Source organism: Macrosteles quadrilineatus, unplaced genomic scaffold (genome assembly GCF_028750875.1).
Source record: "Macrosteles quadrilineatus isolate MER2022 unplaced genomic scaffold, UCM_ALF_1.0 Scaffold_6__1_contigs__length_79288215, whole genome shotgun sequence".
Lineage (NCBI taxonomy): Eukaryota > Metazoa > Arthropoda > Insecta > Hemiptera > Cicadellidae > Macrosteles > Macrosteles quadrilineatus.
The window spans coordinates 71,373,619-71,505,266 of NW_026542599.1; the positions used below are offsets into that span (position 1 = coordinate 71,373,619).

The 131,648-nt window shown below is 35.5% G+C and overlaps 7 protein-coding genes across 7 annotated transcripts; 4 read left to right on the forward strand and 3 right to left on the reverse strand.

Annotated features, from left to right (window-relative positions):
- Positions 1-1,882: 1,882 nt before the first annotated feature.
- On the reverse strand, positions 1,883-23,957 carry LOC128996501 (zinc finger protein 474-like). The gene is made up of 8 exons (XM_054421877.1): positions 23,869-23,957; positions 21,575-21,742; positions 20,222-21,127; positions 14,129-14,245; positions 12,115-12,261; positions 4,776-4,918; positions 3,891-4,144; positions 1,883-2,107 (listed from the first exon to the last, which is right to left on the reverse strand). The coding sequence occupies exons 2-8, from the start codon at positions 21,713-21,715 to the stop codon at positions 1,959-1,961; spliced, it is 1,857 nt and encodes a 618-aa protein (XP_054277852.1). The 5' UTR covers positions 21,716-21,742; positions 23,869-23,957; the 3' UTR covers positions 1,883-1,958.
- A 12,808-nt stretch (positions 23,958-36,765) lies between these two features.
- On the forward strand, positions 36,766-69,406 carry LOC128997629 (cartilage oligomeric matrix protein). Its single transcript, XM_054423267.1, has 26 exons — positions 36,766-37,090; positions 37,132-37,260; positions 37,302-37,430; positions 37,472-37,642; positions 45,720-45,943; positions 46,967-47,111; positions 48,313-48,342; positions 48,688-48,761; positions 51,356-51,413; positions 53,814-53,984; positions 54,588-54,707; positions 55,425-55,525; positions 55,903-56,124; positions 56,630-56,779; positions 57,364-57,468; positions 58,642-58,749; positions 59,529-59,697; positions 60,488-60,665; positions 61,057-61,232; positions 61,505-61,610; positions 62,475-62,596; positions 63,204-63,291; positions 64,848-65,031; positions 66,138-66,252; positions 67,291-67,413; positions 68,043-69,406. Exons 1-26 carry the CDS (start codon positions 36,766-36,768, stop codon positions 68,141-68,143), a joined length of 3,624 nt encoding a protein of 1,207 aa, XP_054279242.1. The 3' UTR covers positions 68,144-69,406.
- A 570-nt stretch (positions 69,407-69,976) lies between these two features.
- On the reverse strand, positions 69,977-74,879 carry LOC128996646 (cyclin-dependent kinases regulatory subunit). Its single transcript, XM_054422066.1, has 3 exons — positions 74,727-74,879; positions 72,928-73,055; positions 69,977-70,572 (listed from the first exon to the last, which is right to left on the reverse strand). Exons 1-3 carry the CDS (start codon positions 74,789-74,791, stop codon positions 70,529-70,531), a joined length of 237 nt encoding a protein of 78 aa, XP_054278041.1. The 5' UTR covers positions 74,792-74,879; the 3' UTR covers positions 69,977-70,528.
- Positions 74,880-76,956: 2,077 nt separating this feature from the next.
- Positions 76,957-83,458, forward strand: LOC128997216 (tRNA modification GTPase GTPBP3, mitochondrial). The gene is made up of 9 exons (XM_054422822.1): positions 76,957-77,168; positions 77,922-78,098; positions 78,348-78,467; positions 79,152-79,321; positions 80,179-80,289; positions 80,477-80,582; positions 81,186-81,319; positions 82,061-82,452; positions 83,205-83,458. Exons 1-9 carry the CDS (start codon positions 77,057-77,059, stop codon positions 83,440-83,442), a joined length of 1,560 nt encoding a protein of 519 aa, XP_054278797.1. The 5' UTR covers positions 76,957-77,056; the 3' UTR covers positions 83,443-83,458.
- A 58-nt stretch (positions 83,459-83,516) lies between these two features.
- Positions 83,517-87,105, reverse strand: LOC128997217 (polyamine-modulated factor 1-like). Its single transcript, XM_054422823.1, has 3 exons — positions 86,612-87,105; positions 84,908-85,123; positions 83,517-83,899 (listed from the first exon to the last, which is right to left on the reverse strand). Exons 1-3 carry the CDS (start codon positions 86,755-86,757, stop codon positions 83,644-83,646), a joined length of 618 nt encoding a protein of 205 aa, XP_054278798.1. The 5' UTR covers positions 86,758-87,105; the 3' UTR covers positions 83,517-83,643.
- A 1,633-nt stretch (positions 87,106-88,738) lies between these two features.
- On the forward strand, positions 88,739-96,535 carry LOC128996845 (peptidylprolyl isomerase domain and WD repeat-containing protein 1-like). The gene is made up of 9 exons (XM_054422350.1): positions 88,739-88,851; positions 90,376-90,499; positions 90,904-91,006; positions 92,286-92,482; positions 92,762-92,849; positions 93,797-93,902; positions 94,769-94,987; positions 95,394-95,512; positions 96,228-96,535. Exons 2-9 carry the CDS (start codon positions 90,391-90,393, stop codon positions 96,478-96,480), a joined length of 1,194 nt encoding a protein of 397 aa, XP_054278325.1. The 5' UTR covers positions 88,739-88,851; positions 90,376-90,390; the 3' UTR covers positions 96,481-96,535.
- An 18,375-nt stretch (positions 96,536-114,910) lies between these two features.
- On the forward strand, positions 114,911-126,681 carry LOC128996361 (peptidylprolyl isomerase domain and WD repeat-containing protein 1). Its single transcript, XM_054421643.1, has 14 exons — positions 114,911-115,023; positions 116,548-116,671; positions 117,076-117,178; positions 118,457-118,653; positions 118,933-119,020; positions 119,968-120,073; positions 120,940-121,158; positions 121,565-121,683; positions 122,399-122,591; positions 122,863-122,999; positions 123,265-123,362; positions 123,748-123,933; positions 125,158-125,309; positions 126,246-126,681. Exons 2-14 carry the CDS (start codon positions 116,563-116,565, stop codon positions 126,387-126,389), a joined length of 1,851 nt encoding a protein of 616 aa, XP_054277618.1. The 5' UTR covers positions 114,911-115,023; positions 116,548-116,562; the 3' UTR covers positions 126,390-126,681.
- Positions 126,682-131,648: the final 4,967 nt, after the last annotated feature.

Genomic DNA, 131,648 nt, shown 5'->3' on the forward strand with positions numbered 1-131,648 from the left:
AAGATATTATCCGAACTATACGTCCATGTAATAAAAATTATTACAGAAAATTATAAGCTAAGCGACATTTGCATGTTCTAGTTATATGATCAATCATGGCAAAATAGCGTCGATTAAATATACTTCCTCGCAGACTTGTCATTCTAAGGCTCAGACGTTTTAAGCGGTCCTATATACATTATTGGTCTACATTAATTGTACTGTCTATATTTAATTAACCTTAAAAATTACGAGCCTTAGGATCAAACCAACCACCTTTTCTATTGATAGGAGTGTGTTATTTACACTAAGTTACCAAGCTTCAATGAAGACGCACGCTTTCGCAATTTTTTGGAGTTATAAATTAGTATTTTATCTTGTGTTTTTGGCTTGGTATCTGAATAATGTGCTTAGTTGTGTCTTCAACTGAATTGTATCTTTCTGTTCTTCTAATGGTAAGAGCTTAATGCTAGCCATTATAACGAAAATTTATGGCATTATAAATAATTAGTAGGTATTTAATATCTTGCCTTATTCTTGGCTTAGTAGCTGAATAATGTGCTCCCCTCTGTCTGAACAGCAGTGTCAGCGAACAGAACAGCGCGATACAATATTTTTTAAAGCCAACCTGGTATGTTACCAAGTATATCGATTCCACCCACACTGTCATTTCAGCTCAGGCTTTCATTAAGTAGAGTCCTGCGAACTTGGCGTAATGTGGACTGGAATGGTGCCGAGCCGAGTTTGTGAAATGCCGGGTTATCGGGAACTAGGGTTAAAAATAAGAACAATACAATTGTTAAGCTTTTTAACCACCTTCTTTATTTATATTTATATTACAAGTCAGTATTAAGTCATCAGATATAGTAACAAATCCTTAGTACCAGTTGCGAATAATTTGACTTAAGCTGGCTTGAGTCCACGATTAACTCGGACTAAAAAATCACTAATTTTCTGAGCCAGGTGATGGCGGAGTTATGGAGTGCCGAGTTTGCGGGACTCTACTACCAAGAAAACACAAGTTCTATGATGGCTTTCGGGTACCTCTTGGTGATAATCAAGGCATTAGCTATAACCTTTGTTTCATCGATTTTTTCAGTAGTCCATGTTTAAGTTTTAAGAAAGTTTGACAGATGAGGTTTTACACTAACCAAGACATACACTAACAAATTTAATAACTTGCTTTAGTCCAGTTAAAATGCTATTGCATATGCACCAACAGTGTGAATAAACAGTTCAACAGAGCAATGAGAACAGTAGTATGCTAATACCATAGATAAAACATACTCTCCAAGGGAGTATGTTGAGTATGTGCATCCCCCTTGAGGAGTATGTTTTATCTATGCTAATACCTACAGTGCTTCCCTCCCCTGGCTTCCAGTTTTCAATTAGAAATTTCCTCATAAGATCAGCCGTTAAGAGACATTTATAGTTAGAGAATACAGAAATATTTGCAACTGTCGTCCATTACTGCAAACTGGCCCACAGGTTTGTTGAATACATTTTCGCCCAAGACAACTAAGGGAAAGAAGAGGGGAATAGTGAAGGGAGATCGAGGATAAAAAGTAGGAATTTTAGCAACATTCCAGTGGTGTTATAAAATATAAAATTAGTAAAACACTGTTCGTGGAATTTGTCTCCTCTAGGATTGCGTTGGATCTTTAACAGGGGTTTACCTTAGTATGTTACTAAATACTGTGTATTTTGAGTAAGAGACTTTCTCAGCCGTTGGTGAGGCTATATAGGATTATCGGTTTATGTGTTGTGGATATAGGTATCTTGGGCTTGGGCAGTGTGTTCACTTTAGTCAGGAAAGGTAGTTAGCATCTGAGATATTAGAAAAAAAATCCTTGCTGCAGAAGTCAGAAACGAGTAGGGGGAATATATAAAAAAGACTCAACCATTCAATAAAAATAAGTCGTTTAATGAATACTCTACGATTACAAAAATATTGTCAGTTTGACTCTATATACTCTATGTCAGTGCTTGACTGGGCCCTTGCAGCATTTTTCGTGAACGGAGATTCTATCCGGGTTGAAAGTCCTGCCGCATTTTCCGCAAGGCACAAGCTGGACGAGATGGCATTGCCACTGGGCCTCCGCCGTGGCTTGGATATCTACGTGGCCGTCTGTAACAGAGGTAGAAGTGAGGTAAAGAGAAAATAAACGTAAGTTACCCTTTCTAACGTCCCAAAGAGCACCAAACCAAGATTTCAAGTTTGGAGGTTTTCATGCACAATGCTTCTAAGAGAGAAGGGGGAACCACCACAAGATGATCACAAGAGTCAAACGGAAGAGTCACTTCAATGGCATTAAAAAGGACAATCCTGTTAATACTTGGGATACTTTATACTATAAGAATAAAGTGGTTGATACAATTAAAGAGAGTAGCATTACATCATTGACCAAAGATGTTTACATTCAAATCAATACAAGAGATACTTAGAATATATTGCTTGATATGTCAGTTGAAAAACGTTGAAATTACATCAGCACATTCCTGCATGATAGGGACGTTTTAGTGAAAACCAATATCGACAATCACACAATTAGATTGTATCAGAGACAGTTTAATATTTAACAACTTGGTTTGCATGACGGTCATGAGACGTCCAGTAAATCAATATGTCACATTTGTCACTTAAATTCATATAGAGTGATCGCCACGAAATGTCTCTGAATATACAAATATGAATATGCATAAACGTGCATTATGCTTTATATGCGTGAATATGCTTTGTAAAATACATTTTTAGCATGAATTGATTTACCCACTTTCATGATATTCCTCAGGTAAACTGCTTTAATTATTTTTTCTAACCGTTGAAAATTATTGTTTTTTTTTCATAAAATCCTAAAGAATCGACTTATAAATAATTGACAACACACAGTAGTAGTTCATTTTCTTGAGTTACAACGGTCATTGACCTCTTGCGTGGTGAGTTGCCAGCTCCCAACCTCACAACACAAATGATAAATTCAGTAGTTTGCAAATGTTAATACTGAAAATAATCAAAACCTGCATTGATTATAAGTTAGTATTTTACATACTATTCAACAATAATAATCTACGCTGAAATACATTTGACTGTATGATTAAAATGGCTAGTTTGATTAATCAATGGCTAACCAATCCATAATGTATATCCTCTCTTGAATACGTCTTGACTGCTTCCGGAAACAAACGATTTATACAATTTGAGTACCTAATAAAAGAGATTAAAAGAAATTTTCTATTAACTGATAACAATCTTCACTCGAGGCGATTGATTTTGAATTCTTTCTGCTCACGTCAATCACTACGTCATGTGTACAATTCTAGACTTTATGGTTAGTTATAATCATTTGTTTAAGTTTTAAGTTGTATATGTGAATCAAGCTACCGTAAAGTAGCCTTTATTATAGACTAGCTGAAGATGGAATTTTATTGAAAAAATTACATCGCATTTACACACTTTGCTGCTGTATAAATCCAATCAATATTCGTTGGTAAATGTGAAGCTACTGTTTCAAATGGGTGTTTATAGTTGAACATGATTACAAATTGAGCGTCTAAAAACGTTTCTCTGTGAAGAAAGAAAACAGTACGTACTTTTTTTGGCAAACGAGTACTAAAACCGTTCATTGCTATTAAATTGATCAACAATGGCTGACGTTTCGGATGCCATGCAGTAATCCATCATCAAGGCAAACTTAAATTCAACTCCTTCACCTGTGCTAAATGTTGGCCTGTCCCAAAGGTGGTTTGCTGAATCCCAAACGTCAGCCACTCTTCGCCAATCCCATGACGCGGTCTTGTTACGCAGACGATTCGTCAATACATACATTTTACAGACCTTCATGTAAATGAAAATGTTTTGGTAAAACTTTTGTCTCTTTTCTTAACAACTCTTAGTTAACAAGTTACACTACCTGGGTCATAGACGACGTCAGGTTTGGCGGGCTCCGCTCTCCTCTGGGCCGCCGGTAGACGATCGTTCTCCTGTCGCCAACGCCTCAGACACTGGGGCTCGTGGATGGCGATGGAGGCGGACCCGAACTGACGTCCGCACAAGTAGCAGAGGACCAGACGACGCCGAGGAGTCGAGGGCGCGGAACTGGGGGGTGAGCTGGCAGCGGAGGCGGGGGCAGAGCTACCAGAGTCTCGGGAGTGCTCAAGCTGCCACCTGGAGGAGAAGAGTGTAAAACTATGAAGAAAGTGACGTAAAGAAGGGTTATAGCACAGAGAACTAAGGAACACATGGAAATTGCACGGGATGACCCTGCACGGAAGAATCACTGTGTGGAAATTCCTCCAACGGAAGCGGTGTAGGGTTTTGTCTTTTGTCCTAGACACCAGCAACTAGTGCTAGACACCACCTAAATGTACCATTGAATGTTATCTCTGTACCTTACTTCTCTGTAGTAAACATTTACCGTCATAGCTAATGGTGACTGGTGGGTTCGCTCAATCATTTACTTTTACTATATATCTACTCGAAGAGGAATGTGCGACAAAGAGCTCAGGAGATCCACAAAAATATACTACTCTGATGCTATTTACCAGGAGCTCAACTCAACAACAATTTTAAACTCAACTCTCCTTATAATTGTGATGAGAGGGCTCCTAAAGTAGTTTGCTTAAGCATTATGTGAAGAAAAGCTGGGATTGACTTTCAAAATACTATGCATGAGATAATTTTACGAGAACGCGACTTTTCAGAGGGTGATGAGCCCACTGGATCCCTAGATCTTCGTCCTTATAACATTTTATCTACATTCGTTTAGAGCTAAGGATATGAAGTATAGAACTTATACCTCCTGAGACACTGTTGCTCGTGCCGTTCTACGGCCGCCCGGTTGAACACTCTACCACAGATGTGGCAGTGCACAGACGTTGGTCCATCCAACAACACGCTGCGTTCACTGCCTTCCTCTCTGTCACTCTCAATGTCTTGCAACTGTCAACAGAAGTACAAGTTGTAGAACATGGGAATTCCAAGGATAAGATGCAGAAACGTCACGAAGAAGCCAGAATGGGTTCTTTTAGAATCCGGGTCGGATGCAGTTTGAAGATCAATACTTGGAAATGTACTTTAGGAAAAGGATGGAGGATTCGGATCGACAAAGTTTTAGATACGTCCATCAAGCAACATTTAACTACTTTTCTCTGTCACTCAATGTCTTGCAGCTTTCATGAAAAGTGAAGTGTCAGAACCTGGAGAGTTACAATTACAAAGAGAAGATTGGGGAACACCATATAGAAGCCAAAAGAACGTTTTTACAAAAACAAAAAATTACCCACGCTACAGCAAACATACAGGTTAAGTGAATTTCAATTCATGTAATTGGATTTTTTTAGTCAAAAGATTTTCACGAAAAAGTAATTTATATTCCCCATTAAAACATTATACTTAACGAGTAGCCTACTTAGGTTTGCTACTGGGGAAGGGAAATATGTTGATAGTATCAGATTAAATAAATAAATATGCCAAATTTGCTCAAAATATATCCCTGAACAAGTTAACTACACAACTGGCATCCCGAGTAATTTTGCATTACAACTCATCAAACATAGACCAGTCAGGAAGCTAACCAAGGTCAAAACATCGATCACGGACGAGTCGGTGTACTTAGTACTCTATGTACTTTGGTTGTCTATGGTCTGTGTACTCTGTGGTCTTTGCGGATATACGGTAGCGCCTTCAACAATCAACGCGCCAAGGTCATCACACTACCGTGCTGCGTGCTGCGGCGAGTCACGGACGGCGCTCAACAATCATCGTGTCTCGTTGGACGACAAGAAAAGATAATTTAAAGTTAATTGTTCGATAGAAAATATTATAGCAACAGTTTACCAACTTTTCAATATTATTCCTCTGTTGATTTTGTCGTAGAAAATAATCTACAATAATAACAATATTATTGTTTCGTTATGAGATTACTTTTCGTTTAACATCGTATAACATTGCATATTTATCTAGATCTCATGCATGGTAAATTTTTAAACTCTTCCCTCTATATCAATATCAGCTGATCGGTTTGTTAAAAGGGGAGATGCCCAGTTTTTCGGTCAAAAAATTAATTTTTTGTTAATTGCATTGAAAGATTCTTCATCTTTTCCTGATTCAGAAAATATATAATTTTAATATATTTACTACAGTCTAACAATCATAAAAAATAATATAAATAGTACTACACACTCGGTTTTAGTCACAATGGGCTGAATTAGCGTCAATTAAATTTATGTTAGAAATTTAATTTTGTTGAATGGTTGCACTGAATAAATGTTGTTGCTAGGTTAAATAGTCAACAAAAATTTTTTTCTGTTTGTTTTTCTTTCTTCATAACATATGTGTATATAATAATAGTGCTGTTTGTGATGAGGAATAATGTGGCATAGGGTAGGCCTAGGCTTGACTTTAAATGAGTTTTTCCGAAACTGTGTTTTTTAATGTTTAGGTACCATTTTCCAGACTACTATAAGTACCACTGACTTCAAATTTTTTTCTGTTACTTAAGACATCATGGCCCACAAAGTGTACTAAAAGTTTGCTTCTATGTTTAAAAAAACATGAACAATAAAATTAATTAATATTTGTAAAATATTGAAAAAAATTATATATTTTAAAAATTTTGATAAAATATGATTTTTTTAGTAGAACATATTTAAATTAGTACAGTTTGTCTTAAATGTCAATACAAATAAGTAGTTAAAATTTGATATGCATAGCTAAAAGGGTTCTTTCTTAAATGGTACCTAAGCAACACGATGTTTACCCATATAAAATGCATTAAATCTAAAAAGTGGGCATCTCCCCTTAATGTTTATTATAGTAGGCTTTATATTTTGTTTTGTTGTACATTGTTCGAATATACTCAATTTAAGTTTATCGAGTAACATTCGCGTCAAAGATGGCTGGATACTTCCAACTGAAAAAGAAAATAACTGCAAATGAGATTCAAATTAATAAAGCCTACAATTTTAATACCATTGAGTATATATATACATTGTATATAGACTATAGACTATAATATAGTAGTGTATAGTAATGTTAGTACAGTAACTATTATTAATTTATTCATTATTGTAATAGACCCATTTCATAATTGTACCCAGTTTCCATAATGGTGAGCTATTGACAAAACACAACACGCCTGAAGATTTTGTGGTTAAATAACCACTTCCGGTGTGCTTTGTTTGTGTTCCGGTTGAGCGAATAGGGCCTTCCTTCGCAGACTGTATCTTAAAGCACAGAATAAAGCGAGCCCTTTAAAATAATTCATTTATTGTGTGTCTATGCAATATGCAACAACTAGACCATTATGCAAAATCCTAACAACTAAAGTGACATTCAAAAGTAAATTTTGTAACAAGATGAAACTACAAATGTAGCTTCGAAACTTAAGATATTTGATTTGTATTTTCTTATTGGCATTAAAATGCTAATACACGTTCGTTACTAAATGTTAACATGAACAGCTGATGGGAATTTTGTATCTATGTACTAAAGCAACTAATGTACACGTAAATTGGCATGTAATCACATTTTGTATGTAATATGAATAATAGTTTTAGTTTTATCACAGCACCCTAAACTCTCAAAATTCGCCAACATTTGTCAACAAAATCAAATTTATACACAAAAAATTTTAATTGTATTGATTCGTAATTACAGTATAATGTGTATATTTTAAAGAGTTTCTTTCAAAGTAAAATTGTACTTCAAGAGGTTATAATAATACAAAAATTATCTATTTAAACATATGTTGAAAATTAGTTGTACCTTTGTACTGAAATTGCAAACTAGAGGAAAAACTGTTTATCTGGGGAAAAATAATTTAAGTTTTGCTAGGAATAAAATGACATAGTTCAAGTGTTACAATTCTATAATCATAATTGTGTTAAACAACGGTTACCTACGATGTGGGTGGATTAAAATTTTCATTCTTTCTTTCCAAGTATTACACTCATTAAGAAAACTATTTCGTGGATTTGTTAAAAAACATCTTTTATCTCTCCCTTCGCAAACACCAACCAGCAAAACAGCTGTTCCAATTCTCCAGCTTTCGACCTTGACCCTGTATTTTTACCTTGACAAGTCAACAATGATAACAGCGTGCCAGAACAGCTGATACTATTATCACTCAGGTACGTTCTGTTATGCTAAACTTCCGATTGTCGTGTCTATTCTCGTGCGAACGTCGACTTTTCTTTCACCAAGCGATGTTTATGTAAATTACAAGTGATTAAAGCAGCTATAAATATCATTTCTTAAGACATTTTTACAACAGATATTAGTTTTTAGTTCAGCTATTACAATGCTAAACACTTTACTGGTCTTTGGAACCTTCGTGAGGATTAATTTCAGATTGTATTTTATTAAGTTTATTTTAAGATTTGTACTCTTTTGCGATAAATAAATGTGTATTTTATCAATCCATTGAAGTTAAGCTCACTTTCTGATTTGACATATTAAATCTTTACTTGATTACAACTATGGAGTTTTGTCGAAAGAATAATGTTATGCAAGGAAACTAAAGTCGTGTTAATATAGCAACGATCAACAACCCTTTAAATTATCTTAATTAAATTATCTTGAAGCTTACTGTTTAAAACTGTTTAATCTACAAGTTTTTTGCATAATGTAAAAATTATAAAATATCGCTCGTAGATAATATTTATCAAACATAGTCCAAAAAAGGACATTACAGTACAGTACTATAAATTGCATTACAATTTACCTTCATTAAGATTTTTAGATTTCTAAAATTAACAGAATTTGACCCAGAAAACAAGATTTTTTAATTATTTTTACTTCCCAAATAATACAAGTGATTTTCTGCTATTTTTTCTTCTTTAGTTCAGAACAGACCCTGAGTAGATTTTGTAAAGATTTTGAGGCAGACTCGAGAAATGTGACGGCGCTGATGTAGGCAATTTGTTTACAGGAAGTTTATGCGAACATTGCATAGCTGCGCTCTGTTTTAAAATTTGAATCAGTTTATGTGCAGACGAACAAACTACAAAAATTCATTAATTAAATACAACTCCAATTTAAAGCATATACAGGGTGATTGGTACTCAGCGTGACAAAAATTTTTTGGTGTAAGTACAAATTAAATGAAGTGTGATGATGCATATAAAATGTTCCAAGTCTAAAAATTAGCTTCCCAAAAAAAAATCTAAACCTCAATAGTGTAGCATATGGTTGGAAAGCTTATAAAATGGCACAGTTTTTAACACATTCCGACACTTTCTTGTATACAGGGTGTAAACAAATGCAATTGACCAATGTTTTTTTTTTAATTTTTATCAATCATCTTAATTTTTATATTTGAATATATTTACAATGGAGTTTTTACAACTGATCCTCTGTCATTTTGTATTATTCTTATTCAAAATTTAATGTAGAACATGAAAATGCCATTATCTACTCAAATCCATTTACAGGTAATTGAGAAATAGCTGTATTAAGTTTAAAAACATAGTATTTTTTGAAAAACATAAAATAATTCTTTGGGAAGCTAATTTTTAGACTTAGAACATTTTATATGCATCATCATACTGCATTTACTTTGTACTTACACCAAAAAATTTTTATACCAATCACCCTGTATATTAAACAGGTTCAAATTATTCACTAAATAATGTACCAATATTCATCTAGATTTTAAATAGTAAATTAGACCGAAATAGCTGCAAATAAATCTAACAATTATGAGTTAAAAATAAAACAATTTGCCAACTTCTGAGGGCCAAATTTACTTGAGTAAGGAAGAAAATCAACCCAGATAATGTCCAAGTGCCGCCTAACTGTTTTACAAGCCATTATTGTATCGTTACATTTCTACAGATTATACGAAACACGCAAAGTAAAAGGTTTATTTCCACTTTGACCTTAACCTTAACGACTCATCTACTTCAGAGCAATTTATCTTTCGCCGGAGCTTATTTTTACATTATAATTTTAATGGATCTATCCCACGAATTTAAGTATTCTTGACCTATCCGCAATCAAGAAAGTATTTAACAATTGAAACAACTTATTGTATAAAATATTGTATACATTTTAGCGAATTTCCAAAATAATTACCTAATTAATTAAAACCTAATAATTGTAGAGAAAATTAAAAAAAACTGTAAATTTAAAATTCCTTGTAAATTCTTATGGAGAAAATGTTGTAGTTTGCTTGTTTATGAGCATATTTGAATCAAATTTGGAAAATGCATTCATTTCATACTAAACTATTAACATAAAAAACACATTTTTTAACCTCCCTGTTGCAGCAAACCTAAGTAATCGTTAAGGTAATTATATTTAAATAAGGAATGAATATGATATTTTTAAGGAGACAGTGTAAATCCAATCAGGCAAATGGAAATTCGCTTAGTCTGCAGGTTTGCTGCAGTGGGGGTATTTTGTGTTATAGTATATTTACCGGGCACAGGTTCACGTCAATTGCTGCAATTTATTTCCTAATTCGTCATGAATATTTTTATAAGGAATGCACGTGATAAATTATATTTGTAAGAAGTAAAACTGTGTAGTAGGCCTACTTCGTATTTATTTTTTATGCTGTTTAAATAACCCTTTTTTAATATTACTATTTGGACCGATTATTTTTTATTTTACAAAAATAATGTGGTTCTCATTCATCTGGGTTGACTAAAAACTTTTTATTCAGTCGAAATATCGGTTATACCTACCTTACCTTACCTTTATTTCTTTAAAGTACCTAATGAATGTTTCGTAATAAGAATTAATTTGTACTCTACATAAATACATATTCTCAGTTAAACTTAATATAATACAATGTTAAAAGGTCCACCTAAAATTATAATGTAAATAGTTAACGTATCGAGTTTTTTATATCACAAAGCTGTGGAGGATTAATTAAAATAATTTTTCTTGCACAGTCAACATCGACCTTTACGGATGTTTTAGGATTGTTTTAAGACAGTTTAAGGGATGGTTTAAGTCAGAACTTTTTATAGACTTGGCGCTCACGAAACTGTAGTTTATTGTTTGTTTTAGCTCCCATCCGTTTTATTGTTAGGAAGTACGGGTAGTTACGAGGTTTCATAGAGGGGAAACGTCCATAATGTGAGAACCTTTGTATTTATTAGTAGTTAAATTCATTAGAAAAATATTCAAATATTCGTCTTGTGAGTAAACAGTATGACTGTAAATATATTATCATAAGTGTTATTTCACATATTTTTGTACATTCAGGTAAAATATTTATGTATAAAGTGATACATTTTACTTGCAACTTCACAGTGAGTAAATTTACTTATTAGGTCTGCATTATTGCAAAACGATAAATAATTATTGACGTTAAAGAAATTATATACCTATGTGAATTTCCCACCATCATTCAATGTTGCAAATGTTTATTGCTATTTGTTTGTTCTTACAACCATTTCTTTTGGAATTCAAGTACAGTACCGTAATAATTTTCAACCACTAAGAAACTGTATTCAAAATAATTAAACAAGGTTCATAACCATTAACCTCACTTAAGGTAACAAAAGTGATAACATTTTAAACTATGGAGTCACTTAGCTTCGATTATTGTAATGCTGATGAACATTTAAATCTCAAAGATTCGATAGCAGTTTCCTATAGCTCCGAATTATTTTCGACTAATAGGACAATTTCTACATTCTTTAAGAGCTCTGAGACAATATTTAAATTGCTTTCAGATGTATGGAAATTCAAACAAATAATGGATATGAATGTAAACTATACAAAACCCAAGACGTGCGAATTGACCTCTATGTCGTATAGCTCGCAATATGTTGTACATGTACTCAAGAATCATATCATACAGAGAAAGTAGATGTTGGGATACGAGAAATTAAGCTTCTCGCAATGAAACTGTGAGTTCTGTTTCATTTAACTCGGAAGAATCTCACACAGGGAATGAGGTCATTCTCACTGCTGATGACCTACTCATATGGCAATCGTAGATTACTCACGTTCTGTTAAGTTCATAACAACATCATATGTTCACAAGTTCATATGTTCATCATAAGTTCGGGGCCATGTTGTGCCGAGTTATGTACAGTTTGAAATCACAGTTTAAAAACGTTATATCAAATTATACAACTTTGAATTATAGTTAAACATTATTTGAAGTAAAACATTACCACTCTCGCTTGTACAGGTTTCTTGTATGGATTGTTGTTGTTGTTGATGTTGTTGACGTTGTTGTTGTTGGGACAAACTCTCTGGTGAGCCTCCAGCCGATGTGGCAGAAACGTCTTGGAACATCCTTCACATGCGACCATCGCAGCCTGCAAGAAACAACAGTGGTATAGATGGTATTATAGTCTGTATGATGGGACCTGTCTCCTCACCCTCCGTCTACCCGGGACTGGCCCGGGTCTTGGTAGACGGAGGGGCAGGAGACAGGTTCCACCATACAGACTATAGGGTTGTACAACGCTGAAAAACCACAGTGCGTAGTTTAAGGTAAATATTAGTAAAGGAAGAGTATTGAATGAGATAAATGTTAGCTTTGTTTTTGACTAATATTGACCTAAGCCGTATCTTTAGCCAGAACCTTTTGTTAAAATTCCAATGATCTAGGGTAGCTGGATACAGATTCACACCGTCAAAAAGCTACTCACTTTTACTGCACAGGTTACAACCCATAGAAACCTTTTTTGGGGATTTTCGTCCTGATAGTGACCATAGACAAAAAGAATGAAATGTAGACCGTCAGCCGTGCTGCGATTAGCATAGGTTCTGGCGTCCACCGCTGGGAGCGTCACGCTACGTAACTACACGGCGCTCTCAGTGGTGGACGCTAGAACCTATGCTAATTACAGCATGGATGACGGTTCTTTTTGTCTATGTAGTGACAGAACATTTACAAAGTTCAGTTAATTTTTGTAAAGTACTAGTTCACCACTTTCCTGAACACGTTCCATGCATAGTTCTGACGCCCAGACAAAAAATGGCAAATTTTGGGACAAAATATGACACCAACCGTTTAACTGTGACAACTGCCACCAACGTAGGTCGTCAGACAGTGACGTCACCAATACGCAACGTAGGTAATTCAACGTCACTGAAGCGATAAATTCGATCAAGTTGGCCATGAGAATGCACTGCCACCAACGTAGACACGGTGACGTCATTAAGCTCCAACGCTACAACCCACAGCTGACTCCTACGTGGACTGAGTCAACAGACAACGGTGCTGGACACTGTGGGTGTGTCGTCTGCAAATATCTGCACAGCCTTCTAGATATGGCAGAGTCGAGGCTGGTGGACACTTTGTGGAACTTGGGATTTATAAGTTGATTAAATTATTTCTCGTCATTATGCAGCAAAAATAGCCGTTTCATTACATGCGTTGCGGGTCTAAAGTAGTTCTTTTACTCGTTACAAGGAGTAAATAGTATATTTCATGCATTGAATAGTATTTTTGGTTTCCATTCTAAATCTCTCAAAGTTTAGGTCACGGGGTTAGTATAGGGAGCTAGTGAGGATAAATGGACAATGTTAGTTAGATTTCCCCTTTCCAAACGGTTATCATCGATGGTCCCCGTGGTTTCTCGCTCTGTTGGGCTCGAATTCGAGCGTGAAGCCCTTCAGTCACACTAGTAGAAAGTTACCTAGGTACATTGATAGGAGCAACTGTTTTCTATTGGGTTGTATTTTTGTTTTAATTTTTGTTGAGGACTTCCAACAACGATTCTGTGTACTATATTGTGCCATAATCTATTCTATGTAGTTATCGTAATACACGTGACCAGTAAGTACCAAATATTTAGGTATATGGGTTGGAATGAAACTAAAACTCTTTCAATAGTGAGACGTCCATAACTTATTTTTATGTTGTGTTTAATATTTATATCTTAAAATATTTAAAAAATATATATTTCTAAGTGTCATAATCTATTAAAATAAAATAATTTTAAGTTTTTGGTTTAAAAAGGTCACGATTTAAAAAAATAAATAAATAACATTGCACTAAGGATTTGACTTGCAAACTGTGGGATGTTCTCTTCTATCATCATAAAACATATATTCGACTCATAATAATTTTAGTCAATATAATGTTCACCTACCCTACAAGCTATGTTTTGCCATTGTGAAGGACTCTCAGACAAGTTTGCGCTACAGTATCAGTGTCAAATTTCAGCCACGTACCTGTGCAGCTTCCCACGCGTTCTCCCAGGCTATTTCTCCATCTCTCTCTCGCTCTGGTCGTCGCGGTGTCTCCTGCTGTTGGGAGACAGGGAGAGCTTGATTCTCTCTATGCCACTTCTGGAACAAAATTGAGTTTAGCTGCTCGAAATCGATCATAATCACTATATTGTGTAGTGTATGTCCTTCTTTCACATAGGACGTTAGGATCTAACCCGGAAACGGTTTACGTTTACGGTTTACTTTAGGTTAGGTTTTAGAGGTTGCATTACAAAGAGGTTAAGAGTCTTTGGAGCATAGACGTTAACGAAATCAACATTCCTCTTATGGTGGACAAATCCAAGATGGGAGTTAGCTTCCATGCACTCCCTTGGAGAACAATTCCACAAATAAAATTTCCAATCCCACAGTTAACTAGATATTCAAATTACAATCACTTTGGTGATTGAAAACATATTTTGAGATGGTAAATAACTCTTCAGCAGTTATTTGAAATTATCCAAGATGGCCGCTAGCCTCTAAGGACTCTTAATCTATTGTGATTGGAGAGATTTGAACCTGGGACCTCTACGACCCTGTGTTCTACCACTAGACCAGTTCGCACTCCTACTCATACTGAAGTGAACGTCCCATCTGAATACGCCAATTACGTATTTAAAAGAACATTGAATGAGCCACTCATAAAGTGCAAAACAGACTAAAAACTGTTTTCTATTGACTTTGTTATAGGTGTATAGTCTGTACGATATAACCTGTCTCCTGGGACTGACCCGGGCCAGTTCCCAGGTAGACATACATGTACCATCATACAGACTATAGGTGAGCACGCCGACCAACCAAAGTGCATAAGGTGAAAATCAGCGAATTAGTGTGTAACGAATGAGATGATAGGGCCAGGAGACAGGTTCTGTCATACAGACTATAATAAAGGTGAACTGTCGTAAGGTAGTTCAAGTTCCGCGTTCGGATCGATATTGTTGGTGTCTTGACCTTTATCGTTGTCTCGTACAGACAGGGGTTATGTCAGGTTGAAGTTTACACAGCTTGAAGTTGAAGTTCATGATTTAACAATGTTCCCTCGTAAACCCTAAACTTCATTGCCATAATTGATTACAATCGTAGGATGTGGTAGGTAAGGGTAAACAAACTAAATAGACCCCTACTTTCTGTTTATTTGGAATGACTTAAGTTATGATATATTGATGTGTTTAAGCACTGTTGAATCAAAACGTGGTTCGACTGTTAAATACAGAAAGGGAGATTATCCCATGACAGAAATCTTTAGATTACGGTTTGAACCCAAGAGTTATTCAAGCCCTTGTCTTGCTCAAGTTTCCAGTATTATTGGCACTTATTGTATAAGTAGGAAAGAGTAAAACTATTGATTGAATTGTAAAGCATGTTGGATGATGTTAATAAAAAAATACTATAGATAAGCTGCCAGTAAGGAGCTATCCCATTTCCTTGTTAAACTTATAAGTCAGTTTGGAATATAAAAAACCCAATCGAGGTACCGATTGAGTATGCAGCTTTGAAATACGTTTTCTTATCCACCCATTTGTCGACCAAGTAAAAATAAACTATTTGTTTCAAAAGATATTTTAAAAACAACGTCATTATTTATTTCATCAACTGAGACAGAATTAATTACTAAGAGAGGAAATGCATTTCTCCATAAGAAAATAATTCAACTAAGCTGTGTAAACGTTGGTCTAAACAAACTGATTACATTTGAGCCAATAAATCAGAAATCTTATTTTAGTATTGTGTTAATGGCCAATATTAGTCTTTTATGAGGGAAAACTAAATCTGAGTCAGCTTTTAACACGCTGGTAGCAATTGGTTTGTAGCTAGTAATTTGAGACAACTGAAATTAGAAAATTTTGTAATTAAAGATCTGTATATATACTTTGCATTATTTTACCACATAACTTTAGGTACATTTCTAGATCACAGATCGTGGACCATAGGAAACAGGTCATTGTAACATTTGGAAATTTAGTTGAATGGTGTAACTACGACTTTGTTTATTTAAACAAATCACAAACAATATCCTCATACGCTCAGTTTCAGTTCACAATTCACACGTTAGTTGCGCCTGCGTGTGAAGCCCTCGTTCTTAACACGCAACATGTAAACATTGTGTTGTGGTGATAAAATACGTTGCCCAGACACCAGCGTATAATTGTTACAACTTCTACTCCTTACATGATAACTTCTGAAACTCATAAAACCAACAAGCAAAATGCGTATGCCATTATTTGAAAGGATTAGAAAAAAATGTGTGAAAAAAATTGCCGCTGCAAAAGTATTGAATTAATACTTGGTGTATGGTATTGTGAGATAATATTTACCATAGAATTAATTGATCAGTTATCATAGCACAATTTTAACACGCAACAATAATGTAATATACGAGCATCCACACACAATATCACTTGCGAAAAATCAGCAAGGAGGTTTTCCCATGATCAGTTGCCAAATTGTGACAAGTCTATGATGTTTCAAGCAAGTAATGTACATAGTCTCATTAATTAATAAACTGTCATTAGTTATGTGAGTTTTAAACTAGGGACAAAAGCCTATATTAATTTTAGCGATTACTTTCCATAGTTTTCTCGATTGATCAGTTGCGATATTGCGAAAAGTCGGATCTTATAGAAGAGGACCACCGCTAGCGCTAGTGCCGTACAACCATAGATAAAAGGAGTAAACACTACTCATACCTACTCCTTTTATCCATGGTACAACGGACAGTTTTAAAAGTTTAAGCTTTCGGTGCTCAACAATGGGCTGGTAATATAAAATCACATGTCTAAACCACTTCGTGGGAGACTGTAGTTATTGAACAATTTTTATAGCCCGATTAGTTGTCAGCTGTTATATACGGTGATAGAGGAACTAAAATACTCTATGACACCATAATCTCATCTCAGATCAGCTGTTTACCCAAGCCCGGCCCCTCGCGTCGCTTCACCGACCACCACACCCGCGATATACCGTCATGTCACTCCAGTCTCTCAGCTGTTCTCTCACTAGCTCCAGACAATGCTTCAAGCCTATCACTCTGCAATCACTCAGTCGCCCGTGAAATTAATTATGAAATTGCAATCGATTGATTTAGAGGAAGTTATTCGAGTGGGCGATCTCAATTAACCTTGGGTGGGAGGACTTCAAGTCTACAACAGGGGTGATGACTTGAGATAAATTCAATTTATATTTACAATAACCATTGTTCTATTTTACTTTTAACACCATAACGTAACGATGTAGTAGAAGATGCAACTTTATAGGGATTCTATCAAATGGCTAGCGTTCTCAAGTACATGACGATTATCACAGCCTCCTTTATACAAGGCGTCGGCGAGACCAAATTAGCAACGCCGCAGATCCGGCTTACCTAACCAGCTGATACGTTTACACGTCTGTTATTACTGTTATTACCATGGCAACAGGCCGGTGCGACGTTGCCACACTCCAACGCCGCGGCCTAGGAGGCTATGCAATTAAAATGAACATGGGTACGCAAATCTGCGTATTTTAAACGCAACTATGAATGAAGGATGAGTGTAGAGAAATCACACCTTAGCTTTGTTACTGAATGATCAGCTGTTTATTTAGCGAGGATAATGTATTGAAGGCACTCAAGAACAGTGTCCAGTCTAGAACCGTCAAAATGCTGACTTCTCTAAGGATTGAACCGGCGTCTTTCATTATGTAAAAGTGCAATAATTGTTTTTTTAACCTCAGTACTTTTTTAAGGGTATTCATAAGAATTAAAACGTCACATCCAGTAAACAAAGTTTCCCAAATCCCTTCCAAAAGACAAATCTTCTTGTTTTCTTCCACGATAAAGAACGGATGTGCATCAGGTGACCTTGAACTAAAGGATCTCGTTACGTGCGATAAGATCAGCTGTACGTCCTGACCTCCTGACCTACTAGTCTGTTATCATGTCAAGTTCGACATTGCAACAATAAAAGAATTGATTATTGACGACATAGATTGACTATTCAAAGGTAAATTTTTTTGCTATAGTTATTTGTATAATATTTCAGTGAAACTATGTTGATTACCTATGTTTACGCGAAGAAGTTCTCTTTGTTTATAGTCATCATATTTTTTTACAGAGAATAATTTGAGTTTTTTTATGAGCTCACAATGAGTTATTAAAATGTCCAATGAAGACAAGTACAGACTATATAAATCAGGTTTAACTGTAACATTTTTGGTAATTGCATTAAGTTGTCGATACACATCAACAATCATATAGACTTTCCGTTAGAGACTGAGAGAATACTGTTCTTAGTCATTGACATACAGTAGGTACAAAGATATTCTCTCAATCAAATCTAGCACTCATTCACAGCTTAAAATAATCACATAGGCTTGTATTTCAAAAACAATTATTGTGGGATTTTTTTAGAACTTAGCTGGAAAATATAATTTTAAGTTAATTCAAATTAGCTGTATGTATAGGGTGTCAAGTGTAACGACAATTTACTTTTTATTTTGACATCAATCCTCACAGAAACCGAATTAACTTTTCACTATATAATTTTGGTCATCTCCAGACCTTAGTATACAGGACCTAAAGCAGAAGTTCTATGTCAAAAATAGTCCAACATTCCATAACCACTAAAAAAAAACTATTTTATAGCCTCCTTACATGGCTGGGGTTTTGGGGTGTGACAACGTCGTACCGTCCTATTGTCATGGCAATAACAGTACTAACAAACGTGTAAACATAAACATTGAGCAGACGCTCCATTGTGACTTAATGAAACAGCTGTTTCAGTAGGCCGGGATTGCGGTGTTGCCACTAGTTGTCTCGCTGCAGCAATAGAGGATGCTATTACTATACATGATGTCCATTCATCCAATACTATAAGAGCAACTTAGAGAATTGGCTTTAAATTATCAAGCTAAGCCAAAAACAAAAAAAACTATCTTTTGATTTAAACTATTTTGTTTGTGTAGGTTTCCCTATCGTGGGAAGGAAGAGGGCTGGTCCTGACCTTAAATGTGAAGACAGGATCATTTAACAGTTAACTGGAAATCATTAATTGGTCAGATAATTGCTACGGCCTTCAAAACTGGAGTCAGCAGATAGTAATTACTACACGAAACACTTCACCCACAACAAATACAATTATCACGTCACTCCTACATTCTTAACTAGAACTTCAATCAATAACTTAACTGTCAATTGTATGTAATCAAACTAATTAAAGATGTCAGTTGAAATGTTTATGTAATCATCATGTTGAATTCGCGGTTAATGACGTTGCTTCTTCAATAACAAGAGTTGTTGTACATGAAACTATTATCAAAATGGCGTGACAAAATGCCTGAATAATTGTAACGTCACTGAAATGACAGCTTATTGCGTTAAATATTTTAATATCTCGGAAACCGATAGACGTTGGTTGGAAATGTACCGTATTGTTTTGTTTATTTTATATTTTTCCAATTTGTTCACCAAAATCCGATAAACTGCTATTCATGGTGCAAAACACCCCATAACCCTATATCTACGTCGTATCAAGCTGTTTCCCAAACACAGTAAATAAAAAGTCTTATTACGTACATCATATAAATTATTACAAATCTAAACATTCTAAACCAGTTAGGTATCTTGAGATCATCCAACTTTACTAAACAAAACCAATATTTTCGAGCACAACGGCCTTCCTGTCCCAAGTCTTTATTTATGGGAACATGCTATGAGGCAGTTTTATCAATAATCTCAAATTATGCGTGAGCACTAAAAATAGCCCAGGGGGTAAACTGGACACGCACTCTTATAACACATTCTTTGACCACATCCTTTAGCCTTGAAACAAACTTTGTAATACATGTGTTTATGGTTCTACCTCATTTTGAACTTCATTTTCATAAATATTGGTGTAGTAACTGGATTATACAGTTATAGTTACAACTCAATAGGTTTTGACTGCCAGTTTTAGGAGGAATGGAATCGCAATATCGACCAAAAAGTGCTTTCCATGCGTTACGATCGTTTTACAAAATAAATAATCTTACTATCTACTTTTTTGTAAAGAAATGCTTTTCGAATTTGATTGGACAACATACCTGTAAACATTGGGGTTCGTGAAGAGGGTAGGACGCCGTGCCAAACTGTTTCTGACACAAGTAGCAGGTGACAGTCCTAGGCCGACGGGGCGAGGCCGAATGTACCACAGGGTTAGACGTCACAGGGATGGGTGGAGGCGCTGGTGACACAGCCCTAGGACTCTTCTCAGGGGTCCGAGGAAGCGCTGGTCTCCTGGGAGGAGGATGCACCAGAGAACCCTTCCTACTAGGGCTAGGAGAAGGTGTTTTCTTCTTCACAAGTTTTGCATCCCTTTCAATCTTGAAGGTCTCACTCCTAATCAATGGCACTCTCTTTTGTTCCTTCGGTTTCAGCTGGTCTGCCAGAGAAGACGCTCTCTGCATTTCCATTTTCCCTTTTGTCTTCCCGCTACGGAATTTCATCGCTACTGGTTTTGTGACTGAACTCTTCTGCACGACCGTGTTCTCCTGGTCCTCCTTCAGTTTGGTCCTCTTGTTCTGCGGGACTGAAGGATGCGCGTGAAGTCTCTCAGGTCTTTCCGATCTTCCGCACGTGCTGCATGGAGAAGGAACAGTATCACTGAGTATCAAAGTCCCAAAAACGTCCTCCACTTTCTTATCCTTCTCCTTCAACTTCGGGCTGATTTTCTCCTTGGTTTGAGGAGGAGAAAATACTTCTCGAAGGCCTTTGCGTACATGCGATCTCACTCGGAAGGTAGTGTTGATCACTCTTGAGTTTTTTCTCGGAAATTCTTCATTTGAGTTCTTTTGGTCTTGCCAATCTTCCTTCTCATATTTAGACTTACTTTTTGCAAGAGGCTTTCCAGATTTTTCCTTCGCCCTTGGAGAGCCTCGTGTCTTCTTCGGCGAGCTGATGAGGTTTTCAATCGTCATGAGACGATCACGTGTCAGCCGCGTCATGTCAACCTGAAACAAGACAATATGTTTATTTCTGAATGTCCAATAACACAATATCCTCAAACTTATTATACAAAATTCTTTGTAAAATGTAAGTTGTGTCCGTGATGATTGCATTAATTTAATATGATCCGTATTCCTGTTTAATTTAACGTGGTCTAAGTCTTGAACACAATAATTCCACTCTTTTATAATGGATCTTTTATAATGTCATGGATCAGTGTTATTGATCACAAACAATTACTAATTCAAGTGAAATTTCTCTCATTTTTCATGGGTAAAAAAATGCAGATGAAGAATTATGAACACAAGCTAAACACTATACTCTGTACGATTAAACCTGTCTCTATACCCCTCATCTATTGTACCTGGGGACAGTCCAATGGTTTAAGGCCTGAGCCAGTCCCAGGTAGACAGTTCAGGGACAGGTTCTTTCATACAGACTATAACCCTTACCTTCCTAAGTAGTTGAGGATCCAGGACCAAGGGTCGGTCCAGGGTAGCCGTGTCTGGCCTAGGCTTCGCCCCAGGCTTCAGCTGCATTCTTCTCACCACGGACCACAGGTGCGGAGGAGGATGTCCCACCCGGACAGACATACTCACCCGACCATGGTCGACATGGGTCTGCGAACAAGTTAGAGGGTATAAAAACGTTGGAAGTGATTTTTACTCTAAGGCACCGGTCCTAACAAATGTACACGTCAAGGCCTCCGTAAGGCTCCAAAAGTCTCTTCCGGACAAATAATTTTTTATTGTCTCCAAAAAACGTGCACGATCAGACTGTAAAAAAATCACTAGTTCCAAAGGCATTACAAAAAAATAAAACTCCAGCCACAGCAAACCTACATACAATGCGAATTTCCATTTGTCTAATTGGATTTTTACTAAAATATGTCATTAAATTTGCCACATTTATTCTAATTTTAATATTTAACAAATACCTAGTTTTGCTGCTAAAGGAAAGGAAAAAGTGTTCTTTTCGATAAAATTGTTATAGGCCTATGTCCTAGTATACTATAACACAAATAAATTTGCCGAATTTGATAAAATGAACTCATCTAAAAAGCAAACTACGTCAGTTCACTTTTCTCCATATATGAATTACAAGAGAATTTTGATTGTTCAGTTTTTAGGGGAATTTTCTTGTAAAGTTTAATCGTAACAATAATTCATGTAGAAAATTATATTTTTTTTTAGTTCTACACGCCGGTTGTAATTAAAATTGGGTATTTTCAAGTTTTGACGATAAGTTAAAAAGAACTGGTTTTGAAAAGTTGTGTAGCCTCATAACACCCCGTTCCCGTGATCCGATCTTGCTGGTTGGTGAAATCAGCCCTACACGTTCAAGCCGAATTTAATCAAAATTTGACAAAGATTTATCGAGTTATCGTGTTTCCGGACACATATATCTTATGATATGATATAAACTCCTTGGAATATTTTTTTTTGAACTGTAGACTTTTTAATTAGAAATCTACTACAGAATTTGTAAAACCTTAATCAACCCTGTCGTGTGGCTAAAGAACACAATTAATATTTAACCATACTTAACGTCATTGGTAAATATTATTTGAAACAATTTTTCTATTTAAATTAACAATTGGAGCAGTTATGACTAACAAATCATAATATTTTTGATATGATAATCTAATTGAATGTACCCTAAAACTTTGTCAATATGTACGAATAAATTGAGATGAACTGGAAAAACATATTCATTGTAGACACGGACTGAATTGAATGTTAAGTTAACGGTTTCATTTTTGAAAATTATAGACGCATTGATTACAGAATAAATAAAAAATATAAAGGGAAAGGGAATGTTGGTTAAAAGTATTTGTTGCAAAGTCTTCACCAGTAGAAATCACCAATGATACGAATAAATTATATTTTAAAATTTATATCATTCCTAAATCTTAATTCACCATTCATTTCTTGGTCACTAAAAACTGACATCACATTCATTGTTTTTATATTACTAGGCCCACTTTAAGATATAAATGGACAAGCAAATAAATACCATCATGTTCAATATCTATATATTAATAGGCATGCACGTTTCTTTAAAACCTTTTCTTTTGAGCTCATGTGCATCGCAGGGAAAATCTACGCATACTGTTGGAAAGATATGTTCCTGTAGATGTGCAGAATCCCTTCATAAATTAAAATAGGCTCAAAAATAAGAACAATTGAAATTAAAATTAAATAAGAAATAACATGGACCTTATGGATTTCTATACTGGTGACGAAATAACAACGCAATACATATAAACAGAATAGCAAAACAAAAGGAAGAAATTCCAATCACATGTTTTAATTTTATTTACAGCGTGGAAAATAGAGAAGTTTGTACATTAGATATTTTTGGTCGAGTTTTCGACCACTGGATGACCACTAGTTTATATTAATGTGCACTTTATTTTAAATCAAGCCGTTCCATTCTTAATAAAAAAAAAATTGGAGATATATTTCGAGTCTTCATCAAAACCCATCTTCAGCCTCTGTTAACAACATATCAGGTAAATAAACTATGATTTATAATGTTTGTTTATAAATTAACATGTTTGAATTATTTTAAAATTTAGTTGGTAGGAAAAACTTTTCCTACCAAGAATAACACTGATAATGCCATTACGAAAAAACATACCGGGATGAATTAGGCATAATATGTGTAAGATATTTAATGTAGGTACACCAAACTATAAAAGCTATTGGTACGAACAAAGCCAAACAAGATCTTAAACATTTACCTGGTTTCGAACTGGCACAGCTATATTCCCGAACGTAAACGAATTACAACAATGTAATACTAACCCGCACCTACCTCGGTTGGAGGTATATTGAGTGAAGTGACTGAGGTAAAGAAAGTTATCGATAGTTCGATATATCGCAACAACACGATACGACTATTCACTCGATACTTATCGGATATGCAACTATTCTTATCGGTTTGAATTTTGTACCGATTTGATTGACTCTCGTATACATTTTCCCGAAAAAGAAATAGATAGTTTAAGCATAATTGAAATTTTTCATTGTACTCATTTGGGTATTATTTGTTTCATATTGGATTAAGTAGTACTGTATTTAAAATAGTTGATAAAAATCGGAAATGTGTGAAAATTTACTTCTAAATGTCCTGTCCTCACGTAAATATTACGTATTCAACAATAAAATAATAAGCACTTCATACAGATCCAATGTGTTAGTTATAGAAAACAAATTGAAAATACTTGAACACTCATTGTAAATGTTATTTTTTAATATAATTCCATGGACGATTATTCCTTGTATATTTTAGTAGATTTGTTAATATCAGCATATTTCATCATTAACACCAATCCATCACATTGTTTCACTGTGGGTTAGGGTTGTTAAATGTGAGTGATTTTTTATACATAGTTAATCTCATGTAAAAAAACACGAAACTTTTTGAATTGCATCCGTAAGCAAACTTTAATTTTTGGAGGGAATAAAAATCCCTAGTTTTTTCAGTAGCTGGATTGCAAACTAATTTTTTAGGCTTGAACAATTTTAACTAGAGTTAACGTGCCTAAAACTTTACATCTTCATGAACAAAAAAATTGAACGAAAGACTTTTTAGTGACTACAAAAACAAGAAAAATGCTTTAGAGGCTATACACAGGCTTACTTCTCTTTCGAAGAACTCGCTAAAAACTTCAAAGACCTACACCTCTGCGATAGCGGTTGTACACCAGCATCGCTGCTGTCGATATATCGCATCGCATGGATCAGCTGTTGCTGTGACGTCACTAATCGATACAATATGACGTCATGGGTGATATTGATGCCCCATTGTGTTCCTAGGTTTCCGCCTTTAGACCAACTAGGGCAACGGATTAACTTAACAGAGGCCCATCCTTAGGGTACCTTAAGTTGAGTTAACCTAACCTATCCAGACTATATGAGTTGCTATTTGTTTGGTTTTTTGCTTTGCTAAATTATTTTATGAAGTAATAAAATAACGGATTTTTCGTAAAAACTGATTTTGCTACAATTACAGCTTCAATTGACCTAGCAGTTTGAATTTAATAAAATAATTTTAAATTTTTGTCTGGTGGTTAGGGTTTCAGGCGTCGGTACAAGAGGAGCAAGTTCAAACACCGATAATCCACCAAATTGTTCACTGGCGTCAACGATCACATAAGACCAATTGGACCAAGAATATTCTTATTCCAAGAATTGGAATAAGACCAAGAATTCGTCTTATGTGATCGTTGACTGGCGTAGACAAGAGCAAACAGTGCTTTTCTCTGCAGTTTTCGAAATCTTATTTTGACAAAAAAATTAAACTGGATTAGGCCTACTTGTTAATTTCATGTTCATTCGTTTTTGGGGTAGGGTAAAATACACAAAATGTGTATAAAAAGTGATAGAGTTATTCTAAATACTAAGGAATATCGATAGAAGTGTGGTCAATATAAATAAAATGCCAAAAGTTAACAGGGGATAGAATATTAGGGAACAGCAGTCATGTTTTCACGATTTTCATGGAGTTTTTTCCTTAGATGGTTGTTCTGAAGCATTTTTAAAATTGGCTACCTACCATTTATTTTACTAATGCATCTTCACAAAAAATATTTAGAATTTCAAAGTTGTATAGACGTTTATATATACTACTTCTAAAGCGTATAATTTAACTAGTAAATATTCCCAAAATAGAACATTCACCCCTTCCCAATAGTCGCCCTAGTTAAGCGAAAGTAACTTTCCATTAGTGTTTAATCATTTACCAAGCCTCAATCATGTTATTGACTGTCACTTTCAAAGGTTGGTAAGTGGACACTGATGACACTCCGACATGACGTCACAACTAAGTACAACAATGAACCACGTGACCATTGTTGCCATGGTAACCTGAAGTCAACAGTGTGAGTGTGTGTGCGTGTGTCACAACTACATGCATGGATTCTATGCATACGATTGAGTTGATCATAGGAGTTCTGATTTGTTCAAAGATATAAAATATTACTCCTGTAAATGTCATGGGAAGATGAATTATGGGCAACAACTGCATGGCAAGCCTCTTAGGAGTTGAATATCTTCCGTATTAAAAAATTATGAAATATAAAAATACTATTGAGTTTACTTTTTGCCCATATATTATCCATTATGGTGCCTGTAAAAATACTATAGCAATATTATCACTAAATCTACTTACATGTCGATTGCAGCGTCTATTGAAATTGTAGCAACATTTTTAATTTGATCCGGTCAAGTACAATTTACTAATCAGTCAATTTTGAGAACCTCTTTCATGCCTTTTAAATATGCAAAAAATAATTTCTGTTAACCAAAATAAAAATTTAACATAACCCAAAATTTAAATTAAACTAAATGAAAATAATACAAATATAACGAGGTCATATGATAAAATTGCATAGTAAATATTATAATTCGTAATAAACAGATTTAAACATATGAATGAAATGATATTTTTTTCCTACACCTAAATAGATAATAACTTGCCTATCTTACGTATTTGTTGGTCAGTCTATGGTGTAAACAATTTCAAGACATGTCAAAATTGATAAACCTAAGATATTTATGAATTCAACATTATATTGGTAATGTCAAATATAATTTTGATTGAAACCAACATATGAAGACTAATCCACTTATATAAAAACTACGTATTTATTTAATTATATAAAAATAATTGATACACTTACTCAACTTAACACTTTTAAATATAGCCTATACGAATTAGTCTTTTAATTTTTTTTAATAATTTGTTTAGTTTAATTGTCAGTTTTTCTTCGGTGATTGACTTGGGTATGTTTCATCAAGTTAAATTCTCATTAGATCAATTAATAAAGTCAGGATTGAAAACATGGTATCTGTAAAAGAGTTGAGTTTACATAGTTAGAACAGATCCAATTGGCTTTAGTACTACGCCTTCGGTACTAAGGTTGGCTACTTCTTTACATCAAAGACTATACACTACGTACACCAGTATTGCAGGAGCAGTCGGGTTCACCTCCAAAGTGACGAAATATACAAATTATTATTATAAACATGTAATTTTTTTCAATTGATTTTATTAGATGAATTATTTTGTAGTAGTAATACACGGGAGTTGGAATTGAAGATGTGTGCATTTTTATTATCCTTTAATTTTTTTATTCCTAAAGTTTTTGTGGGGAATCTAAATTCCCTAGCATAGTCTATGAGGTAGATCAAAATGTCAGAGATAAGAAGAACTCTCATTTCCGAACTTTTTTGTTGTTAATTGTATAGCTTGACTAGATCAAATTAATGGCAAACATTCTAAATAGAATGGTTTACTTATGTGTGATATAAAAAAATATTGACTGCAACAACTGTTGTAAAAGGGATTTTTTATAATCTTAACAATTTATGGCAATAAAATTAATTTAACAACTTGAAATTGAATTACATAAATACACAACTACACCATTACAGATTTGTGGCCTGAGATTCGAACTTGAGATTAGTCGCATCACCTAATCTATATATATAAAATCCAATGTATGTTTGTATATTTGTATGTTTGTATATTTGTATGTTTGTCCTTTATGGACTCCGAAACCGCTCGACAGATTGTAATGAAACGTTCAGGCATTATTAAGCATTATTCAAGGATGGTTTGTGTGAAGTTTGGTGCAGATCCGTCAAAAGGGCTCCACCCCAGTGGCTCAAGAGTTTCCCATGTTAACCTTATGAGTACTCATATTTAAATGGAATTAAAGAATCTTAACAGCTGGTTCAACTAAACTATCTGATTCTGTGATGTTCAATAGCATTAAAAAGTTAATAGGTTTACTAACAGGGTGCAGCACTATATATTTTTTTTAATTTATGATAACAGCTAACTTGCAACCAAAAGGTGAGTGAGCGTAGCGAACGAACTTCAACCTGGAGGCGAGTTAGCGTAGCGAACGAGCTAACCTGAAGGCAAGTGAGCGCAGCGAACGAGCTCCAACCTAAAGGTGAGTGAGCGTAGCGAACGAGCTCCAACCCAAAGGTGAGTGAGCGTAGCGAACGAACTTCAACCTGGAGGCGAGTTAGCGTAGCGAACGAGCTAACCTGAAGGCAAGTGAGCGCAGCGAACGAGCTCCAACCTAAAGGTGAGTGAGCGTAGCGAACGAGCTCCAAACTAAAGGTGAGTGAGCGTAGCGAACGAGCTCCAACCCAAAGGTGAGTGAGCGTAGCGAACGAACTTCAACCAGGACGTGATTGAGCGATGCGAACGAGATCATCTTGAAAATTAAACGTAACGGTACTTTCTTTCCATCGGTCTGTCTTAGGGGAAACCTATAACTTAGGCGATACGAAGTTCGCCGGGTCAGCTAGTATATATATATATATATATATATATATATATATATAATATATATATATATAATATATATATATATATATATATATATATATATATATATATATATATATATATGAATCTGAACGGATGGTGTTTTTGGTCTCTAGGGACCTCAAAAAGAAAAAGTTAAATCGGTCCCGGGTTACAGCTAATTAGCAACCAAAAGGTGAGTGAGCGTAGCGAACGAACTTTAACCAGGACATGATTGAGCCATGCGAATGAACTCATCTTGAAAATGAACGAGCATTTGACATAAATCCACACTAGGACAGGACGACGTCTGTCGGGCCAGCTAGTATTCTAATACAATTGGACAGACAGGTAGGCCTAAGATATAGGTCGGAGTGTCCACAACAATCGATTATCGATCTAAGGTCGTTGTCATATCGAACAATCGCAATCGATTGTGCGTTAAGTGCTCTACAATCACAGGTGTTGATAAAATGAACGTTGAGTGCGATTCTTTCTAAGAATCATTTTCGTCATTCAAAAGCATTCCAGATCGAATTTGATCATGATCTCAGGATATGTGTATGAATAGCACAGCTGATTTGCTAACCTAGCTGAGTGGATGTACTCACCCGACCAAGAGGCCGCGGGTTCGATCCTGAGAAAAGCCAATAGCTTTTTGATGTATCAAAGCTGGGCCTAGCTTTTAATAGATCCTGTCAATAGGAAAGTTCCAAGAGAAAATATTTTTGACAGGTTCTTTTCCATAATTTTATTTATTTGAGGTTGTCAGCCTGAGCCTTGAACATTCCCGTCCACATAGGCTATGGATCTGTGCATGGAAAGTATCCAGCAAAGCAAAGAAGTGAGTTGGTACAGTACAAGGATGAAATGTACTGATAAAAATTAGTGGTATTGACCAGGGTCCGAACCCACGACATCGCTGCCTTGGACCCGAAATCCGTGGAGTTACCAACTCACTGAAAGTGCATAGGAACCATACTTTTTAAATACCTTGTTCATAAAAAAAATCATACATGTCCATCTTGGTAACAGATATAAAAAAATCGACAAAATCTAAAAGAAAAAAACAATTTAAAAATGGGTATTACATTGGACATAGTGTCCGTGCATCCATTTCTTATTGTTTTCTTTTAGCATTTTTTTATTGTTTTGAATAATATACAGTTCACTATGTCAGTTCTCTTTCGTGCGATTCCAGCTTTGGCTTGTTAGGTGTTTGTACTAATATTGTTTAGGTATTGTCTCACCTGAAGACGGGATCAATTTTAAAATCCCGAAACGTCGCATAAACCTTTTTACTTATCGTGATGGAAATGTCCACCTTAGTCACTTAAACAACGCTAAGCATTGTTGTAAATATGAGTAATACACTAGACACACCTCAGCCCGTGGTTGTTTATGTTTTATGTTTCTATCGCCGGGTTTTTAGCCATCAGTTTACGAGTTGCCCACTGCCGCTGCCCACGACCTCATTATTATTGAAAATTCTTCGCCCACTTGTCTGAAAGCTACTTCGGCCACAACTTCCTTCAGAAACATTGTGTAATCTAGATCCTGGTGGTAAAAATCTAGATTGTCACTAGAAATATATCTAGGATTTCACAGGTTTATCTGATACCTTTTTCGTTTTGGTTGGGAAGATGTTCAACGAATATGATTGAATCCTGGAATGATTTGATGAGGTGAACTGGATTCACAAACTCATACTGTATACTAGATCTAGACATCCCATCTTTATGGAGCAGCTGTAGCAATTTTTTGTTTGTTTGTTAAAAAAGAACGTAGTTGTGTGAGCCAGTCACAGAATGCGCTATTGACTAAAACTCAATGTTCTACCTTATTTTTGTTGCTAGCCAAGTTGATGGGCCATAACAATTGCTATAGCTTAAGTCATTCCATTACTGTAGATTAAATTGGTAAAAAAAGATCGTGTATTCGACAGAAATCAGTGACTACGACGATTTTGGTAAAACGAAAAAACTGGCCACAAATTTAACATGGGGATGGAATGTCTAACTAGATACTGTACAACATTTATTCAGATGTCTTTGAAAGGTATGTACAGTAAAAACACTGTCTACTGACTCTCGTAGAATCATAGACAAATCTATGAGAATACAATGCACGAATATATGAACATAAACCGGTACGTATCATAAACATAAAAATGACGTAACCTGCCCGAATCCTATACTAATAACATTAACATGTGGTCTACCAGTTTTAGCTATGCCAAATGAATGTTAAATATAAAACCTGTTTGGGATACGTAAATGATACCCTTAGACATATTAAATACTAGTAGTGCTATTTATATATTACGCCTAATTTTCTTAAACAAATATTCGGATTATATTAATTCTAATATAATGATATTTTTCCTTGGATATAAAGTCCTCTTCGTACAGTAAAAAGGTTATTGCACCATTCGTTATGCCAGAGACAAATTTGAACTCTATTAAAATTGGCAAGTTACGCACAGGTCCCCTACATGACGTATTTTATTTGGGTTTATTATTATTGATAAAATAAATTAATATTCTATTCTGATGAAGTCTTAATCTTTTTATTGATAGAAAAACATCTAACATCTCAAGTTAGACAGTGAAAAAAGACATTTCTTATTTTTTAAGTCTCCTAAAACTCAAAATCAATAAAACCATGCAAATCCAAAGATAGCTGTGGATTTCTTGGACCCCGCAGGTCCAGAACGGTTGCCCCCCGGACCCCCCGCCACTCTGCCCCCCTGGATGCTGGTCTGTACTCCCGACACCTTCTGGACCAGTCAGTCACCGACATGCGGTGTCCCATAGCCGTCCTGGGACTACTATGTCCCTTGGTCGTTTTAGTTTCCGCCGTCGCCATAGACACTGGTATGTACATGTCATATATTATTTTTATTAAATATTCTTCAATGACCGTTTTGGACTTTTGTGTTAAATCATTAACTTTTGTATCCTATCTATAGGTACCAGTTGCATCCAATAAAAAAATAACATAATTAACCACTCTCATAGTTCTATAAAAATCTGTTATCAAATAAATAGCATTATTCAAAGACTTTAGTTATAGATATGTCTATTTGCAAATTGTTCCAACAGCTTATTTGCCAGTCTAAAATTACGTCAGATTTAGTTTTCACTCATAACTGACGAACTCATTTATATGATTTACTTTGTGTATTAACTAGACACCATCTATATGGATGTACTAGTTGTAGCAAATTTTATTTAAAAAGACGATAGTTGAATGAGGCACTCACAAAGAGTTTCAAAATAGTTCTTAGGCCCTACCTACTTTTTTCTATTGAAATTGTATTTGTGTCAGTATGGACACAAAAAATTAAAAACCCTTATTCTTTTGCCTTATCATGAAGATTGAAATTGAAAAATGTTTAATTTACAATGAATATGAAGAAATAATGACCGTAATTTTAATGGAAGGTCCACAAAATAAAGGGGCGTTTTTTTAGTTTTACTCTATTATTTACTAAGCCCTGGACAACTGTATTTTTCGGGCTTGAGGGCTCCCCCAAAGGAAAGAGCCGTTCGTTCAAACGTACCGGTAAACATTTGTCCATTGGCAACAACCTCAAAATGCCCAAATTTTAATGACATTTGGATCAGATCACTACATTTGACCATGATAAGGAAGCTTTTGGGGTGGCCATGATAAGGGGGATTTTCGGGTGGCCATGATAAGGGGGATTTTCGGGTGGCCATGATAAGGGGCTTTTTGGGGTGGCCATGATAAGAGGGCTTTTTGGGGTGGCCATGATAAGAGGGCTTTTTGGGGTGGCCATGATAAGGGAGCTTTTGGGGTGGCCATGATAAGAGGGCTTTTTGGGGTGGCCATGATAAGAAGGTTTTTTGGGGTGGCCATGATAAGAGGGCTTTTTGGGGTGGCCATGATAAGAGGGCTTTTTTGGGTGGCCATGATAAGGGAGCTTTTGGGGTGGCCATGATAAGGGAGATTTTGGGGTGGCCATGATAAGAAGGTTTTTTGGGGTGGCCATGATAAGGGGGCTTTTTGGGGTGGCCATGATAAGGGGGCTTTTTGGGGTGGCCATGATAAGGGAGCTTTTGGGATGGCCATGATAAGAGGGCTTTTGGGGTGACCATGAAAAGGGAGTTTTTGGGGGAAACTAAATGCTCATTGCGAGTATTGCTTTACGAGATAAAGTGTAAACCGCAGAAGGCTTTCTTTCCTGTTATCATTAAGACTACCTAATTATTATTCACTGCAAGTTTATCAAACAATTTTAAAACATTTTAAAACATAGGCTCTTAAAATGTTACCAAATAAATTTCTGTGTTTTCTTCAGCTCTTAGATAGCCCAATTACTTGCTAATGAATGCAAATTTCGCTTTACACGAGTCTAAATTCACATAGTTTATTTTGATGAAAAGAAACTTGAAATCGCAACTAAAAATTCATATTTGGTTTTAATACATTGCGAAAGATATATTTTAAATTACACACTTGCAATGATAGCTTTAGCATTGCTTGTTAAACGGCAAATCAAACTGTAGTAGTGGGGTCAATTTGCTTGGACGGAGCGTTTATTCATGAGTCATTGAAAAATTTGGTGAATCAACAATAATTTCAAATAGTCAACTTCAACTTCGATATTTGCATATTGGAAATTGATATCAAAATAGTATTGGGTACTGTAATAAGATTGGCTGTGGCAAATATTAATATGACATCACACTCTAAAATCTTAATTATAAAATGAGTTTTTTAAAGCTATATCGGACTACAGCTATATCCAAGCTATTTTATGTTCCTACAGAGAAATAAATCAATTATCTTTGATGTTCCCTATAATTACTACTTTTGATTTGTATTTACGGCAAGCGTACGGTTTGTTATATGAGGCCCACATACTTATTTGACATTGATAGATAACTTAATAAAAAATTTAAAACCCATCATTTTGTTACAAAGACATTTACTTGATACTCCTCATTCTAGGATGTTCCAGAATACTCTTCCAAGACCAAAAATCAACTGAGAGCGAATGAGGGATTCCATTAAGACTCTCCAGGCTCTAGACCTCCTACACTACTGTACAGTGTCGTCTCATGGTACACCCTCGTCTCTGTTACAGACACAGGACTGCAGCTCCAGGAGGCGATACACAACGACCACCTGGTGATCAGTGTGAGACATGTCAAACCTCGCAAGCGACTGAGGGCCTCCATGGAGACTCTCCTGGCTCTAGACCTCCTACACTACTGTACAGTGTCGTCTCATGGTACACCCTCGTCTCTGTTACAGACACAGGACTGCAGCTCCAGGAGGCGATACACAACGACCACCTGGTGATCAGTGTGAGACATGTCAAACCTCGCAAGCGACTGAGGGCCTCCATGGAGACTCTCCTGGCTCTAGACCTCCTACACTACTGTACAGTGTCGTCTCATGGTACACCCTCGTCTCTGTTACAGACACAGGACTGCAGCTCCAGGAGGCGATACACAACGACCACCTGGTGATCAGTGTGAGACATGTCAAACCTCGCAAGCGACTGAGGGCCTCCATGGAAACTCTCCTGGCTCTAGACTTCCTACACTACTGTACAGTGTCGTCTCATGGTACACCCTCGTCTCTGTTACAGACACAGGACTGCAGCTCCAGGAGGCGATACACAACGACCACCTGGTGATCAGCGTGAGACATGTCAAACCTCGCAAGCGACTGAGGGCTTCCATGGAGACTGTCCTGGCTCTAGACTTCCTACACTACTGTACAGTGACGTCTCATGGTACACCCTCGTCTCTGTTACAGACACAGGACTGCAGCTCCAGGAGGCGATACACAACGACCACCTGGTGATCAGTGTGAGACATGTCAAACCTCGCAAGCGACTGAGGGCCTCCATGGAGACTCTCCTGGCTCTAGACCTCCTACACTACTGTACAGTGTCGTCTCATGGTACATCCTCGTCTCTGTTACAGACACAGGACTGCAGCTCCAGGAGGCAATACACAACGACCACCTGGTGATCAGTGTGAGACATGTCAAACCTCGCAAGCGACTGAGGGCCTCCATGGAGACTCTCCTGGCTCTAGACTTCCTACACTACTGTACAGTGTCGTCTCATGGTACACCCTCGTCTCTGTTACAGACACAGGACTGCAGCTCCAGGAGGCAATACACAACGACCACCTGGTGATCAGTGTGAGACATGTCAAACCTCGCAAGCGACTGAGGGCCTCCATGGAAACTCTCCTGGCTCTAGACCTCCTACACTACTGTACAGTGTCGTCTCATGGTACATCCTCGTCTCTGTTACAGACACAGGGCTGCAGCTCCAGGAGGCAATACACAACGACCACCTGGTGATCAGTGTGAGACATGTCAAACCTCGCAAGCGACTGAGGGCCTCCATGGAAACTCTCCTGGCTCTAGACCTCCTACACTACTGTACAGTGTCGTCTCATGGTACACCCTCGTCTCTGTTACAGACACAGGGCTGCAGCTCCAGGAGGCAATACACAACGACCACCTGGTGATCAGCGTGAGAAATGTCAAACCTCGAAAGCGACTGAGGGCCTCCATGCAGACTCTGCTGGCTCTAGACCTCCTACACTACTGTACAGTGTCGTCTCATGGTACACCCTCGTCTCTGTTACAGACACAGGGCTGCAGCTCCAGGAGGCGATACACAACGACCACCTGGTGATCAGTGTGAGACATGTCAAACCTCGCAAGCGACTGAGGGCCTCCATGGAAACTCTCCTTGCTCTAGACCTCCTACACTACTGTACAGTGTCGTCTCATGGTACACCCTCGTCTCTGTTACAGACACAGGAATGCAGCTCCAGGAGGCGATACACAACGACCACCTGGTGATCAGTGTGAGACATGTCAAACCTCGCAAGCGACTGAGGGCCTCCATGGAGACTCTCCTGGCTCTAGACCTCCTACACTACTGTACAGTGTCGTCTCATGGTACATCCTCGTCTCTGTTACAGACACAGGACTGCAGCTCCAGGAGGCGATACACAACGACCACCTGGTGATCAGCGTGAGACATGTCAAACCTCGAAAGCGACTGAGGGCCTCCATGCAGACTCTGCTGGCTCTAGACCTCCTACACTACTGTACAGTGTCGTCTCATGGTACACCCTCGTCTCTGTTACAGACACAGGACTGCAGCTCCAGGAGGCGATACACAACGACCACCTGGTGATCAGTGTGAGACATGTCAAACCTCGCAAGCGACTGAGGGCCTCTATGGAGACTCTCCTGGCTCTAGACCTCCTACACTACTGTACAGTGTCGTCTCATGGTACACCCTCGTCTCTGTTACAGACACAGGACTGCAGCTCCAGGAGGCGATACACAACGACCACCTGGTGATCAGTGTGAGACATGTCAAACCTCGCAAGCGACTGAGGGCTTCCATGGAGACTCTCCTGGCTCTAGACCTCCTACACTACTGTACAGTGTCGTCTCATGGTACACCCTCGTCTCTGTTACAGACACAGGACTGCAGCTCCAGGAGGCGATACACAACGACCACCTGGTGATCAGTGTGAGACATGTCAAACCTCGCAAGCGACTGAGGGCCTCTGTGGAGACTCTCCTGGCTCTAGACCTCCTACACTACTGTACAGTGTCGTCTCATGGTACACCCTCGTCTCTGTTACAGACACAGGACTGCAGCTCCAGGAGGCGATACACAACGACCACCTGGTGATCAGTGTGAGACATGTCAAACCTCGCAAGCGACTGAGGGCCTCCATGGAGACTCTCATGGCTCTAGACTTCCTACACTACTGTACAGTGTCGTCTCATGGTACACCCTCGTCTCTGTTACAGACACAGGACTGCAGCTCCAGGAGGCGATACACAACGACCACCTGGTGATCAGTGTGAGACATGTCAAGCGACTGAGGGCCTCCATGTAGACTCTCCTGGCTCTAGACCTCCTACACTACTGTACAGTGTCGTCTCATGGTACATCCTCGTCTCTGTTACAGACACAGGAATGCAGCTCCAGGAGGCGATACACAACGACCACCTGGTGATCAGTGTGAGACATGTCAAACCTCGCAAGCGACTGAGGGCCTCTATGGAGACTCTCCTGGCTCTAGACCTCCTACACTACTGTACAGTGTCGTCTCATGGTACACCCTCGTCTCTGTTACAGACACAGGAATGCAGCTCCAGGAGGCAATACACAACGACCACCTGGTGATCAGTGTGAGACATGTCAAACCTCGCAAGCGACTGAGGGCCTCCATGTAGACTCTCCTGGCTCTAGACCTCCTACACTACTGTACAGTGTCGTCTCATGGTACATCCTCGTCTCTGTTACAGACACAGGAATGCAGCTCCAGGAGGCGATACACAACGACCACCTGGTGATCAGTGTGAGACATGTCAAACCTCGCAAGCGACTGAGGGCTTCCATGGAGACTCTCCTGGCTCTAGACCTCCTACACTACTGTACAGTGTCGTCTCATGGTACACCCTCGTCTCTGTTACAGACACAGGGCTGCAGCTCCAGGAGGCGATACACAACGACCACCTGGTGATCAGTGTGAGACATGTCAAACCTCGTAAGCGACTGAGGGCCTCCATGGAGACTCTCCTGGCTCTAGACTTCCTACACTACTGTACAGTGTCGTCTCATGGTACATCCTCGTCTCTGTTACAGACACAGGACTGCAGCTCCAGGAGGCGATACACAACGACCACCTGGTGATCAGTGTGAGACATGTCAAACCTCGCAAGCGACTGAGGGCCTCTATGGAGACTCTCCTGGCTCTAGACCTCCTACACTACTGTACAGTGTCGTCTCATGGTACACCCTCGTCTCTGTTACAGACACAGGACTGCAGCTCCAGGAGGCGATACACAACGACCACCTGGTGATCAGTGTGAGACATGTCAAACCTCGCAAGCGACTGAGGGCTTCCATGGAGACTCTCCTGGCTCTAGACCTCCTACACTACTGTACAGTGTCGTCTCATGGTACACCCTCGTCTCTGTTACAGACACAGGACTGCAGCTCCAGGAGGCGATACACAACGACCACCTGGTGATCAGTGTGAGACATGTCAAACCTCGCAAGCGACTGAGGGCCTCCATGGAGACTCTCCTGGCTCTAGACTTCCCTGGCAGTCAGCAGAAACTGGTGGTAATGCTGGACAGGAGGGAAAGCAGAGGTTAGTGGATATTATTAGTTTTTGAGTCAACATAAATAATATATGCATCAGTCGATTTAAGTAACTTATTCGACCTTGGAAGGAAATGGTACTTGGAGTACTTTAATTTGTATCCAAGAGTTTCGACTGATAGCAAAATATGAAGAGACAGCACTGATTAGAGATTAAATCAAATTCACTGATTTTAGAGCTAGCCAACGCCTTGTACAATGTATTTTCCCAACACCACAAAACATACGTAGACGTAACTAGATACTAAAGTAACTCGATGTTAGTTGGTTAGTTGTAAGTACAAGTATTACCGCATGTCAAACTGACCACAGACATCTAACTGTCCACTACTACACTACTGTACTTTACACTTTCAGATGGCAATAGTTCTGACTCAAGTGTGATTTGAGTCAGAACTATTGCCAACGAGATGATTCAGGTACGAGATGATTCAGATTTCGTATCACCCAGGGTCTGTAGTTCATTCCCCAACTCTTACCTTGATGTACAAGCTCTAGCGATATAATGTTAGAAAATATGTCCAAGAACAATACACGAAATAGTTATTTGTGTAACTAGTGGCCGAAGTGGCACTTTGCAGCATACGTTTCTTGATTGCAGCAAAAGCAGTTTTCACTCGTGTTACATCATATTTTTCCGACAGTTACTATAAGTCATATAAATAATCTTTCAAACACAGTACAACACGTTTTTAGGTTAGGATAAATCCAAACATTTAACGAAATAGGAAACGCTGCACCAGCTGATCGTAGTCGTAATATCTTTGTGTTGTAAACTTATTTTCAAGCGTACACAGATTACATGCATAATAAAAGCACGCCGTTGGTTGGAATACTGATGTGCGGCTAAAGACCGTGCGTCAAAGTAAAAAGTGTGCGAAAAAAGTAAGTAAATGCAGCAATTAGCAAGTTTCTGTACTATCAGTGCAAGGAAGCCCACTTTGACGGGTGACTGTACTGTAGAAAAAACATGTAAAGAGTCATGTAACCGTTGTGACATCAAATTTGTCACTTTCGTCTTGCCACAAGTACACGTGTTAATTAAATTTGAATTTTAGTGTGCCTTGTTTTTATCACTCAATTTAGTAACCATACCATAAATGGAATACAATTTGTGGGTCGCCCTTTAAAATAAACAGTATCAGCATTCTGACACATACTTTCTCCCATAAGTTTGTCAACAACCTTTATCATGTGTAACTTAAGCGGTGAGAGTAAATATACGGAAATTGGATTTGTACAATTTTCTTCAGAATTTAAATGACTATAACATACTAAAATTTTATCAAAATCGTTCGGGCCATTTTTTGGAAAATCCGATTTTCCGTTATTTTATTGGTTTTTATGGGAAAATAACATAATTTACAATAACTTTTGAACCGTAATTTTTACAGAAATGGGATTTGTACCATTTTGTTCAGAATATAAGGACTATAACTTACTAAATTTTTATCAAAATCGTTTGGGCCATTTTTGGGAAAATCATATTTTTCCGTTATTTTATGGGGTTTTATGGCAAAATCCCCATTAAAAGTCGAATCCGGAATATCTTTAGCAGCTGATTGCAAAATTTGAAAAGACAATACATAAACTTCACCAATGTGAATCCGTTAGGGACAAAACTTAGACAGTGCTCAATGATGAAACTCTTAGTTCGCTACCGTCCTCGATGACCCTTGCGGTGACATTACTGTCTCTACTCCTTCACTTCCCACCACCTCCACTCGTCTTCCCAGAACCTCGTCCTCGTCCTGGACCATACAAGGAGTGTCGCGCTGTTCTTGTCAAGCAAGAGCCTGATTTGCCAACCGTGGACGAGCCTACGCGACGCGTCGTATTTCCAAATTTATCAATCACAGCTGACCCTACATTTCAGGCCCCGTTAGGTTTTGATTTTAAAAAATTGTGAGAGCATAAGGGAAGTATAGTTTTAGGTCAATGGTTTTGTGGAGACGAAAAATGTGAGAGAGATTTTAGGCCAATTTCGATTCTTTGACAGTTTTGAAAATGTCTCAAATCTGTTACTATATCAGTTTGTGTTGCTGCAAGTATAAGAGTAGTATATCTGGTTTGTAAGCCATCGAATCAGGACAGATTTGTATCTTTTGTGCTTCCATTGAACCGTAATAATCGTTTGCCATCATAAGAATCGATAAATATAACAAATGAATTAACATTTTGTAAAAATGTAAACTAAACCCACTGGCTACTATAAAATATTTATTCTTTTTAAAATAATACAATACAAGTGTGACCTAAAATTTCAAAACCATTACCAGTATTTATAAGTTAGCAATTAGCAGTTTACAACAGTTTTGAAGGGTAACAAACAAAATAGTTCAGTAAGTGTAAAGTATGTACATAATCAGTAAAATATTCGATTACAACTGAAATGGTTTTGCTTTTTATTATATTAGCCTTCTAAACTATGAATTCTTTATTGCATTATATATCTGTACGACGCTGACATTGGGGGTGCATATTTTAAGGCAACGATTATAGACAAGAGATATATTCTTTATAGCCAAGATAATTTAATCAAAGCTCTATCGTCAACGAGAGCAAAGTCCAGTTTCCGTTGAAAAGCTACTGACTATTCTCAAAATCCTAGTGAGAATAGTTCCCTCTAAATGCTTGTTGAGCAGTTTATATCAATAATTGTGTAAACCAACTTGTCATGTCCTATACACCAGACCCAATACGCTAGGCTGGAACTTTGCATATTATTCAGGGTAATTCTAAAGAATTGCGGCATTAATTGGTTAAATTTAATGGTAATTGTTGGGATTTGAACCCGGAACCTCGGTAACCGAGCTCTATCAAGACCTAAACTCTCCTGTGTAAACCAACAACAAAGAACATCATTTTCAAAGCGGTTTAGCTCCATCTGGTAAATCACAGCTGATTTATGAAAATAAATTGACTAACCACTAACCAAGTATATGAATCACGTGGCTAAAACAATATACCTACACAAATCACAATCAGCTGTTTTCCACCGTATGACTGGGTGACCCATTGTTGACGCCCCCGTGAAGTGGCGCTGCGGTTCTGTCTCTACATGGCGACTGCATGCAGACTGAATCACTCTAGTCTACAACCCACTCATTCTGGGGGATAATTAATTACACTTTGTTAACGAGTTGGATACATCACTCTTGTAGTGGTTAATGGTAATGAGTAGGCTGTAATGTCGAAATTGAACATTGGCGATGGTGATGAAACGATGGCCAAAAAGGCAGAGCCGTTGACTTGAATCGTGCACTTTGACTTTATTTTATTATGTGCGTTTTACAACAATTGAAATTTGTTGAGTTTTATCAGTAAGAGAGCATTCTTAAGTAAACTCTGGTCTTGCTTCTAGTAGCAAGTAGTACTAGATTGTTACAATAGTCCAAGGGTTGCTGAGACATATAGTACTTATCCTATTACTCAGCAGGTCGGAAGGTCGCTGTTTCAATCCTGTAGGAAGATCAAATCAAGTAATTTATTGAGACAAATAGTTGCATAAAACGCTTATAGTAGTAACTGGTGTCTCGCCCACTAATTACAATCCTAATCTATTTTTGTAGTAGGTACATGGAACTCCTTGATCAATGGGATTTTAATAAATTATACTGGGCTAAAGAATCATCTGGTCTTAGTTAGTACTTAATACAAGAGCTGTCATCCCATTGGGGTGTCTTAAACTCTTTATACGTATATCATATTACGATTATAGCAGTAGTAATCCAAACGTCCAAAATAATATTAACACAGACCTACCGGTGCGTAAAAAAAATATTCCTCCATTCAAATTTAATGAATTTAGTAATTGAAAATATGACGGATTTACCAAGAAAGTTGAACCACGATTCACAATCCAACGATACGAAGCAACAGCAACAGCATGATAGTGTGAAGTAGTCTACAATAATTCAAAACCATTTCGACTAAATAAAAGTATCCAACATTAGCCACCCATACATTCAACAATAAATCCGGAGGTTGGTCAACATTGTAAATCGTCAACGATTAATCACGTGTGTAAAAGGAACAATTAGGTCATTAGTAGAGCCGGCTCCTTATTAAGCAAAGGTTAGGATTATGAAACAGACAGCAAACTAGTGGGACTTTCACGTGCGACATCTGTGGTCAAGGTTGTGGTACACCTGTGAACAGCTGATTATCTCGGATCAGCTGTTTTGGTTGTTGATTGTCGCGGTCTGCTCATCTTCCGTACATAAACAAAGGGTAATGTAAACAAAGCTAGGATTATTTTTGATTTTGGATTTAATTACTGCATTACAGTGAGTATGTTATTTATTTGTAACAGATGGAATTCTTTCACAACAGTTTGAGATATTAAATACGAGGAAGAAACATCGGAATCTCGGTTAGAAAACATTGAGGTTAAATATATTTTTATACTGTATTTGTAACCTGGGAATTTTCATATCTTTGATTTCGTATTTTCGATAAATGAACAAATTTTTTTTGGTGAATTAGTGTACAATAATTTTAATTTGCATTTAAAATGTTTCCTACAGTTTTTAGCTAATCTCCTAGTCGATTGTGTGAAAAAAAACAGTGTTAAACTTACATAGCTCTTAAAGCAATAAATTATTGTAAGGATTTAAAATGGGTTAGGTAAGGGAAAAGTATCTTGACTGACACCAGTACCGTGGTAGGCTGTGTATAGTGTCATGTAGTCTATAACTTGCAAGAGAGACAGGAAACACCTACCGGGTCTGGCCCACTAGCAGATGTTCATGATAATTCAATCTTTAATGGTATCAATCTAAATATGACTCAAGTCTTGTAGTATCATTATACTGGTGTTAAGTTTTTCCTGGTAATGCAATTTTTCAGTTTAAGAGTTTTTAAAATATTGATGTGAGTTTTAAAAAATGACAGGAAAGTAACGGTTCAAATTTATATCAATATGACGGATGTAAAAAATTGTAAGTAATCGGTTCCAATGTATTTTCTAAATTAAGGTAAACATGTACCCTTTTATTTTCTCTTTTTATATAAAACTTAGTTTATCCTCAGTAGTCAGTCTTTTAACTGTCAAAATTCTATTTAGCCTACGGTAATATCATCACAAAGTATTAAAATGTTTAAATAAATTGAAGGATTTTTATTGTCATAACAGGCTAACGTTAATGGAAAAACTCGGTTTACCCCAGCATAAAAAAACATTACATTATACACGAAAATTTGATTCAGTTTTTTCCACCGTAATTGAAAGCGTTTTCAACCAAAGGTTTGATTTAGGAAGATGTTTACACATTTTTCAATCAAATTATTCATCATTTATAGTTAGTTTTTTACCCAAGATCGATTCATCTTTGGTATTTACAGCGTAATCGATATTTCTACGTCTTGTGGCTACATATCTATTCACAGACACGCAGGGTGTTCTAGAATAGATGGCGTAAAGTTAGATAATGCGGTGTGCATATGGATTTCATGCATTGTAACATCACTATAGATAACATCAAGCACTGTACAGCATAGCATATCATCTATGCTGATGTGGAGCTATATTGGGAACTTAATGTCCCTAGAGTCAAGTTCAAGGTCCATAAAATCCGACTTAATTGGACGTTTGTCTCTATTCTGTTGACAGGGTTAATGCTAAGTTTGTGTAAAGTAGTGTCTATTTTCATTTGCGCTATGGTTTATGGGGTTGTGTGGAGTTGAATGGATTTTTCCGTGTTGGGGATTTCGGTAGATTGAAGAATAACTTGCTGTTAAAAATTTAATCTATACTTATTTAATACGCAAGCAGGTTTTTTGTGACAATTACTCCTCCGAAACTACTAAACCGATTGACATGTTTTCGGTGTCATTGGAAAGAGCGTAACGTGAAGTTGTGCAGGAAACTTTCTTTTTAGGAAATTAATTAGAGAGTGAAGGCCCTGGGGCCCTTTAAAATTTCTTATTTCTCCATAAGATTAACATGGGAAACAAACATTAATATGAAACTCCAGCTGTTGTCAGAAATTAAAAGTGAGAAGTAAGAAGAAGAACACATATGTTAATTCTAAACAGTCAATGAGTTTGCTAATTTAACAGTTTTCCACAAACATTTACTGACTTGGTTTAAATGAAATCTATATAAATAAAATTTGAGTTTTGTCTGTACATTGCTCAGAATCAAGAATTTTTGGGTTATTTTTACGTTTTATACATTACAGAAGCCGAAACAAGTCTCATCTCAATTTCTGTCTGTCTTTCGTCTGTCACGGCCCAAGAGCCATTTTACGCGGCCTTCTCCTGAAAAACGAGAGTACCTATCAAGATCCGAATCATTTTAATGTATTCTCTCGTGCTGCTCGCTGGACCATACAGTCAATAGACCAATTGCCCATCTCTTGGGTTCGTAGGCCTAAACAATTATTCATAAGTTGGTAGCGCATATACTCAGTGTTCCGTACGGACAGGACAAGAGCACCTTTGATAGTGAAATTTCCAACCTGAATGTTTAATGGCGAGGTTGAGGTATAGTATTTTAACTATATATAGTTTGGTTAGTTAGGTAAGGTTAGCGTAACCTAACTAACCAAACGATATATCTAATTAAACAATCAAATAATCAATATATGAGTATTTCCATAATCTTTGTGTAGAATCTTTTAAAGTCATCAGAAATTATGACTGTTATTCATTTTAAAATAACACCAGTAATACTTAGCAATTGCTCGAATTTGAGCAACAGGTATACTAGTATAAATAAAAGTGTCACCAGCATCAGTAGTAATCTGCTTTCTATCATAGTTTGTGTTTTGTTTGGCCTATTTAAATACAATAGTAAAAACTTTCAACTTTTATAAAAATAGGTTAACTACAGTAAAAAATTAAGAGTGTACTTACTCATCCACTTGCTAATCCTTTTCTTGTTACTATTTTTGGCATAGGATACCTTTTGTATATAGTCAGTAGCTTGTTGATGGTTTGAAACTGGACCCAGCTGTTCCTGATCATTGGGCTTTAAATAAATGACATGGCTAATGAAACAGCTGATCTTAGTCAGTAACAAAGCTACACAGATTCTCTCACACCATTTATACACTTATATTTTTGGGTTAAAATACACACTTAGGTGGCGTCTCCATCTCAATGATTGATAGTAATTTAATTATTTATTATAATTGAATTGATTGGTAGCCCAATGACAAATGGTATCTGGGTTGGTAACAGATTTTACTTGGAATCGAACTAGGAGTGAGCTTCAGATATGAAGGGAAGCACTATGACCACTTTTGGCTACCCAGACAAATAATCTTCTCTTCTCTACTGTACTCTCTTCTACAATAGGTTATTTTTGCAAGTTTTATATAGGCTAGTGTTTAAACCAAAACAATTTGTAATTTTGTAAAAAACATTGTAAAATTGTAGAACCTGTCCTAGCGGAAGAGTGAACCTTCTAAGCCAGGATTATCAATTACCAATTCTACAGACATACATATACTCTCCTAATCCGGTTATCTCCGGGTCTGGGTGTTCACTAGGCCTCTCCATCTTCTTCTATGCCTCCAATTCCTCTTCCTCTACATACTGCCACTGCACTCTTGCTTCCACATCTCCTCTCACCTCCTCAATCCACCTTCTTATAGGTCTTCTTCCGTTCATGTGAAGCTGACTCATTTTTTGGGGGATTCTATCGTTTTCCATTCTTTGGCCGAACCATCATTTTAATCTCGATTTCTCTAATCGTTCTTTCAAACTTTCTTCAATTATTCCTCTTCCCAACTCTTCACACCTAATTCTATCCAAATCTTTTTTTCTCTATAATACCTCTTACAAACTTCATTTCCCCCACCTGAACCCTACTTATTTTATCTTTGTTATTCCAAACATTTGCACCATATGTAACAATCGGTATATAATAAGTTTTATACATGGTAACTTCTGCAGTCTTTGGTATATCTTTATCATGTTCCCTCTTCTAAATAGTTTGACAACAAACAGTCAGTAAACAACAAAATGTCATCTCCATAAGTCAGCTGCAACTAAACTTTAAATTGTCTTTTGCTAACCTTTAAGGATGATTAATTAATCGACCTGATATTTTCCAGTGTTGTTGGAGACCATGGAGGAAGGAAGGTTGAAGACGCAGCACTTCTCCGTAGACTCCATCACGGAGGATTCAGTCATAGACTCTTTGGTGCTCTCCATACAACAGAACAGACCTCAGCCTCACATAGCTCTGTATGTGGACTGTGTCAAACAAGGAGTCCTCAATACTCCGAGGACACTGAGAGATATGTACCTAACAATGAGGAGGCCTAGGCTACAGGTGGTAAGTATTATGTGTTTGTAACACCATTTATGTGAAAGAACAGTCCAAAACATGGTCTCGCCACTAGCTAAAATCTAGCTTTTGTTTCTATAAAACACTAACATATATAATCAAATAACATAACCCTGCCGCAGAAAACCTGCAGACTAAACGAATTTCCATTTACCTGGCTGGATTTCTACTAAAATATTCCCTTAAAATTGTCAGATTTATTTCCTTTTTAAATAACATTGATTTTTAATTACTTAGGTTTTTTTGGCTGCTAAAATGGTTTAGAACAGAAATTGTGGAATAAGTTTTTAGAGTCAAAAATGGGGAAAACTATTTTTACCCTATATTACCTATAAACCAACGTCCACATGCTGATTCACGAATTCGTTTGAATAAATGTAGGTTTACACGTTTGTACCAAATTTCATAAAATCTGACTATTTTTGCTCAAGTTATCTTGCTAACTGACACATATATATGAATTTGAACGGAGGATGTTTTTACGGAGGAAGTAAATCGGTCCCGGGTCTAGGTCTTGCCATGAGACCAATGGTAATAGCTTATTCCCTGTATGGGAAATTTGCTAAAAGTAAACGTAACCTATATGAAATTTTTATACAACTAAAAAGTTAATCTGTGTTTTATGATAAGATAATTATGGTGGTAGAAACAATCTTGTGTGAATTATGAGCACCATTGTCATTTCTGCTCTCGAAATGTATGTACTCCGCTAAAGCTTTGTGCAACCATCTGGTGTGTTCTAGAGCGGCAATAACGTACTTTGCGCTCATTTTGATCATAGGAAATAGAATTAATACCTCTTCTGAATTCTACTGTTTGCGGTGTAAGATAAAATGACTCACTCAAATTGGTTGAGAAGTCGGCAGTTAAAACACTTGACATGAGAAATAGAACTACCTTTTGATTCCCCTTCTGAACCATTCTAATCTGAGTCAGAAACTCAGTCACCATACATGTATTTTATGGAGTTTAGCCAATTTTACGTGCAATAATGATGATCTGTTGTTCCAGTACCACGAGAGGAGGTACACTATCGAGGTAGACTCCAACTCTGCTCTGGAGAAGGTGTTGAACAGGCACAATTGTCCAGACTCAGACGCAAACCAGATGCAGGCTATCGAACCTTCGTCTGACAGAACCAACGAAGTTGTCAGAGGTAATCACCATTAACTATTTTAACATTAGTTTTGTTAGTAATAGGCAATTCTCTAGAGGATTGATTGAATCAAGCTCCCCCCCCCCCCAAGGGGCCCATAAGAACCCAGCCCCTTTTCACGATCTCTGTTTGGTGCCTCAAAGCCCTTAAAACACAATTTGATTAACAAATTACAAGATTCTACATCCTCCTGAGGATGGTGTTTGTCTCTTATCATGGTTCCAAGAGTGCTTTCCATTCCCTCATCCAAAACTATGCATAGATTATCAGCTGTCTCTTTTGACTACCGGTACTGGTACACATTTCCTATATACACTATGCAGTGTCTCCATTGTGGATCCTGATGCGATGTAGGTGCAATCTCAGAAATCCATTGGTGAACATTCCTGTGATATGTCTTAGTTGTCTCCTGTCGTAGAACATTAGAGGCGACTGCCTGAGCATGGGAGTGAGATTGCTTATCCTGTGATAGCCTCGCCAATTTTCTCTTGTGCTCTCCTAAGCCCATGACATGACTCACCGACATATACATGCCCATGAGAGATACCTCAGAAAGACCGTGGTCCTGGTCCCACAAAGTCTGAGGCTGACGCCATATTCGCCTACTTTTCAGCCACCTTGTCCCTTACTGTCCCTGAGTGTCCAAAAACCCAACAGAGAGTTACCGTGTTGAACCTGACCAGAGCAGATAAGGTTTTGAGGCAGTCCTAGACCAGACCACCTTGGACTTGAATTTGGAGGAGTGAAGTGCCTGGAGTACAGCCTGGCTTTTTTTGACAGCGGAAATGTTCGTGTCTCTGAATACATTCCTCGCTTTTTAGACGATTAGTAAAGTTATGAAGATAGTCTTAGGACACGTCTGGAAGATAATAATAATTTAGTTTTTTTGAGAAAGCTAATTGGTACAAGGTATAAGCCTTCATGATTTTATTAAACCCAAAAATTACAACATACATTCACTGAACATTCTGTGTTTGAAGATTAACATTTGAACCACTCTACCTCTTAATATTTCATGATCAGATTTGTTTTCTGAAATTTTCAAATCTTACCGGGAAATTTCAAATACACGTATTTCATAGAGATTTTTAACTGAACATTTTTATGTATCTCTTTTAACTGACGACTAACTTGGCTAACTTGATAGGTTGATGATTTTATTGTATTTTTGCAGTGTTAAATGATTCACTTTCTGTTTCAGGGGACATTCCTATCATCCATGATTGTGATGGTGAGTGTTTGTGGATGTTATCATTAAATAAATTAAATTAGATAAGAGATTAGTTTTTTTTGTTTTTCGAGCTTTTAAGTTAAAACACTTTTTAATGAACGTATTTATTAATTACAACAATTATTATGGTGTAAACCATAAGAGTAGCTAATGTTGAATCACAATTCAACCTGTAGGGCTTTCTTTTTCTGGCCTCCTTCACTAATTGAACTATTTCTTTAAGCCAAAAACTATCAGTTATGGAAACTTGGCAGTTTTTTTTGTTTTTTTTATTCTTGCTTACTTTATTGCAACTTTCAATTAGCACAACTTATGCAATTCTACAATACCTAATGTTTATTGCAGATAACATGTTGGTGAAGGCCATCAACGAACTAGTCAAGGTTGTGAAGAATCTCCGAGAAGAAGTTGAATCTCAGGTATGATAGTTATTTTCTTTATTGTTTTACTAATCTTTTGTGCGTTTTTCCACGAGTAGTATTTAATTTTTCCCTTGTCTAAGTAATTATTATATAGTAAAACCTCACTAACTCGACACCAGCTGACTTAAAAGTCTGTGTACCTAACTCGACAGTCAACACTGCCTTCTTGAGAGTGGCTTCTTCCATAGAAACTAGGTTGTGCTCCTACCACATAACACAAAATACCCCCGCCGCAGCAAACCTGCCGACTAAGCGAATTTCCATTTGTCTGAATTGATTTTCAGTTAAATATATTTTAATAACATTAGGTTTAACGAGTACCTAGGTTTGCGGCTACAAGGAAACTAATAAAGTGTGTTTTGGAGTAAAATATTAATAGCTTAGTACAAAATAAATAAATTTGCCAAGTTTGATCAAAATATATCCATAAACAAGCAAACTACAACATTTGACAATATTCTCCATAAGAATAACATGGGAATTTTAAATTTACAATTTTTTTAATTTTCTCCGTTACTAATAATCGAACAAAAATACTTTTATATAGTAAATTATTTGTTTTTTTAAGCTCTTTAAAAAGGTCTAAAGAGAAATCGGGAAATTTTGTGTTTTGAGGGTCAAAAGTGAGAAAACCCTATTTTTACCCCATAAAACCCCCCGTAAAGCCCCGTTCTAATGGTCCGATCGTGCTGGTTCGCGAACTCATGCAAGTTTATCCCGCTTTACACATTTAAACCAAATTTCATCAAAATTGGACAAAAATTACTCAAGTTATCGCGTTCACGGACGTAGATATATATATATATAAGTCTATATATATATACATATATAAAAATTTGAACGAATGGTGTTTTTGGCCTCTGGGGACATCAAAATGAAAAAGTAAATCGGTCCCGGGTCTAAGTCTTACCGTGCCACCTACGGTAATAGCTACTTCCCTATAGGGAAATTCGCTAAAAAAAAAAAACAGGCCCTCATGGCCCATGGTATGGAGCCTCGCGGGCTCATGGTTGAGGCTTTCTTATATAACATATTTGTTTACCAACATTATGTAAACCATTCCATAAAAAAAGCAAACATAAACATAAAATCAACATAAAAATGCAAAACTAAAAAAATCACGGTTACGGTAACACTTTGTCAATCTGACTACTCCCCACTGATGTACGCAAACTACTGCTGGGGGTTGCAAATTCTCCACTACTAACGTGTCCAGCGAGATGGGAACTAAGCTGGCGTCGGCGGAGAAGAAAAACAAACAACCGGTTTGAGCGCCAAATTAATACCCTTTTAATTTTCAAATATTATGTGGTTTACTATAAGACAATGATTAGATTAGTAAAACTATAGTTTTCAACCAAATATATATTTTTATTTGAGATCTGAGTGATTTATACCTACTTCAACCTACAGTACTACTATTTGCTATCAAAAGAGTATTTAATAGTTATTTGTGTAACTAGTGGTGAAAGTGGCACTTTGCTGCACACGAGAGCAATGTTTACGCACGAGCCGCAGGCGAGTGCGGAATGATCTCGAGTGCAGCAAAGGCCTTTTTCACTCGTGTTACACATTATATTTTTCCTACAGTCACTATAAAACATAAATAATTAGTCTTTCAAACACTATACAACACGTTTTTAGGTTCAGCTAGCAACACAATTACACAAATGGTGCCCTGGAGAAAGTAGTACCCGTGGTCCGTATCACTCCGCTATTTTTCCTCGGCAAGAAATGTGCTCCGTCTTTTGAGAATATAGTTCCGTATGTTTTTGTAATTTGAAGTGGTTTCCGCGCCTAAAAAAAATGCTTTAAAGGTATTTTCTTGTTTATTAAGACCGTAGGAATGTTTTAAAAACGTTTAAAAGAAAAGTCCAGAAAGTTCAGAAATACCAAAACTATAAACACGAAATGACAGGTTAAATCGTAGTTATAATAGTCAATCAGCTGTTCATAGTATTATTATCTTTAAGTGTTGCCAACCTATTTCCAAGCGTACACGGATTACGTGCATAATAAAACCACGCTGTTTTGTGTTGTTTGGTTGGAATCCTGATGTGCGGCAAAGTATAAACCGTGCGGCAAAGTATAAACCGTGCGGCAAAGTATAAATATGCAGCAATTAGCAGCTTTCTGTACTATAAACAGTACAGGGAAGCCAACTTTGTCGGGTGACTGTAGGAAAAATCAATTTTCATCAACTGTTTTGTCTCTTGTTTACATTCTGACTGTGGTTAATCCTTAAGAACAATCAGCTGTTAAATTACAATTCACATTAAAGCCTAAGGACAGTTGATCAGCTGCACTGGGTTTTTTAAAGCACTCTCAAGAAATGAAAGGCTAGGGTCGCAAAGCCCTGAAGGAAATTACGTTTTTAATACCAATCGCAGGTGCGCTAGATCATAAACTTTAAAAAACACCTCAATCATCAAAAACGGTTAAGTAAGACAGATGGAAAACAAGATACGGAGAAAACCCTTACTGTATTAGGTATATAGATTTTGCAGCCTGACAGTGTTCCAAATAGTTTATTGTCCTATCTACTTACCTATGGTTTACATTTACATCAGACAACCATGTTTTGTTGACAGAAAGTGGAGACGCACAAACTTCGCCAGATCCTAGAGGAGTGCGACCTTTGCCAACCAGGTGAGGGTTGAACTACTACCGCAACCACAACCACAACCATCTTACCAAGGCTGGATACCCCCACCCGTACTTACCTCGTCCTAACCTGTACGTTTACGATTTGTAACTTTTTATCAAATACACGTTGATTACTCACTCGAAATGTGTGAATTTATTCAAACCCGGGTTTTCCACTCATCCAGCCTTGGTAATTTGGTTTGTGTTTGCTTATGAAATATTTAGGATATTTCAAACTGTCGGTTTTTGTTTTTGTTAAAGTGGTTTTAAATCAAGGCTGGAAGGGGAAAACAAGGGGTACCTATAACTCCTAATTTCTTAGTTATATTAGAATAAGAAGAAATATTTTTAGTACTTTTTTCTAATGGGTTTGAATATGTTATGGATTGTAATAAAAAAAAATTATAGTTGGGTTATTTTGAGTTTTGTCAATCCTAAATTCTTTTTTAAGCTTAATATAATCATTTTATAGCAAAAAAAACCATAAAGTTGTACAGTTTTACATATTTTATATAAACTGGAACTTGTTTGTTCTCTTCATTTTATGTTCTTTGTTTAGTGAAGGTATAAGAACTTTCTACTCGTAGAGTAAAAAAGCTAGATGGGAAAACATGATACTACTCATCAAAGATATGAAAGATGATTTTTTAAAATTTAAATTGTAACAACATTTGATGCAGAGTATTATCAATGGTTTTTATAAATGATAGTGATTAAGTTTGTGTGAAATTTAAGTAAAACAATTGGCAAGTTTGACCATTAATGACTATAGTCAGTGGATTTACTTAGGATTCTTCTCTAGACCTACAGGAGTTTTACAGGTATACACTTTTTTCCACAGAGTAATATTTCATGATGTACACTATATGGACAGTAAAATGTAATAGGTTATCTTATTGTTATAAAGAAAAGAAATATCATTCGTGGAATATGCTAAATATAGAGTATAGTGGCAAATGTTCAGGAGAAAAAGGTCACTTTTGCATTAAACAGATTTAAACAAAGTATTCTTGTAAGCTACCAACACTTTTATACACGTTTCTTAGTATATCTATCAACTGCCAATGAATTTCCGAGCTGAAGGTATGATTTTTAAAACCAAAATAATTTAATCACAGACCACAGTACATACTTGGTTAGAGCGTAGACATTCACTGCCTTCATTGCCGGCTACTACGATACTGAGCTTCGTAAAGGATTGGGGACTGGCTATAGTAGTATTGAGGGAAGAACCTGTAGCTAGTGATTTGTACTACCTTACTCTGACACAACAGATCGTTAAGACCTTTACTTACAAAAAAAACCTTCGTAATTTAAAAAAAAACCGCAGGTTCTTGAAATAAATTTAAAATTGAATCAATTTCCTCAAGGAAGGGAATACAGATACCTAAATCCTCGATCCTCTGGCACAATAACTCCATCAACATAAACATAATTTATTAAATAACTTCTTGATCAGCATTCTACGTGTTATTAAATTTACGGAAAGTAAATAAAAGAAACGTCTTATAACACTTAAAACATATATTTACGCTTATACTGTTACTCACAAGACGGTAAATATACAAAAAAGATGGTAAGTGGTGATCGATTTCGATTGGACACTCCAATCATCATCAGACCCAATAGGCGAATCTTTCGCGAGAGATTCGCCTATTGGGTCTGATGATGATTGGAGTGTCCAATCGAAATCGATCACCACTTACCATCTTTTTTGTATATTTACCGTCTTGTGAGTACAGTAGAACTCCGATTATCCGAATCAATAGGGACCAGACCCCATTCGGATAATCAAATATTCGGATAATCGGAGTTTTACCGGAATTCCGGGAATTTTAAAGATAAATCCTAATTTTCAGTACTAAGTGAACTTTTAATTAATAATAAATGAAATCAGAACATTTTTACAGTTTACAATGCCCTTAGTACAAGTGTTCTATACATGTTATTAAGTTAATAGTTTAGCCAGTGTGTAATTTTGGTGTTCCATCCAAGTCCAAAATTACACACTGGCTAAATGTGTTTAATAACAATTCTTTGATATTTTGCAAAACTTATTACTGTAGCTTTACGATTTAAAATTGTTGAAGTAAGCGATTCGGATAATCGGAGATTCGGTTAATTGGAGTTCGGATAATTGGAGTTCTACTGTAACGGTATAAGCGTAAATATATGTTTTAAGTGTTATGAGACGTTTCTTTTATTTACTTTCCATAATTTATTCACAACCTCATATTTTCTAACCCCATTGGTGAATCAAATACCTTGAGTGAATGTTCCTGAAGTAAAATTAAAAGTCAATATATTAATTTTGGCAAGATTTTATTTTATATCCTACATCCTTATCACAACAAACACCCCCGCCACTTCCACTGTCCTATCATTACAACTACCCATGTTCAGGCAGACCACCCCGTATCACATGTCGCAGCAACCCCCCGCCATGCTTCCCCGGTGTGGAGTGTAGAGACGCCCCCGACGGGCCCCGCTGTGGAAGATGTCCTCAAGGCTACGTAGGCGACGGCAAACGCTGCAAACCTGGCAGAACTTGTAACGAGCGACCCTGTGCCCCTGGTAAGTCTGAATGTACTTTAATCTGTTGAAAAATACACCAATGTGCAATGGAGAGAACTCAGCTTGCCCCATCCAGATTTGCTGAGACACTTAAGTTTGTGTAAATATAATTTCATCATTTCGCAAGTGTCTCAATTATATTGTTACCACTTTGTACTGGATCTTAAGAAAGGGTTGGTAATCAGCAAAAGAGGATTTGTAAATCCTTTTTGTTGGATGAAGAGATTAATTTGTTTGTTGGTTCAACTCTTTGAGGCACAACACACTTTGAGGTAGTATTTTGTGTGGATCATCCTCCAGGGATACTTTTCAAGACATTTTTAAAGTTGAGATTAGAATCTTGAGCCAAGGAATGGATGGATTTGATTTTTAATTTTTGGGAAAGAGATGAAGGAATGGTGGTATATGTCAAATTGGTTTACATTCCTAGATGATATGATCAATTGAATTTTTCACGAAATAAGTTTAAAATGAGTTTGGTCTTGAAAACAATATATTCAGTTATTTTTGTCAGTTGAGACAATTTCCACAAAGTTTTGTTATGAATTGAAATTAGAAGAGAATCACTTGACTGCTGTTTGTAAAACAATTTTTTTGTCACAGGAGTAAGATGCTACGACACAGTTGAAGGTTTCCAATGTGGCCCGTGCCCGGCTGGGATGGTGGGAGACGGTCAACGATGCAAGCCCAGGGGAGGATGTGACTTGAAACCTTGCTCCGAAGGTGAATAATCAAGAATATCAAACTTATAATCTTTTCAGTTGAGTTCTTCAGAAATAGAAGTGTCATACTCTGTGTATTAGTAGAGTTGATTACAATCCGAATCCGGTAAACCTCCTTTTCTGGAAGGTAAAGTTGAAAACCAGCCATTTAGAAATGGACGAGAGGTCGTCCAGTGGTCGAAACTCGACCAAAAATATGTAATGTACTCACTTCTCTATTTTCACCCCACACTGTAAATAAAACATGTGATTGGAGTTTCTTCCATTTGTTTTGATTTTCTGTTTATATTTCGTTGTTATTTCGTCACCAGCATGGCAACGCATAAGATCCATGTTAATTTTTCAAATTTTTAAACTCATTTTTTGTGCTTATCTTTGAGCCTATTTAAATTTATAAAGGGATTCTGCACACCTACAGGAAAATTGCTTTCTAACGGTATGCGCAGATTTACCCCACGATGCACACAAGCTGAGAAAAAAGGTTTTAAAGAAACATGCTTGCCTATTAATATATAGATAGATGTTTGGTATTTTTTAAATTTGTTACCCTATTGGGTTACCCTAAACCTCTTTTACTAGCTTGTACTATAGCTTTTACGTATAGCTCTATACAATATTAGACATTAGGCACTCATCAAAATATACTTTTGATTTTACAACAGGTTCATTTAAGTCTATTCTTCCAATCAATGCTAATATTCTTTTTCTTCGTTTCCAGGTGTTCAGTGCCAGAATCTGCCTGACCCTCCATACTACAGATGCGGTGCATGTCCTGCCGGCCTCACTGGGAACGGTACCAACTGCCACGACTTGGACGAGGTAAACTTTATCTATTGCGTTAGTCTCAATTATTTGTCTATCAGTTATCCGATCTTCCCTATGGACAATCGAGTACCACAGAGAAGTAGGTACAGAGGAAACTTGATTATGGGATGAACGAGCGCTTTCAGCTCTGGTATGTTGTGCCGAAAATATACTTGTGACACACAAGGAAGAGAACATGTTTACGATGGCTTTGATTATTTTCTTCTGTTATATGAAATTTTTGCTTGTACAACCACATCCTGGTCAGATTAGTTAGGATTAGGACCCTTAATTATTTGAATTTTTATTAAATTATGATTTTTAACAGTCAACTTTCTCAATATCCACCAAAGTTCCATTCTCTAACACGAAACACGATCTTTCACTTGCAGTGCGACCTGGCCGAACCTTGTTTCCCTGGAGCTCGTTGCACCAACTTGCGCCCCGGCTACCGCTGTGGCCCGTGTCCTGCGGGATTCACAGGATCCTCCGGAGTGGAGGGGGCAGGAATGGATGCAGCCTACCGCAACAAACAACGGTGCTACGACATTGACGAGTGCGGGGACGGAAGGAATGGAGGCTGCGCACCTAACAGCGTCTGTATCAACACTGAGGTAAGATTCTTCTGGCTATTGTTTAGCAGAGAACAAGTTGGGTATGTTGATTTAAAACTGATTTGAAATTATTAAATAAAAAAGAACAAGAATAATTTTCATCATAGTAAACTGCATGTTCAGGGCTCCCCTTCAAATTTGAAGGTTCCTGATTCTATGAAAATCGATCATTGAGCTGTCAATCATCCGTTTCCTAACAAAAACTTAATAAGTTCCTATGGCGGCAAAACGCTCATATACAGGAAAGAGAAACATTAGTTTCCAATCTAGGTCATACTACAAGATTGAAGTATTAACGATAGTGACTTCCCTGGAGTTTGTAAGTATCTTGCTGGTCTAGTGACTACTGTATAAAAAATGTACACAAGAAGAATGGATGCAATTTTTTCTTTACAATCTGTCTTTGAGAGGCTTAAATTGACTTCCAATAAAAGTGTTTTTGTTCACAAGCAATAAAATGTGTCTTGTGGAAAAAGTTTGTTAATAAACAACCAACTTTTTTCAGGGTTCCTTCCGATGCGGTGGTTGTGTTTCCGGTTTTGTTGGCAACCAAACAGTTGGATGTCACAACCGTCCCGGGCTGTGTCCGGATGGGACTCAATGTGACACCAACGCTCAGTGTTACCGCACAACCATGAACACTTACGGTTGCCGGGTATGTATATACATTTGGGATTAATGTCCAAGTAAATTATTGCGCGTATGTGTATTGTATATTGTTTTACATGATATCCTCTATTCATTCAGATGATTGTGAAGTTATTGTACTTTAAACAACTGTTCCAATATAGTTTTGCATAATACATTTACCTTAATTTTCAACCCATTTTTCCTTGGTCAATACAAATAAATGTTCATCCAACTACGGGATTTTGTTTTATATATTTTAATTTGATTTATGGTGTAGAATAAGTCAGTAGCTTTATCCAAAACAGGAACACCATGTCAAACGGCTCAAGTTGAATTAAATTACAGAAATTCAAATTAAAGCGAACTTTTGATTTTTTACTGTATCTGCTCATACTTTTGCATGACACTTTTCATGTTCAGTTTGGGAGGTCTGAGTGGACAAACAAATGTAAGGCTAAAGCCAAAGACACTGCTAACCTTAAGAAAATGTAACTTTTAACAGAGGTAAGAGTCAACAGTGTTTTTAAACACGATAGGGTTTTGATTCACTTCTTAGGAGAAATGTACAGCTGTAGATAATATTTTTGTGACATTAACTTTTCTGTCTAGTGCAAAACCGGCTGGGCTGGTGACGGACGGATGTGTGGCCCTGACAGAGACTTGGACGGGTTTCCAGACTACGACCTCGGCTGTACCCACAGCAGGTGCAGAAAGGTAACTTGCGACCTTCCTGTAACCACGCTATATCGTACCATACACATACATTACTTGTATGAGTCATTGAATTTAGCAGTTCAGTGGTTCACTAGATCAGTAGTATCAGTCATCTTGGGCAATCAAAACATTGACGTCAGCAGAGCATCTCCGAACACATTAGAGATGAGTGTTATTTAACGTTATTGGATAAAATAACACTGTGGCTGAAGCCTGGTAATAGATTACTGAGAATACCCTATTATTTTAGCAAAGTCATCTGAACTGTCTGAACAAACTAATGAAAATAACTATTCCCCTGATCAAGTCTGCATCAAAATAATAGCTACAGTAGAGTCCCGTTAGTCGGAAATGGTTGGGACCGGGCCCATTTCGGATTAAAAGTTTTTTTTTTTTTAATTTTTTTTTTTTTTTTTTTTTTTTTTTTTTGTCTTAGGACGCAGGCACGAGCCCGGGATTGTTTTTCACATTACTTAAGGCTAGACCTAGTGGCTGCAGCATTATCACTTAATAAAGTCTATTTGTGATTAGGCGGGATTGGAACTCCCCGCCAACAATCCAATCAATAATTTTAATAATTAATTAATTTAAATAATTTTAATAATAATTTTGTTGTTGTGTTTGAAAATGAAAAATGTTAATAACAAAAATGGTGAAATATTTAATAAAATACTCTTCAAAAAAAGTCTATCTCGCCCAGCCGCTACAGAATACTTTGACGAGGTACAGCTAACTGTGTTAAAAGTTTGATAAAAAAATTTCAAAAAATCTTCAAAAATTTTTGAAATTTTATTTTTTTTATAAAAAAAATGTTTTTTGGTTTCAGATTAAGCGGACTTTCGGATGACCGAAGTTCAGATTATCGGGACTCTACTGTAGTATCATAATCTAATCATTCAGTTCAAAAAGGGGAGGAAAACTCAACTAGCACTGCATCAAAGTTAGACAATAACATTTTAGTTAAACGCCATGACACACTTGATGTCCTTTCTTTTACTTTGTACTAATTTCACCAAAAGATCATGCGGAACATTGTAAGTCAACGAAGATAAGATTGTAAAACTGGTTGTTACCAGTACTAGTTTTATTATGTTACCTACTTAAAGAACTAAATGTTTTTGTGTTTTCTTATATAGTTGCCAAAGGATGTCTCTAAAATGTTTATAATTTTAGGACAACTGTGTGGATGTCCCGAACTCTGGACAGGAGGACGCGGACGGAGACAAGATAGGAGACACTTGTGACCCTGACGCTGACAATGACGGAATACCTAACAGATCTGTGAGTCACAGGGATATTACAATGTTTTAGTAGAAAATTGTGAAGTAGGTCTATGCGCTTGACGTTTAAAAAACTATAATTTTGATGTCAATTTAGTTCTTATAAAAGATGACTGTTTAACGAACAATAAGGTCATGACAACTTTCAACTATCAACAGGGCCGTATTTAGAATCTATGAAGTCCCCGGCGACTCACACCTGAGAATCTTTCTATTGTTTTGTTTTGATTCTTCAGTGGCTATAGCCTTACTTCTCTGGCTGGAGCTTAGGGGGTTTGGAATACACGTGTTGTTGATTGTCGGACTCATTTGCACCTAACGTATGCCAATCAATCGTGACTGCTAAACAAGCAAAAATGGCATAAGAGTGTACAAAAATTTGTTTAGACCTCAAAAAATTCCAAATTATTTAAAGTGCAAGACCAATGGATGCCATGGTTAGTGGACTTTTATATTTGACTATTGTAGAGCCAGATTCCATCCTTATGTTAAAGTTGTCGACAGTTTATTCAAAATATACGCAGTTAAATTGACCCACTGATAGATTGGGCTGACGTAGATTATTGATTTCTCTTGCATATATTTTTTAACCAAGTGAAACTTATAGCATGACTTATTGTAAGCTCTAGAGCATCTTTTTCGACACTAAAGCGCAATCTGTGACTGGCTTACTCAACTACTTTCGTATTGATAAATTAGCGACAGCTGGTCCCGATGGGATGTCTCCTTCAGTAAACAATAGTCAATGGTCTTGTCTATGCTAATGTACCAAATGTCCAGGACAACTGTCTCCTGGTACACAACCCAGATCAGTCGGACACCGACACTGGTACTCCAGACAAGCAGGGTGATGCTTGTGACAACTGTCCTACCATCGCCAATCCGAACCAGGAGAATGTGGACAAGGATCAGTTCGGAGACGCTTGCGACCCTGATATCGACAATGACGGTGAGTTCTCCCATTATACCCAAGAATTTTTTTCAGCCTCGCCAACAAACTATATAATTTCCAATGACAATCATGTTGGATTCTCTTTTGTGGCTATACCCATCTCCGAAACCCATGAAGTAATCTTACCTCACCAGGCTTGCCACCTTTAGTTGGGGAAAGACTAGGACCCCCCCCCCCTCCACCACGATAAACACAGACAAACAAGGACAAAAGGGTCCGAACTCAGTCGGGACTGTCCCAAAAGAACCAGGATGGGTGGCAACGCTGCAACTAACCAATAATCTGTATCCTTTTATACTGATCTTGTACATCTTCTCCCTTGAAACATACATACATACCTCATACATCCTTGGCTCCTTCATCATTTCACCTTTCCACCTCTTCTTTAGGCCTCCAAGAAATTTTCTTCCATCAAATTTTTCCTCCGTGGTAGTTCATTGCAGATTCACCTTTCTTCATTTGATCATGTAGTTTGTTGTTCTTGTCACTCTTGTTAGCAACAACTAATGTTATCATTGACCTTGAAATCTGTGTGATAATTTTGTAAAACTAAGGTCTCCAAGATAAATTGATTTAGCTGACATTTTGGCTTTTGATTTAAATGCCTAAGTTATTTGTGCAATGGCCAGTGTAACTTTATTAGAGACCAAATCAGCTGTTTTTAACCAGGACCAATTAAAAGTAATATTATTAAGAACAACTGGGCCCACTTGCAATATAATTAATTGCCTAGTGTTTTGCAGATAAAACACACCGTTGGATATCTCATCTGACATCAATGTTTCAGGGATACCCAACCATCTGGACAATTGTCCGCGTCGTGCAAACTCTGACCAGCGAGACCAGGACGGAGACGGACTGGGCGACCCTTGCGACAACTGTCCGAACATTCCCAACAGAGATCAGACCGACACTGACGACGATCACGTCGGGGACGAGTGTGACAATGACATCGACAGAGACAGGTGCGATAACACAAAAACTAACTAGTTCATGAACAAAATAAACTTTTTGTCAAGGATTATGTCGTTGGAGTGAATTGTGGTACTCACATTTGAATGCTAGATTTTTATAACTGAATTTATTTGATCAGATAATGATGTGGTGCTAACATTATAACTTGCAGTACATAAAAATAAATTATTCAGATCACAACCATTTATTTAACTTAAACGTCTAACTTAAACTTAAACTCCTAAATAGTCATACTTATTTTGTTTTTTACTGATCATGATGAAAAATATCTGTAAACCCCTAAATTACTGTATGTATTCACTAGAAACCTCCTTCATGAGTCGAAAATTGTACATTTTTAGAAATATATTTATAAAACATCTCTGGATGTTATGTTGACAGGGATGGTATCCAGGACAGTGCAGACAACTGCCCCGCCATTCCTAACAGTGATCAGCTGGATACAGATGGGGACGGGCGGGGGGATGCCTGCGACCCTGACAGAGACGGTGACGGAATACCCAACGAACAAGACAACTGTCCCCTTGCGTACAACCCAAGTCAGGAGGATCTGGATGGTTAGATCAACTTTTGACTATTGATATGTAGTTTAACTTTCCATATCCATTGTTGTTGCTCGTTTTACCATAAAAATGGACATAGTTGATTTGAGCCACTGACAAAAGCACTGACATTTACGGAAACATTTTAACCAAGTCAAACTGATAATTTATTGTAAGATAAAGCTCCGTAAACAACTCATTAAAAAAAGCTAAGGGAGGAACTAGAATTTTAGATTATAGCACTCTGTGATGATCAAGTTAACACTTAACTTTCGATTCAATTTTAGGGGACGGTGTCGGCGACATCTGCGATGGGGACTGGGATTTGGACAAAGTTCCCAACTATTTGGACAATTGCCCCAACAACTCAAAGATTTTCTCCACTGACTTTAGGTGAGATTAATTTATTGGTAATCCAAGGCATCAGAGTAAATAACATTCATGTTTTTTCATACAATAAATTTAAAAAATGTATCACTTAAGCTCAAATTAATTATTGTTCTTGAATCAATCCAACGCTGATATTCAGAATTTCTGTCAGTGCAAGATAAAAATATGAACGAACAAAGAATATATATTTGCCTGCCAGAAGTTACTTGAGTTGGATTTAACCGCTTTTGAAAACCCTTCCAGTTAAGTTTGATAAGTTGTTTGAGCACACTACATAGAAAGTCCATGCTAATTTTTTTAGTTTTTAGTTTTTTAATTTTGAGTTTTTGGTCCAAAAATTATGAAGGTCCCTTTTCCAAAGGGCTAACAGGGAAAATATTTTTAGTACTGTATTGATATTTTTATGGATATATTTCACATTGAATTACTTTTTCCCAACTTATATAATAACAATTCATTTTGCTATATTTAAAATGTAAGTTAACAGTGTGAATAAAAACGTAACATTAACTTAAACTACTCTTAACTTCAAAAAGTAAAAAAATTCCTAATTATATCATTTTTAAACAGAACTTTTAAAGAAAATATGAACGAAAATAATGAAAATGAAGAAAATATATGAGAACTAGCTAGAAAGGGAAGATTTTGGTACATTTTTTAAATTATATAACTTGGTCCAGCTTATTCTTATTTTGAACAAATTAGAAAAAAAAACAAAAGCCATTGCAATTATTAGTTCATAACATGTTTGACAGCATCAACTCTAAACTCATGCAAGATGTCGAGCATACAATTTTTGCTTATACAACATTGAACATTGATAATGGGTTCAAAGTTTACAATTATCAATAAATATTTGATCTGCAGGACGTACCAGACGGTGGTTTTAGACCCTGAAGGCGAGTCCCAAGTAGACCCGGAATGGGTCATCTACAACAAAGGTGCAGAAATCGTACAAACTGTAAACAGTGATCCGGGATTGGCTATTGGTAAGCTCCTGATTAAATCTGTGGAGATTATACTGGTCGCCCAGAAAACTAGCTCGTTAAAACTCTTACTTCGTCACAATACTTCATAAGAATACCCCTAGTATATTTCCCATTGAACTGATTGAAGTAAATAGTAGAGCTTCTAGTAGAAATAACATTTTGGAAACTCCATACCGTCAATAGAAATTTCAATGCTCTTATTTATTTTATTTTTAACTGATTTATAAGTCTTAGGAATGGAGATTTTAGTCTTAAAATCCCTAGTCTCTTATTTCAGACTCTTCAAATGCACAGCCCTATATGAATGTAGTAGGCCTATTTTCTGTATCATAGTTAAATTCTAAGTTCCTTGATAAAACACAATCTGGTGGGACAGTGTGTAATAATAACAAATTCTTGTAAAAATATTAGTACAGTAGTATTATAGTTGACTGTTTTTTAACACTTGCACTTTAAATGTCAAGTATTCTCATCTTTAAATTGAACTATTCAAACCTATTATTTTTTACTTAGTTAATACTTAATAGTATACATTATCAATTAAGCATTTGGCAAGGTGGTTTCTAGGTTAATAGTTTCTATCTGAAATAGTGATGGTTTATCATAGGTTACGATGCTTTTGGAGGTGTCGACTTTGAAGGGACATTTTTTGTCGATACTGAGATTGACGATGACTACATCGGATTTGTTTTCAGGTGAGCTCTTAAGTTACCACTATTTTTCAAAATTGGTTAAGTTTATTTTTATACAGTAGAACCCCTCATATCCGGCCTTGGTTTTACCGGTCCTCTGTTTATCCGGTCCCTTCCAGGAAGCCAATATCAAAATTTTTTGTCTCACAGCTTACATACGTTTAGATGCAGCCACTAGTCTTTGTGACTGCTCAAGTCATAAAATAAATTGTTCTCATTATTTATCTGTTTGTTTATACATTTATTTGCTGAGTCACTATACTCAGTTGAGCTAGTAGGTCTAACCTCTGAACAGTTGGTTGATTATTTCCAAAGTGGGGTTAGTACAGTACAGTACGAGTACATTAATTTTTGTATTTCATATGGTTAAGAATGTTGAGTAGAAATGCATGTACCATTTAAGTCCTAATGATCTTTAAGTACAATTTATTGTCATTTTTACCTCCATTTAATAGGTTTTGTTACCTGGAATCATAATATTTGTACATTCATTACTTAATGACTTTAACATACAAATTTTTTTTCTTTTTACAAACATGTTTAATTTTCTAAAAATGATCCCAGAACAGAATTAAATTATACTTTTGATTGCATATATTGATTACCTATTATTATTAGGTATGAATTATCATTTTCATAGTAGGTTGGTTTATCCGGCCAAATCGTTATCCATTCAGGGGCTTGGTCCCGTGGTGGCCGGATATGAGGGGTTCTACTGTACCACTTTTAATATCATCCACAATTTGTATCAGAGTCCAGAAGTTTTAGGCATTGATATTACCATAGATAAATAATATTTCCTTAGTAGATTTCTCATCCTTATGGAACAGCTGAAGGCAATTTTATTGTTAGTTCTGTCCGGTGCACTGTAGATGTCGTATTTTGTTTACAATTTGTTTATTGTTATTTTAGTCATCTAAAACCTTGTTTAGTCAAATAAATCAATATAATCATAAACAATAACTCGTTCCTAAGTTATGTAACCAAACAGTAAAGCTCAAAACAAAGAAATCTGTATAAATAAAATTAGAATTTTGTCTGTACATTGTTCAGCCGAAACAAGTCTTATCTCAATAAATTGTCTGTCTGTCTGTCATGGCCCAGAAGGCATTTTACACTGCCTTTTCCTGAAAAACGAGAGCATCAATCAGGATTCAGAAAGTCTTTTTGTATTCACTGGATTGGCGAGAGTGTCTTTAGTATTTAAAATATGACCTCACAACTTTTGAAATAAAATAATGGACGTTCAAAAACCCAGTTTTGTGAGTTTTTCAAGTCTTCTCTTGTTTACCATATAATATATTACATCATTTATGAAATACTCATATATTTATGAATACGACATCTGTGAAGATGAAGTAACAAACAGCGGTTTGGATAAAGATGATTTTTTCTAGCTGTCACTGGATATGTTTACATTAAATGTTGTTTACAAATACTGCAACCATTTCCAATCACATTTTGTAAGAAAATCCAAAACCAAGTGAAATTAAAAACAAAAACGTGTTGCCTTACGATGTTTTCATGATATTTCCACTATTCTTCATCTCTTTTCACAGCTATCAAGACAATCACAAGTTTTACACTGTGATGTGGAAGAAGAACGAACAAACGTACTGGTCGACAACACCTTTCCGAGCAGTAGCGGAGACGGGAATACAGATCAAGGTGGTCCAGTCGTCCACAGGTCCCGGGGAAATGTTGCGGAACTCTCTGTGGCACACTGGCGACACGGAGAATCAGGTAGAAACTTAGAAACATTATGTAGTAATAGTAATTGAATAGTTATCGAAGACTAAATTGTGTTCGATATGTGGTTGTTTAAGGCTTAATACAAGTGCAGGATGAATCTAGAGCCAACTGAGTTTTTTTTAAGCTTTCGCAAAAAAATACTAAAGACAATTATATGCATCGTGCAGTTTTTTCTTCAACTAAAAATTTGCACCCTTATGTGCACTTGGTGTATGGCGTGTGTGTGAACCAGTGCAGGCATTGTCCTGTACCTGAGAAATTTATCCTTGAAACTCTTGCCCACGTTCTTGGAAAGTGTCATTTAGTAGTCTCACCCGCCACCATTTGATCACAAAAATCATTGCTGATCAATTCCCAAAGAAAGTTACGAGTTATGAAGAGGTCACAGCTATAGAAGAAGAGGGCTCTGTGGGGCGGAGTGACATTACTGCTATAGACAAGGGGAGAGATTACGGTCTTGTTATTTACCCAACAGTTCGTCTCGAGACAAACGAAAGTCAGCCAAAGGAAGCTCATGAAGAAAAAGTGAAGACTGTATAAGAAAACTATCTCCTATTATTTGAAAAAATAAAGAGTATCCAAATTTGAAGTTTATGGATTATTGGTTGAAGAGGAACGATTCCTAAAGAAGTCCAGCAGTTTTGGAAGAAATTCAATTTGAAAAATAAAGTGTTACATCTAATATCTTTGACAGCCATAAAATTTTCTATTAACATTATAAGAAACAACCTTTAATAAATTTGAATTTATATAATTAGCCTATATACATTTTACATATTGATTTATTTGTCAAAATGACTTTGAAGACATTTACAAAATTAATGAAATGTAAAAGATGAATTAGATGGAGATGAATGGTGCAACTTCTAGTGTACTTGACTGTGCTATCGCGGCTTTTGTTCATGACTACAGATGGTCTGAGAAACCCCATTGGCTTACAATCTCATACTATTAGGTTACGTTGACACAAAATATAATTTACTTTTGAAAAATTCTAAACTAAGTGGGATATAAGATTGTAGAAACATTTATTGTTCACTATTTTTATACGACATATTTCCAAATGATTGTGGTTAACTTACCATGTTTTCTTTCAGGTTCGACTGCTGTGGAAGGACCCCAAGAATGTCGGATGGAGAGAGAAAGTCGCTTATCGGTGGCTGTTGCTGCATAGACCTCACATCGGCCTTATACGATTGAGGATGTTCCAGGGTGAGTTAGAAATATGGCCACCCTCATTGTTTCCATCACCCCCATTAAAGCTGGGTTTTCTTAAGTTAAGAAGATAAGAGGGGAGTCCACTCACCTCTAGCTGGTTTTAGGTAATTTAATGGTAATGTTTTCCTAGAAGCCGAGGGGACTGACACTGGAGGAGCGGAAAATCACTTCTCCCCACTCTTCTCTCCCTGTTTCACTTCTGCGCCTAGGAAAACCCAAATTAACTCAACATTTGGAAACTAATAATACAGGGTGAATCATACCACCCGTGCACTACGGTTTGGCCCAACAAGCGTTAAAAAAATCTTTTTTATTGAAAATCCGCCACCATATATTTTTTTAATGGGTTACAATTTTGAATTGCCACTTTAGGCAGTTTTCTTTCAATGTTGGGATCATTAAAAGTAGAAATTGATGTCCGAAAAGTAATTAAAAACAGGTTGAAAATCCATGGCATTTTACGAATTTTAGAAGTAGGGTGTTTTTTTAAGGTTAAGGAGTGAGATTTTCAAAAAACCTTAAGGGGGTCTTGTCAAAAATTTAATTCTTGACCATGAAAATTCTTTAAAATATTTGCTAGCTCTTACCGTTTGAGCTACGTGTTTTTTTTTTTTTTTTCAAAAAAAGGGAGGTTTAAGGGAATTTTTTTTGGGTGTTGTAATTTGAAAAGGTTACTTTTTGGGATTTCCTGAGTGGTTTGGGACCGAGATGGACCTCCACAACAAATTTCAGACCCTTAGATATTCTAGAAGTGGCATTTGTATCAAATGGTCATTGAGTTACACAAGCGGCTGTATATTCCGTTAAAGTATGTGCACGGGTGGTCTGATTCACCCTGTATATAATCACATTTAATTTATTACAACTACCTGGTGCTGGGATCTGTTCATCTAACAGTAAACGTAAAGAGATGTAACATTAAACCCTTATGTTTTTAAGATTTTTGTCTGAATAGACTTACCTTTGCAAAAGATCTTACAAACCAAAGTTTCCTTAGTCTATAGGATTGATAGATAAATAAACCATGCTCAGGTACCACGATGGTGGTCGACTCTGGGAACGTGTTTGACTCCACGCTGAAGGGCGGACGTCTTGGTGTGTTCTGCTTCTCACAAGAAATGATTATCTGGTCAGACCTCGTCTATAGGTGTAATGGTGAGTCTCAACTTGTATCAGCTGTTATGGTAGAAACAATAGGACGTTAACAGTGTCTGTCATGGAAATTTTAGTTTAGACTGAAAAATATCCAGTTTACTTTTAGACGCTTGGACAATCGATGAGAAACGTGTTTTGTAGCAGTTAGAAGAAAAACTGAAATTCGGCTTGGAATTTTATTTTGAAGGCTAATTCAGTTTAGAGAGAGCGTCCTTTCTTTCTTCTAGGTTTAGGTTCACGGTATGAGTTACGTATAATTGTCTGCTCAACAACACAACCTAACCACACCCCAACAGACAATTACTGTTACCTAGCCTAGTGCTTTCAATTGTTGTATTCTAAAAGCATCTATTCAAAAGTTTCTTTCTTAATTACTTAACTTACCTGAATAATGTTGTACGAAGTTTGAATTTCGCTCTTTTTGTCAGATTTGAAAGGTCAATGACAATGAGTTTAGTTTCCAAAACTGTGTCACAATCCGAAGAAATTAAATGATTATTGACTACAAATTAAAATCCTATGCCAAAGCAAAACAAAAGCTCTGTCACATTCTAAAACAAAATGTCTTCGCATACTAATGTAAAACAAAATGGTATTTATTGTTTAAATATATTCAATTTGATTTTCAGACAACGTCCCAGAAACTGTTTACCGAGAATTGCCACCCAACTTGCAGAAAGACGTTCAGGTCGATCACAGTCTTCCTCCGCAACAAAGACTCGAGGGATGAACAGCGGAAATGCTTCACGACAAACTAAACATTTCTTGAATGGTATCTGTCTTGGGTAGTAGCATGGCGAATTAATAGTGCTACAATGGTTCTAACTACAACTTTAGATCCTCTTGAATTTACATATATGCTAAAGTAAGAATAGTAGCATTTATCAAACATACTTAGCGTTAAACCCAGTTAAAAAAGGCCGTGAGTAAAATTAAACGTATTTTCAGGTTTTAATAGGGTGACATAACATGGTTTGGATTCTTTGTTTAAAGTTCATTTCTGGTGATGGTGAGTTTGTTGTGTTTGATGAATTATTGCGGACATTTTCCATTACGATTAGTAAGTAATAAACAAGTTTTCAAAACGTTTTAGGATCTGGAATCTTATCTCACCTGAAGTCGGTAACAGATTCGAGATCCCAAAATGTTGGGCAACTTTTTTATGTTATGGAAAATGTCCGCAATAATTCCTCAAATTGGGATGGAATTAAAGCTAAGACCAATCAAGGTTTTTAGTTTGGTCATCACATGAAAAACACTGGTTTGGACACAACTTATAAACTTTAGAACCACCTATGTGGAAAATAAGATATAATATCTCTTAAACACTAAACTTCATGGAAAACCATAAGAAATTGTCCAAATTTCAACTGTTTTAAAATTTTATACCCATGGTGAGACTTCACTTAGTAAACCGAAAAAAATAGTGTGTTATAATGTAAAAAAAAGTATTTTCACTGAGACCAACTGCTATTAGTATGTAACGGTAGTTAATTAAAATATACCCTATTATTTACACATTGATTAAGTATTAAGTGCCATGTTATTGCCCATATAAGGCTACCTCAATTCTGTGTACTTATATGTTCATTAAAAATATTTATGGTCTATGTGTAAGATAATACAAGTATTTAAAATATACTGTAAATATTCATTTATATGGATAAGAATATGTTTAATATATGAGTCTTGTAAATAACATTAGTGATGTAGCCTATAAGAAAATAAATCTGTGTTGTAGAAAAAATATTTTTTTATACCTGAAGATAAAATAAACCAAGGAAACTAATTTACTAAGATAGACATTTTTGTAATAATAAAGCAAAATGTTAATACTAATATTCATCGTCTTAATTGGTACAGATTTTGCAACCTTTGTTTTTTTTTGGAAGAACAGATTAAAATGAACTGTTTTAACTCGTTTTACTAGGCTAACACAAAGAACCAACTTTGTAACAAATTTATACAAATAAAGTTATTTAATACTTTTGTATTTGTTAATTTTTACTTTTGAAATTTTCCTTTTAAAAGACTAAAGAAGCAATATGGTCTGAGGTATCTTCATCATCGAGCTTAGTTGTCTGCGAGATTTGATCTTGGACATACTAACATGGATATGTTGGATTTGCCCTGCCTCCACCAAAAAACCGTAAACACCAATTATTGTTCAAAGTCATCACCATTTATGCCACTCAAATATTTAACTTACTTATAATGTATAACAGAAAACCTGTTTTACTGAAATTAAGGGGGCTTGGATAACCTGCCCTTTGTTAAATCAGTGGTTGAAATTAATGAAAATTAAAGGCAATTTAGGTTCCAGATCTACAAAAGGTTATGTTTTACATTATTTTAGTACAGTACAACTGTATAGGTACACAAATATATTTCAGATTTGTCGACAAATATTTTCTGAACTTTTATCTTTTCTTTATCTAAGGTATGCGTTCGGTATCCAATTGGTTATTTTCCAATTTGGTTTGAATTTATTCATCATGGTTTTTTTATTATTTCCTTAAATTACAAGACAAAAGCTCAAGGTAACTTAAATCAAAATCCAAAATAATCAAAACTGTTTATTTACAAAAACGCATTATTAGCTACAGTTTACACGATACAGCAAAAGAAGTACAAAAGAAGACACAAAGATGATTATGTACAATTTAAACTGAGTTTCAAACAGTTTATCCTACAAACTGGAAATCAGCTGATTCCGTTGACAGAACTAATTTACCAAATTTAACATTGAGTGATCAAATTTTACTACAATTTAAATGTTTATCGGTCTAAGTACATTAGGCTATCTAAAATTTATTTTCAAAGTCGTATGTTTCAAAAATCGTTAAAAAATATGAACGCTTACAAAAATTATATAAAAATTTGTGATGCAAAAAAATTAGATCACATTACTAAGGACTTTGTGATGGAGAGATTTTAAAAATCACAATTTTCCACAAAAGGCACACTTATCACATTTAAAACCTTACAAATTACGTAGGAAAGGAAATTACAACTTGATTTAAAATAGCAGAACTTCGCAACGCCAACCGTGAGGCCACTGGTGTAGAGTTATGTACAAGGGGAGTGAGAAGTAGATCTGAAGTTGGACTCAGTTCTAGTCCTTAGGAAGCGGTCTCTTGAACAGAAGAATGTGGGGCTCTGGACAGAACACAAGGTTTGAATTAATAACATGTTTAGATTGTTACGGTTATAACTTAATTATGAAATACAGGGAGAGGCAATGAGAGCATTTCAATTTTATATCACTGGAACATGATAAGTATTACAACAAGGAATGAACAGCTGTGCTTATAACCTCAATTAAACTATGCCATTTAGTAAACATGGTTCTATGGAGTCAATACAATGATTTTGCAAGGAATAATTTTGCAGCTTCAACCCGAAAATAAACACTCGAAGCGGCAAAACTCTGTGTCCACCACCAACCACAGAAAGAGAAAAAAAAAAAAAGAAAGAAAAAAAGAAAAAGAGAAAGAGTGTGAGTCACAGTTGAGTAAATCGATGTCAAAACAGGTTTGTCAGGAAGCCTTCGCTGTTCTTTGGGGGTTCTCCCTATAAGCTTAGGGTGACCAAATCATAAACTTGAAAAACATGACACATCCAAGGTGGGTTTCGGGGCAACAGGCCTACCTTCCATCTAAATGGGGCTCTGAGGGACCTCCATCGATAAGTAGTCATTGAAACATGCTCTTTTTTGCTGATTTAAGACCTATCAATCTTTTTCAAGTTATCTATAAATTAGTAATTTGATTTAAATTGTGAGGCGTATAATTGTTAGTCAAAGTTATGTTAAAAATCTTTGGGATTTGAATTTTAGCGAATTTCCCATATAGGGAATAAGCTTTTGCCGTAAATTTCATGGTAAGACCTAGACCCGGGACTGATTTTCTTTTTCGTTTTGAGGTCCCCAGAGACCAAAAACACCATTCGTTCAAATTCATATATATATGCGTTAACACAATAACTTGACCAAAAGTGATCCGATTTTGATTAAATTTGGTACAAACGTGTAAACCTACGTTTATTCGAATGAGTTCGCGAACCAGCATGATCGTACTATGGGAACAGGGGTTTATAGGGGTTTTTATGGGGTAAAAATTAGTTTTTCCCAACTTTTACCCTAAAAATACAAAATTTCACAATTTCCTTTCAAACCATTTTGTAGGGCTTAACACTTAAAGTGCCGTTGACATGTTTGAACATGAAAATTGCATTTATTTCAATGTTAAGCAATGGCGGGAATTCCCGTCATCAGCACCCAACGTGTTAAAAAGAGATATTGCAGAAAGGGTATGCACTCCCATCTTGTTCCTTTCCTCCAGTTAATTAGCAAAAAGATTAAGCTATCTCCGTATTTCCAATATACACTTGAGGGCAGGGATCACAAAAAACCATACTGACAAATTAAAAAAAAACATATTTCTAAAATTTATAGTGCAGTTTTCAAAATAACGTATGCGTTTTCAAAATAACGAAGCCATTTTTCGTAACACTGAGGTGGTTTTTTTTTTTTATTTTCATCAGTCCACTGTTTAACTTTTTCACATAAAAAATCCACTAATGATGCCAGTTAATCAAATAGCAAGAATCATTTGTAAATGATTTTTTTTTTCATTGACGTAACAAAATGTTTCTTCAATTTGTTTTAGACTGGGTAACTTAAAGGCTATCTCTTTCAAAAGCATCCATTTAAACTTAAGAGAAAATATCAACAATGAAAAAAGTGGATCAACCAAACATAATTACAGGACATTTAGGCGTCCCGGGAGACTATTTTTGGGACCACATGTTTGTACATAAACGGGACAATCTTTTTTTTACGGGACGTTTGGTCACCCTAAGCTACATCAAGTTCAAAGTTCAAGGTCCTCTGAGCAAAGATTTGCTCATGCTTATGCTATAGGCCTATATGCGATGTAACATAACAGTTAGTTTTTTCAAGATGTGATTTGATTAAATAATTGAAATAATATCATCTCTAGCTTCTGACCAGATTCTTTTGTTACTACGGTCTGTAAACCAGTAATAACAATCAGAATACTGCAATAGCAGAAAAGTATCACATTAGGTACAGTAAAACCCGGATTTAACCTAAACAATGTGCTACAGGCCGTTTTGGATAACCTATTTTTCAATTAATCAATTAGTGGACTTTAATGCTGCAATCTTAAAATCCCCTACTGCATAAGTTAATGAAATATTTTCCTCAAAATTATTTTTTAACTATAATCTAGCTATAACAGATTGAGATACATGTCGTCGTCCACTCTACTACTTTCCTTTGGCCAAGCAAGCGGCTCACGTTTTGGCAGACTGCTCCCATTAAGTAGGCCTAAGTTGAGCTAATTTTGTAATTGAAATTATTTTTTTTATGATTGTTTTGGTTGACCTGTGTTAGAGTAACGGGGTGCGGTTGGAAGGGGTTTTACTATAATAGAATTAAACATAAGCCTACTTTTCAATTAGGCCTAGTTTATGAAAAAGATAAGTTACCTGGTTGGTGAGTCATGTAATGGATCCATCCTTTGCTCTGCTGAACGCCAATACCTCGCCACTCGTCTTCCGTCATCAGGTGAGTCTTGGGAACGAGCTTTACCATTTCTTTGGGGAGCACAACATGTCTGTGGAGAGACATTATGTTAATTAACTAGGCCTACAATGACAAATTAACATTATCTGAAACTTACCTACCAAAATATAAAAATAAAAACACCGTAAACTGTAGTACCGGTAGTTAAGTACTGAGATGGTGGCGTTGTCCTGTACAGTATTCCAGCTAAGTTACTAGGTCACAAATTGTGGATATTTATAGGCACACGCTCTAAATGCGATGCTCTCTGGGTGTGGATGAACGTCTGCACTAGTGAGTACTACGACTAGCTAACCGAGTAGGCCTACTACCGTACCTGCAGTGCTATCCGGATAATTAGACCAATTTGTATTAAATTAAAAGGCAAAAATGTGGTTCGGATTCCACTATAAACTGTACCGGTAGGTCCCTTAGAAGCCATGGGTGGACTTTCATAAGCAGAACTAAAAAAACCAAATGAAATAACTTATCAAATTTTCTAGGCTATAACTTATCGATTTAACTCATTTTGATTCAATTAAATCAAGTTTGGTTAGTTAGGTAGGATAACCTAACCCAACTAGGCCTAATCAAATGAAATAATCGATAAGTTATATGGAATAATAGGTAATAGTATTAAGCTCAATATATCTCGATATTTTCATTCGGTTTAAGTTATTGAGTGCTGCTTATGAAAGTCTACATAGGCTGTATGGGCTAGTTATTAACAGCTGTGTCTAAGGAACATGTTGGCCTTAAGTCACTAACAAGACTTAACACGATCACGCCACTCATCCTTAACTTACTTAAACTCATCCTTTACGCATATTTGGGATACACACCTAGTGGCATCCCCATCTTAGGCTAAATAATTTATACCGTAGGCCTACAATTTTTATCGACAGGCCTAACTTAACTATTTACATAAATTATTTAACTAATGAGTACCAGGGGACCGAGCCATGGCTCGGTAAACTTACCTATAACTTAGATTATTTCGATTGTAAAACCAATGTAAAGGAAACTGTTTTTTTTTTTTTTACAACCTTATTCGAAGATGACAAAATATAGCGATAGCATACCATCAGTGATCAATTTTCTAGTTACATACATACATACATACATACATGATACATGATCTCTCCGTCCGTAGTCCTTTGCCTTAAGGAATTGGACAGGTCAGGGTTAATACAAAGAATGGCTGCACTTTACTTGACGTCCTACACTCATTCGAATGAAAATATCGATCGATATATCGATTAATCGATTGCTTCATTCGATATATCGTTTGGTTAGTTAGGTAAGGTTAACCTAACCTAACTAACCAAACGATATATCGAATGAAACAATCGAATGAAAATATCGAATTGAAAAAAACAATCGAATGAGTGTAGGACGTCAAGTAAAGTGCAGCCCAAAGAATAACCAGAGCTTAATACTAATTTTTGTCACCGTCTAGGTAACTGTCTATGTCCTCTAAACTTAACTCTACTAGATATTTTTTTAATTCTGATTTGAATTTTGTTCTAGTTCTAGGCCTAGATCATTCTCTACACTGGAGCTAGGAGCCTAAGTGCCATCACAGCCAAGGGTATATCAACTAGGCCTAACAAAACTTATGAGACCGAATCTATGTTAAATGTGTGACATAACGTGAAGTGAGGGTTTGAAAATAAACAATTGAATAAATGCAGACATGCGTTTAAAACAGACAATGACTAACCTGTATTCATATTGATCATCAGTATACTTGTCGGAGTAGTAGATGTTTTTGGCTGCAGAGGACATTTTCAAGTACTCCAAGCACTAGTAGTCACTATAAACTGCAAACTAAATAATGAACTAAACCAAAACCACTATCGTTAAGTCTTGAAAGACGATGTTAATGTTGAAGTTGAACTTGTTCGATGAATGAATTGTTCAATTTAACGAATTTCAAAACTTTGAAACTGGAAATTTGATTTCAAAGACCAATAAAAGGTATTATAGCTTCCCGCGAATCCCGCGCAAAGGCATATAGAGCATGTGCGTGGCCAATGATTTTTAAATACTAGGCATACCAATATTAATACCAATACTATTATTATTATACAGTACTAATTACAAGAATATTAGTTATAGTATAGGCAGTACTGTGGTACTATGTAAAATAAAATATATTTATTGATGTTATAGTCAAATTTAATTTGATTTGTAAATTTGAGACGTCATTATTTGTCATTGTAATAAATAATGTATTAAACAGGCATATAAAATATCACAACTTTTAAATTTATTATCTTGAACTGTTTGAATTATGTTTCCATGATAAATTGCAAAAATACACAAGAATATTAGTATTTAGAATAGCATTAGGGCTCCCGTAAAAGTGGCTGTGGCTCCCGTCAATTTCAATAAAGTTCGTGTTGTGAGTGTGTGTGATGATGACAGATCTAGCTGAAACTAATTAAGTGGATTTACAAAATTACTTGCATTTTTTTTATATTTAAAATCATTTCGAAATTAGTATCCTTATACATTCACGATTCACTGTAAAATAGTGTACCGTATTCAAATTCATAGTAAGTTTGATCATAGACTAACCAACACTTGGGGGAGTATGTTATATCTATGGTTTGATCAAACTCAGGGTTAGGTTGTGCACGTTTGAAAAAAAAGAGGAGAGAAATAGCAATAATAAACATTACTACTTGATCAGGACACTCGCTAAAGTGGATACAACCATACAACCATCCCAGACCAGATCAAGCCAGATCAGATCTCCTGTCTATGTTCCGGATTATACACAGCCACTTCAAGAAATAGATGTAATCTTGTAAAACCTAATTTTCTCCCCTAAAACGCTTTAGGCACGAGCCCGGGATTGTTTTTCACATTATTTCAGGCTAGGGGTTATGGGGCAATATCACTTAGATAAAAATCCATTGGTGATTTGGCGGGATTTGTTTAATATCAATAAATCAATTATTTAAGATTGGGATGCCACTATGTGAGCATTTTAATCCAAATACTGTATGAGTGAAGGATGAAGTTAGTGGTCTTGTAGTCTATAGTGACTATAAGGATATTATACGAAATAATGATAAAAAAAACGTCAATAGAAAGAAAGGACAAGACTTAACCTTTTAATTGTAACCTTTAAATAATGTCAACAATAAAAAAAAAAAATTATGTTTGAAAATTATGTGATAGGTACATCATGTCAATTTGAGCCTCATGCATCAGGGACTGAAGTCAAATCAAATAAAAATATCTTTATTCGTAATCTGTACAATATGCTTGGTACATTGAATAGTGTCAAAATGACCTACGACCAAACAGGGCCGCGCTCTAACAACTCTGGTCGCTCCCCCAAACCTATTGAGTTGCACAAGTATTTAGGAGCCATAAATACCAACAGATAGTTACCGATCTTCAATAGACTGCCAGATCTTACTGTTACATTAGAAATTTAATGATGTTTGAATAAAATGGAACTTAGGCTTTGTACATAGTATTTCTTTTTCAATGACAAGACTGATTATTGTAGACTGACTGTATGTGATGTAACGTATGTAAGCGTTAATGTACATTCCTTCCTGAACTGTCTGCTCTGCTTGACAATGACATCTCGCCGAAACATGTAGCATCTACGGAAGCTAAAATTTGGAACTGACGACGGGCAATAAAAAACCAATAGTAGTTAATATTAACATAGTCCCTTTTTATCTATGATATTATGGATATGGACAATGCACTTTCTTGAACTAGTGCACTCCGAGGTTGCCTGGTTAAAAAATTAGCCAGGAGAGGAAATGGGGAAAACAGTAACTTACCAGCTTTATTATTCATAATAACACACCAGTACCTAACCTCAAAATAACAAAACAAAACTCACTCAAACTTCAAAGTCAAACTAAACAAAAACACACAAACACAGCACAGCACAACACAAACACCCAACATAGAGAATAGGCTTACAGTATTAAATTAGTACAATTTTATCGTCAACAATATTAACATTAGTCGGGATATAATTTTAAATCTAATATTTTTCATAAAGCTGTGTAGCTAATGTTCAAAATTCACCCTTGTGGTTTGTTTTTACGAAACAAATTGTTACAATTAAATTTTTCGTACATTTTCACTAAAAACTACACATCTACAATATTTGCCCTGTCATCAGGTGGGTTTTATATTTCAATTTTCCGTGGTTTTTGTCAAATAAACTACATAGCTGAATTTTGAAATAAAAACATGATAGGCTAATAATAGGATTGTGCTGCTAAGTTTATGTACATAGCGAGGAATTATCTAAACATAAAGCCCAGGGTTTAGGCTTAGACAATTAATGGAAACCATTTCGAGATGAATGAGTTACAGTGTTTACTCTAAAGTGCAAGACGTTAAAATGGTTCTAATTTTTTTTATAATCCGAGAGAAGTAACCTAATAAATGTGTAGGGCCTACAGTTATTATGTTCATCTCGGATTAACCCTCTTTGATGCCCTTCTTAGGTCCTTGATCAGGCTCAACGCATAAAAACGTATACAGATTTTTTTAAAGACACACACTCTAATATTCTAGGAGGATCGAGCTGGTCTACTGTTGGTGGTTAGAGTGTGGGACTTCGATTCCAGGTGCCTGGGTTCAAATCCCGCCAAATCACCAATGGAATTTATCTAAGTGATAATTAAACCCCTAGGTCTAGCCTGAAGTAATGTGAAAAATAATTCCGGGCTCGTGCCTAGCGTCCTAGGACAAACAAAAATAAATAAATAGGTCTAATGTGTGAGGAAAATGTGTAGTTAGCCAAATGTGAAGTATTATGAGCAAAACTGGATGTTGATAGCATTTAGGATAAACTGCAAGCAAAATATCATATTCTCGAACTAAAATGTTTTCTTTATTTTTAACTTATGCTTAGTGATTATTTTAGGTAAAGGAAAATGTGGCGTTGCTGTTATAAGGATTTCCGGTCCTGCCTCAAATTTAGTGATGGGAAAAATGGCTGGACTGAAAAAGTTACCTGAACCAAGAAAAGCTTTGCTTAGGCAAATTAGACATCCAGAAAAACATGAACTTTTAGATAGAGGCTTGGTACTTTGGTTTCCAGGTAAGTCATTTTTGTACAGCTTTTGTTCATTGGGAAATGTGTTAATTTGTGGCCGGCAAAGCAGCGACTTCTTGTATTTAATGATTTAATCCTACACTACTAATATTATAAGTGAAAACGTTTGGATGGATGGATGTTTGTTGCAAGTAAACGCAAAAAATATTAAATCGACAGGATTGAAATTTGTTATGATGATAAAACTTAGCTCACTGAAACGTAACAGTAGCCTATATTTGTTTCTTCTGTAAGGTCCAAACAGTTTCACGGGGGAGGATAGCTGTGAACTTCAGATTCATGGTGGAGTAGCTGTCATATCAGCTGTTTTAGATGCTTTGGCTGCCATACCTGGGCTACGTCCTGCTGAACCAGGTGATATGTCTTGTATTTTATTTTATCAAATTAATTCAATATTTTGTCTACAAGGCCATATATTACATTTAGCTAAATAATGGACTATTATAAAGAATTCAATTGAGACAAAACAGGGTTTTGCTGCCACTTTTGATGTTCCGTAACTGAGAACTACAGACGAAACACCCTAGAAAAATATATATGATCAACAAATTAAAAGAACTTTTGTAAAGGGCAACAAAAAAAGAGAAGAATAAACCCATCCAAAAGACCGGCAAAGAGCCAAATTGAGACTGAAAAATTGAAACAAAAAAAAAACAGTTCGTGTTATCAAAGCAAACAATGTTAAAAGCATTGGTAACAGTAAAATAGACAGTGACATCTGTCATCTGAAAGTTAATAAGAAAAGAGAAACAATTCACTGAAGAGCAGCAATAACAGCGTAGGAATGGTATAAGTTTTTTTTTTTTTTTTTTTTTGTGAAAGACTGAAGCATAAAATAAAATCTATAATTGTGTTCTCCCAGTAGATTCGCGGCAGCAAATGTTTAAGTTCATAACCCGAAGTGGTTTTAAGCCACCTAAATTCGTTGTGTGATTAAAAATAATAATTTTTTAGTCTTCAAAATACTTTTTTGAATTTATAAAAACTTAAAATTTGTACTATTGATCAAATTATTCAAGAATGACTGTTTTTTTTTAGGGGAATTCACGAAACGGGCATTCTACTCAAATAAAATGGATCTCACTGAGGCTGAAGGGTTGGCTGACTTGATTCACGCGGAGACGGAAGCTCAGCGGAAACAAGCTCTGCTGCAAGTTGAAGGATCACTGTACCAGCGCTATAGTGAGTGGCGAGACAACCTGAAGAGGGTAAGTTCTATCTAAAACACTTTTTTTATTCCTACATCCTTTTGTTTTCATAATTTGCACTGTTTTATACTTTTAGATTAATAAATCTCCAATGAGCTAAACAAAATCAATAACAAATTTTTGTTGCTAGATCTATTTATGGCTATCAGTATCATTTTAAACAAAGAAATCACAAATGAGTCGTACTAACCTAACACTTTTGAGGATATTATGGGGACCAAACGTGTCTATCTTGAACCAATGTCTGAGACTCTAAACACTAGTAACATAGCTAAAGTAACCAAAGTGGCACTAGGTAACACACTAAGTTTGTGTTTGGCATATAAAAGATAGTGTCAAAGGTTTCCTCGAGCGTGTGTCTTGTTATAAAACTTCCAATCTCCGAGTAAAATATGAAATGTTTCTTGTGTCAACCTAAAATATTGATCAAGAACTTAGTTTCATCGTCAATTAGTTCTTAACGTGATAAACTCTCCCTCACTTTCCTTCATATTCCATATCATAAACCCATATTCTTAGTTTTTTTTTCATATTTTTAATCTCTTCGTCATCTATCACTATTACAGCTAACTCTTACCCAGTAAAATCAGCCATTGAAGCAAATGTTACCTTATAAAATTTACATTATTTTATAATTTATAAGCTTGGCTGTAAAAATACTATAAATAAAGTAACGGGAGGCTGACTGAAACCAACTGACAGACATAGTTGACTGAAAAAACTGATAAATTTTGGATAAAACTGTGACTGAACTGATGTGTGTTAAGCGACCTTAACAGTATGACAGAGATGGGCAGTTGAAGGACTAATGGTTCATCAAGAGGTCTCTATGTTATTTAATTTGTCATCTTTTGCAGTGCATCGCTCATGTGGAAGCTTATATAGACTTCAGCGAAGACCAAAACATTGAAGATGATATACTACAAACAACCAATAGTGAACTAAAATTACTCACGCTGAAAATACAGGCAAGTTGTTGTCCAAATGAGTTCCATTCTAAGGAATTCTATAGTTGTACAGTATCAAATGGTAGCCTAGAATTTTGAACTCCTAGGCAATTTACTAGATAATTTACTCAAAGTCTTTGATTACAGTCATCTGGGATCTACTCATTACTGAATGTTTTGACACTGGAATGGCTTGTTATTTGAGCAGGCGCACTTGCAAGATGGCAGACGAGGAGAGAGAACAAGAGATGGAGTCAAAACCGTCATTGTTGGGGCCCCCAATGTCGGCAAGAGTAGTCTACTCAATGCCTTGTGTGAGTAATCGTTTTTTCTAGCCTTGATGAAACAGTGGTTCCGATAGTTGAATAGAGCTTTTCAAGGAATTATTGTAGATTGGACTGAGTGTTTGTTTGAGAATTTATTGATGATTGAATCAAAATTGTCAACTGTTACTTTTTTAGTGTAGAGAACCTTAGTTAATTATTGCATTGTATTGTATGAGGGGACGGACTTAAGGTATTGGAACGTTACCTTGTTCCATTTGCCACTGACTGGGTTAGCCTATAAATACCCGTGACCATGACCAGGTACAGGAGCTTTTGCCCAATGTTTTCTCTGACAAAAGAAGGGTGAAATGCCTGGTAGCAATTTCTAGCTGACCGTTGACTCAAAAGACCACTATGGATTCTAATTGCGCCTCTTTACTGTACAGTTATGAGGATTTTTAACAATAGCATCCCTCAAATTACAAAGATCATCTATTAGCTATGATGATCTAAGTGCTCACAGTACATCCAACCTCAAGCAAAAGTTGTCAATCAATTTGTTCTTATTTTGAGTCCGCAATTTTACTTTTGGAAATTTCAATCTTTGCTGTTACTAAACGTTCACAATAAAAATACTTAAGAGTTTTGCAGGTGAACGGCCAGCAGCCATTGTGAGTGCTACGCCAGGGACCACTAGAGATGTTGTGTCTTCTGTGTTGGACATCGCAGGGTATCCAGTCTTGATCAGTGATACAGCTGGTCTTAGAGACAACACAGACGACGTGGTAAGTGAACTTTGGTCATATATTGGCCAATTGCGATTTTATCTAAGTCAAGTCGCATTTACGCGAGCCCATTAGGCAGGCAGGTCACCTGCCACAGTTGGTGTATTTCAACTTACCTGAGATAACCAGCCTGCCTACTGGTCTCATGTAAATGTTGTGTGAATATCTGCGATTAGGGTCAAGTAGGGCTGAGCATTGTTTACAAGATAAAAATTATCTATTTTACATACAGTTAAACCAGGGTATTCAAAGCACTCGATCAAAAGCTACTATTCGGGAAAGTTGACCATTCGACTTTCTCTTCCCAACTTTTGTACAAATAACATTTAGTTTTGATGATGTTGGAGGAATTGGTTCAATAGGGAGTTGTAGTTGTATAAAAAGTGATAAAAAACTTCTGGTCATACATTTACGTTAATTCAGTCGATCCAGAGGCCATACCATCATGAGATAAAAAAACTAGTTGATTAAACGACAAAACAAAAAGTCTGAGTCTATGTGTAGGAAGAATATAATAGTGAATATTTTGCAACAAATCAAAGAGCTTCTACTGAGCGAGTGGAAAGTATTGCGTGTAAATGACAACAAGCGCACTTGTCAACCTTAAGCTTATAAAAAAGCTCTGCATACTCGACCTCTTACTGCTATTGGAGAATCAATTATTTGACCAACTAGAATATTATGTGTTGTGTTGTGATTTTACATGATTTGATATTTTCATTGGTTTTACGTTTATTTCAGATAGAGAGAGAAGGAATCGCCCGAGCCCACCAAGAACTTGGCACAGCAGATTTGATGCTACTAGTCATTGACGCAACTTTTTACCAGAACTGGAGCGATAAAAACCAGGAGCAAAACTTTTTAGACTTTCTGAAGATTTACATCAACACATTAAAACTGGAAGAAGCAGTTTTGTCATGTGGAAATGTCCAAAAATTGTTTGGTGATAAATCACATAAGGTTACAGATAATGTCTGTTTGATAGTTTTCAACAAACTTGATCTGATTGAATATAAGTCGCTGTTTTATAAGGTGTGCCGGGAATACCCGGAATGTGTTACTGCAGTTTCATGTAAAGACAACGGACTGCTTGGACCTCTTATAGAGAAATTAACTACCAGCTTAGAAAAATTGTGAGTGAGTTATTATTTTTGAAATATAACAAAAAAACAATAAAAAATACTGGTACTATCAATATTTGCTTACAGTTCAGTAGCAGGTTAACTATTTAGCCTTAGCCTTTAGAAATTTTATGAACTAGTTTGATGCTTGGATCACAAACCTTAATAAAAAAAAATAGTATAAGTAACCAAAACACTATATGGACTCTGTCAAAATAAACTAACGACTCTGCAAAAACTACATGGCAATGAAGATCTAGCAGACTTTTCAGGCAGTGTTTTAAAAGTTCTTGATTTAAGTTAAAAAACTAAAAGATGAAACAATGATCAGTGGCATATTTATTTTAATGTCTTTGATTACTCTTTGTTAATTTAATTGATCAGCTGACTTTTAAAAAGCCAGCTGATCAATTAAATTAACAAAGAGTAGGCCTAATCAAAGACATTACACTTATAACTGATCAAACATTGTGGCTCCGTAAAATGCTTTAAAAATTCTTAATACTGGGTCTCCATTCAAACATGAAGATTAAATTCACAAGTTTTCACACACACACACTTATTTACCATACATGTGACATGACATGAGGATCAAGAATGTTTAGAATGTTTTGAAAAATCGAGAATCAGAGTTTGTCCCAATTTCGGGATTAAATATGAAATTCACAGCTCAATTGAAGTTTTTTACTGTTTTCATGGTTGGGTACTCTGTAATATCCATGATTTTTTCACGTTTTGTAATATCCAAACCTTCCTATTCACAGGTGTGGCAACCCGACAAGAGAGAACGCCTGTTTGAGCCAGTCCCGCCACCGTTACCACTTAACAGCATGTGTAGCAGCCCTCGACAGATACCTGGCCATGTGTGGAAGTGAGAGAGAGATAGATCAAGCTGCAGGTCAACTTAGAGTAGCTATGAATGCTATTGGACACATCACTGGACACGTGTCTACGGAACAGATACTCGATGTAATATTCAAAGACTTTTGCATCGGTAAATAAATCAGTGTATTCATGTTACAGTTTTAATGCACCATTAGTCCCCTGGAATGATTTGGAAAAGGAGAAAAATATGAAAAATCTTTTAATAAAAATATTCTTTGTTAGTTAATTATTCTTCAAAAATAGCTATTTACATCACGTTACAATTTGCAGTTGTATGTTAAAATTATATGTAGCGATATTTGATCGTTTTCTCACAACCTATTCTATATCTTCTGCTTTCTCCATAATAGTGTCTATTTTGTCTTCAACAGAATCGTCACTACACTGACTTTTGACCGCGAGAAGTCTAGATTCCAAGGATCGAACCTGCGACCTGAGCCTAATTACTTCTCTCAAAACACATTCACTCTCTTGTTCCTTTTCTCTTACTTGTCTCTCCAACTTGTCCTTATGCTTCTGTTTCACTTCCATCATATGAGAACGTATGTGATCTTTCACATTGCCATTTGGTCTCCTGGAAATTTAAGACATGAATAATTAGAACAATTAATTATCTTAAGGGCATATTACAGTAAACATATGATACCAGTTATTATGCATGCATGTTCATTCAAAATATCTGGGGCCATGTCCGTGTCAGTCAGTATATAGGTAATATTTAAGCTCACAATTTAGGTAACTTATTGAATGTAATTAGGGAAACAATGTTGAGGAGTCTTGTAACTCATAACAGGTCTGAGAGTCCAGTTCTAAAAATACAGAAAGTAGGCCTACCTTTGAGTCATAAATTTCAACAAAGTCCTAGAGTATTTCTGAATCAGAATGGAAACCTAGAGATAGAAAAGTATAGTTGCTGTCATCACAAATAATGAATTGCACACAATTTCTTGGTACCTTCTAAATCGTCCACTCGGATAGTCGGCTAAACCAGAGCTTGGTTAATCAAGATTATACTTTACAATAAAATAGGAATTCCTACATGGTTTCTGTAACTCATTTTGATCATATTGGTCTGATAGTGCTAAAAAACCATTCTACAGGTCGATTCCCACATATCAGTCCAGTCATAGTTCCGTTACAGTTCATTCTCAGTTGCATCTGCAATCTCTGTCAAACTGTCAGTCATTTGGTTTCAGTCAGTCTTCTGGCACTTTATTTACAGTGTTGTTACAGTCAAAAATGTTTAATTAAAACACAATATTCTATCGAATATTCATCGTCCATCTTGTTGATTGTTGAAAAATAAAAACGTTACTTAAAATATAAAACTCGATCATTTAAATAAAAAAGGACCGTTTTCTAACCTTAAATATATCCGTCATAATCCAAAAATATCGGTGAAAAGAAATCTGAAATTGACTGACGGGCGCCGGCAGAGCATCTGTCGGAACTGCGGCAATGAGTGAAGATAGCGTGATAGAAAATCCATTAAAGAATATTTTTGTTAACTGTGACGCGATGTAACTGATGTGTGTGAATCGACCTTAAAACTAACATAAGAAGAATCAGACGTTTAACTTACCATGATTTTTGTCCTTCTTCAAGCATTGATTGATCAACCAACTTTTCAAGTTGATGTAGATTTTCTTTTATTTTTTCTTCTTGGACTGTCTCTTGGATTTGTGTCAGTAAAGAGTCCATAAGTTCTGCTTTCATTTTCTTCTGTATTTTCCCGGGAACTGATCTAGATTGTCTTATAGCTCTGAGCACACCAAGACAGTCTGCATAGTGTTCTTCACTGAAAAAAAGTTGTGTACATCATTGGAAACCCAGTAGGCCTACTTAACAAACATAAATTTAATTGTAGGCCTATTAGATCTTTGAATCAATGGTTTAAAAGTAGAACACAACTCGGTGATATGAGTGTGAATGGCTCCTTTTTCACATAAATAGATAGACATTCAGTTTGTTATAGATTGTCATATTAGGCATTATTAAGTTAAACTTTAACTGTAGATATTCCTAGATTTCTTGTACATGCAATGTGACACACTTAAGGAAATGACGAATGTGTTTCACAGCAATGCCTGTAGTCACTAAGCTGAGGCATAAACATTACGAATAAATTTAGTTTGACATAGGCCTAAGCGTTGGATGTATACAAAGGACATAATTTTTTCCACCACTCCAAGCACAAACTAAGTTAGGTGATAGTGGTTGTTTTAAGTGCTGTACATGAACTAAACTTATCATAAACTATCAAATACCAAAGTAGGCTGGACCCAATACATCTTAGCATAGTTCCAAATCAATTATGAGAGGGTAGGTTCTAACAAAACAGCCGTGTTTAGCCTGTTACTTCAAAAATATTTAAAACTTAAGACTGACATTTAAGTTGTTATGTTGAAGTAAAAAATGTTGTTCCCTAGACAAAAAATAGCTAGGCCTAGCAAAATTAAGCATATTTGTAAACATGTTGGCCTACTGTTAGCAAACTAGGCTGCTTGCCAGCCGCTGGCACAGCACCACACAATAACGCTGGCAGTCGGGTCACACTAGGTTACTCGCCTAGTTTAAAGCTCAGTTCTAGTTGGGTCATCTGTGGGTCCTCAAAAACGAGTAGCCTAGGCTACTTAAGTGATTAAGGATGCGTGTGTGAAAGCAGTTTGTTTAAAAAGCATAACCGCAAGAATGTTAGTTACCCAGGCCTTGGGACAAATAATAAAACAGTAGGAGCTTCTTCAAGACTATTGCAAAGTTGTAATAAAAAGAGGACTCAGAAACATACAGAAATGATTTAGGAATGTCACCACATAAATTCAAGAATTAGTTAAACCTCCAATTAAAAAAGAAAATAAGTTAGGCCTACCGGTAGCCTATTAATTTATTCAACGGCAAACGTTAATTTACAAGAAACATGCTTAACATAGTAGATATTTATAATAGCCTACAACAACAGTGATAATGATTAATTTGATACAGGAGAACAAAATTTCAACAACAACCGGCTGCACTTTACTTGACGTCCTACACTCATTCGAATGAAAATATCGATCGATATATCGATTGCTTCATTCGATATATCGTTTGGTTAGTTAGGTAAGGTTAACCTAACCTAACTAACCAAACGATATATCGAATGAAAATATCGAATCGAAAAAACAATTGAATGAGTGTAGGACGTCAAGTAAAGTGCAGCCCAACAACCTAGAGGCCATAGGTTACCCTGATAATAGCACTGGATTTTTGGAAAATCTATTACTAAGGATTAGGGTTGGTTACTTACCTAACACCAGACGATATGTTCTCTATAGCGTTCTTCAAGTATATTGATAGTCGAGAATACCTATTCAAATACTCTGATGAAAAGGATTCACTACTGATATTTTCTCCACTGCCACTAGACACTGATCCACTGTTTGGAGTCGTCATTGTTATAGTTTAAAGAATGGGTAGTCTTAAATATGTGCTAATGAAAGAATGCACTGATTAAGAACATTATATAAAGTCTAATGTTGTAAATTAGCAATCAGTAGCCTAAAACTAGGCTCCCCAAGATGTTTTAGCATTGCATAGGCCTACCAACAACCTCCTAAAGTAAACAACATTTTACAACAACTACTTGTAAAGTAAATGGTAAAACGTTCAACAAAAATATATTTTAGGATCAAAATAGTAAATCTGCGGTAGTTCATAAATATTTACCTATACCTAATTCTTGAATACTGTGTTTTAATTCCATCAAATTGACGTAAATGACGTTAAGGAAGAGTAGGAGGTTAATAATAAAATTGAAATAGTTGGCAACCACAGGCTGCCAAAATAGATGGCGCGAAAACTTGCATAGTCCACCAAACTGTCATTGGAGAGTTGTTGGACTCAGATACAATGAATACAATGAATTTATTTGGCCAATCAACAACAACATTGTTACATGCATGATGCTATGTCAATGTACAAGCATAAAATAAAATAAATATCAAGACTTAAAAATCAAACCAAGCAAAAATCGATCAAAACCAACCATGTGAAAAAAAAAGATATCTAATGATACTGTAATAAATTTGGTCAATGGCGAGTGAGGGCATCAGCATTATTTTTACCCTGCAATTTTCCAAACTGGGACCTACTAGCACAGATAAAACGTACGTTTTATCTTGAGATGCTTCTAGTGTTCAAGCCACGGCCGCCTTTAAATTGCAGTGCAGAGGGTATGGGGACGCTTTGGGGCAATGTATCTTAAGTATTACAATGCTATGGGAAGGGAGGAAAACTGGTCCATATAAACTTTGAGGATGTTTATGACTAAAGATGATGTGAAGAAATAAATCCGGACGAGCCCCCTTTCTTAAGGACAGTGGAGGCGAACACCCACAAGTATAGTCCATGACGTAGGAAGTGGTGAATGAAGTAGTAAAGGCTAGCAGCATTGACTGGCAAATATTTGATATATCTACAATGGGATACACTAGTGTTATTTGTTCAATGCTAGCAGTGTGGAGTGTGGGAACGCTTTATGGCAGTTACATTAATGTATCTGCAATACTAAAATGTTATGGGAAGGGAGGGAAACAGGTCCAAAACGTAAGAAGTGGTGAAGGAAGTAGTAAAGTCAAACAGTCCGGAGTGTGTGTGGACCGTCTGTAGCAGTTATATTAATGTATCTGCAATCCTAAAATGCTATGGGAAGGGAGGAAAACAGGTCCAAGACGTAGGAAGTGGTGAAGGAAGTAGCGGACTAGCGGTGAACAGTATGGAGTGTGGGAACCGTCTGTGGCAGTTCGATTAATGTATATGGTGTGTTTTTTGAAAGTAGATAAGAGTAGTTTGTGCACTATTTATTCTACTATTGTAGTTGCCATTATTTAACTATTTATTTATTTATTATATTTGCCTGTTTTTGTGCATTGTGCGATTTAAGTTAAGTCAACCCAGTTTACTAACTGGGACTGTTAGCCTAACTGATTGTTGCCAGATTATTATAAATGACTTATCTGATTGCATGCAACTGCATGTTTAAAAGACCAAATAAAATTCTCATTCTCATTCTATGCAGTCCTAAAATTCGACGGGAAGGGAAGGAAACAGGTCCAAAAGTTGGGAATGGTGAAGGAAGTAGTAAAGGCTAGAAGAGCAGTGTGTGGGAACATTTGTATTTTGTATTATATCTATAAACATGTTTTATTTATTTCTTTATTAAAAACCATTAAACATCATGGGGTCTTGGTTGACATAAAGTCAAAGACTCTAAGAACAATAAAATGTTAGTTTGTTGGTTTTGGTTATCGTTTGTTTTTGTCTTTGTTCGTTGTCTGTTTTTTTGTTGGTGGGCGTCATGTTTGGCGTCATCTTTGTTCATTATTTTTTTATTTTGTTTGTTTGTTTGTGTTGGTTGAAATTGAAACCTAACCTATGTGCTTGTGATTTGTGCTGTGTAACCCATTGTCGTAGTAAATAATTATATAAATTTTTAATTTCCATAAACGTACATAATCTCTCACTCTCAGGGTTATTCCTCAACTAGAGGTTTGTAAACTAAGGCTGTTACTCTGATTTTTAGACCTTATGTTACTTTGATACAAAATAATAATAGCCTAGGCTAATTTGCGAATCGTTATGAGATAGGCTAGGCCTAGGTCTCTGCCAAACTGGATTCCTGAAGTTATATTTTTAACCTCTGCCTGCATATGATGGATATTTATGTTCCTCGTAGGTTAGTTTGTTGCTCATCCATATTAACTTAGCCTATGCAGTGTTGAAAGCCTAAATTTTTTTGTGGTTTTTTGCTTTGATAGGGCTAGACTTTAGACCTAAATTAAGCAAAAAAAAAAGAAACCTCAGCAAGGACTTTTTCCGGCACTTTTATTCTGTCAAATAACTTACTGAAGCAATTCAAAAAATTAGGTTTGAAAATCGTTTAAAATCGCAGAGTGCCGAAAATGACCGGTTTAACTTAAGCCTGCACAAATTGCTGTGCCAAAGTTAGGATCTTCGGTTCACTTTATTTTTATAATTATTAGCTCATTTTTTGCATTTTAAGTTAGCGCAAACTGTAGGCCTAGGCCTAACTTAGTTAACTTAGTAAAAGGGTATTTATTCCGTATAGGTGACTCCAAACGAATTTTTAATTTTGATATCTTACTTTATAGTTTTTTACCTCCTGAATCCAAATATACCATTATTTTTCACCGCTGATGAATATTTCTCAAGATATCGCCGTAGAAACATACTTAACATTACAATAAACAAGATAGGATGGATAACATTTCAAGTGATTCTGTAGTCAAATGTTCTCTATAGGCCTAATACGAATTTCGTCACATTATGGAGATATAGATTGACTGGTGGACTAATTACATGTAGTTCTTATTTAGGCATGTCAGGGTGGTAGGTCGTGCTGTATGTGAATTGGTGACTGCATTATAAGTGTTTTGAAGTTAGGTTAGATTAGGAAGGTAAAGTTTAGGTTATAATGTATCGAGTTGTTAGTTTATGTTGCCTGCAGACTGTTTTTGTAAAATTAAAATCCTGAGAAAAACACTTAAAACTACTTTTTCAAAAATGCTTGCACTATATATAAATACTACCGACAACTCTACCCGTGTAAACCAGGCTTTAAAGTTATAGCCTAGATACTATTAACTTACAATCTATGTATAAATCGTTGTTTAGGTTTAACTTAGTGGGTCCAACAATAATTTTCATAGGTTTACAGAACTTTGTTATGGTTATTCCTTGCTACTTTTGTTAAGTTATTGTTGCTCTTTTTATTGTAATTCAAGTAACTTATTGTTATTGTGGTAGATAACTTAGGTAGTAAGTTATTTACTAATTTATTACATATTAATTATTCATTTTATTAAGTTATTGCTGTAACCACTTTAAGTACTGTTGTATGAATATTTATCCATCTTATTAACATTGTATCCGTTTTTTTGTAATCTGTTGTAAACCGTTGGGAGATAAATAAATAAATACAGCATTTTACTTGTTAGCAGTTGACTAATGCCTACTCGACAACCGTCGAAGCATGATACCTTTTGTTTACAGAAATTGTCTTAGCCAATGGCCGATTCATCAAAACGAGATCATGAGGGAAGTGATTCAGACCATTCAGATGATGGGTGGATTGGACCTTCACCATCAGAAGCTGCCCCTCCTAAAAAAAGGAAAGGTAAGTAACTTATTGGTATGGAGACTAAAAAAGATATTTATTAATAGCCCATAATTGATCCTTATTACGATTGTACCAAAGACACCAAAGTCGTGGGTGAGCTGAGGGGTATGTAAACAGTCAATTTACTTTACAATGTACTTAGTTGTATTATTTTTTGTAAGCTAAGAACACCAAAATGTGAAATAAATTGCTAGTTTTTACTAAATAGGCCTACTTAAAAAAAAAAAATGAAATTCGAAAATAAATAAGGTAGTATTCTATTTTTAGGTCTACTGTATACAATTAGGCTTTAAAAACGGTAAGTTTGTGTTAAATGTACGAGACTGTTAGTTTTTAAGATTAAAGGGTTATAAATTAGTGCTCAAACAATTGAATAAATTTTGTTTTAAATTGTGTTTCAGTGCTTCAGTATGAGAAACTGTATCTGGACAACTTGCCTAACGCTGAGTCGTACGAGAAAAGCTTCATGCACAGGGATGTCGTAACACATGTTGCCGCCACCAAGTGAGTTTCTTAGAAAAGATTTGCATAGAGCGCTATCATTGATTATTGGATACTGAAGTTGTATTGATAGTCAAAGGCGTTATGTATGTTATCAAAGTAGCTTACAAACCACCAACTGTTTCGATTTTGCCTTGTTCTGTCCATTAAACCACCTATTCAGTAGGTAACTATACAATTAGGGAATTTTGCACAACCACAAAATTTATACTAGGCCCTACCTATGTGCGTTGTCTGCATTTGCCACCAATTGCGAGGTAATCTTGTTCATCCTTAAGGTAAACTTATTGAAAACAGTTTGAAACCGTCTATATTTTTCACAATGCATCTAAACATAGGCTAATTTTGCAAACATTTTGTCAGTACTGTTTTGTAATTTAACACGTTCGCTGCGGCCCATCAATGGCGAGCGTATCCCTGGTGCGGCACAGCGTCGAACAAACCGTTTACCGGGTTATTGGCTTTTAAATTTCGGTCTGAGGAATATTAAATAACGTGGGTTGATGTGCTGCATTACGACGAGAGTCAATGTAGTTTGCTAAAACACCCACAGATAGCAGCACTGTCTGGAACCAGCCGGTCTCATTGTATTGCCAATTGGAGGGAGAGAGAAAGGACAACAAGTTGATTTCTAAGCTTGCCAGACAGGAATTTGATGGGGAAATTTATTACCAACCTGGGTTTTGGGTCAGTACTGACCCACGACGATCGCAACCCTCACGCGGTCGAGTCAGTACCCACAGGGAACGTGTTAAAAAATAACATAATCTGCTTCTAAAAATAAATTCCTTTAGTCATGTGCTGAATTCTTTTGTGCTAAAATCTTCTGTTCAGTAAGGCAGCCTATAGTTAAAATTATGGTGGCACATGAATAATGAATTAATAATGAATTTATTTCCTCAAAAGCAAACAATTACATTTATAGCTTAGCCGTAATTGTTATAAACTGCTATCTTAAGGATTCGCCGTCTTTCATAATTTTTGCTAATATTAGGGCCTTTTTTTAATAATTTTTTCTTTCTTTGACTATGACAATAAAATATTCTGATTCTGATTCTTCTGGATTGAGCTAATTCCATACAGATGTCAAATCGATGATAGTTTACTTTTTGAGATGGCAATGTCGATTTTGGCCCATTTACCCTGCCTTATCAACATAACTGTTTTTTATATTTTTAGGTGCCAATGCTCCCAAATTGATAAAGTTACATTGGATTAAGTTCTACACTAAAGAAGTACTTTCATTGATGGCTGTATGTTCAATTATCATAAATAATTACAGAACAGAGTTCATTATAACCGGCAGCTGTGACGGCCATGTCAAGTTCTGGAAGAAGATGGAAGAGCTGATAGAGTTTGTGAAACATTTCCGAGCCCATCTCGGAGCCATCGTAGACATGACAGCTAACTACAACGGGACGCTGCTGTGCACCGTGTCCAACGACAAGAGTGTCAAAGTGTTTGATGTTGTCAACTTTGGTGAGTTGATGTATGATGATAGTTGAACATATTTTTGTAAATTGCTTAATTTATCCGTTTTTAGTTGGATGGACTTGTACTCTAAGCTCAAAAAGTAGAATACGTTTTATTTAGCAGCATATAAAAATTCTAGAGTCAGCCTCGACAAATTTCCTTAGATTTATGCTCTTCTGAGTAATTTAGGTTAAAAGAGTTTTATTATTTTAGGTTAGAGGTTAAAGGCGATAGATGGAGGTAACCAATGAAGTTCAACGATTACTTACCTGTGTATAATTACAGATATGATCAACATGATGAAACTCAACTTTGTGCCGCGCTGTGCCGAGTGGATACACGGCTTGGGAGATGCAATCCCTGCATTGGCAATGTGAGTAGACTTTAATCATAATTGTTATAATATTACCATAAAATGATCTGTATTGTTCTAATTACGTCTTTGGTCGGTTAAACATGAACAATTAATTAACTGGTTTTGTTCAAGGAAAGGCTCTAGGCCAGGATTTTGAATTGTAGAATAAAGGGGGACAGCTGATAGCTTACCTTAGAAGAAATACATTTAGGCCATATTTGTGTGTTTAATGTGGCTTCTATGTTTTTATGGCTTACCACTACACCATTTAAATAAAGCTGGTAATAATACAAAGAATTTGATGACTCGGTGGCTCAGTCAGTTGTGCAACAGACTTCAGACCCAAGGCAGTGATGTCGTTGGTTTGGATCTTTGTATCTGCCGCTACTTTTTATCAGTAGAGTTCACCCATGCACCGTACCGGCTCACCCCTTGCTTTGCTGGATACGTTCCAGGCACAAGCCTCTGTGGCCCATGTGGACGGGCAAATGCAAGGTAAAAAAAGCCGCAAACCTAACCCCTTAACAAAAATATGTAGTGTTAAGTTTTGTTTTTCAATTGAAACAGCCAAGAATCATGGACGTTAAATCCTTCAATGTAGACTTGATGGTGAGAGTAAAAATTAAGAATACCTATCTTTAAAATCAGTGAATACTTTATAAGTATTTAGAATCACTACCACTAAATGCTTTAAAATTTTAACACCCTGTTTATTTAGCTACTGCAAATTACAAAAGACTTTCTTCCAATTTGCAACAAGTATAATCAATAGTAAACTTAAGGTTTGTGGGACACTTTTGTTATACCAAAATCCAAAATTTTGGGACACTTTTATAATTATAATTCATAAATTCTGGGGGAGTCATCATTGTTTTGTTACAAAATATACTTGTCAAATAACACAACATATAGCACAATAATATTTTTTTAACTGTAATAAACTAACTTGTCTTTGCTAATTGTAGAGGAGATACAGATAGCAGTGCAATACACATATTTGACGGCAGAGGAACCAACGAAGCACTCAAAATTTTGGACAAACTCCATGTGAAGCCTGTGTCAATAATGAAGGTAATTTCAGATGAAGGTATTAATTATTTAGCCATTCAAACTGAAAAAATATCATAAGTAATTTTTTCTATGTTACATCTTTTAATTTATGGCTTCCAGGCCTCATTTTTGGTTGTTGTTGTTACCATTCAAGAAGTCTTATGTTGTGGGCCTGCAGCACCGAGATCGCTTTAGCCATATTGATGAACAAGACCAGAAATTTTGATTCTCAAATAACAGAAATGTGAAACGCATTTGCTTGCATGGTTAAGGTTAGGGCACACAAATAAATGCTGGTAATAATACAATTTTTTCTATGCAATCAAAACTGAATGAAATTGGACTCCCGACTGGATCAAAATAACATGATTGTGTGACAGATTCACTTTAAACGTAAAAACATTACTTTTTGGTAAATAACAAACACTTTTAAATTAAATTAAACTCCATTTCAAAGTATTTAATCCCAAAACTCACCAATAGAATCTTGAAACAGAAACTTTTTTCAAAGTTAAGGTAATTTGGGAATTGAAATTAGGTTTTGACTTTTGATACATTACTAGATATAAAGGATAATACTATAGCGTTGGCTGTGATTATTGCAGACTTTATAAGCTTTTTTTACTCAGTGGAACCTCGATAAGAAGACAACCTCGATAAGGTTCCAAACAAAGCCAGGTAACTTAAACCACTTAGATAAGACCTTCGATAACAAGTCACCATAAATAACAAGTTTCATTTTCAAATACCCTTGATTTTGTATTATCACATGCTATTGCAATCCTCAGTCCTCAATTAGAAGTGAACCTTGATAACTAGTCTTATTTGATAATCCTCGTGATATATTTTTTGTTGAGGTTCTACTGTAATTGTTTTTTCTGTTGCAGTACAACCCAGTGTTTGATGTGTCAGTCTCCGTAGACTCGGCTGGCATCCTAGAGTATTGGGGCGGAGTCAGACAAGACTACAAGTTTCCAAAATGTGCCAAATTCGAATCAAAACTGGACACCGATCTTTTCGAGTTTGTAAAACACAAAACTATTCCTTTTGGATTGTGTTTTTCACCTGACGGAACAAAATTCGCCACTATGTCTTTTGATCGTAAGGTAAAGTTTATATCGTAAAGCTTTGTTAGTTCTACTGTAAGGTAAATATAATCTTGAATAGTTGAGCTGTATTTTGTTGGTTTTTGTTTTAAACTTCTTCTGTATGAAATTACCCAAGAATTAAAGCAGAAAAGTCGTTCATGATTCAGATCTTGCCGTCCACGTTTTCTGACACTCTCCTCTGAAAGTTGTATCCATACCAACTTATCAACTTGCTCCTCGGTCTAATAGGTCTGTTATAAATCGGCTAAAAGACTAACGGTCGCTTGTCAAGTTTGTAAAAAAAAAGTTCAAGAAGCGAAAAAGTGGTTCACACAATTCTAAGAAAACATTATTAGCTAAAACTTCATTCTTGACATCGCTATCCAAAAACAAAAAGGTAATAATTCAGGTTAAAACTTTACAGGTTAGAGTATTCAACTTCCTCACGGGAAAACTGACTCGAGTGTTTGACGAATCACTACAAAGGTTCTCCGAGCTGCAGCAGAAAAAACAGCAACTACCAAACATGGAATTCGGAAGAAGGTAAATCGCTTGTCGTGTTTACATTTTGGCTTACTTACAAAAAGTTATGGTTATGCTTGATGCTGATGGCCGTAACGACTAGCGCTCTGGTCGTCTGGTACTTGTGACTCAAATGTCTTGGTCTTCATGTCTGCAAGTATCTTTGTAGGTTCAAACGGCAAAGGAAATGTACTATGTAACTAGTGCACCTATTGAGTGATGTAGTTTTGCCACCAGGGTCTCTTAGTGTCATATAACTATAGAATTCTTTGGAACTTACATGAAGATTATTTCCAGATTAACTGAGAAATCTGGATTGCTAAGTTTTTGGATGAGAAATTTGTGGGATTTCGCAGAAATTTCTATAGGAAACTTTAACACAGTTTTACAATGTCGAGTGAATGTTTTAGTAACTTAATATTTGCAATACAGACCCTGCTGAATTCAGAAGCTAGAAAAATTATGTACCTAAATCTTGTGTAAAGAGTCGCTACCAAAAACGCAGCCAAATTTGCTAGATCTAGGAGAACCCTTTTAGGGTGAAAAGTGGGTGTGTCGGTGGCTCATCCGGGAGTGCCACAGACTTCGGGCCCAAGGCAGCTTCACCCTTGTACTGTACCGGCTCACACCTTGCTTTTCTGGATATGTTCTACGCACATGCCTATGCACACAGAGAGACATGGATGAAAGTGTCTCAGACCTTTTAATGTCTAATTTTTGGATCTTGTCTCAACAGGATGGCTGTTGAGAGAGACCTAGACAAGTCTGACAGTCTAAGACTCAGCAATCTGGTGTTTGACGAGAGTGGCTACCTGTTACTCTACCCCACCATGCTGGGAGTTAAAGTGGTCAATTGGTATACCAACAGATGTGTCCGATTCCTGGGCAAACCGGAGAACCTTAGAATTCTCAAGATATCTTTATTTCAGGTAATAGGGACTAACAGTTTGCCTTTATGGTTAGGGTTCACTTACTCTACGAATCATTGACACAATGAGCCTCCAAATATGTAATTCTTAAAACACATGGCTCACTTACTCTACAAATCATAGTCTATACGAGCTTCGTAAATAATATTGAAGGTTCACTTGCACTACAGGCTCGTATACTATACGAGCCGATCAAAAATATCAAATAAATGAAGAGGGTTCACTTACTCTACAGATCATAGTGCCTATGAGCCAAGCGTATGAATTCTTGAATAATTCAGGAATAAGCTCGTATAGTATACGAGCCAAAATACTGAATTTAAATAAATTACAGGAGTAGGCTCGTATACTATACGAGCCTATTTCATGATAACTATTACACAAATAGAAGACGGCTCACTTACTCTACAGTTCATTGGCACAATGATCTGTAGAGTAAGTGAACCCTCTACAAATATTAGAAGGCTCACTTACTCTACGGTTCATTTAGCTACTCGTCGCGCGGTTTGCAGCACATCGTTGGGACGCGTTGCAGAAAGTCAACAGTCCCGGAAGGTCAAATAATTTATACCTGTGCCACCAGGTCAAAAACTACAATGTTTGCAGTGTCTGTAGATCAAAAATCCCAGTAAGTCAAATAGTACAGTCCGGGCTAAAAACGTAGTCTATGTTAAAGCAATTGACTTATTGGGAATTTGACCTAATGCAACAGCACTTTAAATAAAACGAAATAAGATAAAATATAAGTTCAGTTTCGCTGAGTCAACAGTGCCGGAAGGTCAAAAGTATAATTTGTTAAAAACAACGATAGTCCTCTCGACGCATGACTTCAATAATTTCGTGTTTTGGTGTACTTAAAGTTGTGCTAAGATTTTGAAAATTGGCACAGAGCTTCTTGGTTAGTCCTACTCAATGACTATTTTGTTGGAACTTTAAACTATTTACCGATATAATTAATAAAAATTGATATGTATGGTGAAATAGTTTTAAATCGTGATTTCTAACATGAAAAAGTTAGCATGCGAGATTTTTGTTTGTTTTTTGGTTAGAGAGGTTTTGTCTGTGGCAAAGTTGTAGCCAAAAGTGTGATGGGTAAAATATATTTTTTTGAATTTTTTACAATCAGTGGTTCAATAGATAACTTGGGTTGAAGAGGACGGCAAATTTAGCATTTCGCAACGCATGGAAAGAACTACATCGTACGATGCGACTGCTGGACTTTTAATTTACAGTTCTAAGGACAAGAAAAAGATGAATATACAGATTACCAGTACATTCATATTATTTATAAAACATCTTTCTGTATTACCAGCTTACATTTTTCACTTATATTAATAAGAATACATCACAAACAAGGTATTAAAAATAAGCGGAGAGACACTTTACCTAGTAATTCCTTGGGTCAAAATAAACAGAAAATGAAGGATAACATTTTTTCCAAAATCGTTTCGTTAACCAGATATCCGCCATTTTGTATTTTTTACATACAAATATTTATCTTTACACTTTTCCAACCGATGTTTATGAAACTTGGTATGTACGTTAAGGTAGGAGAGACCCATGTTATAAAAAAAGATTCATCTCGATTCACCCTAAAATTTCGAAATTTAACACTTAACTACAATATAATATACTTTACTATACCACAATATTTACGTATCACCATAAATCTTTAATAAAATAAAACGTCCACTTTTTAAAATCCAAAGTAAATCAATTTAATCTTCCTTTTTTGAAAAATATAGTAAAAAAAATTAAGCGATGTTAAAATAACGACAGGCGAGTTTCGATCTGGGTGTTTAAGGTTTGAACCTAGGAGGATTTAACATTAATTAACATTTTCCAAAATGGCGGCCAAATTTGAAATTTCTTATGGAACACCCTATATTTTATCATGTTTTCGGATAGAATATGCAATTTAAAAACTTTTTTATAATTGACATTTTTTCGATAAACCGACTCGTTTAGGAGTTATAGCCTATGGAAAAATGACTTCCGGTGTACATGTTACATCATGTAGCTCCTAAACAAGTAAGTTTATAGCAAAAATGGGAAGAGTAAAAAAGTCTTACAATTGCATCCACATTCCAAAAAGACCATAAAATTCATTAAAAATATGAATTATATTATTTAAAAAAATGGCGGCAAACTTGAAAAGTGGAAAACTTTTTATTTTATAGTCTTAAAGGAATGTAGATGCAATTCTAAGACTGATTTACTTTTTGCAATTTTGCTCTAAACTTACTCGTTTAGGAGCTACATGATGTAAAATGTTAACCGGAAGTCATTTTTCCATAGGCTGTAATCCTAAACGAGTGGGTTTATCAAAAAAATGTCAAAGCTAACAAAGTTTTTAAATTGCATATTCTATCCGAAAACATGATAAAAAACTAAAATCATATTTTAACTGCCACAAAAATTAAAGGTATGTGCCCCATTTTAAGTTTTCTCTAATTCTTACCGTTTCCGATTTCCCAATGGTGGACTCCGTGAGTTGATCACCCTGTATATATGAATTTGAATGGATGGTGTTTTAGGCCTCTAGGGACCTCAAAACGAAAAATTAAATCGGTCCCGCGGGTCCAGGTGTTACCATAAGTACTACGGTAATAGCTTATTCCCTATATGGGATATTCGCAAAAACGTAATAGTTATATAAAACAATATTACATTCAACCAGCTGTTAGTTAAAACAAATTATATGGGACTAAAACAAATCAATGATTATAAAGATTCCTTTAAAAATAATTTGAACATCCTACAATTTTACTATGCACATTTAATTAATCTGCCATCCTCATACCTAAGAATTGAATGGATCAATGGTCAGCATTACACATAGTATAAATATGTCAACTCTAAATATGTCTTTAAATTTGTTTCCAAATGCTGAATGTTTACAGCTGTTATGTTAAGCAAATTATATTGTACTAAAAGCTAGCTTAGAAGGTAAGCGTCGGCTGCTAGACTTCTTAAAAATTGAAACTTAATTTCTAAAAAACTGGGACCCTAAATTATAATTATGGCTTTGACATTCCCTAGTTCTCAAAATTATCTTTATTTCAACACAAAAATAATGAAAATCCGTCGACTGGTTGATTCAGAATGTGAAAAACCCATATTTACGTTTTAATAATATATATGATAGTTTGGACAGGTTTCAACCCTTCCGAGGCGTAATACATTTACACAGTTTATGTGTAGACTACATTATAACTTATAAAATAGTTCCAAAATTAAATGGATCTCCTTTTACAAACGTATATAATAACCAGAAATTTTTAGATCGTCCTTGCGTGTATTTTATGCCACAAATTTTGACGAAAGGCTTTTCATTACATAAACTATACCTATTTACAGTGTTGACCAAACAGTTGGCAAGAAGCATTAATAGATAAGCTATGTACCAAATATGATAATTTTAGCTCTATTCTAATTATGACAAAACACGAAGTAACTAAAAGCAAGTTTTGTTGGTGTAGTAGTAAGCGTTGCAGGAGGTCTACTTTACACTGAATCGACGTTCACTTTTATTGCTTTTGATCTTCCGGCACTGTTGACTCAGCGAAACTGAACTTGTATTTTACCGTATTTCGTTATATTAAAACTGCTGTTGCATTAGGTCAAATTCCCAATAAGTCAATTGCTTTAACATAGACCACGTTTTTAGCTCGGACTGTACTATTTGACTTACTGGGACTTTTGATCTACAGACACTGCAAACATTGTAGTTTTTGACCTAGCGGCACAGGTATAAATTATTTGATCTTCCGGGACTGTTGACTTTCAGCAACATTCCCACATCGTTGCAGGCGTGTATGGTAAACCAATACCGCAGTTCTGCCGTTCTGCCTTACTTCTGCCGTTTACTAGTCTTGCAGCGTGAAAGAGAGCTTGTTATGTTAATGCATTGTTGAATTTTTAACTTGTGTACTCGTTGCTAGAAATCAAGCAATTATCAAGTACCGGTATTACAGGAGCTATTTTAAGAGTTATTACAGACTTAATTTTCAATTAATTAAAAAGACTCACGTAAAAGCTTATGCAACTAATGGAATTACTTACTGTGTTATGAACATTTCTATATAATTAAAGTTGTAAATATTTTAAAATTGTTTAGAAGATTGCCTTTTTAGTGTTTTCTACAAACGTGTCTCAACTTATACACATAGACTGGTGGAGTGGTAATTTATATTTCTAATCATTTAACTTTTAATTATGAACGCTTTCAGTCACGTGAAGTTGAATTAATTAAACTGACATTAGTTTTTACCATAAATGATAAACCTTTTGAAATTGACTTAATAGCTTTGTATAGAAACTATAAATATGATTTTTATTTTTCCGCAATGATTTGCAACCTATTTTGAGTAATTGTAAAAACACAGCTATTATGTTAGGAGATATAAATTTATGCATTTTAGAACAAAATAACAGTGTCATTGATTATTTAAGTATAATGAACTCATTTGGTTTTGAGTCGTTTATAAATGAGCCAACTTGGGGGAGAGAAAATTGGGTAAAGTGTTTAGACCATGTATTCATCAGAAGTAAGACTAATTTAATTTTTCATAGTAATTTAGAAAACTATGACTTTACTGATCATGCTGGAGTTAATGTAAATTGCGTAACAAGTTGTGATAGTGCTTTGAAAGAGGAGTTTGTCAAGGCTGTAGATCATTCAATTTTAAAAAGAAGGTTGGCTGAAGTGAGCTGGATGCCAGTGTTTGATTGTGAGGATGTTGATAAATCTCTAACAGTTTTTTACGATATTTATAATAAATGTATTGAGCAATCAAGTTTTTTAAGGCCTATTAACAGTAAAAATAGGCATCGAACTCCATGGATATCGGACACACTAATTAAAAAGATAAATGAAAAACAGACTTCACTCTCGATTGAAAAAGCACTATGACATACATTTGTTTAATAGATATAAAGAACTCTCTAGAGAATGTTCTAATTTGAAAAGACGGGAAAAAATTTATTATTACTCATCTGAAATTGAAGCAGTAAAGGGTGACTCAAAGTCTTATTGGAATATATGCAAATCTATTATGAGAAAGTCAAAAAATGAACTAACATCGATTAATATAGATGATAAAATTTTACAGGTTGAGGGTAATTAAAAAATAGTTGCTGACTCATTCAATAACTATTTTACTGGTATGCCGGATAAGCTGATTAGAGAATTGTATGGACCATGATTCCCCGCCATGCCGGATATCGGTCTAGCGTGCAGCTCAAGGTTACGTTTATCTGAAATTACTGAGGTAGAATTAGAAAGTTTAATCTTAAGCAAACCAAATAAACAGTCTGTTGGCTTTGATGGTATTTCCATAAATACTATAAAAGAAAATGTTAAGATTTTTGTCCCAATATTACGTCACATTTTTAATTTATGTATAAAGCTAGGTTACTTTCCTTCTAGTCTAAAAACAGCACTCATTGTTCCAGTATATAAGGCAGCTGATCCATTGCAAATGAATAATTACCGACCGATTTCACTTTTAAATACCTTTGCTAAGCTGTTAGAAACTTGTGTGAAAAGCCAATTAGTTAAATATTTTTCAGATAACAATTTATTTTCAAATAATCAATTTGGGTTCATGAAAGGTAAAAATACTGACCTAGCAGTTGAAAGACATATAAGCGAGATAGTTAATCATGTTGATGAGCGTAAACCAACAATAGGAGTTTATCTTGACTTTACTAAGGCATTTGACAAGAAAGATAAAGTAAATATATAAACATAGGGCAGACGAAGTAGAGTTACTTTAAAATTCATATGAACATCAACCCTCAATTAAACTAAAAGGGGTCAACCTAAACAAGAGCAATTTTGAAGTTTGAATAAAACAGGATTCAAAACGAATCCAAATAAATAAACCTGTTAGTTAGACTATTAATATAGACGTGTATATAATAATAGAGACAATTTCAAATATGAGTAAATAATTGAAAATTAGGGTGTTAACCACGTAAGCACGTATTTTAAATGTATGTTTAGTTAATATATATTATCAGAGGGATGAACTAACTTGTATGTAAATATTGGGTTTAATTTAGCTTAGAATGTTTTAAGTGTTTACGATTCATATAACTAATAACATTTAAGTGTCAAGGGAAATATTTTATTTCTTATCATTTGTATAAAGACATTTTAAATACAATTTAAGTGTTAAGGGAAATTTTCTTTAAATATCCTTATATAAGAAACAGAGTATAAAAACAAAATAGGCTGTAAATAGTCATTTATATTATTTCAATTTTATTTGTAATTTTTCTATTCTGAATAATTATAATATCACTGTATAACAATTATCTTCATTTTATGTACTTATTTTATGTGTGCACATTTAGTTATTTTTATTAAATCATAATTATTATACAGGAACTGGTGTTCACTTACTCCACGATCCTAGAGGTCCTCCACCTAGTGAGTACTCTACCCTAGTTACATTCCCCCCTTTGAAGTAAATTTTGTTTGGTCAAGGTTTTCGTAAGTTTCTTTTACCTCTACAGAGGAGTAGAGGCTAGAGAGTTTTACACCCTCAAGAACTAACTGTGTAAATTTCTTTAGTGTGTTACGTTATATGAAAGATCCATGGTTTAAAAAGATCAAAATCACTCATAGAGAGGCTTACTGATGTGATGAGGTGAGGGAATTTACTTAGCTAAATATATAGTAATCCTGGTAATTATATCTATTGTACCAACACGTACAATAGATATGAGATAATTCGATAAGAAATCATTTTAAGAGTTTTTGTAGTATTCAGATTTTCCAAAGATTTCGTAATTGATCGTTATATTGCAAAACATCAGATGATGCAGAACAAAATATCATCATCATCATCTATATATATATAATACGCTAAGCCGATTTTTGTAAACAGAACTCTTCCCTCATTTTTGGACCGATTTTAATGATTAAAGTGTAAAAAAAATGTCCTGATCTGTAGTTTTGCAAAGTGTTTTTAAATTTTTGAAATCTTTATTAGTTTGGGCAGGATTATCCATCAAAGTTAGGTTTTCTCCCATAAGATTAACATGGAGGAATCTAAATATTTAATTGGAAACTTTGTGTCCACTAATTCGAGAGAACGGCTGGGCGTAGAAACTTGGTAGAGGTGTCCAAATAAAGGTCCTGGTCTGTAGATGAGTTATCAAAAGAAAAACTAAGTAAATTAACTTAGGGCTCTGCCCCAGAAGCCTTTAAAGATCCCTCCACAGATTTGTTTACATTTTGGTCATGTGGATAATACTTTTTAATGAAACAGCTGTTAATTTTTAAATTGTATTTTAAACAACACACATTTATTAGGAGTTACTGAACTGTCCAAAAGAAGTATTTGCGATGTTATTTTCTGTTTTTAATAGCTATTTACTTTACAAGTGTAGTAAGAGCGTTTTTACATAACGCAGGTAAAGGTTGTGCAACGAGCGGAAGCGAGTTGCATAATTTACCTAAGTGATGTATAAACACGCTCTTGCGTAATGTGTAACGTACAAGATTTTACCTGACCCGACAATATACAGGAGGTTACGAACAATATTAATCATTATCCATTTCACTCATCTTCTAACAATAACGTTCATTTACAAACAAAAGCTAGGTTAGAAAAATTCTAAATTCAGTAAATGTTTGTAGCAAACTGTTAAATTAGCAAACTTATTGACTGTTTACAATTAACATTATGTTCTTCTTCTCACTTTTAATTTCTGACAACAGCACAGCTGGAGGCTCATAACAATTTTTGTTTCCCATGTTAATCTATGGAGAAATACGAAACTTTAAAGGGCCCCAGAGCCTCACTCTCTAATTATTCCCCTAAAATGAAAGTCTCCGACACAACTTCACGTTACGCTCTTTCCAATGAGACCAAAAACATGTCAATCGGTTCAGTAGTTTCGGAGGAGTAATTGTCACAAAAATCCTGCTTGCGTATTAAATAAGTACTAGTGTCCCTGTTGCTCGAATTCGAGCAATTGCTAAGTATTACAGGCGTTGTTTTAAAACAAATTTCAACCAAGTCAGCAAATGTTTGTAGCAAACTGTTAAATTAGCAAACTTATTGACTGTTTACAATTATTAACATGCTCTTCTCCTCACTTTTGATTTCTGACAACAGCACAGCTGGAGTTTCATAACGATGTTTGTTTCCAATGTTAATCTTATGGAGAAATACGAAACTTTAAAGGGCTCCAGGGCCTCACTCTCTCATTATTTCCCTAAAAAGAAAGTTTCCTGCACAACTTCACGTTACGCCCTTTCCAATGACACCAAAAACATGACAATCGGTTCAGTAGTTTCGGAGGAGTAATTGTCACAAAAAATCTGCTTGCGTATTAAATAAGTATAGACTAGTGTCCCTCTTGCTCGAATTCGAGCAATTGCTAAGTATTACAGGCGTTATTTTAAAACGAATAACATTAATAATTTCTGATGACTTTAAAAGATTCGACTCAAAGATTATGGAAATACTCAATATGTACATAACAGATCGATATAATCAACATTTCTTGTAAATATCTTATCATTTTTCAAAAGATGATCTTGTTTTTTAGAGTTTTCTACAAATAGACTTACTCATAGCCGCATTAGGTTGTCTATAATAACGATTATAAACGAAAAAAAAATTATTTCTATTTCTACTCCTTGGTGGTGTTTTACGACTTTCCTATGTTTACATAGTTTGCAAATCGACTCTAGATATTTCATTTCAATCAAGTCAGTAAATGTTTGTAGTAAACTGTTAAATTAGCAAACTTATTGACTGTTTACAATTCACATATTTTCTTTTTCTCACTTTTAATTTCTGACAACAGTTGGAGTTGCATAACGATGTTTGTTTCCAATGTTAATCTTATGGAGAAATACGAAACTTTAAAGGGCTCCAGGGACTCACTCTCTAATTATTTCCCTAAAAAGAAAGTTTCCTGCACAAATTCACGTTACGCTCTTTCCAATGACACCAAAAACATGTCAATCGGTTCAGTAGTTTCTGAGGAGTAATTGTCACAAAAAACCTGCTTGCGTATTAAATAAGTATGGATATATGGATTTGCTTAAATTTATTATTTTAAAAGCAACCATCACTTAATTTGAAGACGATAATTAAATAATAAATAATAATTAGTTGATTTGGAATTAGGAATCACATCCCTATTTCACAGTAGATATTCTATAATGACCGAGTGGTTTTATTAAAGTAAGTATATTTAACTACTAGCTGGTGCCCATTCTACGTACGGGAATCTTAGTAGAAATTTCTTAAATTCAGAACAGGAGTTGGTTTCCATATTTAGTGTGCACTTTTCCAGATATGCTGGAAAAACTATTACTGTATAGGAATACATATAAACCTTCGCAAATACAATATCTGACAGTTTCAAGCCAAAACGAATGCTTCGCAATTAAATGTTACCCAATCTTGTTAGTCCATATTTTATATCTAATGAAGGAAGCAAAGGAACTGGCAACAGTGCCAGTTATGGTTAAACACAACGGTATCTAGTAAAATAATGGTTATGAAATCCATACACCACTTTACTTACAAATATTAATGGTACAGTTTAAGCACATAACATTAGAATGTTTAGAATGTAGAACATTTAATCAAAGAAAAACTAATTAGATAACAATAAGCTGTTGAATTATTAACACATGTTTCGTATGATTAGATTATTCATACTGGTAAACCAATTATTACCATCTATAAAAATAATTGGTTTTTCTTTTCCGAGTCGGGTTAGCTCTTCTACCCGACCGATTTTCATAATTTTTGGCCGGGACGTACCGCAGATTTATTTGAGCTATTGTTTATTGAGATCGGACTACCTAAAGCACACTGCTGAATCACGAATCAACGATAATTACCTACCTACAATCAATGATACGTAACTCTAGTTTTATTTAAGTTATTTTATATGTCTTAGTCTTAAAATACTTCAAAAGCTTTCACTTGAGATATTGATAGTTTTAATCAATTAAGTTCAAGATACTGTATCGCTCAATCATAAAGTATAAATTGTATTATATCTTGGATATGGAATTTAGTTTTAAATATATTTAATTAATTCTAACTACGTTATTCTATTTGTTTTGACCTAAGAACCTTCATTGAAATACCACTCCCATTTCATTAAAGCACACAGCTAAATCACGACCAACACAAATTGTTCAAAAAATTGAGTTCTTTATCATCGATTTATATCCAAACGATCTTGCTTGCAACCTCAAAAGTACTTTCATAATTATTTGCAAATACAGTGTATTCACAAATTAGGCTATCCAATGACCTATTAATTAATAAAATCGGTTCAGTAGAACTGTAGATTTAATTGTACAAAGCTTAAGAACAACATCTTTAATTCAGTATTTTCTCACTACTATAGGCCTACATTTGGAGGTTGCTTAACGTTTTTGCAAATAACTTTGAAATGGCGAGGAAATCGACCAAAGTGGAGCGTGATATTCTGAAAGAGAATAAAATTTCCTACAAATTACCATTATGTATTTCTTGAAATTACAAGAAATACATACTGTTTCATTAAAAAGTAGTGGAAAATTATACATATTGTCATATTTGATAGATAGATTGGCATTAATTTGGCTAGTTACGTATACAGACAAATTAATATTTACGTAACAAACAATTTACAGTATTTATTTTGCTTTTTGGAAATGCCACATTGCTATTTTATTTGCATCATTTGTTGCAAAATAAGCCACATGACCATATAAACGAGTAAGCCCCTAACATTACGTGGAGAGATTAATTGACAACTTTATGTAGCCTATGTATAAGGCTGAGACAACTAACTGACATCCCCCATGTCAATGAATTTTAGCTTTAACAGTAACCCCACAACCAATTTCTCAAAACTATGATAGAGTGTTATTCATTTGCACAGAAGTACATATGTACGATATGAACTGACGCGACAAGACGAAGGAAAAATCAAAAACGGATATACATCCCTTTGAAGTTAGAACGTGCCTTCTCAACAAACAGATATTTTTTCTTATATGAAATCATAGATTAATCTGCTTTACACTGGTAAAATATCGGACATATAGAAATCACTACTAAAAAATTATAAAAATTTAGCATTTTTTTTAAACCAGAGCAGGTTAAGTGTTTAACTGCAAAAGATCCACCAATACGATTTCAATAAACCCTGCTATAGTAGTGTGCTGCTCCTAGTATATCGAGCTCTAAATATTTGCGTTACCAACGGAAGCGCAAACAATGGCATTGTTTCCTATTGTACAAGCCTTCGAGCGCCCGGTTGGCGGTTTTTTGCTGTGTCTACTCACTACTGCTTGATTTCATCGCAGAGGCGCAGTGTGCGTGATGTTAAGCGTCACAAAAATGCAAATACCCCATTTATATTATTGAGCGAAGCACTTATAATTTTGTGCTTATTTTTGTATTTTAATTTATAAAGGCATTCTGCACATTCACAGGAAACTATCTTTCTAACAGTATGCGTAGATTTTCCCTGCGATGCACATAAGCTGAGAAAAAAGGTTTTAAAGCATACTAGCTGTTACCCACGGGCTTCACCCCGTTTTAATTCATAAGTATTAAATAAAATTATTGATTGGTTAAGTTAAACTTGAATAAACAAAACAGAATACAGAAATACAAACAAATAATTACACCTGATTTTAATAAGGAAATACATTGAAAGAATAACATACAAATAAGGACAGCTGAGGTTTTTTTTTTAACATTATGTATAAGGAAAGTTCCCTTTGGAAAGCAATTACGACCTTAAAGGATGATTTATGAAATAATGGATAGTTTTGCGCAAGGTTTTTCTCGTAATTACGAACATTTTAAGTTTATGGTTTATGGGGGTGTGACTTGTAGTTTTCTCAAAAGTTCATGTGTACTTTGGGCTTTATATTGATCAACTAGTGGCTTGTAGGGACATAAGTCCCTAAAAAGCTCAAATGTAAAACAAACTATTGTAATATTTAAACAAACTCAGAATAAAATTATCTATGTGTCAGAATCGATACAGTGCTACAATACTACATGTACTCATATTAGTACCCTGGCCCAGTTATTATTTCTAATATTATAGCTCTACTCCTTTTGTAAAGGCACAACTGAATTAGTGTAAAGGCTACCCTAGTTTCGTTTCTGATCAACATAAAATATAAACTACTCTCTATGTCAGCTTATGTGGTGGTATTCCTCCTAAAGATGTGGTTGATTTTATACACTCTTTAAAATAGGCCAATTTAAACGTTCAGTGGGTTCATAGTTTGTTAAGACCATAGTAAAGTATTTATTTGCTGATCCGTTATAATTTTTAAGTTAATAACACAGCGCTGTCTGCTGTTATGACGCAATGTACAGACAGCCAACAGCTAAGCCATATCAGCTATAGTCATGTTAATAGTATATTATTTTTCATTCAATGGATGTAAATTTTGTTTGAAAACATTTTACTGTTTATATTATTTATTTAGCCTACAGTTAAAAAAGCTAATCATCGACTGATTACTAACTCTTTTGCCATTGGTTAGGGTTCCATTATCATGTTAATGAAACCAATCAAGAAAACAAATTCATCAGCATTGATATAGGTACATATTTTTGGTTAGTGAAACATAAAGAATCGGAAACTACCTCCAGAGTTTACTGTTATAGATTCTCTCTTTACTATCTTTAAACTGTAGATTGTATATACAATGCATGTTGGGCTATATTATTTTAACCTTTTTTCCTTGGAGCAACAGACAGTAGATACCTGGTTAAAATCTACTCCAAACAATTTTATTTTTCCGCCCATTGGAATTTGTTATAGTAATTAATGAAAGGAATATATGTATTGCCTGTACAAACCTATTTCAAATTTTATTCCCAGGTTATTCTCTAGAGTAACTGTTAAGGTTATTCCACTCGATACAAAGTATAGATTAAACACTACAATTACGTGTCAAATTAAATGTTATGAAATTTAAAACAAAAGTTTTGAATAAATTTTCAACATATGTTTTGAAATAAAAACAAAACAGAAGTTTTCTAACTAATCTTGCATCGTTGATTATTTAGTCAATGGGGCTATTTCATGTTAAACATTCCTTCAGCACAACAATAACCTACTAATGTGAAGAAATGTAATCAGGTAAAATAATTTTGTAAACTTCGTGAACATATGTTTAAAAAAAACAAAGCTTAAATGTTTCAGCCATTCTACTTCCATTTACTTTGATTTTAACCATCTCCCACGATTCTACTAAATTTCATGCGCTTGGCTAATTTATATACAAATACACAAATTTGCAAATTGCGCAGTAAAATTAATTTCAACATTCTAAGACATAACGACAAAAGTCTCAATTGTAGGTAACGTCATCCCTGGTTTTATACAGGGTGGTAAAAAAGTCCCTGGACAGTTAAATATTTTAAAAAAATAATGCAGATAGAGCTACAATACTTGGTACAAAGTTACAGGGCATAAAACTCTATTTTAACACATATTCAGTGATCCAATAACTCTTCAGGGGGACGGCCCACAAGGAGTCGGAAGAAAATCTTAAATGGAAGCATAGCTCAATATGCACATCAAATTAAAGGTCTTTTTTAGTAGAATACAATGTCACAAACCGCACTTCAAAAGGTTGACCCTGCACAAATGACAGTTGTTCAAAGATTCATTTAATTTACATTGCTATTATACGCTTTATCCTCAGGGGGCACAGCCCTAGGAATCGGAAGAAAATTGTTAACGTAAGCATAGGTCGATATGCACATCAAATTAAAGGTCTTCACTAGTAGATTACGATGCCGTAAATTCAAGCTCAAAAGAATGCCTGAGTAAAAAATGGCAGTCGTTCAAAGATTCAAAATGGCGGATTCAAGAAATCTTTGAACATCTGCCATTTTGCGCAGGATCAACCTTTTGAAGTGCGGTTTACGGCATTGTATTCTACTAAAGAAGACCTTTAATTTGGTGTGCATATTAACCTATGCTTCCATTTAAGATTTTCTTCCAACTCCTTGTGGGCCGTCCCCCTGAAGAGTTATTGGATCACTGAATATGTGTTAAAATATAGTTTTATGCCCTGTAACTTTGTACCAAGTATTGTAGCTCTATCTGCATTATTTCTTTTAATATTTAACTGTCCAGGGACTTTTTTACCACCCTGTATAGTATACAGTACATTGCAGAATTTACTGGCAAATGAGTTAAATCCAAATGTAATATTGCTTACTGGCTTAATGATAAATCACGATCAGCTGTATTGAGGTAAACAAAAATCAACAGACAAATGGCTTCTAATGCTATTCTTATGGAGAACATTTTACGTTATATTATTGACTAAGTCAAAGGTCATATCTAATTTTGTGTTAAAATTTGGAGGATTTCACTATTTTCCCGGGATCGAGACCTTTAATTTGAACCCTCTCCCGTCGTTCTACGACTACCCAGTCGCCCACAATTTTGACGCAAAGAATCGGCTTTCGTAATTAATATATAGATAGATATTTAATTTCCACAAAATCAGTTAATGTAACCAATGAGTTTCGTTGAATTGAAAAACAAAGAACACAATTAAATTAAACAGCTGATGTAAACAATATTATGTTCTTCGTAAGGATAACATGGGAACTTAAAGAGCCACTGTGGCAGAGGCCAAGGGACTTTTTCAAAAATTTTAGGCCAGTTTGCAAATCTACGCAACACGCTCTTTCCAATGAGACGTCAGTGGATAAAATCGGTTAAGAAATGGTGGAGGATTCAACCGACAAACTTCGTGTTCGCGTATTAATTATGTAGATTTCATATGTGCACTAGCTAGCCCGACAGACGTCGTCCTGTCCTATTGTGGTTTTATGTCACATGCTCGTTCATTTTCAAGATGAGCTCGTTCGCATGGCTCAATCACGTCCTGGTTGAAGTTCGTTCGCTACGCTCACTCACCTTTAGGTTGGAGCTCGTTCGCTGCGCTCACTTGCCTTCAGGTTAGCTCGTTCGCTACGCTAACTCGCCTACAGGTTGAAGTTCGTTCGCTACGCTCACTCACCTTTTGGTTGCAAATTAGCTGTTCTCATAAATTAAAAATAAATATAGTGCTGCACCCTGTTGGTAAACCTATTAACTTTTTAATGCTATTGAACATCACAGAATCAAATTGTTTAGCTGCACCAGCTGTTAAGATTCTTTAATTCCATTTACATATGAGTACTCATAAGGTTAACATGGGAAACTCCAGAGCCACTGGGGCGGAGCCCTATTGACGGATCTGCACCAAACTTCACACAAACCATCCTTGAATAATGCTTAATAATGCCTGAAAGTTTCATTACAATCTGTCGAGCTGTTTTGGAGTCCATAAAGGACAAACATACAAATATACAAACATACAAACATACAAACATACATTGGATTTTATATATATAGATGAAATGTTGGTGTGAAACCAACTTGTATAACTTTAAGCTAAATGGTTTAAGTTACCTGGCTTCGTCAAGTGATCCTTCTTCAGTATTACACTACTATAGTTTCAGACTTGAAAATAAGTCCATCTCCAGAAAACGTCAATAGGTCATCTAACCAAAGGTTAGATGACCTATTGACGTTTTCTGAAGATGGACTTCCAGAGGCTACCTCACCATGTATACCTTTGAAGTAGAGGCTATATTTATTCCCAAAAGGTATCAAACGCCAGCTCCTGATCAAATCTTTTCTATCACTTTAAAGTTTGTTTCGTTTTTTTAGTCTTCACGTACAGAGACTGAAATCTTTGTATTAAATTGTTAGCAATCATAAATAGTGGACAGAATCTTCCACAAAAGATAAATACAATATAGTTTAACACCCTAGAACTCCTTAAAAAAATATATATATTTTGTTAAGGCTTCGTCATAATGTTAAAAATACTCAATACAACAAATTCATTAATTTTACATATGTAAACGTTGATAGTTGTGTGCGTATTGAATTTTAACGAGAGCACGCCCCGTGGTCGAAAAATCGACCAAAAGTATTTTTTTGTGCAAACTTTTCTCTATTTTCACCCCACACTGTAAATAAAACATGTGATTGGAATGTCTTCCATTTGTTTTGATTTTCTGTTTATATTTTGTTGTTATTTCGTCATCACCATAGCAACCCATAAGACCCATGTTAATTTTTTAAAATTTCAAATTCATTTGTTGTGCTTATTTTTGAGCCTATTTTAATTTATAAAGGGATTCTGCACACCTACAGGAAAATAGCTTTCTAACGGTATGCGTAGATTTTCCCTACGATACACACGAGCTGAGAAAAAAGGTTTTAAAGAAACATGCTTGCCTATTAATATATAGATTAATATATAGATAGATAGATATATCTTCTGTATACATCTAGTCCTCTATATTTTCTGTGTACACAAATGCTTCTGTATACACTTTTTTTTGCAACTCACAGTAACTGAGAAATATTCTAAACTGGTGAACTGTTTTTATAAATTTTTGCCATTATTTCTCAACCCGTGCTTAAAAAATTAGTGACTCGTGGATAAATCCAGATACAAAATTTAATCTAAATCGGACCACAGGTTTTGTCTGTAGCTCTGTATCTGGATCATACAAGTGTGTATTATATAACCTGATATTAGTCAAAATATGTTTTATTCTATAACGTTTAATTTAATTAAACATAAAAGTCATGCTCCCTCCATTTTTAAAGTATTCAGTCCAAAAATGTAATAAATTTACTTGTGCATACATATTTATTTCGTTTTAATAAATAATTGAGGTGATGCAATACACTTATGTAGGCAGTCGCAGCAGTCGAAGCCGGGCATAGCGCCTAGAGTTTCACGAACGCAAACCGCGCAACGAGTAGCTAAATGAGCCGTAGAGTAAGTGAGCCATCTAATATTTTGAAGAGGGTTCACTTACTCTACGGATCATAGTGCCAATGAACTGTAGAGTAAGTGAGCCATCTAATATTTTTCTGCAGGCTCGTATAGTATACGAGCCTATTCCTATAATTTATATTATTCATTATTTTGGCTCGTATACTATACGAGCCGATTCCTGAATTATCAAATAATTCGTAAGCTTGGCTCATAGTCACTATGATCTGTAGAGTAAGCGAACCTTCCTACTGTATTTTTAAATATAATACACGAGGCTCATAGGCACAATGATTTGTAGAGTAAGTGAACCCTCTTCATTTATTTTTTATTTTCGATAGGCTCGTATAGTATACGAGCCTGTAGTGCAAGTGAACCTTCAATATTATTTACAAAGCTCGTATAGTCTATGATCTGTAGAGTAAGTGAGCTGTCCCCTCTTAAGTATTACAATGCTATGGGAAGGGAGGAAAACTGGTCCATATAAACTTTGAGGATGTTTATGACTAAAGATGATGTGAAGAAATAAATCCGGACGAGCCCCCTTTCTTAAGGACAGTGGAGGCGAACACCCACAAGTATAGTCCATGACGTAGGAAGTGGTGAATGAAGTAGTAAAGGCTAGCAGCATTGACTGGCAAATATTTGATATATCTACAATGGGATACACTAGTGTTATTTGTTCAATGCTAGCAGTGTGGAGTGTGGGAACGCTTTATGGCAGTTACATTAATGTATCTGCAATACTAAAATGTTATGGGAAGGGAGGGAAACAGGTCCAAAACGTAAGAAGTGGTGAAGGAAGTAGTAAAGTCAAACAGTCCGGAGTGTGTGTGGACCGTCTGTAGCAGTTATATTAATGTATCTGCAATCCTAAAATGCTATGGGAAGGGAGGAAAACAGGTCCAAGACGTAGGAAGTGGTGAAGGAAGTAGCGGACTAGCGGTGAACAGTATGGAGTGTGGGAACCGTCTGTGGCAGTTCGATTAATGTATATGGTGTGTTTTTTGAAAGTAGATAAGAGTAGTTTGTGCACTATTTATTCTACTATTGTAGTTGCCATTATTTAACTATTTATTTATTTATTATATTTGCCTGTTTTTGTGCATTGTGCGATTTAAGTTAAGTCAACCCAGTTTACTAACTGGGACTGTTAGCCTAACTGATTGTTGCCAGATTATTATAAATGACTTATCTGATTGCATGCAACTGCATGTTTAAAAGACCAAATAAAATTCTCATTCTCATTCTATGCAGTCCTAAAATTCGACGGGAAGGGAAGGAAACAGGTCCAAAAGTTGGGAATGGTGAAGGAAGTAGTAAAGGCTAGAAGAGCAGTGTGTGGGAACATTTGTATTTTGTATTATATCTATAAACATGTTTTATTTATTTCTTTATTAAAAACCATTAAACATCATGGGGTCTTGGTTGACATAAAGTCAAAGACTCTAAGAACAATAAAATGTTAGTTTGTTGGTTTTGGTTATCGTTTGTTTTTGTCTTTGTTCGTTGTCTGTTTTTTTGTTGGTGGGCGTCATGTTTGGCGTCATCTTTGTTCATTATTTTTTTATTTTGTTTGTTTGTTTGTGTTGGTTGAAATTGAAACCTAACCTATGTGCTTGTGATTTGTGCTGTGTAACCCATTGTCGTAGTAAATAATTATATAAATTTTTAATTTCCATAAACGTACATAATCTCTCACTCTCAGGGTTATTCCTCAACTAGAGGTTTGTAAACTAAGGCTGTTACTCTGATTTTTAGACCTTATGTTACTTTGATACAAAATAATAATAGCCTAGGCTAATTTGCGAATCGTTATGAGATAGGCTAGGCCTAGGTCTCTGCCAAACTGGATTCCTGAAGTTATATTTTTAACCTCTGCCTGCATATGATGGATATTTATGTTCCTCGTAGGTTAGTTTGTTGCTCATCCATATTAACTTAGCCTATGCAGTGTTGAAAGCCTAAATTTTTTTGTGGTTTTTTGCTTTGATAGGGCTAGACTTTAGACCTAAATTAAGCAAAAAAAAAAGAAACCTCAGCAAGGACTTTTTCCGGCACTTTTATTCTGTCAAATAACTTACTGAAGCAATTCAAAAAATTAGGTTTGAAAATCGTTTAAAATCGCAGAGTGCCGAAAATGACCGGTTTAACTTAAGCCTGCACAAATTGCTGTGCCAAAGTTAGGATCTTCGGTTCACTTTATTTTTATAATTATTAGCTCATTTTTTGCATTTTAAGTTAGCGCAAACTGTAGGCCTAGGCCTAACTTAGTTAACTTAGTAAAAGGGTATTTATTCCGTATAGGTGACTCCAAACGAATTTTTAATTTTGATATCTTACTTTATAGTTTTTTACCTCCTGAATCCAAATATACCATTATTTTTCACCGCTGATGAATATTTCTCAAGATATCGCCGTAGAAACATACTTAACATTACAATAAACAAGATAGGATGGATAACATTTCAAGTGATTCTGTAGTCAAATGTTCTCTATAGGCCTAATACGAATTTCGTCACATTATGGAGATATAGATTGACTGGTGGACTAATTACATGTAGTTCTTATTTAGGCATGTCAGGGTGGTAGGTCGTGCTGTATGTGAATTGGTGACTGCATTATAAGTGTTTTGAAGTTAGGTTAGATTAGGAAGGTAAAGTTTAGGTTATAATGTATCGAGTTGTTAGTTTATGTTGCCTGCAGACTGTTTTTGTAAAATTAAAATCCTGAGAAAAACACTTAAAACTACTTTTTCAAAAATGCTTGCACTATATATAAATACTACCGACAACTCTACCCGTGTAAACCAGGCTTTAAAGTTATAGCCTAGATACTATTAACTTACAATCTATGTATAAATCGTTGTTTAGGTTTAACTTAGTGGGTCCAACAATAATTTTCATAGGTTTACAGAACTTTGTTATGGTTATTCCTTGCTACTTTTGTTAAGTTATTGTTGCTCTTTTTATTGTAATTCAAGTAACTTATTGTTATTGTGGTAGATAACTTAGGTAGTAAGTTATTTACTAATTTATTACATATTAATTATTCATTTTATTAAGTTATTGCTGTAACCACTTTAAGTACTGTTGTATGAATATTTATCCATCTTATTAACATTGTATCCGTTTTTTTGTAATCTGTTGTAAACCGTTGGGAGATAAATAAATAAATACAGCATTTTACTTGTTAGCAGTTGACTAATGCCTACTCGACAACCGTCGAAGCATGATACCTTTTGTTTACAGAAATTGTCTTAGCCAATGGCCGATTCATCAAAACGAGATCATGAGGGAAGTGATTCAGACCATTCAGATGATGGGTGGATTGGACCTTCACCATCAGAAGCTGCCCCTCCTAAAAAAAGGAAAGGTAAGTAACTTATTGGTATGGAGACTAAAAAAGATATTTATTAATAGCCCATAATTGATCCTTATTACGATTGTACCAAAGACACCAAAGTCGTGGGTGAGCTGAGGGGTATGTAAACAGTCAATTTACTTTACAATGTACTTAGTTGTATTATTTTTTGTAAGCTAAGAACACCAAAATGTGAAATAAATTGCTAGTTTTTACTAAATAGGCCTACTTAAAAAAAAAAAATGAAATTCGAAAATAAATAAGGTAGTATTCTATTTTTAGGTCTACTGTATACAATTAGGCTTTAAAAACGGTAAGTTTGTGTTAAATGTACGAGACTGTTAGTTTTTAAGATTAAAGGGTTATAAATTAGTGCTCAAACAATTGAATAAATTTTGTTTTAAATTGTGTTTCAGTGCTTCAGTATGAGAAACTGTATCTGGACAACTTGCCTAACGCTGAGTCGTACGAGAAAAGCTTCATGCACAGGGATGTCGTAACACATGTTGCCGCCACCAAGTGAGTTTCTTAGAAAAGATTTGCATAGAGCGCTATCATTGATTATTGGATACTGAAGTTGTATTGATAGTCAAAGGCGTTATGTATGTTATCAAAGTAGCTTACAAACCACCAACTGTTTCGATTTTGCCTTGTTCTGTCCATTAAACCACCTATTCAGTAGGTAACTATACAATTAGGGAATTTTGCACAACCACAAAATTTATACTAGGCCCTACCTATGTGCGTTGTCTGCATTTGCCACCAATTGCGAGGTAATCTTGTTCATCCTTAAGGTAAACTTATTGAAAACAGTTTGAAACCGTCTATATTTTTCACAATGCATCTAAACATAGGCTAATTTTGCAAACATTTTGTCAGTACTGTTTTGTAATTTAACACGTTCGCTGCGGCCCATCAATGGCGAGCGTATCCCTGGTGCGGCACAGCGTCGAACAAACCGTTTACCGGGTTATTGGCTTTTAAATTTCGGTCTGAGGAATATTAAATAACGTGGGTTGATGTGCTGCATTACGACGAGAGTCAATGTAGTTTGCTAAAACACCCACAGATAGCAGCACTGTCTGGAACCAGCCGGTCTCATTGTATTGCCAATTGGAGGGAGAGAGAAAGGACAACAAGTTGATTTCTAAGCTTGCCAGACAGGAATTTGATGGGGAAATTTATTACCAACCTGGGTTTTGGTCAGTACTGACCCACGACGATCGCAACCCTCACGCGGTCGAGTCAGTACCCACAGGGAACGTGTTAAAAAATAACATAATCTGCTTCTAAAAATAAATTCCTTTAGTCATGTGCTGAATTCTTTTGTGCTAAAATCTTCTGTTCAGTAAGGCAGCCTATAGTTAAAATTATGGTGGCACATGAATAATGAATTAATAATGAATTTATTTCCTCAAAAGCAAACAATTACATTTATAGCTTAGCCGTAATTGTTATAAACTGCTATCTTAAGGATTCGCCGTCTTTCATAATTTTTGCTAATATTAGGGCCTTTTTTTAATAATTTTTTCTTTCTTTGACTATGACAATAAAATATTCTGATTCTGATTCTTCTGGATTGAGCTAATTCCATACAGATGTCAAATCGATGATAGTTTACTTTTTGAGATGGCAATGTCGATTTTGGCCCATTTACCCTGCCTTATCAACATAACTGTTTTTTATATTTTTAGGTGCCAATGCTCCCAAATTGATAAAGTTACATTGGATTAAGTTCTACACTAAAGAAGTACTTTCATTGATGGCTGTATGTTCAATTATCATAAATAATTACAGAACAGAGTTCATTATAACCGGCAGCTGTGACGGCCATGTCAAGTTCTGGAAGAAGATGGAAGAGCTGATAGAGTTTGTGAAACATTTCCGAGCCCATCTCGGAGCCATCGTAGACATGACAGCTAACTACAACGGGACGCTGCTGTGCACCGTGTCCAACGACAAGAGTGTCAAAGTGTTTGATGTTGTCAACTTTGGTGAGTTGATGTATGATGATAGTTGAACATATTTTTGTAAATTGCTTAATTTATCCGTTTTTAGTTGGATGGACTTGTACTCTAAGCTCAAAAAGTAGAATACGTTTTATTTAGCAGCATATAAAAATTCTAGAGTCAGCCTCGACAAATTTCCTTAGATTTATGCTCTTCTGAGTAATTTAGGTTAAAAGAGTTTTATTATTTTAGGTTAGAGGTTAAAGGCGATAGATGGAGGTAACCAATGAAGTTCAACGATTACTTACCTGTGTATAATTACAGATATGATCAACATGATGAAACTCAACTTTGTGCCGCGCTGTGCCGAGTGGATACACGGCTTGGGAGATGCAATCCCTGCATTGGCAATGTGAGTAGACTTTAATCATAATTGTTATAATATTACCATAAAATGATCTGTATTGTTCTAATTACGTCTTTGGTCGGTTAAACATGAACAATTAATTAACTGGTTTTGTTCAAGGAAAGGCTCTAGGCCAGGATTTTGAATTGTAGAATAAAGGGGGACAGCTGATAGCTTACCTTAGAAGAAATACATTTAGGCCATATTTGTGTGTTTAATGTGGCTTCTATGTTTTTATGGCTTACCACTACACCATTTAAATAAAGCTGGTAATAATACAAAGAATTTGATGACTCGGTGGCTCAGTCAGTTGTGCAACAGACTTCAGACCCAAGGCAGTGATGTCGTTGGTTTGGATCTTTGTATCTGCCGCTACTTTTTATCAGTAGAGTTCACCCATGCACCGTACCGGCTCACCCCTTGCTTTGCTGGATACGTTCCAGGCACAAGCCTCTGTGGCCCATGTGGACGGGCAAATGCAAGGTAAAAAAAGCCGCAAACCTAACCCCTTAACAAAAATATGTAGTGTTAAGTTTTGTTTTTCAATTGAAACAGCCAAGAATCATGGACGTTAAATCCTTCAATGTAGACTTGATGGTGAGAGTAAAAATTAAGAATACCTATCTTTAAAATCAGTGAATACTTTATAAGTATTTAGAATCACTACCACTAAATGCTTTAAAATTTTAACACCCTGTTTATTTAGCTACTGCAAATTACAAAAGACTTTCTTCCAATTTGCAACAAGTATAATCAATAGTAAACTTAAGGTTTGTGGGACACTTTTGTTATACCAAAATCCAAAATTTTGGGACACTTTTATAATTATAATTCATAAATTCTGGGGGAGTCATCATTGTTTTGTTACAAAATATACTTGTCAAATAACACAACATATAGCACAATAATATTTTTTTAACTGTAATAAACTAACTTGTCTTTGCTAATTGTAGAGGAGATACAGATAGCAGTGCAATACACATATTTGACGGCAGAGGAACCAACGAAGCACTCAAAATTTTGGACAAACTCCATGTGAAGCCTGTGTCAATAATGAAGGTAATTTCAGATGAAGGTATTAATTATTTAGCCATTCAAACTGAAAAAATATCATAAGTAATTTTTTCTATGTTACATCTTTTAATTTATGGCTTCCAGGCCTCATTTTTGGTTGTTGTTGTTACCATTCAAGAAGTCTTATGTTGTGGGCCTGCAGCACCGAGATCGCTTTAGCCATATTGATGAACAAGACCAGAAATTTTGATTCTCAAATAACAGAAATGTGAAACGCATTTGCTTGCATGGTTAAGGTTAGGGCACACAAATAAATGCTGGTAATAATACAATTTTTTCTATGCAATCAAAACTGAATGAAATTGGACTCCCGACTGGATCAAAATAACATGATTGTGTGACAGATTCACTTTAAACGTAAAAACATTACTTTTTGGTAAATAACAAACACTTTTAAATTAAATTAAACTCCATTTCAAAGTATTTAATCCCAAAACTCACCAATAGAATCTTGAAACAGAAACTTTTTTCAAAGTTAAGGTAATTTGGGAATTGAAATTAGGTTTTGACTTTTGATACATTACTAGATATAAAGGATAATACTATAGCGTTGGCTGTGATTATTGCAGACTTTATAAGCTTTTTTTACTCAGTGGAACCTCGATAAGAAGACAACCTCGATAAGGTTCCAAACAAAGCCAGGTAACTTAAACCACTTAGATAAGACCTTCGATAACAAGTCACCATAAATAACAAGTTTCATTTTCAAATACCCTTGATTTTGTATTATCACATGCTATTGCAATCCTCAGTCCTCAATTAGAAGTGAACCTTGATAACTAGTCTTATTTGATAATCCTCGTGATATATTTTTTGTTGAGGTTCTACTGTAATTGTTTTTTCTGTTGCAGTACAACCCAGTGTTTGATGTGTCAGTCTCCGTAGACTCGGCTGGCATCCTAGAGTATTGGGGCGGAGTCAGACAAGACTACAAGTTTCCAAAATGTGCCAAATTCGAATCAAAACTGGACACCGATCTTTTCGAGTTTGTAAAACACAAAACTATTCCTTTTGGATTGTGTTTTTCACCTGACGGAACAAAATTCGCCACTATGTCTTTTGATCGTAAGGTAAAGTTTATATCGTAAAGCTTTGTTAGTTCTACTGTAAGGTAAATATAATCTTGAATAGTTGAGCTGTATTTTGTTGGTTTTTGTTTTAAACTTCTTCTGTATGAAATTACCCAAGAATTAAAGCAGAAAAGTCGTTCATGATTCAGATCTTGCCGTCCACGTTTTCTGACACTCTCCTCTGAAAGTTGTATCCATACCAACTTATCAACTTGCTCCTCGGTCTAATAGGTCTGTTATAAATCGGCTAAAAGACTAACGGTCGCTTGTCAAGTTTGTAAAAAAAAAGTTCAAGAAGCGAAAAAGTGGTTCACACAATTCTAAGAAAACATTATTAGCTAAAACTTCATTCTTGACATCGCTATCCAAAAACAAAAAGGTAATAATTCAGGTTAAAACTTTACAGGTTAGAGTATTCAACTTCCTCACGGGAAAACTGACTCGAGTGTTTGACGAATCACTACAAAGGTTCTCCGAGCTGCAGCAGAAAAAACAGCAACTACCAAACATGGAATTCGGAAGAAGGTAAATTGCTTGTCGTGTTTACATTTTGGCTTACTTACAAAAAGTTATGGTTATGCTTGATGCTGATGGCCGTAACGACTAGCGCTCTGGTCGTCTGGTACTTGTGACTCAAATGTCTTGGTCTTCATGTCTGCAAGTATCTTTGTAGGTTCAAACGGCAAAGGAAATGTACTATGTAACTAGTGCACCTATTGAGTGATGTAGTTTTGCCACCAGGGTCTCTTAGTGTCATATAACTATAGAATTCTTTGGAACTTACATGAAGATTATTTCCAGATTCACTGAGAAATCTGGATTGCTAAGTTTTTGGATGAGAAATTTGTGGGATTTCGCAGAAATTTCTATAGGAAACTTTAACACAGTTTTACAATGTCGAGTGAATGTTTTAGTAACTTAATATTTGCAATACAGACCCTGCTGAATTCAGAAGCTAGAAAAATTATGTACCTAAATCTTGTGTAAAGAGTCGCTACCAAAAACGCAGCCAAATTTGCTAGATCTAGGAGAACCCTTTTAGGGTGAAAAGTGGGTGTGTCGGTGGCTCATCCGGGAGTGCCACAGACTTCGGGCCCAAGGCAGCTTCACCCTTGTACTGTACCGGCTCACACCTTGCTTTTCTGGATATGTTCTACGCACATGCCTATGCACACAGAGAGACATGGATGAAAGTGTCTCAGACCTTTTAATGTCTAATTTTTGGATCTTGTCTCAACAGGATGGCTGTTGAGAGAGACCTAGACAAGTCTGACAGTCTAAGACTCAGCAATCTGGTGTTTGACGAGAGCGGCTACCTGTTACTCTACCCCACCATGCTGGGAGTCAAAGTGGTCAATTGGTATACAAACAGATGTGTCCGATTCCTTGGCAAACCGGAGAACCTTAGAATTCTCAAGATATCTTTATTCCAGGTAATCACAGTTAACAGTTTGCCTTTACAATTTAAACAGTACACCTGCCGGAGAAAATCTGTAGAATTTCCGTTTGTCTACTTGGATTTTCATTGTGCATTTGTACCAAATTTCAAAATGCATAGGAATTTGCACGGGCTGATTTTTTGGGCTCTAAGGGCATGAAAACAAAAGATTTAATTGGTCCCGGATCTAGGTCTTACCACGAGACCTACGTTAATAGCTTTAGCTTGTATAGGGATATGGGAAATTCAGTAACTCTTTTGTACAGGGAAAGCCAAAGAAGTCCAAAGCTGCTGTAACTGTTGAGTTGGAAGCGTCTGAAAACCCTACTTTGGATTCGCTCAATCCTGATCCTACCATCTTCTGCACTGCCTTCAAAAAGAACAGATTCTACATGTTCACTAGGTAACACACTCGCCTCAATTCAGATTATCTGTTTGTTCAGTTATGATTTTGATTTCTACAAGCCGAATTTAATATTTAATATCTTTTCATTTATCTGTTATGAATAGTTGAACTGTATGCAGAAATGTTGCTTAGTTGACTAGTACAATCTGAATAAACAGCTTTGATTGCTGTCAAACAGCTCATTTCCAATCTATTTGATAAGTTAAATGTTTTTCCTTTTGACAACTTTATTTACTTATTTTTGTATTCTTCTACTTGCCAGGAGGGAGCCTGAAGACACGAAGAGTGCTGAGGCTGACCGAGATGTCTTCAACAAGAAACCTTCAAAAGAAGACATAATTTCTGCGACAGAAGCGTCAAGTAAGTTACCATTTTCTTGGTTTGTGACCTGTGTATTGCAACGTAATATATTAGACTATAGTGGAAGGCAGTTAAGGTTTAGAAAAATCCAATAATAATCATTGAGAAGTGACCTTTACTACCACTATGTACAATCTTGTCAAACAGGGCTCAAATTATCTTTTTTTAATCAACTCATGATACAAAGCATGGGAAAGCGAGCTGGTCTAGTAGTACAGCGCGAAACTTCAGTTCTCGAGGTCCCGGGTTCAAATCCCGCTAATTCTGTGAATTCATATTAATGAAAAAGGATAGGTTTAGCCTGAAGTAATGTGGATAACGATTCTAGGCGAGAACCTAAAGAAATAAAAGGGGGTAAAAAATGACTATGCATTACTTATTGCAGGTATCCAGAGGCTGTATGACAGTGCCATCGTACACACGTCGCTGGGAGATATCCACATCAGTCTGTTCAAGGAGTGTCCTCGAGCCGTAGAGAACTTCTGTGTGCATAGCAAGAACGGCTACTACAACGGACACATCTTTCACAGAGTCATCAAAGGCTTCATGATTCAGACGGGAGATCCCACTGGTATGTAAATGTAAAGCGTAGGAGATAAAGCTTCTACGGTCACTAACATTAACGTTAAACGGTCTCCTGAGTACGACAGCGAGGAGCCCCAGAAAATTGTTGCAGTGAACTGTTCTGAGGCTGTAGCGAGGCCAAAACGTCATTGCTATAAGTTTCTCCATGTGACATGGTCGTACTCAGAAGTCGATGTGGCTTTAGTGAATGTAAAGCGTTGGCCAGAACTAGTTTAGTTAGGGTTTGGTTTTACCATCTACTATACACAGAGTAGACTTCCCATCAAATGTAAATTTTGGAACAAAAAATATGGTGCCATCTGTTGAGATGGTCTACCAACTCACAATATTCTGTGTCAAGTAATAAATCAATCAGCTGTTGGCGTGGATGTCGATTAATATTTAATCCAATACACTAGTACCTTCTGGTGAGATGGTCCTGAACTCCTTCTATTTTCTTGGCTTCAAATTTTTACATCGGATGGGAAGTCTACTCCGTGTATAATGGTGTAGAGCTCATCTCGGAGCTACAATAAACGATCGTAGCAATGATGAAAGCAGAGATGATGCTAGTAGGGAGTAGCGCTCTGTTTCTATCGTCTGTTCATGCCTGAGCCGCAACAGTCACGCTGAATTTTGATTCGTGAGTTCTTGTTTTGTTAAAAAGGAGTTTGTGAAGAGTGATTCTGAAGAATATTTAATTTTTAGCATCTATTGCAGTTAGGATTATTTATTAAAATTTTAAAAAAATCATGCACACCTTATCAATAATAGTGATCAATACTTGAGCAATTTTAACCCACAACTTGTCTAACACAGATCTATTGTGGTGATTTGTATCACACTTTTTCCGTAATTCTGATCTCTGATCCCATAAAAATTTGTGATATTAAACTGTCAAGATTCATGTATGGAGTCTCATTACTAGCTCAGAAAAAGGACTTAGCTATTATCGCTGCTCTTATCGATGGGCGGGATCTAAGAATGAATAACAGCGCAGCTCAGACGTAAGTAAACAGGCCCATTAGAAAGCATGTCTGTATTATCTACGCATTGGTAAAATTATAACTGTATCTGTATCACTAATCGCAGCCCTGACATGAACAAACCCAAAGAATGAAGTTTGGTACTCTAGCAAACAGCTGTAAAGTACAGATTTATCTTTCTAATGATTTGTGTTGAGTCGTACTGACAAATTGAAGATGCTAGTAACATGCTTATTGTATGTCAGGTACGGGAGCAGGCGGAGAGAGTATATGGGGCGGAGAGTTTGAAGACGAGTTACGACCCAACCTGAGGCATGATCGGCCGTACACAGTCAGCATGGCCAATGCTGGGCCGAACACTAACGGCAGCCAGTTCTTCATCACTGTCATACCTACGGTGAGTAGTAGTTTTGTCTGTAGTGCGTCCACGCTCCCATGGTATCCAAGCATTCACTTTTAGATACTGTTGTAGACATTCCACAGCTGATTGCACATTGATCAACTGTTAGCAGTTTGAAGTGGTTAAAATGTTGTTGCATTTAAAAGAAATCAGTACGGTATTTTACATTAGCACACACTTTTCAATTTAACAATTTTAATTTGATTCTATAACTAGCAATAACTTTACCATGGGGATGAAATGTCTAGTTCAAAAGTTAAAGATTAAAGGTAAGATCTTTAGCTCATAAACAATCCTTCCTTGGTTGACAGGCCACCAACAACCTGAATGCCAGCCCAAAATTCCTAACTCTTTAAAAATATACTCTATATATAAACTAAGCCAAAGTCTTTATTCCATTACAATACTGCTCATTCTTAAATATCTACTGAATCTACAAGAAATTCGGCCAAAAATTGTAAGGGAACACTGTAATGAAATGAAATGTACTTTATTGCATCACTAGAGCATAAAGTGACTCTTTTCAACCAAAGCTAGGAAAATTAGAGAGAGTTTAGAACTTTTTGCCTGTGTGATAAACTATATTTTTTGTCATGTTGTACCAAAAAGCAAAGTAAGTTACTAAACAAAAGTACTTTCCAAGTAACAAAACTTCTCAAAACGACGTCTAATTGTTTTAAATTTTGCTAATGGAACAATCAGCTGTTTAGTAAGTGTTTCAATCTATTACGATTGTGTTAGTGTAAATTATTCCCCTGATATGTCAAACTATTTACAAGAATGTCAACTGAGCTATAAGTGACAACCAAATAAAACAAAAAAAAAAAAAATACTTAAACAAACAAGAATAGTAGGTATCTATAGACTTAAGTTACAATACAATTTATCCTAACAATGGTAACACACTTTTTAACCAAAATGTGTCTGTTCTAGCCGTGGCTGGACAACAAACATACAGTGTTTGGTCGTGTTGTGAAGGGAATGGAGGTTGTACAAAACATCAGCAACGCCAAAACTAATGCCAAGACTGACAAACCCTACGATGACATCTCCATCATCAGCATATCCGTTAAATGAAACAAAACAATGGCTCACATTGAAACAAACGTTGCCACTATGTCTCAGTTAGATGGATCTTGCATTTGATACAATTTCAAGAAACTTTTCACAAAACTAAAACTGTCAATATGACATTTGTAATCAATGTGCAAACAGTTAGGGAATTTGGGGGAAGTGTTTAGGAAACAGTAAGAAGGTGAAACACCTTAAATAATTTGAAATGAGTAATTCATCCATTTCTAAGATATGTCGAAACCAATAATCTAATACAAAATACTATCAAAGGAAATGAATCACACAGCCATCATGTTAGATGTCAAATAGCCTACTGTTGATTAGCGTACAAAGTATTTGTAAATACTTGTAAATATATTTTGTATGAATTTTACAATTGTTATTTTCATTTATAACCTTTCCTCTTTGATGGTTAGAAACTGGACTTGGATGCTTTTAATCAGAGAACTTTAAAAACATAATGGGTTTGAAGGACCAACAGGGTAAAAGGGATCAAGGTACATTAAAATATAATACCTCCGCCGCAGCAAACCTGCAGACTAAGCGAATTTCCATTTGACTGATTGGATTTACACTGAAATGTCTACTTAAAAATATAACATTTATTCCCTATTTAAATAGAATTAGTTTAACAAGTACTTAGGTTTGCTGCATCAGGGAGGGTAAAACTGTTCTTTTTTTGTAAAATGTTAATAGTTAGTAAGAAATAAAAATCGGATCATTTTTGCAAAAGTTATAGTGCTAACGGACACATATATATCTAATATATAAAATTCCGTGTCACAGTGTTTGTCTGCAAACTCCTCCGGAACGACTTCACCGATCGTTATGAAATTTGGTGTGTAAATTCTGTAGGTATGCGAATCGGACGTAAACTATTTCCCGTTTCGAAATTCTTAAAAGGGCTCCGCCCCAGTGGCTCTCGAGTTTCCCATGTTAACCTTATGAGAAATGGAATTAATGAATCTTAACAGCTGTTTCAATTAAACAAGTTGGTTCTGTTCTATGATGTTCAATAGCATTAAAGTTACAAGGATTACCAACAGGGTGCAGCACTATTATTTCTTTTACATTTATGACAACAGCTAATTTGCAACCAAAAGGTGAGTGAGCGTAGCGAACGAACTTCAACCTGGAGGCGAGTGAGCGTAGCGAACGAGCTAACCTGAAGGCAAGTGAGCGCAGCGAACGAGCTCCAACCAGGACGTGATTGAGCGATGCAAACGAGATCATCTTGAAAATTAAACGTAACGGTACTTTCTTTCCATCGGTCTGTCTTAGGGGAAACCTATAACTTAGGCGATACGAAGTTCGCCGGGTCAGCTAGTATATATAAATATAAATATATAAAAATATATAAATATATATATATATATGAATTTGAACGGATGGTGTTTTAGGCCTCTAGGGACCTCAAAACGAAAAAAAAATCGGTCCCGCGTCCAGGTCTTACTATGAGTACTACGGTAATAGCTTATACCCTATATGGGAAATTCGCTAAAATCATAACAAATTGTAGAATATATTTTTTTCTTTTTATTGCTTCAGTGATACTGGTATTTTTGGTAAATAAATAAGACGATGCAAATGGGTTAAAAAAAGACTAGATTGGTTTTACTTTTTGTAGTTTTAGTGACCCACATTATTCTCTTAAGTATTCTTACCCCGTTGCAAAGCACAGGCAGAACAACTAGTAAATATAGTTATACATATAAATAAACAAATATAATATATATGAATTTATTGGGTTTTTAGCCTCTGAGGACCTCAAAATGAAATTGGAATCAGTCCAGAGGCTAGGTTATAAGGAAAATTCGGTAAAAATTAATATCCATAAAAATTGTAACTGCTTCAAAGTAGAGTCAACATCAACTAAGTAGTGTAATATCTACTCAGGTGTGTAGCATTAAAAACATATGGCACAGTTTGGCAGTAAACATTCATTTTACATTAGTGTTTTCTGTTGGATAGTCCTCTGAAATATTGTGTTTATGTATGATAACATTATTCAACATAGGACGAGCTAGACATGGACATGTTAGTTTTCCCAATGTTAACAATGGCTGTGTTTCTACAATTGGTGACCGCAGAGTCTGAGAATAAGAAAGAAGATGTTCTTCAAAAATTCAAAGATAAGTTTCAAACGTTGGTCCCTAAGGATGGCTATGAGAAAACATCCTATGAGTTAAATACCTATTCAATATTGTTCAAAAAACCACCAGCAACTTATGTTTGTGGGTGCACTTTAGGGTGGACTGCATCAATTAAAATGATTAATTATCTAGGGGATGTTTCTAATTCAGACAAAGGGGTAATCCTGGATAACATTAAATTGGACACTGTGCTTTTGAAACTTCCTAAATTCTACATCATGAAGAGAAAAAAAGGTCGAGTAAATTTTAATTGCTGTGCTGATTGGAATGATGAAGCCCCTAATTATTCTGTTAAAAATGTTAAAATCAAAATTAACATGAGAGCGTTTAAGTTTCAGATGGTAAAAAAGTCAGAATCAACATTTGAATGCTATCTTTTCTGGAGTGATAGTAAAGCCACTGAAATTCAGCAATTTACATTTGAGTTTGAGGAGAATGATGATTATACTGAAATTCAGCAATCTGCATCTGAGTTTGAGAAGAATGATGATTATCTGGAGTATCTTGAAAAGTTAGTAAACAAAATCTACAACTCAAAAAAGTTCCAGAACATTTTCAAAGAACTGTTCCAAGTAGCTACAAAGAAGTCTTGGTTAAGGTCTCTATGCCAATTTAAAGACAAACGCTTCAGCTGAGTAAACAGGTATGGAAACATTTAAAAAGGTTTATTAAACTTATTTTCAGCTGCATTCTTATTTGATTTATTGTCCTAAACACTATACTCTTAAAAAGCAAAGTCTCTCAAAATGTTTATCATGTGAAATAGTATTTGTAAAACACTCAACATTCCCACCATAAGGATTTTATGATTACCTAATAGTACTGAGCTAATATCAAAGGTAAACTTGTGTGATTGACGAGAAGCACAATGTCTTTCCTTAATTTTACACAGTTCAGTTAAAATTATATTGCATCAAAGGTCATATAAAAGTTTTGTTATAATCCATTAAACCACTGATTTGAAAATTATGTAAATACAGTAGAGTCCCGCAAACTCGGCGTAATGTGGACTGGAAGGGTGCCGAGTTTGTGAAATTCCGGGTTATCGGGAACTAGGGTTAAAAATAAGTACAACACAATTTTTAAGCTTATTAACTGCCTCTTTTATTTATGTTAGTATTAAGTCATCAGATATAGTAGAACAAATCCTTGGTACGAGCTGCGAATGATTTGTTTTGAGTCCATGTTTAACTCTGACTCAAAAAATCACTAATTTTCTGAGCCAGGTGATGGCCGAGTTATACAGACTGCCGGGTTATCGAGTGCCGAGTTTGCGGGACTCTACTGTATCTATAAAAACTAATAACGATACTAACATATGTGTCAAGGTCTTGTCTTGAATAGCTTCTACAACTCTCTTCAGAAACAAATATTGTAAGTTACATTGTTAATTTAGTACCGGGGGACCGAGCCATGCCTCGGTATAGTTTATTTCCATTGTATAAGCAATATAAAGGAAACTCATGTTTTATTTTGGCATTTATTATTTAAGTTTCAGTGGAATTTCAATTTATTATGATGGACATTTTATCCTGGCAATCCAACACATTATTTTAGTCACACATTTCTTATGTTGTAAATAAATAAAACAAAATGTTAAAATAAATAAAATAATCTTTTTTGTTTTAGTTTTGATTGTAGGAATTAATATTAAATCACAGGTTAATAGCAGCACAGGTTGCATTCAGCTACAGTAACATTATAATACAGCGTATTTAAGGCGTGTGATTTATTTCTTGTTACTAAACTAAATCTTTCTATAAGTAAGTAAGTTTCCAAGGCTTTTGATTGTGTTAATCACAAAATTCTTATCAAAAAACTTACAGCAATTGGTTTTCATGGACAAATAATTGAACTTTTGAAGTCTTACTTAAGCGATAGAAAACAAAGAACAGTAATTAAAACCGCCTCTGGGAACAAATACTCTTCTTGGGCAAATAATAACTATGGAGTTCCGCAAGGTTCAATCCTAGGTCCTCTCTTATTCCTCACATATATTAATGATTTGCCTTTTCATTTTTCAAGTCAAATCTGTAACTTTACCCTTTATGCAGATGATACAACAGCTCTCATCAGACGAAGTACTGTAAAAATGTTACATGATGATGTCAAAGAAACAATTGGAGAAATAGCAAATTGGTTTTTAAAAAATGGCTTACTTTTGAATGAAGATAAAACTAGTGTTTTAATTTTCAAATTGAGAAATTCAACCACTGGAACAGAAACTACTGCCTCACCCACAAATGTAGTAAAGTTTTTAGGGATATATTTGGATAGTAAACTACAATGGACAGAACATATTAATTTTCTAAACAAAAAACTTAGTCCAACAAGATATGCTTTAAGTGTTTTAATTCAGATTACCTCCTTGGAAGTATGTAAAAATGTTTATTATGCTTATGTGTACTCTATTTTAAGCTATGGTATTAAATAATGGGGGACAGCCACAGATGTCCACAAAGTTTTTAAAAAACAAAAGTCAATAATCAGAACTCTTGCAAATTGCCCCAAAAAAACATCATGTAGACAATTGTTTCAAAATTTTAAAATTTTAACTCTAACTTCAATATACGTTTTTGAAATTTTAAAAATGGTTCATGGAAATCCTGGTATGTTTCAAAATTATCTTAGTAATCACTCATATAATACCCGAAGACAAGACATTTTTCAATACCCAACTCATAATTTAAAAAAATATGAAACAAGTCCTCTCTATATGGGGTTAAAAATTTACAATAAAATTCCAAACTCCTTGAAGCAATTAAACTTAGCAAAATTTACAGACAAAATCAAAACAGTTTTAGTAGAAAAAGCATATTACACTCTTGAGGAATTTTTCAACGACTCCTGGTAACAGACACCCAATCTCTCATCAACCTCTCCTAACATAAACAGTTCCACCATGCTGTAGCTTTGTAGGGGTAACTTACTGGCTAAATCCTAGGTTTTTTATACCTATTTAGATTTCCTTATTTATTAGAAACCTTGACAATGTACCTGTCTGTGTATTACATTTGTAATAACTTTAACAGATGTTATGTGCAATAAAGAATTGTCATTTGTCATTTGTCATTTGTCAAAGTAAAACTAGCATGAGCATACTCTCTAA

Coding starts and splice junctions, on each gene's coding strand:
- LOC128996361 (XM_054421643.1), top strand. CDS start 116,563: ATGGCCGATTCATCAAAACGAGATCATGAGGGAAGTGATTCAGACCAT. Junction 117,179..118,456: donor ACACATGTTGCCGCCACCAA/GTGAGTTTCTTA, acceptor AAATAATTACAG/AACAGAGTTCATTATAACCG. Junction 120,074..120,939: donor AGCCTGTGTCAATAATGAAG/GTAATTTCAGAT, acceptor TTTCTGTTGCAG/TACAACCCAGTGTTTGATGT.
- LOC128997216 (XM_054422822.1), top strand. CDS start 77,057: ATGTTCAAAATTCACCCTTGTGGTTTGTTTTTACGAAACAAATTGTTA. Junction 78,099..78,347: donor CTTGGTACTTTGGTTTCCAG/GTAAGTCATTTT, acceptor TTCTTCTGTAAG/GTCCAAACAGTTTCACGGGG. Junction 79,322..80,178: donor GGCGAGACAACCTGAAGAGG/GTAAGTTCTATC, acceptor CATCTTTTGCAG/TGCATCGCTCATGTGGAAGC.
- LOC128997217 (XM_054422823.1), bottom strand. CDS start 86,757: ATGACGACTCCAAACAGTGGATCAGTGTCTAGTGGCAGTGGAGAAAAT. Junction 85,124..86,611: donor AACATATCGTCTGGTGTTAG/GTAAGTAACCAA, acceptor ACTTTTTTTCAG/TGAAGAACACTATGCAGACT. Junction 83,900..84,907: donor GAAGAAGGACAAAAATCATG/GTAAGTTAAACG, acceptor TTAAATTTCCAG/GAGACCAAATGGCAATGTGA.
- LOC128996646 (XM_054422066.1), bottom strand. CDS start 74,791: ATGTCCTCTGCAGCCAAAAACATCTACTACTCCGACAAGTATACTGAT. Junction 73,056..74,726: donor GATGATCAATATGAATACAG/GTTAGTCATTGT, acceptor GTCTCTCCACAG/ACATGTTGTGCTCCCCAAAG. Junction 70,573..72,927: donor TTACATGACTCACCAACCAG/GTAACTTATCTT, acceptor TGTTCTGTCCAG/AGCCCCACATTCTTCTGTTC.
- LOC128997629 (XM_054423267.1), top strand. CDS start 36,766: ATGGTACATCCTCGTCTCTGTTACAGACACAGGAATGCAGCTCCAGGA. Junction 48,343..48,687: donor TATCATCCATGATTGTGATG/GTGAGTGTTTGT, acceptor TGTTTATTGCAG/ATAACATGTTGGTGAAGGCC. Junction 53,985..54,587: donor CGAGCGACCCTGTGCCCCTG/GTAAGTCTGAAT, acceptor TTTTTGTCACAG/GAGTAAGATGCTACGACACA.
- LOC128996845 (XM_054422350.1), top strand. CDS start 90,391: ATGGCCGATTCATCAAAACGAGATCATGAGGGAAGTGATTCAGACCAT. Junction 90,500..90,903: donor CCCTCCTAAAAAAAGGAAAG/GTAAGTAACTTA, acceptor ATTGTGTTTCAG/TGCTTCAGTATGAGAAACTG. Junction 92,483..92,761: donor GTTTGATGTTGTCAACTTTG/GTGAGTTGATGT, acceptor GTATAATTACAG/ATATGATCAACATGATGAAA.
- LOC128996501 (XM_054421877.1), bottom strand. CDS start 21,715: ATGTCTGTCCGGGTGGGACATCCTCCTCCGCACCTGTGGTCCGTGGTG. Junction 14,246..20,221: donor ACGAACCCCAATGTTTACAG/GTATGTTGTCCA, acceptor ATTTTGTTCCAG/AAGTGGCATAGAGAGAATCA. Junction 2,108..3,890: donor TGACGTCGTCTATGACCCAG/GTAGTGTAACTT, acceptor CCTCTGTTACAG/ACGGCCACGTAGATATCCAA.